The 144,179-nt window shown below is 41.8% G+C and overlaps 2 protein-coding genes across 3 annotated transcripts; both read right to left on the bottom strand.

The window, feature by feature from the left end:
* Positions 1 to 10,186: 10,186 nt before the first annotated feature.
* TFAP2B (transcription factor AP-2 beta) lies at positions 10,187 to 34,788 on the bottom strand. 2 transcript variants are annotated; one of them, XM_068960665.1, is made up of 7 exons: positions 34,708 to 34,788; positions 29,973 to 30,431; positions 25,183 to 25,243; positions 17,279 to 17,498; positions 15,603 to 15,721; positions 13,361 to 13,502; positions 10,187 to 10,491 (listed from the first exon to the last, which is right to left on the bottom strand). In XM_068960665.1, the coding sequence occupies exons 1-7, from the start codon at positions 34,786 to 34,788 to the stop codon at positions 10,191 to 10,193; spliced, it is 1,383 nt and encodes a 460-aa protein (XP_068816766.1). In that variant the 3' UTR covers positions 10,187 to 10,190. The 2 variants fall into 2 exon arrangements, with proteins under 2 accessions (XP_068816766.1, XP_068816767.1); XM_068960666.1 differs by lacking the exon at positions 34,708 to 34,788 and adding an exon at positions 31,623 to 31,649.
* A 40,318-nt stretch (positions 34,789 to 75,106) lies between these two features.
* TFAP2D (transcription factor AP-2 delta) lies at positions 75,107 to 135,265 on the bottom strand. Its single transcript, XM_068961037.1, has 8 exons — positions 135,227 to 135,265; positions 133,714 to 134,211; positions 130,159 to 130,219; positions 119,574 to 119,739; positions 119,126 to 119,244; positions 101,366 to 101,507; positions 96,672 to 96,785; positions 75,107 to 75,326 (listed from the first exon to the last, which is right to left on the bottom strand). Exons 1-8 carry the CDS (start codon positions 135,263 to 135,265, stop codon positions 75,107 to 75,109), a joined length of 1,359 nt encoding a protein of 452 aa, XP_068817138.1.
* Between the last annotated feature and the right edge of the window lie 8,914 nt (positions 135,266 to 144,179).

Below are 144,179 nucleotides of genomic sequence, written 5' to 3'. Positions count from 1 at the left end.
AGAATAACCTAGTTATCACCTTGTAGGTTTCTAAACTGCATGTGTGAGAACAAAGTCACAAATATGATCTGGAGAAGTCTGAGTTCCAAAATTCCCAACACATGTTTAACATCAAGGAGAAATGATGAATGAAAACAGTCTTCTGTGTGTGCCTGTGCACATATGAGATTAAATGCAGAATGATTCCACTGAAGATGCACGTTCCTGTGTACATGTTAGAGTGAGGACATGCAGAGAAGGCGTTCAGTGTCTACTTGACAAAAAAAAACTCTACCCTTATTTTAAGGTTTCATGCTCTGATTCTTAGACGTACCCCCTTGTACGAATTTTAGAATATTAAAAATAGGACTTTTCCAAAGAACTCCCTTAGGAAAAAAGTTTCACTTCAACTGAGCTTTCATATCTGTGTGTGTGTGTGTGTGTGTGTGTGTATGTAGTTTATCACTTTTCAACTTTAACTTCACCCAAGAGTCTTAAATTGTTATGTAGTTTTATGGATGCATGAGTAATAGGTTTTTCTCATTCAAGATCAGCTATTTGTCCTTTACAAGGAACAAACTTTGGATCACGAAAAACCCACACCAGAGTGCCACGAGGATACCATGGACTAAGAAAATGTGTGATTTCACTAGACATTTGTTCTGGAGATAACTTTCTCTAATTGGTCATCTCTGGAATATCTTATTCTTTCAGAACTTGAGCCCCTTTCAAATGGCCTCAAGATGGGTGGACTTTGAAGTTTTACACAGTAGAAGCTGAAATACTTTTCAACAAACTGATTAACATGCGGTGGGTGTTGGTGTTTTGTCAAGTCGTTTGGGTTGGGCTTTGATTTAGTTTGTTCTTAGGCGCAAGAGAGAGAAGGGCCTTCACAAGAGTAGGGGGGAAGTGAGGATGTGTTCAGGAACCTCATTAACTGTTGTCAGTGCTGGAAGCAAACTCAGAGCAAGGCTAGGGAGAGAGAGGTGGACATTGTCTTCTTCTGGTGCATAGGGGACAAATGATGGGACTGTAAGGAAAGACTGCCTCATCAAGAAAGGAGCAGTATGAAGTACCTATAGCTTCAGTGTACATCATTACTACACTCAACTCCTCAGGGCCTACAAAGCAGCAAGGCCAAGTGACCGCTGCTTCCCTAGTTTCATCCCTAGAGCAGTATCATGAGCAAAGTTTTTACCTCTCTACGCCAACACCCAAACCCCTCTCTCCCTCAAGAAAAAATAAAATGCTCTAATTGTCTTTATTACTTTCAGACACTGGCCACCAAACACAGATGTTCACTATTGAGAATTAAAGGAAGGGCAAAGGTCACAGGGACTCAGATCAACTTGATCCCTCTTTGGATTATTTGACCCCCATTGTCTGAAATGGCCCTTATCTTTGAAGAAGAAAAGAATATTTAGATTGCACATAAAAGCAAATGAAATCATTCAGTGGGTCTATTTTGTTGATATGGCTCCGGCCTGTGCTCTCCTCTCTTCCTAAAAACAGCAAAAGGGAAAATGTGTGAAAACAACCCAAGCCAGAGTCAACTGTGCTTCTGCCTCAAATCTTGGTAGTTTCCTATCTTTAGGAATCTCTGGCCAAAAGAAGTCTCTTAAAAGTCCCTAAAACCTAAAAAACAAAAGCTAACAAAAACCGCCAAAAAAAAAAAAAAAAATCTTTTCTGGGTTCCCTTAACTCATGGGACTCCTGTGCAAAAGAAAATTCACATTGGTAAATTCTCTTTCGTTGTGACTGTTTTTGTAGTCCTACTCTTAGGGGAATTTCCATATTGTGATATTGTGTGTATGCGGCAGTAGGGTATGGGTGTGTGTGTGTCTGTGTGTGTGTCTGTGTGTGTGTAACTACAACTCTCCCCCTACCCAGGTCTCACATGTCGTTTCTAGTAGAATTATTTATCAATGAAGATAATGTATACAGAAAATTCAAACTGGTCCAAGATTGATACTTCGTTCTCAAAATTAGCACTACCACCTTTTGACACAGGGGTGGTAAAGAGGAGTTGGCTAGTGGAGCACAAGATTTGGTTTTACACTTGTTTTCTTCACATTGACTGGCATTTTCTCAGTCATTCTGTTCAACCTCTCTCCTCTTCCGCCCAACCCTACATGGGTGGTCAGTCTAGCAGTAAAATCCACTGCTGTAAGCTGCCTGGCCTCAACTGGCACTTCTGGACGCCAGGTTCTAGCATTCAGGACCTGGTGGTTCACACAGGGAGTGCTAGAACTCATGGGGTTGACTCGATCCGGTCCTCCACCTCGTTCTATGTAGTGTCTGATTTGGGTCCGAGTTTTTCCCCCAAAGTCTTGCAGGAGCTCCTTCCACACCCCCGTACCCCACTGCTCATGTGCCAGCTTCTTTTCCCCAGTCATTTGATAAAAGTCTGCACAGGAAGGGACATGTGACTGTTACAGAGGGTAGACTCTGACCTCCCCAGAATATTCTACGCATACACGCCATGGTTGTACCCTCCTTCCAGTAAAACGTGTGGGCTAATGACATTTGACAGCCACATCCTTTAAACGTTTGCAAATACGTCCGCGAATAGGCACGTTTCCGACGTTAATTGGTGGTCCAGTCACAGATGACTGCCAAGCCTGCCCTCCGTGTGGCCCGAGCAAGTCACTCCGTGCCAAGTCCATTGCCTATTGTGCGGCTTTTTAAAATTTTTAAAGAAGCGTCTTTATGCAGAGGCCTCTCCTGGCAGCAAGTGTGACCCCTATTTGGGTCTGGACGCCTCTCTCTCGAGTCAGCTCCAGAAGGCAGCAGCCCTTCTGAGAGAAGAGAAAAGGCGAAAAGCAGCACGGTGGGCAGGAACAAATAGGTTCCGTACAAGGCCAGAAATCGCGACCTGATCTTGCTAGTTTGGAACCAGCCTAAAATGTGTTGAACTTGTGTGACAAAACGGCCCCCTCAATCTCACCATAAATAGTCTGAAGAAAGAAAAAAGGGTTGCCAACACTGCGGCAGTTCGCGAACTTGACCCCAAGGGCGCGCAGCAGAAAGCCTGACGGTCAGACTGCGCCCTGGGCAGTAGTTGGGCCACGAGATACGCGCGCTCGGGGGAGGGCCGCAGCGCGTGCGTGCGTGTGCGTGCGTAGGCGTCCGCGCGTGCGTGCTCGTTGACGCTCGGCCCTGGCACTGGTAGAGCGTGCCTAGACGCGGGCCGCGGCGCCGCGTGCTTGCGCTCAACTTGGACAGCGGCGGCGCACGCGCGGTACGTGCACACGCTGACTGGGCCCCGGGTGTGACTATCGGAGCGCGGGCGCCCAGTTTCCGCATTGGTGTCTGCGGCTGTGTCCTGGAAATGTGGGATAAAGGCGGTGGGAGAGCGCCGGCCTGTGACCTGGGGGAGGGGCACGGAGGGACCCGAGCCAAGAAAGTGGACCCGGGGAGGCGATTGACTGACCTCCTCTTCTGGAAGCGCTGAGATTATTTATGAGGCCTGATTTAAAAGTAGTGACTGCCAGAGAAGTGAAAAAGGAGCTCACCCCAAGCTATAAGAGAAGTTATAGTCGCGAGAATGCTGTTTATGACAGTATAAATCAATGTGGAGCCTGTGATGGGAAATATGGAGAACGTGAGTTTGGGATAGACTCAACGAAACAAAGTCAAGAAGGAAAAATGAGTTTTCTCCCTCCGTGTTCTGCCCCCGCGCAATTCCTTTCCAAGGAGCCCAGGATTCCTGCCGGGAAGCTGGGGCGGGGAGATCCCACTCCATGGCCAAGTGTCTACCCCAGCTGAAACGAGGCTTGTTGGAGGACGAGAGAATACATGTAAATAAACAACGTAAAAGATTTATGGGAAGGCGTTCAATTTTATAGGACTGTATTTATAGAGCCAGCGCTGGCTCACTTATAAATAGATTAATGGGAAGCTAAAATTAATGGACTTCTGAGCCGCACGTTTAATTTCTGAGGCTTCGACGTGATAGGTAACCGCCTTCGAAGTCCAGGCGTGGAAGGCAGCCTTCGTTGGGAGTCATGAGCGCCCCCGAGAAGATTACACGTCCCATCCGTGGTGGCTTTAAGCGCTGGTGCCTGCGGTCCCTGGGGAAGGACCCCCATGGGACTTTTTTGCAAGTGAAGAGAAAGAACGTGGCCGCATTAAAAAAAAAAATCGGTTCTTCTTCCTCCTAGCATTATTTTTAATGGGCCCATAAGCCTTTAATGTGGGCGGGCGAGCAGGCTGACTTCGGGGGCACTGGAAGCCTCGCACCCGGGATGGCTGCCTCCAGGCAGGCTGGGGGCGGCAGAGACACCTCCTTCAAGGTCACCCAGGACCCCCGCAGGGCCCGTGATCAGGGTCCACGGCCTAGCGATTCCAGTTTCCCTTCTTTCCTTACTACTTCCGCGGCCTGGTTAAGGCAGTAACAAAAGCACGGGAGGAGGAGCTGTAACTAGCAGCCCAGGGCCATTTTTGTTAGGCAAGGCTCTTTGGCTGCCTACCTCTTCCCTTTCTTCCAGTTCTTTCCACACATTCAGGCCCCTCAGGACTTTGAGTTTTGCCTAGTAAAGGTGATTGTCTTATGGTGGTGGGAAGAGAGGATGATCTGGAATTTACCTATGGAATAATAGATGGCCGGTCTGTTTCTCCAGAGCTGGTATTAACCCTTCAGTAGGTAAGTTTGCGGTAGGATATGGAAATTACTCATCACTGCCTTTGTGAATTCCCAGTAGTAACCAACCCTTCGCTGGCCAAGAAAGCAAAAGAAAACGAAACTCAATATACCTGAGGCAGAGACAAAGGCCTATACCTATTTTCTTTCTAGATAAATGCATTGCAGGCCCTCTTAATCACGCTTTTTTTTTTTAATTCCTTCTACTTTCTCTTTCTTGATTCAGTCATTTATAGTTCTAGCCATGATAATCCCCCTTTTTTAATTAGTAAGGAAGCCAAGAAGTGGAAAATCTCACAGAAAGCAGATTCCATTGTCCCTTCTGTCTTTCCCTATAGGGAAGTCCAAGTGGGAATGAGTCATCTGAAAAACAGAAAATTGATATAGAAGGCATATTATTAATTACCTGAGTACCAACTATATGCGAAGCACTGTCCTAATCTGGGTTTACCAGTTACCTAGGTTTAACTTTGCTAGTTACCCTTAAATATATATACGTGTTGTTGTTCCTGCTGTCTATAATTAAACCTAGACAATGTTGGAAAGGAACTTTACAGATAGAGACTTTGAGGTCCAGAGAGAAACAGTGACTGGTCCAAAGTGTGCAACAGCTTGGACAAATTTACTTTCCTAGCCTTAGGGAAGACACCAAGCCTTGGGATGAAATACAGATTGAGAAGATGTCTGATTACTGCAGCCCATTAACCCAAATGAGAAATGCTCTGGCTTCTCTGGTCATCCTCTGAGCCTAAGGTAGGAACCCTGTTTCCCCTCTGGTCAAGGGAGCTTTTCCTCACTTATTTACGGAGGGCCTGGCACTGCTGGTGAGGTCAGGGTGGGGTTCAGTCCTGAAATGAGCCAGTTAACTTCCCCAGATCCCAAGGTGTAAGGCACAAGAGCTCTGGTCTGGTGGGCTACTCTCTTACACCATCTCCTTCAAAGAACATCATGCCAGAATGCCATCTCACTAGCAACAAGAGGGGAGCACCTTCTTTGACTTGGACCCAGAGATCCATAGTGCCTGGGACACAGAGTCTTTTAGTTATCTAGAAAGTAAATAATTTGACAACTTGATTTTTTTAAAGGGCAAAATAAGCCAAGAGATGCAACTAACAAGAGCTTTTATTGCAAATTCGGTGAAAAATAGAGAATAGTGTCAATTTGGAATTTTAAAAAGTCAAAAACACCTTCTAGTGAAAACAAGTGTCCATTTTTCTGAGAAGCAAAATTTATTGTATTTATTGTAAGAAGAACACTGCCTGTGTTTATATGATGGAGTGGGGGACAAAAAGGAAACCTTGGCTATACTCTTTCTGTCTGTAGAATTAAACAGTATGTTCAAGAAACTGAGGATGAAAACACAACAAAAACACAACAATCTTTTATTTATGTAAATCAGATCAACACTGGACAATAAACCAATTTCTACCCATTACCATAACAGCTTGTCTATAAAGAACAGAAAAATTCAGAGAAGATTCTACCTAGGGTCAAGCGGTTTTTTTTTTTTAACCACCCATTCACAGAGGTATAGATTCACAGATAAATAATCCCAAACTACTTGCTCGCCATATTTACACATTCCCATTAAATTAAGCATAAATAAATATATACAAACTTAACATGGATACCCTCCAGAGCTCTTCTCCTGAAGAGTCTAATAGATTGATATTTCTCGATTGTGTGTCAAAAACGTTACTGAGTGAGAGACCAACTCAACAGAGGAGTCGATTTTGGCATTTCAAGAATGGTGTTCATTCTACTTTTTAAAAGAAAACAAAACGAATTTTGTTATTTTTTTTAACCCTATAATTTAACATACATCGGCACAGGAGGGGGGGAAACACTGTTTGGGCTCTTGAGGCAACATCAGATGGTTTAAGGTTATTTCCTTTCCACATAATGTATTATGCATACAGAATATCAGATGTGATGACAAGTTGTCTATAAACACGCTAAGTAGGAACGAATTGCCCTTTTAGGTAAGGCTTTGTACCGGAGGAACAGCGTGTAGATAAGTTGGGGGTTTCAGGATTTCCATTCGAACAAAGTTTTCATAGGATCTAAAATAATTGCTTGAGAGAAAGTGGTTTCTTTGGCCAAAGAAAATAAAACAGCCATGTCTTTGAAACTTTGAAAGTGGAGAAAGCTAAGGATGCGGTGTCAGAGAGAAGGAAAAGAAAATGCAAGCTAACTGCGAGGGAGAAAATTACCTTCCCAGTTTGGGAGAGAAGTTAACGATCACTTGGATGATGAAATCCTCACTCAAAACAGCCCTTCTTTTCTCTCTCTCTCTCCTTCTCCCAGGAGAGCCACCATACATATAAGAGGAGGCAGGATTGGACAGACGTGGTCAGAAAACCTTTAGAACCTCCAAAGGAACTTACAGAGTGGAAAGTGTGAAGGCAGCGCTGCCATATCCTGACTCTTCCTTCCTACCTTTAGCTCTTACTTTGGGACAGGGCACTTAAGAGGTTTGGATACAGTGTCTTAAGAGGGCAGGGGTGCAGGGGAGAGCTGCGACTCACCTGTTTAGTTTGAAAACAAGGCTCAAAGGGACTTGTTTTAAACGTTTCCCTTGACTTAAAAGACAAAGCCTTGCGTTAATCCCACTGTTTATTGATTTATGGGCCCAAGGAAACCAAATCGTTTAATAACTCAATTATCAGATAAACGTAGCAGGCCTAACGAAAGCAAGGAGGCGGGAGTCATACATGAAAGGAGAAGTGAGGGAGGGAAAGGGGGCAGTGGGCTCTATCCACGTGTGTGTGGGGTGGGGTGGGGAGTTGCAGGGAAGGGATGCCAAGGGCTCTGTTCAGCCCGGGCGGGAGGAACGCGCACTGAGAGGGGCGAAGGGCGACGAAGGAGGCTGCGCAGCCCAGTAAGACAATTCCTACCCATGACCCGCCTTTAGGAGCCTGAGGGTGGAGAGTTTTCATCCTGGCAAAGGCGGGGGAAGCTTCCGATCCCCTGGACATTTCTAGGCCACTCGCCCTCGGGGAGCAGGCGCCCCGGGCAGCCGCTGGCAGTTAGGGGCTCGAGCAGCACTGAGACCCCTCTAGCCTGCAGCCCTCGGGGCGCCGCCCCATTACCTACTGGAGCACCGGGCTTTCTCGGTCGCCTTAGCCCTTAGGGTGAGACCGAGAGCGGGAAGGGCCCGCGCGGCCCGCGGCCTCTCCAGCGGCTGATTCTATGTCCTCAACACGACTGGGCGCGAGTGGCCCCCACGCTCTCGGGACCTGCACAGTAAGAGCAAGGCGCATCCATCGCGTCTCTCGCACGTCACACGCGTGGGGCGCGTTGCCCTGCAAGGAAAGGAGACGATGGTTTTCAGTGGTTTCTCCTTTCGGCCTTTGGCAATCAGAATACGTCTTATGCAAGCCGCCAGGCCCTCGGACAAAGGCGCAGGCTTCTAAGCTAGGAAGAGATGGAGCATCTACACGCTCCATGAAGTCTAGCTCCCGACCTTTGTACTCGTATCAACTCATCTATGTCTGGGCCCTGCACATCCAGAAGTCCTCAAAGGAGCTGACAGTGGATGGACTGGGGTCTGACATCAACCGTTGCTTGGGCCCTCCTGATGACCTAAAACCAGGTCCCTAACTCCCTCCCCCATAAACATGTCAGCGCAAAACTTTCATCAGGTTCCTAAGTACCACCCTTCAACCTTCCCCCTCCCCAGACCAAGGCCCCAGGGGTGCCGGCCTAACTGTAAATTCTGCAGAACAGACCTCTGGAGCTTTATCTTCAAGAGATGCTGCAAAGCTCCTAATGCCTACTTTGGTTAAAGAGATGCGTTCATTCACATTCTATTTTAGAGATCTCACCCACTTATACCCCTGGGGATTTCCCACTGCTTTGGGGATGGTGGGAACAATGGATTTCAGATTTTTATTTCATGATAATGCTCAGGTAAAGCCCAAGAAAGGAGCTGGGCTGCCAGAAGTGAGAGATATTAAGTGCATGAGACTTTATCCACCGGGAATAGCCCCAGTGTATCCAGATGGTAACATTCAAAACTGAAGTACATCTCCTTTCACTTTGCGTTATTTTACCATTATTGTCAAAACAAGTGCATGTCTGGGGGGGGGGGGGCATTATAAAGCATCTTGTAAGAAAGTAATTGCTGCTGAAACACAGGAGCTTGCACCACCCTTCTTCCCAGGACCACTCAACCACCCGCAAAGCTGCTGCTTTTCCCAAAATTGCCAAAAAGCCCAAGGAAATGGAATCCATTTTAAAGGCGAGTCAATAATATTAAAATATTGGGCTCCAAGAACCCTTACTCCTCTCCCCTAAAATTCACTTAGCTGCTCCCCACTCCTCCGGAATTCCATGTTGAAGTATCTGTTAACTACTAGACTCAAAGCTGCTTCAATCTCTTATTGGCCACTTTCTAAATTATTCCCTTTGAGCTTCTTTAAAGAAGTGCACCTGCAGAATTCTGACACACAGGCTTTGATTAAAAAGGGATCGGATTTTTTTTTTCTCTGTACCTTATAGATTGTGTAGGAAGCCCAAGTCCTCTTTGAAGAAGCTCATAAACCATGCGGGCAAAGCTTTGGAAAACAGAAGAGAATGAAATGGTACATACCCCTCCGAAGGAATTACATAAATCAACGTATTCATATTGTGTTTTGCTTTTACTATTGTTCTTAAAATTGGTAGATGACACAAATAGGATAACAAATGCAAGATGCTCTGTAGGCAGATGCCAGCAAGGCTGGGAACTAGTAAGGTTTCTGAAAGCAACTGATGATGAGTCTGAATCAACTTATTGGTCCGGATTTTCCTCGGCCGCGGGAGCCTCCGCTCAGCCGGACGGCCAGGCCCAGAGCTGCAGCCACCGCCAGCGTCCCCGAGGGCCTCCCGCCCCGCCCGCCCTCGCCCTCCCTAATTATGCAAACGGCCCGGGAGCTGGGGCACCGGTGAGTTAAGGACGCTGGGCGGGGCGGGGGCATCGAGGGGACCGCAATCACCGTGCCTGGGGGCTAACCACACGCCTTTTCATCCCAGAAGATTCCCGTGACAGCCAGAGGGAAGAAGGGCAACGTAGAAAAGGGTGGCTGGGAGAGGGGTGAGGTGAGGTGGAAAGGCGGGGACTGCCAGTTTCCTAAAAATATATTAAAAATTTAAAAAGTTCGTGCGTCTCAGTCAACCAGCTCTCAAAGCACTGACACCAACAAGGTTTCTCCGATTTTCTTCCAATAAGTTAGCGTTTTCTCATGTTTAGTCTTACGTTTATTTTCCAAAGGGAAAAAAAATCATGTTTTTATTATTATTATTATCAGTATTACTAAGCTCGAAAGAACCGAAGTGGAAAATCCGGACGGTGGTCTCCAAGTGTATCTTGAAATAGACACTGAGAACCGATACTGTTGCTCCGTGGTACGCCTCAGTTTTGTCTGTTTGTTTTAAGTTATTTAGTTTTGTTTTTTAAAATTTTGATTGTATGTGTATCTACCTAATATAATTCTTCCAAAGCCAATCCAATATTTTTAAAGCTAAAATTAAAATTGGTTTCTGTTTTCCTTTTGTATTTAAAACACTTTTCCTTTTTAAAAATTTTTCATTTCCTGTGTTTCTCCTCCTTGTCGCCAGTTTTACTACCTGGGCCTTCCCCAGACGTGTGCCTGTTAGTGGTGGTGTTGTTCAAGAACATCTTGTCCATGCCTTTGAGCGCCTCGGTGAGATAGTTCTGCAGGGCCGTGAGCGCGGCGCAAATGGCCGGGGCGCCGAAGCCATGCGTGATGAGGCTGAAGTGCGTGAGGCAACTCTGGATCCCCGGCTCCAGGATGGGGCTGGGCCGGCTGTTCCCGATCGGAGTCCGGTCCTGAGCCAGCAGATCCGTAAATTCTTTACAAAGTTGCCTGTAAATGGGGCGGGAGAGGAACAACAACCACAATAACAAACAAACACACACCACCCTCAGTGTCGTTGTCATTGGCATTAGAAAGGAGACTGCTCACACAAGCCCAGGGGCGCCCGGTCACCGGAGAGCCGGGGAGCGAGGCTAATGCGGGCGATTCCGCTCTGTTTCCTTTCCCAGCGCTCGGCCGGCCTTCTCGAGCAGCTGGGACTGTAAGGAAAGCGAGGGTGGGGAGGTGAGGCACCCCTTCCATCCCAAAGCCTGGCCTTTTCGGCAGCCCCCTCCCCTGCCCATTTCCCACCCCCCCACCCCCACCCCTTCATTATGCAGGAAATTGCATAAACCCTGCTTTGGGAAAATCGCTAGGCTTTTAGCATTTGATTTGGAATATTCAGTCATTTTTAGCTCTTACCTGACAGTTCTTTTTAAAGCCCTTTCCCCCTCCTCTCTCCTGCCTCTCCAACCTCTTGGCGATCAGGCTCAGAAAGCCCAGAAAGATTTAGAGCCCTGGGCCACAAGCCTGTCCCTCTCACAGAAGCAGATTGCTGGAGCTGTGCATGGCCCAGGGCAAGCAACTGTTTATTCCAGGAGAGAATGCTGATTCCATTCAAAGCAAAAAGCTGTTTACCTGCAGTATTTGTGAAGGGAGGTATTCCCACCACCACCACCTCCCCTTTTTTCCCCTTTCTTTTAAAGTGTAGGCTACGGAAGATCTTTGTACAACAGGATTGTTGTCCATATAAAAGGAGTCCCACATTGTTTAAATAAAACCTAAAGCTAGATGGTTAAGACTCCAGGGAGGGGAGATTTTTATTTGTTGAAGGTTTTTAATTCCTCAAGGCACCCAAATCTCCCAGCCTTAGAAATCTTGCATGCCTAACTACGGACTGAACTTACTTGAGAAATTTTTAATATAGGAGATGGACAAAAGGATTTTAGCCCTGAAGGCCCAAAGGCTTGGTTCACCGTGGTCAGAGGCGTGGCATCCCAAAGGTCATAGCCTTTCACAGACTGGCAGGCTTACGTCAGCCTTCCTCCACCTGGTCTCCAGGGTGGTGAGAAAAGAAAAACTAGAGAACTCCAACCTCAGGCCTCCCTGGGATGGTCTGACACTTGGTGACACCTGGTCTGGCCAACAGATGAATAGGGCCAGTGCCTGGAGGCTCATGTGAATGACTCTGGGGCACCTATTCCAAGGGGATTATTCCCAGGAGAAGTAACAGCCAAAGGAGTGGAAAACACCTCCTCCCCCACCTGCAACAGCCAGAAAAGGCTTTTGGTTTTAAGACTGATGGGTAGAAGACACTACCAGGCATGCTCTCACTGGTTTCTCTGTTCAAAATGCAGGCATACATCATCCCAACCAGGAAGAAACAGGTAACAGTTTTGACCTAAATAGGGCAGTTTCTTAAGTCAGAAGTTCCTCAGAATCACCTGTGGGGTTCAAACAAACACATCCAGGCCTCCACTCCCACCCTCACCCTCCCTGAATGGGGTCCCATTCAGGGAGCCTGGGGCTAGGTCCACGAATAATTATCTTGGAAATGCTCCCCAGACAATTCTGATGCTCACCTCAGGTTAAGAAATGCTGGCCTAAGAGAAGCCACAAGCACTCCTCAGGGAAACCACAGAGTTGTTTGTGGAATCCTGTTATCTAATTTATCCAGTTTGGCTTTAGTTTTTCCCCAAAGTACCTTTACTCTTTTATGAAGCACCAAACAGTTCCCCTGCCGCTAGCCACCAAGGGCAAGGGGTGGGAGGGCAATTTACTGACAAAGATCTATTATATTGCTAGTTAGTACATCAAGGAAAACCTTCTAAAAAGAGGTGGGTGCCAGGTTTTGATCGTTGGAAGGGATGGTTAAAGGCTTTCCTGAAGTTTGTACTCATTACCAATGTGCCAAAAAGGAAATTCTGAACTGCGGAGAACAAATGCTTAGAGTCAAACATTTTAAATCTTCAAAGCCCAAACTGGGGTCTGTAAGCAATTAAAGTTCTGGGACATTAATATTTTTTGACCCTGCGGAAAGGGGCAATCAAATTCCAATCACGTCTCAAAAACATCTGGACAAATTTGAGCAAATGATTTTTCAGCCTTCCATATATTTCTTTAAATTACGCTGTCAACGGAACAAACCGCGTCCTGGAGCACTAAATAAATGAGCGCCGCTGCTTGGGCCGTGCCTGAGAGAGAAACGTGCGGGCGCACGCAGCGCCGCCCACTGAAGGCCTGAGCCGGCCATAAAACACCAGCAATATGACATCGAAGCCAAAGACAGGAGTAAATCAAATAAATAGAAAACCCACTGTAAAAGTTCAAATGAGCTCTAGACCTAAATTTAGCCAGAGATTTACTAGTTTCCCCTCTGGAGTTGTAGTAAATTCTACGTCTGTGGAAGATGCCAAACAGCAACGTTGGAAAGAGAGTAATTAGAGCTGAGGGTAGAGATGGGTACACGTGGGTGACATACAGACACCCTGAGCAAGCACACGTGGCTGTGTGAGGAGGACAGGAAGATGTGCAACCTGGGCAGAAACAAGCATCCAGGGATGCAGGAAGAACTGGAATAAGGCCCCCACCCCGCAAAGGTCTGCCTGTCACCCCCAGGGCTGGAGATGTGAATTGTTAAAAAGCCTGGATTCTGATTAATAAAGCCATCCTTCTCAAAATCTCGGAAACAGAGAAGACTGACACACACACAGAGCCCCTAATCAACGCTGAGGGGTGGGCACGCGAAGCAGGGTGGAGCTGGGAGGGCTCCCTACCAGCAATCCGAAGGCTTTCGCCACTGAGCTGGGAGCTCCCACCGACTCCTCCCAAACGAGGTGGCTGTGCAGGTTGGGAGTAGGGACGAGTTTAGGACACTCACTTGGTGGCCAGCAGCATATTCTTCCTGGAGTGCAGGTCACTGGGGTCCGTGTGCTGCCGGTTCAAATATTCAGAAACAGCTTTGGCGGGAAACTCCGTTTCGCAAATATACCCAAAATCCCGAGCTAAATGAACAGCTTCTCCTGAAAAGACAGCCGCAGAGGAAATAATCAGCACCCAAGACCTTCCCAAGATCAGGAGGTGTTTCCTGGTCTATTGTTATTGTTCACAAAACAGGTCTTGGGGGCAGTAGCAAAGGTGGTACAGACGCCCAGATGAACATGGTTCTCAGGCCATGATTAAAGTTGATGGAACAAACTATTCCTGCTGCTCCTTCCAGCCTCTCCCTGATCACTCTTCCAGTCAAATCCTAGCTAGGCATCCCCTGAATAGTTTCGGGTCTCCCACACCCCAGCCCTAAGGGAAAGGTGGGCCACTTTTGGAAGCCACCCTGCAATTGCACCTAGACAGACAGTGCTGAACATTCAAGCCAGATCTGCCCCCCACCCCTTTTTTAAGCATCTAACATGTTAACTCCTGCTTTAAATAAAATTTAAGTCTTCCTAACTTTTGTATCTTCCTATAATTAATACATACAAATATAGATCCCTGTGTGCCTATGTCCACATATATTAAAGAATATGTAAATCATATATGGATCAGTGTCTATCCAGCAATGAAATATTTATTCTCCTTGTCAGTTTCCTGCTAGGTAGGTTTCAGATTTCTCCTCTTCAGAGGTTCCTGCCATCATTCTCCTAGTTAAGGACTTTCTATGGCACAAAGATGACACAGCAGCTATAGAAAACCTGGACAGCTGAGAGACTCCTCAATTTACGTGGAAACCCCTTTCGAATAAAGCATTATTACCCTTTAAAAACACAGCCTTAGGGGTTGAAGGGAAGATCTTAACATAAAAAAGAGATTTGCTGAATTATCCCATAGCCACATTATTTGTAAGGAGCATGACTACTTTTAATCATCATTAGCATAGTAACCAAACACTTCCAACTTACAACAACTCACAACACTGAAAACTGCCAATGGAATACTGGCATTTCAGTGGGTTTTCCAGTTCCTTTCCTTTTTCACCCAAATCCCTGTCTTGGGCTGAAATTACCTTGACTGCTTTTCAAAACGAAGATTGTGATTTTAGCAATATGCTAAAGGGCAAAAAGTAAAACCCCCAGGCTGAGAGGCAACCACTAATAAGTGTGGTCTGGAAATTTGGTCACCTCTGCCTCTAGAGGATAAGTTTGGGCCAGGCAACTTTGCCTGAAAGATGGCAAAGTGCAATGCCTGTCAATGTGATGACTTTATGGTTGCTGCCTAAATATTCTAAGATCCTCTGCTCCAAAAACTAACTCCCTGAAGGAATGTCATAATATCGTACCCATATAGAAGAAAAAACCAAAACCTACATGTTAGACTCTAGAGAAGATTCTACAACTTCCTCTATTAGGCCCTTCTGGCTGTATTTCCTGTGTCTTCCACAACCCACAAATTCAAATGCAGATCCACTTGTTCTAGATTCTGGAGAAGGTCCTGTTTATTACATACCATAAATATCATCTCCAATCCCAAAATGAAGAGCAAACTAGAATGTGCTTGTTATAAGTATGGGCCTTTAAATTTACAACTGAAGATCATACATGACTCCCCTCCATGTTTCCTAACTGCCCCCTCCCATTTCCCTCACCCCCAACCCATATTTCTCCTAGGTCACTGGTCTTATGAAGCTCTATTTCAATAAATCCCAGGTAATCAGCGGGAGATAGGGGCCCTGGAAGTGACATGAGTTTTAAAATGACCATTAGAGATCATGAATGCCACAATAATTTCACAAATCAACAGTGTGTTTACTACTACTGAGGATTCGGAGGTAAAATTTGGGAAGGAGAGGAGTATAGAAGGGATTGCTAGTTACAGTTATTCTTGAGTTTGTTAGAGGTTGTTTCAGGTACCATGTCCTGCACCTGGAGGCACCTGCACTGACTTGGAGGCCAGACCTGAGCACTCTCCAGAGCTCAGGGACCCGTGCACACATCCCTTGGCCTCTGGACAACTGCCACTCCCTCTAAGTAAAAAGACCTTTGAACTTTTCAAGCAAACGCTTGACATCCAACTCATAAGGGCACAACAATTGCAATGATTTCCAGTTAATCATGAAACGTGTAAAATGTCAGCTTTCAGCCAACAGTTAAACTCTGCCACTTCGTGAAATGGCCACACGTCTTGCTTACCTTCCACCAGAGAGGTGAGTAACGTGACATTTGCTGCTTTGCGTCTGCCAGCGGGTAAATTCAAACCGATTTTTTCTAGCCTTTCTCGCAAAGATCTCCCTCCATTTTTCGATTTGGCTCTGAAATTGCAAGAATTAACATTCTGATTAACCTCAGAGTGCTCCTGAAAGAAAGTTTAGATTTAGCAATCTAAAGCCCAGTGGAGCTTGAAGAGGTTTTAACTTGAGGTTAGCACTTTTTTTTTTTCTTCCTTTTGGTTATTTGCTGATAGTTTGCTGAGGTTTGCTTAATTTCTGCAATACAGAACATAAAAAAAAATCAAGTCATTCTTTTATCTCATGAGAATAAAAAATGACACCAGATGGGAATAATTAGGGTGTAGGTTGTGGGTCCAGAGAAGGTAGAAGTTGCACGTGCACAAGCCCAGCTCCTTCCTGGTCATGGAGCCAGAGAGGTGAGCCAAAGCCGGCAAGTACAACCTTGCCGAAAGACGGGAAGAACTGGGTGGTTCAGAAAGGAGAAGGCTCAGCCTCAAACAGGTGGGCTTTGAGAGTAAGAGGTCAAGAGTCACAATAAAATGGAGCTGGGTTAAAAGGGGAAGGAAGACTGAAACATGAAACTAATGATGATGTTAGCAATCATAATAACAGTAAAACTAGCACCAGAGGAGTTTAGTTGCATGATAAGCACTTTATATTGATCATCTCACTTAATCTCATAGTAAGTTTCATACACACACACCCTCAATTCCTAGGGGTGATTGAAAGAAACTTCTACACTGTAGACCTCAAAGGACTCATGTGAAATTGAACTACAAAGTAGAGCAGAGCAAAAGGACTCAAAGTGAAAAAAGTCTGTGGGTCACACCCTTCCTTCTTCCCAGTTGATCCCCCTTTATGTGCTAAAAATACAAGAAAAAACCTACTCTAACTTCTTTTGCTGTGCTGTTCACCCGGCCACTTTTAGGGAAGAAGGGGAGTTTCAACTCCAAAGATAGGCTAACTTGAAAAGTTCATGTCATGCAATGTCACACCTTCATATCACAGGCACTAAGAGAAGAGTTCAGGTGTTGGCAGGAACTTTTGGGGAGGCTTTGAATCTTTAAGATAAAAGCCAACTTCTCCCCCAGTTACACAAGGAGTCTATGGATTGTCTTTCTCCATCACTGGGGAGCACATGAAAGGCCCCAAGGAATACCCGTCTATACTTCTAAAATGGTGTCATTGTTATTTTTGGTAGTGGTACTGAGGAAAGGAAGTCACACAAGTCTAAAACAAAGCTTTTCAAACCGCGGGGTACAATGCATTAGTGGGACAGGATCAACTTAGTCGGCGCCAAGTGCACTTTAAAACAAAATAAGAGATCGGAGCACATTGCAGGTGAGGAGGGGGTTGCTCCATGATACTCCTATTTTAGGTCAAGTGTGTGCAGATTGTGGGTCCCATTCAAGGTAGAGAATGCCCCGAAGTGTCCTGGGAGTGGGAAGAGGGGCGCCGGGTACAGGACGGGGGAAAAGTGGAAGGTCCCCAGGCCCGCAAGGCTGGCGGGAGGGCAAGGCAGGGCAAGGCAGCGCGAGCTGGGCGCGGAGCACGCAGCGGCGGCGGCGGCTGTAAGCTACAGAATTCGGTTGCTAGGCAACCGCGCGGCGTTAAAACGTGGTTGGGGTGGTGGGTTACCTTCTGAGGACGCCGCCGAGGAGAGACGCATTGAGGCATTCGGGGGGCGACAGCCGTCTCTGAACTTCTCCCACAGTTACTTTGTATTTTGAAGTTGAACTAAGCAGAGACAAACGGCCTGGGACCGAGCAAAACACCTCGCCGGTGTTGACGGACATGCCTCCTAAGAAGCCATCTTTATTCATCATCAGAGAAGTCACAGATTTGGGAGGAACCGGAACTAGAGAGAGAGAAAAAAAATATGCCATAAAGGTGACCGGGTTTCGATCCTAGTGACCGCCGATAGAATGAATGCGTCGCTGCCTGCGCATGGGGAGGCCACCGGCCAGGCGCCAAGAGGAAAAGCTGCAGGAGGAAGTGTTTGTTCCCATGGTTCCGCGGTGCGTTCAGAGCTCTGTGTACAAACAAAATGCAAAAGCCATCACCTCTGGAAACTTACCCCAAGTGTGTGGACATGTGAGAGTGGCTTGCCACAGTCCCGCTCACTACACAAATCAGGAAAAGCACGCAACCCAGAGTTTGGATTGTGCTGTGAAGCCAGACAAATCCAATTCCATCACGTGTTGGCTGTGTGACCTTAGACATCTCACTAAACCTCTCTGAATCTTAATGTCCTCATCTGTCTCCTGATAATCACATTTGGTGCTGAAACCTGAAGGCGATGCTCCCTATCAGTGATATAAAATAGTAACACCAATGGTCTTTATGGGAACCCTTCCCTCCTCTCCTATTTGATACAAATCTATGGTCATCACTGGCAAAGATCAGGATGGTGAGCCCCATCAGTCACTCTGCCCAAGAACAGCCAAGTAATAATACCATTAAATTGGGACAGTTGGGCCCAAAAGAGCTGCTCATTTCTCTACAGTGGATCCCATTCTTTGCTGTATCCTAACAACAGATTCATTTAGAAATGAACCCAAATGCTCCTCTCCAGTGAAAGCAATTCCGTGGTGACATGAATTTTGTTTACAAATTAACGTAAAGCACCCGACTGGTGATTGTTTGGAGCAGTTATGATTTACAACAGGTGCCCTGATCAATCAACCAATCACTCTAATTCATGTGAGCGGCGGTCTTGCCTTGCCCCAGTTGTTTCATTTCGGCAAGTAATTGATAACAAACCGCACTCAAGGTATGTTTTATGCAGAAGTTAATAAGAGCTGACAGCTGGTTGCCACTGCTACCCAGGCGCATTCAGGCTCTCCAGCCTGTATTTCTGTTTAATTGTGTTTCAGTGTCATCTGCACCTTAGGAAGAGGCGGGGCTTGGTAGAACAAGAGGCTGGGAGCCAGGAACAGTGAACGATCAGCTTCCTAGTCCCCTGGCAGTCTCCCTCCCTTGGACTTCTGCACAGCTGATGCCCATTTTCTTTCTGCAGGCCACTGGGCAGGTGACACTCCCTGCTGGCTTGCCTTAAACCTTAGCTTCTTCATGGGGACCTCAAGCACCTCTCCAGTGATCACCAGGCCAGGGGACTTATTGAAACATACAATGTTTCTGGCATGAAAAAGAATGCTTCCATTCTTCCTTTTTATAAAGACTCTGTCTCACTCTATAATCCTGGTAAGAGAAAGATATGCTTTTTCTACTCCTTGTAACCTAGAACCCCACATGTCAAGCAAGTTATATAACCTCCCTTTACTAGAACAAACTAACCACCCTGAGTGTTCTCGAAACAGCTGATTCTCTCTACCACAGATCCCAGCATTCAGACCTTCATGATATTTTAGGGACTCCTAAAAGGTAGGTCTCAAATCTTCTATTTCCTATGAATTGCATTTGGCTCTTTACAAACGCCTGGAGAAAGGGTTTTCTGAAGAAAGTGGACAGGGAGACAAGCATTCCGTTTTTCTACTTCTTAGTAGACATTTTAGAATTTCTGATCTGTCTATATAGTCTCTCCCAGGGCTGAATGAATGATGTCAGGTAACCAAGTGAATATTCTGCACTGTCACGGTGGTGGGGCAGTTACAAAGTGGGCTTTCTTCTTTCTGATTCCCTTCATCACAGTGAAGTGCTTCCCATTTGAGGGAAATGTGAGTAAAATACAGATTTAAAGTCACTTAAAAAATAATGATTGGGGTGGGAACACCCTGTCATTTAATTATCTTACACAATATCCACATCTATTTCAATATGTCTTTTTTTTCAATACTGCCCTGATTTCTGTATTTCAGATTCATATGCAGGCACTATAAACAAATAATGTATGATCATGGTAACCTTGGAAAACTTTTCTGCAAAATACAGATGGCCCTTTGTAGTTTTAATATGGTATGAACTATAGAAATAAGTTGTATAAAAAGCCTTGTCTTTGATATTCAGCAACATTTAAACATTTAAATTCTACTGTATTTAGAAAGAACATTTTAACAGAACCCCCCCCCCCCCCCGCCCCACACACACACACACAACCATCCCCCACGGCCAAGCAACTTGAAAATAGTAAGTTAATTCCTGTTTACCATACTGGATAACTGAATATCTGCTGAGAACTGGAATTCTGCCTGCTTTTCACAGTCCCAGGTGGCAAATCTCTTGAAAAGCCAGGCCTTTCGAGACATTTTATAGCCTGCCCTCAATTTCACTATTGTTAATTGCCTGATTTACCTGACAAGAGCAATTTCCTTTGGGGAATGTCCATAGCTCCCTCTCAAAGGCTGTACTTTTTGCATATACATTATCACCTAAATATCACCCACCCAGGCAGCATTCCTCAGCACTCTGCTGTCTAGGGGGAGAAGGAAGGGGAGAGTGATGTTTTTTCACTCCCCTTCTCTCCCCACCCCCGCTCGACAAGACTGTTTGAGCAGAGGCACTTCAGGTTATATTTCTATTTTTGAATTTAAGTATCAATCTTGTTCATACCCTCCACTTTCTCATCCTCAGGTGCCAAATGCTGGCCTTTGAATGGTCTCCTAAACTAGACTCTGCACATGTCTTGTCTCACACTCTTCTAAGTCCAGCCTACTGTTAAAATCTACCTTCCCCTCCACTCACACCTGCTTTCCTCAGCTGATTAACCCCATATTTTATTCTCTTTGTCTTTTCCCTTCTGCTTTCCTCCAGCTTATCAATAAACCCAGAGAGCAACAGGGCCCGGTTGATTTGTTAGTAATTATGAGCACACTGCTCCTGCTCACGGAACCCAGAGATGACTAAGATAGGTTTAAAGCGACAGCAGGAAATGGTAAGGAAATGGAGCATAGCAAAACTCAGCGTGAAGCTTTCAGTTCTTTACATGTTTACAATTTTCTGTGCATACATTAAAACTGGGTGGGATTTTTTTTCCTCTTCAGTTCTCAGTTGGATAGCGTAGCCAACTTCTGGATTTAACACCCACAAAACTTGCCCCCCTCCCTTTTAACTTGCATTATATGGGGGCAGAAGAACAGAGGTTTAAAAATCGATCAATATTTCATTACAGGGACTGGAGTTTAATTTGAGAGAGTAGAAGGAAAACCGATTGGAGAAAGTCTTATTCATTAGTGGACTCTATAGAGCTAAAGTGTTAATAAGGTAGCGTTTCATCTTTACTCTTTACACTTAAGTATGAAATCACAGCTCTGTTTTTGTGTTTGACTGGAGGCAGGTCTTCTGTGGTTCTGATCTGTTGGTGGGAGAGAAGGAAGAAATGAACCCATCTAATGGACTGAAGCCTAAGTCCCTCTGAAAGGTGCTCGTACTTAAATATGGCAACCTCTGCTATTGGCGGTATCTTTTGGGGCTTCCCTGGTGGCTCAGAGGTTAAAGCGTCTGCCTGCAATGCAGGAGACCTGGGTTCGATCCCTCGGTCGGGAAGATCCCCTGGAGAAGGAAATGGCAACCCACTCCAGTATTCTTGCCTGGAGAATCCCATGGATGGAGGAGTCTGGTGGGCTACAGTCCACAGGGTCGCAAAGAGTACGACTGAGTGACTTCACTTTCACTTTCACTTGGTGGAGCATTGCTTGAAATAATTACTTCTCACCAGCAGATCAGCCTTTTCCTCATACTTACATTGCTTCTCATCTACCTGAGGGCTAAATGTTATTCCATATGTATATAAGAGCATGTGTATAATCATGAGCACTGAAATCCTAAAGAAAAAACATAAAAGGATTCTCACAGAGAAAGCCAGAACATAAGAAAACTACAAACATCCAGTGTTGGCATCCTTTAAGAGCAAAGCCTAAGAGGCTGGAAACTGGGTTGGATCCCATCATTTAACTCAGTGTGTGGGACCTTGAGAAAGTCATTTGTCTTCTCTCCGTCTCAGTTTCCTCACTGGAGGGTGGGGGTGGGAGTTAGAGAAGAGTGTCTAACCTTTCCAGCTTTGAAATTCTATGAACTCTGATTACTCCCTGGGTGGCTGGAATGTAGCTGAGAGTCTCTAGTTGAATAAAGGCCGATGGGGACCCAAGTCAGCTCTGAAAACGTGAACCTCTCCCTTTGAGAGGAAACTCATAGCCTTCTCAAAGGTTCTGACAGACTCTGGGTGCTTTGACCTCCTAGGTCAGAAGGCGGAATCTCAACAGAGCCCCTTGTAATTGAAATTGGCTATTTCTCTATCTCCCCTCATACCCAGAGGAAATTCACACCAATCAAAGTGTTTATGTGGGGAAGGGGCCAGAACTAACGGGAAAAAAGTGGGAGAGAACCAAGAAGCTGAACTGAAACTAACCAAACAGGATATCCCTAAGACCAGTGAAAATGCCCCATAGTCACAACACTTGGACCTTGGACTCCAGCCATGCCAGTCATTCCAAGAAATCCCAGCATCTTTTTCTGCTGTCTGAGATGTCCAGTCGATTGCATATTGGCCTCTAATTGCACCAAACACTTTTTCTGAAAGCCTAGGTGAGCCTTCTTTAGGCTGGTAGGAGAGTGGCAGTGATCATTTATAGGAGCTGGGCACCACCCCACCCCCTGCCCGGCCCAGATTCCTAATCTTAATGGAACTGAGAGTTAAGAATGATTTTTTAATGTCTCGTTGGATTTTTAGACTGTTAATGTACCGAATCCTTCTCATTATTACTTTATTGATTGCTCATTGACCAGCCCCCTTCAAATCGTATTAACCACCCTCTGCCGGTTTAGATTAGGAGAGTTTAAAAAGCACCTTTCATTACTCCCCCCGCCCCCAACTCCTGCCATGGAGTTGAGACTCGCTGGCTTAATGGGAGCTCTAATGGGGCAGCTAAGAGGAGAGGGGCCCCAGTCCCTGCCGATTGCATTAATAGCTCAAAGGGGGCCAATACAGAAAATTAGCCGTAAACGAGCTCTGGAGATCTTCAAATGAAAGAGCCATTTATCACGTTGGCTACCTTCACTCCACTCGTTTGCTCTCTCTACTGGGAACAACTCATTTCCTCTTAACTAAATTACTTCAGAAATGTCAGCTAAGCCCAGATAGCAAACATAACAAGAGAGCTAGCCTACAATCAATGGGGTGATATCAACACGGGTGAAAAACTGGACAGGGTTAAATTTTAGGACGGAGACCTTGCATAATTAGAGAGACACACGCACGCACACGCACAGAGACATATATCCTTTATGTCTAACTTTTCTCCCTTAAATACACAGAGGCAGAGAAACCTAAACCTGGGCAGGTTGCTGCCACTTTATTAATAAGGTAGACCTTTAGAAATCTCTCTAAAAGCCCATTAGAAAATAAAGCAACCAGGTCCCTTGCCAGTTGTTGAAATTTAGAATATTTCGTCCAGGAAACGTTCTCACCTCCTCTTTTATGAAATTAATCTCTTCCTCATAAAGGTGGGGGAGGGGCAAAGACGGGAGACCAGAGGGCAGGGAAAGAGCTAATGAATCCATAACCTTATTTTAAGTGGCTCATGGTGATCTAGAAAAGTAAATCAACCATTTATTCCACTTTTGCCCATGGCTCTCTAAAGATAAAAATATAATATTAGGATCTTTCCGTCATGTAATAAAGCAAATACCTGAAATATTAAATAATGGACTTGACCTCACACTTCATATTCATACCACACTCCTTAAATCAATAGAACGACCGGGGTGCCACTTAGATGTGTTAGGCTGTGCATTTTTAAAACGGTTTGGGGGGGGGGGCATGAAAAGTAGTCCATCTTTCCAAAACCAGAAACCGCCACCTTAGTTAATATTCTCCTTTTCTTATTCCTGGAGACCCTCATATATACATGCATATTCACATTTCACTGACAAACATATCCAAGCCCTGAAACCAAAACATCCCACATCTAAGAATATTTTCAGCTCCATTTTGTTAGGCAAGTTAAGTTCCAAATATTTTTATTGGCCTATTAATAATATTTCTAATTGGTCGTCAGTTGGGCCTGCCCCACCGCCAGCCCTGATGCTGTTTCAGCCCCCATAGAGAACTCTGAGCTAAGGGATTTTAGCTTTCCATGAAAAGGGACAGAAACTAGAAAAGAAACCAAGAAAGCCAATGAAGAAGCGCCCCTCCTCCTCCCCCATATTAACCCCCACCCCCCTATCCCATCAACCAGCAATTAACCAGAAGAGAAGACCCAGGAGGGAATGGTGAAGTGAGCTGTCAGTGCACTTGCAAATCAAAGCGCAAGCCCAAGTGTCCCAGCAAACCCAAACCCTGGCATTAAAAATCCGAAACGATACTATCTAAGGAAGAGTCGGAGACATTTGGAGGAACACTTAAATACTTTTACTTCAAACCCTACTAGTCTTCAGGATATTACATTCAAAAGCCAAATGGCATCATTTCAAGTACAGCCTCCCCTCTCCACCTCCCACCTCTCAAAGTGACTTTTCCTGCTTTTCTAAGAACAGAAAATTGAACACACCTCATCTTGCTTGTAATCCTTGCTTCACAACCCTCATACTCTACCGGCTTGACTCCGCATTACTTTTCAAACCATCCTTTCCCTTTTAATTGTTTCTGTGAATGTCATCTGGCTCAAATGAATCAGAAGTGACTGCAGCTAGGGATTGTTGACACCAAACAGAAGGACAGGCCTTCTCCAGCATCGATAAAAAAAGGGTTACAGTAGTTAAAATTGTAGCTCCAAATACCGGTTCTTGCGATAATTAAAGATTGCACTGTTTACACATTCAAGCTCCTAAATTTGTGGCATGTGAGTGACATTCGGGCCTTTTGGCAGCCACACTAATCGCCAGGCATTCTCTCAGTGACTGTCAGAGAAGAGGGGGAAAAATTAAGCAGCTGCAATACGCCCGAAATGAGTTATTGTAATTACATTTAATTAGTTTAATTAGTTAATTATTTTGCTTACAGCTGTACAAGAGACTGCAAACATTTGTTAATATCACATGCCCTTTACCAGTATGGGGTGATTCCACAGTCACACTAAATCATGAATGCATATGTAGGAAGATTGAGAAATGTTCAGAGGCCAGCTCAGTTTCTCAGGAAGAGCATATTTAGCGACACATTTGGCACAGTTTAAAAAAAAAAAAATCTGAAGAAACAACTCGTAAAACACAGAGAACTGGGAACAAAATTACCACCCCAAAATACAAAAGCAAGGAGAGAAGGAGCTGCCCCAATGGCATAGGGTTTGGCTCAACAAACTCCAGTTATCAATGAAATAATTACCTCATATTTTTGAAAGCAGTGTTTCCCAACCATACATAATGGTAGTTCAATTATTTATGATGTATCTAGGACTGCTAGCAAATGTACTGTGAGAAAAATGGCAATGGTCTCTGTCTCTCTCATCAGGGTTTCTGCCTTCAGTCCCTACCCCCATCCCTTCTTCCCAACAGGCATTTTCATCCAGATAGCCACTGTCCTATGATTGTGAACAAACACTGGTGTCTTATAAAACAATGAAGTCCTTCAAAGTGAAAACGCATCATAAAGACATGAATGCACAGGAAAACTTTGCTTACTTTGGTGGGGGGCAGAGAAGAATCCATACCTTTTTTTATGACAGACTGGTCCAATAGATTCATGCCGCTGTTATTAGCATCTTCAACTGACTGTGAATATAAAAACATCACTATTCAAATCGACTGGATATTAAAGAATCGCACACATAAATCATGTCATTCCAAACTGGAGTTTCTGTTATTTCCATTTATATTAATTCACAAAGGGAGGTTTTATTATTATTATTATTACCTCCAAATGGACACAGAAATGAAATTCACCCAAATTATAAATTCTTCCAATGGAAGAAGAGGAAAGAAGAAACTGTAGAGGCATCTGGGATGCAGGATTGGTTTAGTGATTATATTAAACATAGATATTACATAGACACATAAACTTATATTATTCGCTCTTATGAATTGTGAAAATTTGGCAGCCGCTTAAAGATTTCCACCAATATTAGTCAGAGCGATGTCTGTTTTCTATGCTATACCAGTGCATCTTAACCCCAGAGTTATTTTACAAATACATAATAGTTTACATTATAGGATTTTAATTAAAGTCTGAGCAATTTGGAATGGAATGCAAACAGCAACACATAGGAACACGTTTGCAGGCCGTCAGGACCGCACACCCACTGCAGTTCACACACATCTCAGTGCTGTGTGAGCTTCCTGCTGCAGGACAGTCCCTCCGAGGAACCTGACAATCTGCTCCCCCTGCCACTGCTGCTGCCCAGCAAGAAGCACACCTGTTAGGAAGGCAGTAACTACAGACACGCACACACACACACACACACACACACAGAGGATCTCCCGGTGTGCAGCACCTGGGTCATGGCAAAGAACAGTCACCTTCCTTGCCAGTTGCATTCCAGAGAAGGAAAATTTCGACCCTAGATGTTGGCTGCACTTCAGAGGGGAAATGGCTGTTAGAATGATATTCTTGCTGTCAGGATGCACTAGGCTTCTAGCTGTGCATCCCAGGGCATCCAAAAGTAGTGGATTCCCACCCTCTACGCCCCGGTGAAAATCAGTCTTAGCCTTTCCTGCAATGTCCAGCCGCTTTCCTTGATCCTTACAAACCTAAGTTTGGACCAATCTGTCACCCTCTCTACAGAGCAGTAAAAAGCAAAGGGCTTGAGAGGGAGGTTGTGTTTAGACAGCACCTCCCACCCACTCAAGCTGCATCCCCAGACAGGGTGTGTGTTCATCACAAGGAAGAGACTGTCTACCCCAAACAAGCAGCACATTAGAAACGAGATGATCTAATCACGGAGGGGCATGTTAATTTGTTTCTTTTCGTTTTTAATAGCCATTCCTCTGTTCTCAGAAAGATGAGGAAAATTGTTATTCCCCATAAGAACCATTTTCCATGTTGCAACATGCCATCTCCATCTTAAAGAAATAGTAAAAAGAAAAAGCTTAAAAAAAAAAATGCTTCATGTAACTTCTCCGGAACTCCCAGGAGACCCCACCATGCACACCGGGCGCGCACACACAAAATTCACGCCTTCCTGTGCTCACGTGTCTACAGTGGCGACGTGTCCACGCAGGACAGAAATATTCGCCTGTGTCTGTGGACGGGCAGACCCGCGATCTTACGGGCCGGGACCGTGCGCCCCCACACCTCACCCTCACGTCGGTACGTAAATATGTATATACGCCTCATCAGCGACGTGGGGTAGTTGTGGTAGTTAATGAGAAGGCTCTTGTCTGATTTTCTATCTAATTACGGCCGCCTGCTGGGTTTTTGTACAGGATATTCACGCAGCATGCTGGCGCTTAATCGTCACAGGGAGGATCGTAAAGATTTAATTAGGACTGCATGCGGAAGCTCGGAAAAACAACTCAGACTCGTAATTACTAGACTTCTTTAGTTAAAAGTGATACCAGGGGTTGCTTTAAGACAGTAGGGTGTGTTTGAGTGTGTGTGTGTGTGTGTGTGTGTAGGGGCTTTGACTTAACATCCTCATATGTTTACACTCAGGTAGGAGAGGTGATGAGAGGTTAGAGAGCAAAGACCAGAAGAAGGAAAGAGGTGTTCACAGCAACTGAACAAACTCCAAACTAAGTATCATCTCCAGCTCTCTTTCTTTCTGATGCTGTTTTTCTGAGTTTTTAACACTGTCCCCACTCCCTGCGTGCCTGCCCGTGCGCGCGCGCACGCACACACACGCACACACACACATACAATGGGTGAAATGTAGCATACCAGAACCCAAACAGCGATTTGCTGGTTTAATAGCCCCTGTGAGTAAATTGAAATAGAAATTGACAGGGTTTTATAGTTTCATTTAAAAAATATTAGAAGCATTTGGTTAATTAGCTCCTCTCCTTTGCTTCTTTCACGATCGGGGCGGTGGCCCCGCGTGTGTGTCTGGGTCACACAACATCTTGCCCCGACCCTGGGCCAGGTGAGGACCCTTGGCTGAGAGGCCACTCCCCCGCTCCTTGGCCTGGCAGCTCCCTGGTATCTGCCCGATCGCGGCTGGGTTGACATAGGTCCCGGACACACACTAGGCCCCTGAGATGGGACAAGTGACTGGGGTTCAGGCTGAGGCATCTCTGGTCCCTTTTTACAGATGTGGGGCGGGGCGCAGCCCACCCATACCGCAGAGGCAGGAAATGGGAAACGCTGAAACTGCCAGCCGCTGTGTCCCCTGCACTCCTGATCCCTAACTCAGAAGCAGAGCCTCTGGGATGGAACAGAGGAGGCGCAGCCTCTGGATTCAGGGGTCTCATCTTTGGTCCATCTCCTCCCGTGTCTTTCTTTGTCACCTGCCCCGTGTCTTGTCAAGCACACCCGGCGTCAGGAGGCCTGTCATCGCATGGGAGACAGAGATCCTCCCTTTCTCCTGGGAAGGCTCGGGGTGAATTCCTCCTGACCTCTGACACCGAGGGTCGACCCTGAGAAAGTCTCCCGGGCCTCCCCACCTCACCAGGGGACCTGCTGAGATGCTTCCGGGGGAGGGACGGGGAGAGATGGGGTGGGCGGGGAGCAGCCAGGGCCCCAGGCCTGCGCTTTCTCTGCTCTGGGCTCTCTCCACCTCCCGGGTCTCAGCTCCAGCCGCAACTTCGACAAGGGTATTCTCCCAAACACACACCAACCTGACCTATTTTATTCTTGCCTCTTGCATCTGACCAAACCCTCCAAAGTCCTCACAATTCTATCTTTAAAATACAATAAAATGACTAAAAGCAAAGAAATCTGTTCCCTCTTTGGGTGCAGTCTCTGGGTTTAGTAGCCTGACCACCCCGCCTGCAGAGTGGTAGTGACACAGCCAATGTAGCGTTGCCAACAGCAATGCTGATGAGTTGATCCACTTTCATTATCTAGCACTTTGAACCATACCCACAGAGGTTAATTTAAAAACTTTCCCCCCAGACAAGTATTACCCCAATGCATTAAAACACACACACACACACACACACTATTGAATATTTCCTTTCTCATATGATATTCTGAAATGAGCAACACCTCCAAGACAGAAACAGTTAAACTTGGTTAAATCAACAAAACTACCACTTATGACTATGGGTAATCCAGCCACAACTCAGGTGATTCCATTATTTCTGGAAATACTAAATAACTAAATTTCCCTTAAATCAGTAAACCATCATAGACGAGACACAGACAGCATTTAATGCTATCACCACATTTTAACTATTCAAAATACATTTTCTTCAGCAAGGCAAAGAGAAGGGACTAATGCACCCTTTCTCTTTCCCATTTCATGTCCCTTAGCTTTAGAGGTATGTCTATAATGGTGTGTAATACAGACAGCCATGCCAATGAGATTGAAGAATCACTTGAAAACCTTTCAACCATATTTATCTTTTCTAGAGACTATTTAAAGAGCAAAAGGAGATCTGCTCGGAATCACCTAGTTTTCAGAAATCATTTCTTTGATGTTTCTTTGTTTAATTTAACCAAGTATTCTCCACCAAATCAGGCTCCATTGTGTAGGTTGCAGATGGGATAGTGATGGGATGGGGGTGTGTTTAGAGCCTTTTGTTTTAAGAAACAACATGTGATGCCTCTTCAACTGGTGACACTGGGGAAAGGAGGGTACTAGCAGAAAGAAGGACTGGGGAAGGACGTGGAGAATGTTGTTCCACTGCCGTTTCATGGTCCAAAAGGGGGCAAAAAACCTCCAAAATTGTATGTGTCCTCATGAACCCCTAAACAGAATTATGACTTTCTGGGTCTCTCCCCATAAATCTTCCATTGCTCAGATGCTGCCTCTGGAGCTCAATTCTCTTGGAAAAGGGTTCTACAGCTTATGGGACTTTCAAAGTAAGACCTGGCTTGGACAAAATAACACGTTTTTCTTCCAGTGTGCATTGTCATGCCTAACAGAGTCTTTTGCAAATTGAGCAAGAACCTCTGTAGAGGTCCCTGCACCTCCATGCTGCAGCTCCAGCCTCCGGGCAGCCAGGATTCCACCTGCCACGTCAGGGGGCCAGACCCAGGGGTAGAGGTTGCGAGGGCACCCGGCCTGGTTACACAAAGCCAAGAGAACAGGAAGGAGTCCCCTAGCTAAGGCAAGACAAAAACACCTAGCTTTGACTCTGATGATCCCAAACTAGCAAAACACATGCACACTTTTCTCCTTCATTCTTTCATTTCTCACACTTCTAGCTTTCGTCACTGAAACCCCAGAAAATGCCACTAGAGAGTCATACAGGTAATACACAGTTACACACATCGAGTCCAGCTGCCCCTATGCAAACTACCTTCCCCTCCACCCCCCCAAAAGACAGAGCTGTCCCTCCCCACCCGTCCCCCATCCCTGGGCATTTGTTACTTGTTTATTGTTTGCTTGTGTGCCATTACCTGGACGTCCTCCATGCCGGGATGGCCGAGGCCGTGCAGCGAGAGGCTGTCCCCCATGCCCGCGTCAAGGCCGTGGTGTGCCGAGTGCAGGAGCACGTCGGGCCGGCGGACCGAGTGGTAGTCCCTCCGGGGGTCGAGGCCCGAGAGCTGGGGCAAGGCGGCCCGAGGCTGGGGCAGGAGAGAACCGGCTTCTGAACCCACTTCTTGCCGCTGCCGTTGCCCCCAGGGATGCTGCTGGGGCTGGTGGAGGGGGTTCAGGGAGTAGGGGTCGTTGACGTGGGAGTAGGGGTCCTGGCTCTGGTGATAGGGAAGCGGCTGGTAGGGGGGCGGGAAGTAGGGCGGCTGGAAATCTGACGACGGGGTGTGCGACAGCGGCGGGGCGCTGGAGTAAGGTCCTTGGGACACCGAGCCCAGCTGGGAGAGCCGCGAGCTGTGACTCGGGACGCCATCGTGCCGGTCCTGGGAGCGGAGAGGAGAGAGAGAGAGAGAAGGGGAAGGAAAAAACAAAAAACAAAAAACACAAGCGACAGATGGAGAAACCCGGCTTGGGCATCTTCTTCCCAGGACAGGGGAAACAAGAGTCTGAAACTTAGCCTCCCAAGCTGACTCAGAGGGTACATGATTTCAGCAATTCCAAACGCGAGGGTTTAGGGGAACATGGGGGCGACTCACCCACTGAACCAACATCTAAGCCTTCTGTTGGGGTGCAAAGCTGGCAAAAGGGATGAGAGTAAAGTAACAATGTGTATGGGGGAGGGGGGGAAATGATCAATTCCCTAATGAAAAATACAGGAGTCTAACACACGGTATTTGTTCTTCTGGGTGTTTTAGACTGTTTTTTCTAACTCGTCCAGAGGTCCAGAGCATAACAAATAAAACTTCCTACTACTTTCTGTGCGGCTCCTCTTGTTCAAAAGCAAATTCTGCCTTTCTGGCAACCCAGCCCGCTGGCCAGGAGTTCCCCAACACCACCTGGTCATTCCAGGACACCCAGGAATCTGCCTGATCTGAGTTTCCAGTCACCCCTTCCTCCCCAAGAGGAATTAAATAATTTATGTAGTGTTGGGTTGAAATGGATCTCATTCAAAAGTCATATCCTGAGTCCATCTTAAATTAAGTTGAACTGTGGTTCAAAGGAGTTCTTTCTAAGACTGCTTTTCAATATCTAATATTGTCCCTACTTCAGGGTGTGAAGATGAAAGACCTGGGGTTGGGAGGGGCGGGGGAAACCAAAAAATAAAAACAAAAGGCCTAGACAACTAAGTGTTGGTCCTAAGTGGACTGCTGAACTCAGTGAAAGGGGTAGGTGTGTGTGAGTGTGTGTTTCTCCCTCTCCTCTCTGGAAATGCCATGGTAAAGTCCCCATGGTTCTTTCTGGAGAAATAGTCACCTAAATTTCCCAACTGCAATGGCAAATAAAAAGTTTTTCTGTTCGGCCTCCCCCTACTCCCCAGCTGACTCATGGAGCTCAGACGAACACACAATGCAGAGAAGCAGCTGCAGCCTCGTCCAATTATGGTGCTAAATTACCAAGCCAAAGGCGCTCGAAGGAAGACAGAGACGAGAGAGAGTGAGACGCACACACAAGAGACAGAGAGACAGTGAGAGGAGAGAGCATGCAATTCTGGTACAACGTGAATCCAGACTCACCATGGATGAATAGGTGTGGACTAACATCTGGAAAAAAAAGCCTGGTTACTGCTCAAAATCAAACAATGATTTAAAAAAAAAAATCAAGGAGTCCAGCAGAGAAACGAGCTGGACACAGGAGCCGAGCTTGAGGTGTTTCCAGGACAAGCCATCAAAAAAAAAAAAAAAATTCCCCCCCCCCACCCCCAAACGAGATTGGCGACGCCTGTCACACACAGACAGAGCTGTTCATCGGCCTCTTGCTTGTCTTTTTGGCCTTTTTTCTTCTGCGGTTCTTCGGGGCTCCAGGAGCAGTCCTCTTCCGCCCGAAGCTGGGCTCAGACTGCTCGGGCGCCCCTTCCTCCCTCCGCTTGCCTACACCGCCTCATAATAATTGATATTCATGACTATTAATATTACACGAGTACTTTAAAGGGAGAATGGAGGACAAATGGAGCGTGAAGCAGCAGCGGGCGCAGAGCTCCCCTACTATTGTAAATGACGTTCATTCAGTGGAGAATTACTAGATGTAATCAGACGAGGGGGCTGGCAAAGGCAGACCGGGGGAAAAAGTTTAGCAGGAAAGAGGCAGAACTTCAATTAACTGAGCCGGGGACGCGCCTAAAGCAGCCCCTGCTCCCCTGGACCAGACGGTGAAGAAGAGAGCATCCTTGGGGTCTTGTGCTGAACCGTAGGTGTCTAGGTTCCTGGAGAGGGACTTTCCTAATGGGAAGAACTGATCGCCCTAGGTGCTTGGCGTGCAGATTAGAAAACAAAATAAAAAGGCGTTGCCTCCCCCTTTGGAGGGGAGAGCAAAGGAACCGGTGGGCCCGGCTGTTTACAGTGACGTTTACAGACTTTCACAGTATACTGGAGATGATTCTTATTTATTAAAGGACAGAGGAGAGAATGGGGGGCTTTCCATCCCTTGTGTAGCCTTTCCCTCGTTAGTGCTCCTGCAGTCTGATTTTTTAAACTTCAATTTAAAATATATGCAATCAATCTTCAAGTACACCAAAGTTATCCTTTCCAGGCAAAGCCAGGGGCAACAGAAAACCTTTTTGGATGTTTCAGGAACCCGTTCAACTGGCCTGACTGCCATTTCTGTTAAAGTTCAACCTTCCTCCCGACTTAAATAGACTCCTTCCACCGGCTTCGCGTTCTCTTATATTTTTTTTGAGCAGAAAAATTAGGCAGTAGGAGTACCTGCAGTATCTCTTGTCTCTCTCCGTCGGTCTCTTCTCTCTCCCACCCTCTTTATTCTCCCCTCTTTCCCCCTTCCACTCCACCCCTCCCTCTTCCTCCCTCCTCCCTCCCATTTAGCTAGTCTACTTTTGGACTCTTAGAACGAGTTTTATCCTGCTTACTTTTCGGAACCCAGTGAAGCCCCTCTGTATACCCGGAGCTATTTACACCGTGGTCCCAATCCCAGCCCGCGCCAAGCCCACTTTAGGCGCTCACATTCTTTAGGACTGTTCTAGCGCCTTCGACTGACCATTATCCCGGCTGTTAAAGAAAGAAAAGGAGGCCGAACCGAAACAAACCCCACCAGGCGGAGGCGCGGCTCTCTCGTTACAGTCAATACACAACCACAAAGAGGAAAGGAAAGCCCCAAGTCATCACTGCGCAGAAAGACGAATCTCCTCTCTCCCTCTCTCCTCTCTCTCTCTCTCACACGCACACAGACACACACACACACCCCAAAATCAAGATTCGGGGCTGGGCAGAGCTGGGAGATCCCTGGCGCGGGCGCCGGGCGCTGCCTCTGAAACTCCACCCGTGGCAGTAAGCCTCGCGCCGGCTCCTCGGAGCCGCGGTCTGGGTCGCGGGGCTGGGCCGGCGGAGTCGGGAGGAGCCCACTCCCAGGGTCCGCAAGGCGGCTCCCCGTCCGGCTTTCTGGGATCGTCCCGGAGCGGGCGGGGTGGCGTGTCCCTCGCGGGGTGGGGATCCTCTGCGTTCCACCGCGACCGCTTCGTCCACCCAGCGCTTCCCGCGCCGATCGCCGGAGCCTTGGCTTCTCAACCTCCCCTCTCCGACTCCCTCCCGATCTCTAGCCACCGCCCGCTCGCCGGCTTCCACCTCCCCCTTCCCCAATTCCTCTGCCCCTTTCCTTTCACCTTCCTCCAAGCTTTTCTTTCTCGCTTCCCTCTCTCGACGTCTCCTCGGAATCTTCGCTTTCCCTTTCCGCCCCCCAGCCCCTAATTCGGGGGCTCCCCGGCTGGTGCGCTCGGAGCGAAGTTCCGCGGGCCTGGGCCGCTGTCCCCGCTCCTTCCGGCCGCCCGTCCCGCGCGCAGCCCCACCGCCCCGCCGCTCCGTCGGCGCCCGAGACCCGAGCGCACGGCCCGCGCGCCCGACCCCAAGGAGGCAGACGCCCGCCGGGCTGCAGACAGCATCTCCATCCGAGGGGGAGTCCCCTTGGCCTCAGCGCTAACGAACCGTGCGCACTCAACCCGGGTAGAAAATTTCGTTAAAAATGCCAAGACATGGGGCCGTTTGTACGCCCCGAGTCTCAAAGAAGAGAAACATGAAAGAAAAAAAGAAAATTTAAAAAATTGTCTGCTACGGCTCCTTGGCTTGAACTCTCTCTACATCCATCTATCCGTCTGTCCGTTGACCACCCTCTTTCTAATTTTTCGTGCGCTACTTGGATCCGTTTGTTATCGATCTCAAAATTTTTATTAAAAATAAAAATTCAAAGCCCGAGTCTGTTGCGAAGGAGGCTTGAAAGTCTACTTCTCTCCCACACTCAAAACGAGGAGCCTCTGCCTTTATTGGTCTCTATTTTCTCTGCCCACATTCACTAGCACCCGTTCCTCATCAGATCCTGAAGGAAGTGGGGGGGGGGGCGAGGAAAAGGGAAAGAAAAATAAAATACCAAAAATCAGAGAAATCTCCTAGGTTAAAGTAGTCAGATTTCCACCTTAAAGTCCCTTTTCAGAATGTCGAAGTCTCCCCAAGCCAGCTTTTCGAAAAGTTAGAGAAAGCTGAGAACACCGGCCGGAAATCTACAAGCAAATAGCTTAAAAATATAGATGAGTTGCAGTGTCAAGAAGCTCAAATTCTCTATCTGCAAAGCTCTAAGATGCATCTGGGGGTGTCGGCTCACCTCATAGATATCTTCGTACTTGACATTCTCCACGAGCTTCCAGAGCATGATGGCAGCCTGGTCTCTAGGAGGTGAGTGCATTCATGTGAGGAGCAGATGTCTGGCTTCTCAGGACTCCGCTGTCTGTAATGATCCATCTATAATTGGAAATGGGGGATACACACCAAATCCGACGCTCCTCTCCCATCGCAACTTATATCTGTTGTCTCAAACAATAGGCTGGAGAAGTAAGCCACAGCTGAGAGAAAAACATGATCACACACACTGGAGTTAGATGCAACCCACAGACATATATATTCTAAAAAATCATAAACACGTATTTACACCCAGACACCCACATTTAGTTATATAAGCACCCCTGGGTCACGAAGAGTCTACAGACTCTAAACATGCATTTAAAGGAAAGAGCGAGTTGGTCAGCATGATTAATATAAATATACACATTTTAAAACCTCTATATTGAAAATGATGAATCATTGTACCCACTGATTTAAAATCTTTACAATTCATTTGGGGAAACCAGGGTGCCCACAGTTCCCCCATTTTCTTATGTAGATTTTAAAAGGGGACCATTACTGAGATTTTCAAATACAAAAGCTCCTGTTCTTGTTTGTTCAGCAGGAGGCTTTTGAAAGCTGGATTTGGGGATTTTAAGGGTGATCTGTCTGTGTTGATGGCTACACAACTTTTTTTTTTTTTTCTTCACTGTACCTTAGTCACTGTAGAACAAAAAAGCCGGCTCACCACAATGACCATTTCTTATATTTTCCTAGTCATTCTGCCCAACACATTAAAAAACTTAAATACTGTATAACCACCTAAGTCTGTCCTACTCATCCTTTACGGGTTGTTTGTATTTTCAACGGATTCCATGTGCCATTCTTTCTTTGGCTGAAGTCTCCATTTTATGAAGTTTGTTTTTTTTTTTTTTCAGATGTCGGAAGCAACATAGGTGTAGAATCACGCAATGTTATTTTCAAGCCTTCTTTGCAGAGGGATGGGATATTTTATATCTGCCTTTGTTGTCTATAACTTTTAAGTGGTTTTAATCACGGAGAATCAAGAAATGGTCACCTGAACCTTTGGAAGGTTTAAGCAGCATGTTTTTCAAGAAGATACTGGAAAATACTTTAAGATATGTGGGGGTTTGTTCGTTTGAGTGTATTTTTTCTTGGTAAGGTGATTTGTATAGCTTTTTTTTTTTTTTAAGAAAAACATAAACATCAACAGGAACAAAGTTAACCGAACCTCGAACATGGGCGCCCTTTAAGACACAGGGTTTCCGAATTTCACCCAAGCGAACGCTCACCTCCTTGCCCCCTTCCCCACCCTCTCTATTTTTCTACTACCGTCCAGGGTGCGGAAGGATTCCCACTGCCAGAAGGGAAGTCCAGTGGAGGCTCTCTGCCCCTGGGGCAGAAAATAAATGACAGGAGGGAATGAGGAGGGACCAGGGCAATTTGGGGTGGAAGTTATTAAACCTGATAAGAGTGAATCTGCAAAGGGCGATTGTCTCTAAACCTCTGGACTGCCAAGCGCTGCCTTGCGCTCGGAGGAGAGGGCTCCGGACAATCGCGGTGGATATCGATTCGATCAAAACCGGGGAGACGCTTCATATCGTGCAGAATGAATAAGTCTGCAGATTTTTAATTTATTTTTTAAAAAGATAAGTCACACGAAAGAAACTCAAAGAAGGTGCATCAGAAGGAACTTCAGAAATGAACCTTTTCCTCATTTCCAGTTTAATTTTTATGTTGTCTTTCCCTCCCTGCCTCGTCTCTCCTTCCTTTTCCCTCCATCCTGTCTTTCCTTCCTTCCTTCCTGACTCCTTCCCCGCCACTTCCTTTCTCCCTTCTCTTCTCTACTTTAAACATTCACACCTTAAATTATACAAAATCTGTACAAATCTTCGGCTAGGAGCCTGAGCGAAGATTTCCTTCTTTGCTCCCTGACCTAGTCTGGATATGGGCAGGCATTCCTCCTAATTTTGTTGTGTGGTGGGACTTGAAACGGGCTTTTACCTTCTCTTTCCAGACTTTCCAGAACTAAAACCAATCTCGGATCAATATTGTCCGAGACAAATATTATAGACTTGGAAATTCAAATTCTCTACACAAAATTTATTAATGGGAATGGCTGTCTTTTCCCTTTCAAGTCAATAATTCCTTTATCTTTTTTACTTAAAGATCATTCCAACCCAAATAAAAAGCACTTGGAAAAAAAATCTTAACTTTTTTTCTCTGAATGCTTTTAACACCTTTTAATCTCTTTTTGGTATATCATGACTTAGTCTAAAATAAATAAACTCTAAAGCTTGAAACAAACAAAAAAGCCTGAGAAGGATACTTTTATATAAACAACTACTTAAAAATACATAATACGTTGTTAGGGTAACTACTTTACATAGCCGTATATAGAGAATTTCAATTTTTCCATGTGTAATTTTATTTTGTGGTACAATTGTGTATTTTAAAAATTAGAAGTGTCTTGAAATATTTGGTTGAAATTTATGTAAATTCTTCAGAAAAACGGAAATCTGGTTTATTAGGAATGAAGCATAAATTTTAAAATATATACATATATGTAAGAGATACCCAAAGAAATACATAATTTATCATTAAAGTCCGAGTCAATTTTTCATCGTGGGCATTATTCAAAAAATCCTTGAAATTGCAAGGGAAATTTTTTTAGGAAGCCTTCCCTAAGTCATTGAACGGGCAACAGCGCCCTCTGTCGGGGTTTTGTATAAGCAAATTCTGCACGAAAGCATGATTTTTTGTTTTTTCCCCCGAGAGATTTCTTTCGGTTCTTCAAAACCTGTTATTACTAAGGACATTTAAAAGTTCAAGGCTTATCATATCTACTAATTTTAGAAATGATTTTTCCGCATCTAAAAATTCCAAATGCCTCAAGTATGTACAAATAAAAGCTTATTCTCTTCTAAGAAAAATTTCCTAATTTGAGCCAGCTTCTAACTTTCCATTGCATTTCTCTTTAACCTCCAATCACGTGATGCAGGAAAAGCTTCCCACAAGGACTCAATAAATGCAAAACAAAATAAAGGCAAAGGCAAAACAAACTCTGATTTCGAAGGAAAGATAAAGGACCCAATATATGTATTTTCATCATCATTTCGTTTTCTATTTCATCATGCCTTACACACACACACGCACACACAAATATATATATTTGTTTTTGTTACTTTTTCAAGGCTGGCACATGCTAGTCTAAGTAGAAGCGCTCTGGAGACATCCCAGATTCATATTTTCCACTCTCACTTAAACTTATTTCCGTTTTTAACAGCAGAAAGGACGGTTGATATTACTCGCCGTTCCTCAGTCTCAGATAGAGGGACTGTTTTCCGATAAATGTGGGAGCCACACATGGAAGCGAATGCTCTAAGCATGGAGCCCTCTGCTGGCGGTTTTCTAGTAGATTTCTAACCTTTATTTTATTTTATTTTTTTAATGTCACCGAAAAATATTGTTAAATCAACTATTCCCACTCTCATGTCTCACTTCTTTCTTCTAAAAATCTAATTAAGAATTGTCCAAGTTTCTCCGACTTCCTTCCTTCCCCTATTACTCACCTTGGCACCTGTGATTTAAGGTTTCATAAACTCTCCCTCCCTGTAGCTCCCTGTGACTGCCTTTTCTTTTACACAATACGCTGTCGGCCACAAAGATAGTAAAATGGAGGAACACCAAGATTTAGGATTACCATGTCACTTTAGGACCCGGATCCCTTTCATCCTGGGTGTTGGAGTAAGCTATTTAAGAGCGAGCGTACTGAGCTGTGTAATGGGAATGCATGTGAGAATTCGTTAGGATCACACATGGGAAGGAATCCATTCCATACTGTCACTTTGCAAAACAATTTAATTTCCCATCCTCAACTCAAGACTGGGTGTAAAGAAAATGAAGGCTTTCATCAGCTGGGGATGTGCATATTTTCCTGCTTAGAATGTAAGGGTGAGAACCCCAACCTAGATCTCCCGCCTATGTACATACTCAGCACTTTCTCCACACTGCTATGACACTGTCTTTCTTCCTCCTACCCTTCTTTCCTCCCTTCCTCCCAAAATGAAGGAGACAATATTTTTGGACTATCACTTTTCTCCAGAGTTATTTTTGTCTTGGATTCATAAACAAGCAAAAGAAAGCAAGAAAAAGGAGCACTGACTTCTTTTCACAAACCCAAATACTACTTCAACCTCTTACCCATCAAAAAGCATAATCGCTCACCATATCAGGCATTACAGGTGCATGTTTTATTGTGATAGTCTGACTTTAATTTTTTTATTTACCACATTTCTATCTGGAAGCTTTCTTGTAACCATATTTTGGAGGAATCTTGATTATATATTTTTAACATCAGTTTGGAAAAATTACTGTCGAATGTGTGAAACTACAGTTCAAGCTCCTGCCCTTAGATTTATAAGACTTCGCTACCACGTAAGTGTCAGTGATCTGGATATGAGAGAGCAAAATAAGAGGGACTAATGTTTGCATAAAGGTTTTCTTTTTTAAAAAATTAAACGGGAGTGGAATGACCACTAGAATGATTCTTCATGATTATACAGATGCAGGCAAACACTGGAAAGGAAACAGCTTTTCTTGCTTTAACCATAATGTTTAATCAGTGTCAATATTGTGAATTTCTAAAGTGATGTTTAAACTGAAATCACTTGTAAGGATGAAAATTACTGTGACGACAGAAACTTGGACTTTGAGGAGCAGCAGTAATTTTATTGCCTATTTCGGATGTTTGGACGTCCTCAGGCTTTTCTGTTTAATTGTGGGAGTGTGAGGTTGCAGAAAGGAACACTTTTCAAATTTCTATCTCCTGGAGATAAAGAGGTTAAGGAATGGAAGATGGGGTAGGGCTTGGAGTAAATGGTGCAAACAGCCAGAGAACAATTGTTTCCAACACCAGTGGATATTTCACATACAAAATGTGCGAGGTGCTCATTTTCCCTGGCGTGACAAATGCAGGGAGACAGGTATTTCCATCATTGTGAATATTTTCCATATTATTGCTTAAAGAAGGGGCAATCTCAAAGGGTGAGAACACTAAACAATTTGGTTTCAAAATGCAACCAATAGACCAATACACATCTGTGAGGAAAAATTTGCAAATAAAGACATGGAAAGATGTAGAGCAGAAATCTAACCTTTAAAGCATGAGTAAACACATATGATGTATAACATTAGAGCTGAAATGTCTCTTAAGTCCAAGGAACATTCAGGAGAAATTAGCATTACACGGGAACTATTTCCTAAAACTCCCATTCATGAACTTTGAGAAAAATGGAGAGAAAAATGGAGAATTACATGTATTCTATGACTTTTTATTTCTTTAATGTAAGCAGATTCTTTCACTTACCAGCTATGTCATCTTGGGCAAGTCCTTAGATCTTTCCATGCCTCAATTTTCTCATCTACAAAATTAGGTGAATTTAATGAATGATATCGAAGTTCTTTTTCCTTAGAAATGGACTTAATGAGATTTATAAAAGCAACTAATGGTAATTAATGAAAATTTTAAAATGAAAGTATTTCTTTCTGAACACGTTACAGCAAAATCTGAACTCTCTGAGACCATCTAGGGGAGAGTTTAAGAGAACTGACCCTGATTTTTTGATAAATACTAGTCTCACACATGGAGAAGGCAATGGCACCCCACTCCAGTGCTCTTGCCTGGGAAACCCCATGGATGGGGGAGCCTGGTAGGCTGCAGTCCATGGGGTCGTGAACAGTTGGACACGACTGAGCGACGTCACTTTCACTTTTCACTTTCATGCATTGGAGAAGGAAATGGCAACCCATTCCAGTGTTCTTGCCTGGAGAATCCCAGGGACGGGGGAGCCTGTGGGCTGCCGTCTATGGGGTCGCACAGAGTTGGACATGACTGAATCGACTTAGCAGCAGCAGCAGCAGTCTCACACATGGGCTTCCCAGGTGGTGCTAGTGGTAAAGAACCCACCTGTTCATCAATGCAGGGGACATAAAAGACACGCGTTTGATCCCTGGGTCGGGAAGATCCCCCAGAAGAGGGTATGGCAACTCACTCCAGTATTCTTGCCTGAAGAATCCCCTGGACAGAGGAGCCTGGCAGTCTACAGTCCATAGGGTCGCAAAGAGTCAGACATGACTGAAGGGACTTAGCTCACACGCACAAAAGTTTTTAGGAAAATCATATTAGAAGAAAACGAAGAAAGGATAAGAATAAAACTTGAAGGAAGAGGCAATCATTTTGATAGTACCTAATAGGCGCTAATAGAGATAAAGTGTCAAGTCTAGAAGAATGACATCCTAATATAGTCAAGAGTTTGCAGTTTTGATCTTGAAATTATGGTCAGTTACCTTCGAAAATGTATGCAAAATGGGAAGAATGTGTATAGCAGAAGCTGGAAAAAAACTTATTTTTCAGAAAGAGGGAGAAAGAGGAGCTCTAGAAACTACAGTTGGGGCACCATGCTGTTGTTTCCACAGAAAAATGATAGTTTAAGTTGTCAGCATGGTTAGTCGTGCACTCTAGAAGGGCAAGAGGGCACCCCTAGGGGCCAGCATGGATTCTGGAAGAACGGATCCTTCCATGTGTTTGTACATCTTTTGCTATAGATTTAGTAGACTGAGTATCAGGGCCATAATGTATCTGGAGCTCACAGAGATATTTCAAAACTTTCTCACTGGCTCTCCAGTCTGAGTTGAGTGATGCTATGCTGTGTGAAGGCAGTGTGCCTTTAGACTAAGGATATGACCTTTGGAGTGGGACAGACATTTGTGACTTTCAGATCCATCCCTTGCTCTCTTGGATATTAGAAAATTACATAACCTCTCTCAGCCATAATTTTCTTGTATGAAACCCTTGAAACATACCTCTATATATGAGACACATTCATTATATGAAACGTGCATAGCAATAATCTTTGCATGGGCATGGTTGTGATGATTAAATAAGATAATACTTATGAAATGCTTATCATGGCCTCCAGCATAAGGAAATCAATTGGTATGCTGTATCTACCATTTTCACCCCAGATTTCAGCTATTTGAATAATTCTCTCCCAAAGAGGTTGATTGACTAATAGAAACCAATTTGAGACAGTTGCTTCAATGATTTGCTATAGGACTCTTGTCCTTAGCCTTATCCTTTCTAATATTAAAAATTAGTGACTCAGAAGAATTAGAATCAGTACCTTGCATTACAGAATGAGGATTCAAAATATTTTGACAGGGCTAATACTCTGAAAAAAAAATCCTCAAGGCTGTAATTTAACAAAGATAAAAATAAAAACGTAAGCGTAAAGGGGAGGATGAGAAATTGACAGAGGAAGACACGAAAATATGTACAGTATGGGGATTCTCTGTCAATCCCGTGGTGAAGACGCCACCCTTTCACTGACATGGGCGTGGGTTCAGTCCCTGGTTGGGGAACTTAGATCTTGCAAGCCACAAAGCACAGCAAAAACCACATAAGTATCTCGCCCAGCAACATACTGAGACTGACAAACACGGAGAGTGAGTGAAATCCCAGACTGCATTAGTAAAGATCAGGGGTGATGTGCTTAAGACCTCATTTGTAAACCCAAATGTCCCTAAAAGAGAGCAACCAGATTAAAGAAAGTCCTGGACATCATGTTGAGGGAGAAAGAGTTGAGGAGACTGGGATCATCATCCTAGAATACAGAAAACTTAAAAATTGTAAACCCTATCCTCCAGTATTTGGGGCTGGTTTGGGGGAAGATGTAGACTGAGGATGAAGTTGATATTTGTCTCTTTCATTCTTACATTTTCAGCATACAGCAAAGTGGTTCACCCAGACGTGCTCAAAGCATTTCAGGTGAAATCATGCCCTTTCCCTGTAAAGATATAGGATAAAGGTCAGTCGAGAGATGTCACCAGGAGACTGATTAAACTCAATGTGAGAAAATTTTTTTTCTAAAAATTTAAAGGACGGAAAAAGACAGCTTTGACTGTGTTGAACTGCCTGTCCCTTCAGGATGTAAGCTTAGCCTGAGCGACCTCTGTCAGGGATGGGGTAACCCCAACCGTATAGAACTGGGTGGGAGGTCCTTAATGAAGCCAAAGTATTGTGATTCTGCTCCATGTGCTCAGCTTGACATTCTATTGCAAGTGTAACAGATTAATCACTGAAAAGGACTGGCATTGAGAGGTATATGCAGAAGGTCCTGTCATTTCTGCATCTGTATGACTATTATCTGATTGAGGGATTGCACGCATTCACTCAGCCCGGGTTTCCAGATACTGTGTATGTTACCCAATGTCTACTGGTAAAACTAATATCCTAATAATTATATTCAATAATATTATTGGTCTGTCAGTCTCTGACTCTTTTGCTTCTGTCATTATCACTTTTTTTCTTTATTTAATTGGATTTCTGGGGGGTAGTTTTATAGAATTATAAAAGGAAATTTATTTAGGATATGGATGAAGGGCACTTAAGCTTTCATTTGTAATCATTTTTGAGGGACATTTGTTTGACCCATAAAAGTAATAAATCCTTTGCCAAGGATTTATCCAGTGACCACACTCCAAACCAAATTCTCTTGGAACCAGTTTCAAAACTCTTTTATTAGTGCTTTGTTATTCTAAGCAATGAACAGTAACTTTTATTTCTGGATTCTTTTGGGTAGGCAAATCTTTTTGCTCCCCATACTACAGTAATACTGTCAACTCACAAAAAGGTATATTAAATAAATAAATAATTTTAAACAATGACAGCACCACAACAAAATCTTTAGACAGTTTAACAAACACACAATAATGGAAAGTCTTTTTTTTTTTTTTTTTTTTTTACTATTTTTATTTTCTATTTTATCCAACTTGTGTTGTTCAGTTGCTAAGTTGTGTCTGACTCTTTGCAACCCTATGGACTGTAGCCTGCCAGGCTCCTCTGTCCATGGAATTTCCCAGGCAAAAATACTGGAGTGGGTTGCCATTTCCTTCTCTGGGGAAATCTTCCTGACCCAGGGATTGAACCAGTCGTGTCCGACTCTCTGCAACCCCATGGACTATACAGTTCATGGACATCTCCAGGCCAGACTACTGGAGTGGGCAGCCTATTCCTTCTCCAGGGGATCTACCCGACCCAGGAATTGAACTGGGGTATCCTGCATTGCAGATGGATTCTTTACCAACTGAACTATCAGGGAAGCCTCCTGCATTGGCAGGCAGGTTCTTTACTGCTGAGCCACCAGGGAAGCCCAGAAAAGTCATTCTTTTAAAATCTTTCTTTAATTGCTTTCACCATTATCTCTCAAGAAATTATGGAGTATATTCTTTTCCTGTTGTATGTAAAATGTTTTTATTAATGCCACAATCACAACCTAAACAAAGAGTGAAAAAATATTTTAAGGCCCAACTAAGTGTGGACAGCATGTTTTTAATCATTTCTTTCTTGCCAATTTCCTTCAAAATTTTGGTCAATACATGAAACACAGAGTTTTCAGCTTAAAAACTATCTGAAAGCTTCCAAGGAATCAAAATGGAAACTTCCATTAGTTCATATTTTCAACTTTTGAAGCCATGGGAGACCCGGGTTTGATCCCTGGGTTGGGAAGATCCCCTGGAGAAGCAAATGGCAACCCACTCCAGTACTCTTGCCTAGAAAATTTCATGGATGGAGGAGCCTGGTGGGCTAGAGCCCATGGGGTCACGAAGAGTCGGACACGACTGAGCAACTTCACCATGCTTTTATGGGGCCCATCCTTTCAGTAAATGCTTTTTAAGGGTCTATTGTTTGCAGTGCTTTATACAGTTATAAAGGTAAATCAGAGAAGGAAGTTAATTGGAAAGATTTTACTGTCTGGCAAAGGAAGTGAAATAGGATGAGAAGAGCTTGTGATTTTTGTGATGAAACTACATTGTTATTTTATTTTCTAATGTAAAGCCTTAAATAACTTATCACATCCTATCTAGAGTTTAGAAGCCCTAGTTCTGACAAATTTTGCTTTTCTTTCTAAGAGTTTTGATTTATTTTAATATACAAAAACTGTGATTAGTGTTAGTAAATGAAATGCATTTGTGTGTGTATGTATGTGGGTTCAGTTCAGTTCAGTCGCTCAGTTGTGTCCAACTCTTTGCAACCTCATGAACTGCAGCACACCAGGCTTTCCTGTCCATCACCAACTCCCAGAGCTTACTCAAACTCACGTCCATTGAGTCAGTGATGCCATCCAACTATCTCATCCTCTGTTGTCCCCTTCTCCTCCTGCCTTCTATCTTTCCCAGCATTAGGGTCTTTTCCAATGAGTCAGTTCTTCACAGCAGGTGGACAAAAAGTATTGGAGTTTCAACTTCAGCATCTATCCTTCCAGTGAATATTCAGGACTGATTTCCTTTAGGATTGATTGGTTTGATCTTGCAGTCCAAGGGACTCTCAAGAGTCTTCTTCAACACCACAGTTCAAAAGCATCAATTCTTTGGTGCTCAGCTTTATGGTCCAACTCTCGCATCCATACACCATTACTGGAAAAAACATAGTTTTGACTAGACAGACCTTTGTTGCAAAGTAATGTCTCTACTTTTTAATATTCTGTCTATGTTGGTCATAATTTTTCTTCCAAGGAGCAAGCGTCTCTTAATTTCATGGCTGCAGTCATCATCTGCAGTTATTGTGGAGCCCAAGAAAATAAAGTCTGTCACTGTTTTCATTGTTTCCCCATCTAGTTGCCATGAAGTGTGTGTGTGGGTGGGAGCTATTTGCTTCCTATCAGCCTCTATGATCCCTGAACTTTCATTTATTAATAGGAAGAACTGTTCCATATTTTGCCAGTGGTGACTGTGTCCCATGAAGTCTCAGCCTGAGCACCCCAGGTCTTGTTTACACACTCAGTAGCAGAAGCCTGGGCTTCCCTGGTGACTCAGACAGTAAGGAAGCTGCTTGCAATACAGGAAACCCGGGTTTGATCCCTAGGTCAGGAAGAGCCTCTGGAGAAGGAAATGACTACCCACTCCAGTATTCTTGCCTGGAGAATCCCATGGACAGAGGAGCGTGGTGGGCTACTGTCCATGGGGTTATAAAGAGGCACAACTGAACTACTAACTCTAGCGGAAGTCTGTCTTCAAGGTCACATCTCTTATGGTCATCGTAACTTTTGACACTTGGCCCAAGGAAAGCAAAGAGCTGTGGACTGTGAACTGAAGAGGAGGCTAGTCCTGGCCTGGACACCCGTGTACTCACTACCTGGTCTTTTCACCTCCCTGGGCCTCACAATCCAGGCTAAGTATTCTGTGACTCAGTGTTGAATGACAGCTCATGGAGAGAGCTAGGTCAGGCAGCAACTAGGCAGTTACTTGGTGATGCTAAAGAGGATATGTTCCAGGACTTAACATCTTTACCAGCTTTTCTGATTTTCACAAATCTTGAGTTCAAGTCTGACTTTGGTTTAGTCTTAACCTTGTTTCATGGGACAACAGCTCCTTTTTTAAAAAAAATTATTTATTTTAATTAGAGGCTAATTACAATATTGTGGTGGGTTTTGCCATACATCAACATGAATCAGTCAGGGGTGTACATGTATCCCCCGATCTTGAACCCGCCTCCCCACTGCGTCCCTCTGGGTTATCCCAGAGCACCAGATTCGAGTACCCTGTTACATGCATCAAACTTGCCCTGGTCATCTATTTTATATGTGATAATATACATGTTTCAATACTATTCTCTCAAATCATCCCACCCTCTCCTTCTCCCACATAGTACAAAAGTCTGTTCTTTACATCTGTGTCTCTTTTGCTCCATGGCATATAGAGTCATTGTTAGCATCTTTCTAAATTCCATGTATCTGTGTTAATATACTGTATTGGTGTTTCTCTTTCTGACTTACTTCACTCTGTATAATAGGCTCCAGTTTCATCCACCTCACTAGAACTGACTCAAATGCATCCTTTTTATAGCTGAGTAATATTCCGTTGTGTATATATACCACAGCTTCCTTATCCATTCGTCTGCCAATGGACATTCTAAGCTGCTTCCATGTCCTGTTTGGGACAACAACTCTTTTTAATCATTGGCCTAGATGTTATTTTTGAAAATACTTTTCATCTCAGCTCCAGTCATGAGGACAGTAGTAGAAAATGAGGAATGCAATTTTAGATGTGATGATGTTGGCTGCAAAGCGACCTATTACCCAAAGGAGTCCAAGAACAAGTAAAATGAATCTGACTACAAAGAGAGGCCTCCCAAGTCATATTTGATATGAAGGGAACCAACATATCAGCTCTAGCCTTTTGAAATTAGGGTGTTTCAGAAATATTCCTCTGACATTACTTCGTGAACTTATTGTTTCCAGGCATCATTTTTTTCTTCAATAGAAGAAAGGAGTCATTACTTTTGGAATGACTATTATACCAATATATTTCTAGCTCCTCCATCCATGGAATTTTCTAGGCAATAATACTGGAGTGTGTTGCCATTTCCTTCTCCAGGGGATCTTCCCGACCCAGGGATAGAACCCCAGTCTCCTGCATTGCAGGTAGATGCTTTACCGTCTGAGTCACCAGGGAACCCCATATTTCTAGTACCATACACTTACATTTGAGAATAAACTCAGCTGTTCTTGTGAGACGGTCCCATGACAGACACTTGGAAGGAATTAGCAATTTTTTGGTGTAACTTGGCAGAAAGACTCAAAGACTGATTGACCGTCAATAAATTTGCCCTTTACTCTGCATTTATTTTCTTTGGGCTAATTAGATTGTGCCTGTTTTGACAACTAACAATAATAATGCTTTAACTGCTATTGTGAGCTCTTCTACTCTTAAAATCTCTCCACGGTGACTGAGGTATGGCTTCCTTTTCCCTAGTAACCTCCTATTAGTAAGTAATAGTTGCCACCTGTTGAGACCTTCTCATGTCCCATGCCCTAAGCTAAGTACAGTAATTAGTTGAGCTCACTTAAATTTAAGATTCTGCAACTCCAATGCAGAATTTGATTCTTATTCAGGGAACTGAGATCCCATGTGCCACATGGTGTGGCCATTTAAAAAAAAAAAAAAAAACAAAGAAAACCCTAAATGTCCATGAGATACCTACTATTGGTCATCAGCGCTTTAGTTCAGTTCAGTTCTGTCACTCAGTCATGTCCAGACTCATCAGCACTTAGGTGATGATAAGGATGGCTAACGTTTACTAAAGTTCCGAATAGGAAAAGGAGTACGTCAAGGCTGTATATTGTCACCCTGCTTATTTAACTTATATGCAGAGTACATCATGAGAAATACTGGACTGGAAGAAACACAAGCTGGAATCAAGATTGCCGGGAGAAATATCAATCACCTCAGATATGCAGATGACACCACCCTTATGGCAGAAAGTGAAGAGGAGCTAAAAAGCCTCTTGATGAAAGTGAAGAGGAGAGTGAAAAAGTTGGCCTAAAGCTCAACATTCAGAAAACGAAGATCATGGCATACGATCCCATCGCTTCATGGCAAATAGATGGGGAAACAGTGGAAACAGTGTCAGACTTTATTTTTTTTGGGCTCCAGAATCACTGCAGATGGTGACTGCAGCCATGAAATTAAAAGACGCTTACTCCTTGGAAGAAAAGTTATGACCAACCTAGATAGTATATTCGAAAGCAGAGACGTTACTTTGCCGACAAAGGTCCGTCTAGTCAAGGCTATGGTTTTTCCTGTGGTCATGTATGGATGTGAGAGTTGGACTGTGAAGAAGGCTGAGCGCCGAAGAATTGATGCTTTTGAACTGTGGTGTTGGAGAAGACTCTTGAGAGTCCCTTGGACTGAAAGGAGATCCAACCAGTCCATTCTGAAGATCAGCCCTGGGATTTCTTTGGAAGGAATGATGCTGAAGCTGAAACTCCAGTACTTTGGCCACCTCATGTGAAGAGTTGACTCATTGGAAAAGACTCTGATGCTGGGAGGGATTGGGGGCAGGAGGAAAAGGGGACGACAGAGGATGAGATGGCTGGATAGCATCACGGACTCGATGGAGGTGAGTCTGAGTGAACTCTGGGAGATGGTGATGGACACGGAGGCCTGGCGTGCTGCCATTCATGGGGTTGCAAAGAGTCAGACACGACTGAGCGACTGAACTGAACTGAACTGAACTGAACTGAACGTTTACTAGGTGCCTTTCTGTGCCGGGCAAAGTTCTAAGTGTATGTGCTGTAGGTGTTATCCCATGTACTGTATAGCAGCCACTGGACGATCTGGAGATGAGCAGAAATCAAAGCAGGATTCCTTCATCCTTTGGGAATATGTATTTAATTGAGAAGCAGTGCATACGAGGCTGAAAACCACTTAAATATAGAAGTGTCTGACTCAGTCTAAAAGAGAAAAAGGATAGAAGGGACAGCTAGTACTAGTCAGAACATGATTTTAATCAGAAAGGATTTCTAGGAGAAGGTGAATATGCAGCTAAAACTTAGGGGAAGCAGAGGAGAAGGAAAAACATGAAGAGGAGGAACGGGTGCCCAGGAATTTTGAAAATATAAAGATAGCTCCTCCCAACAGCAACTGAGAAATCCTGTGAAAGGTCCTGGAATATGCCCTTGGTTGACGGGTTGTTTCCCATGGTTATACCGAAGGTGGAGTTCTAAAGCTAACAAAGTGACTCAAGATGAATCTAAGTCAACTTGATCCTCGTGACCTTGGGACCTAAAGTCTTTCTGTGTAAGCCAGACAGAAGGCAGTCTGAGCTGCGAGGGGCTCCAGCAGAGGAACTGTGCCTTTCTCAGATAGAAATGGATGTCCATACCTCTACAGTGCATTAATAGTTTATTTTTTCATCTAGCTAGCAATCTCATTCAGTGAGATGAAAAAAAGGGGAAAAAATTATCTATTTTCCCAGGTGACCAGAAATGTGCATAGGATGCTGGCTAATAGGCTCACTGATGTAGTCAGATATTTTTGTTCAAAGGTGTATCTCACTCAAATACTGATTTTTAAAAAGGAGTAATAATGTCACCCTTGTTTTAATAATGCTACTTCATTACATTAAAATAATATTGACTATTTTAGAGACACTATAACAAAATCCTAAAGCCTAGGTATGAAATTTCATTATGCAGTTTATTAAAAATATGTTTAAAAAAACATTTTGGTTAAAAAATATAGTCTACGAATTTACCGTAATATTCTGGTGGAGGGCTACCTCTAGTCGAACTATCACAAGAAAGGCCCAGTTTTCATCTTTGTTACTTAAGGAAATCAGGAGGATTGGCCAGATTCAAGGATGCTCCTGGGTCTATGCAGGGACTATTGTCATTAGGGAGTAGATTTTTGCAAAGCAAATCTGGCTTTATTTTTACTTACTGGTTTATGTTTGTTTTCACCTCTTTGATTTTTTTTCCAGTGGTTCTCATTTGCCTCTTCCCTGGATCATTGCTTTTGTAATCTTCAAAAGCAAGTTGTTATGTCCTTGACATTTCCTATCTACAAGATTTGAAGTTAGGAATAAATTATACTAAAGTCATATTTTAAAAGTTTTTGTATAAAGAGGATTTGTAATTAAAATCAAACATTTCAGATTAATCCCCGATACAAAATGGAAAAAGTAAAATGAGTGAAATATGCTGAAGGAAGATAAGTAGCAAAAACTGACAAAGGAAATGTTTCTTTTTGTTAATATGTGCCTTAGGGTTCATGAGGAATGAAACTTCATATGGCTCTGCAAATTTGAATTTTGGCATAATTTGTTGTTAGACAATGGGAAAAATATAGCTTGCATTTTCTATGTAAATAATAGCAATGTTATACCCTAAGCATTCATGGGGAAAGATAAATTCATTCAAACAAATATTAAAAAAAAATTTTTAAATCTTTTAATACAAGTGCAGGCCTTCCCCAATGGCTCAGAGGGTAAAGAATGCACCTGCAATGCGGGAGACACAGGAGCTGCAGTTTGGTTCCCTGGATCAGGAAGATCCCCTGGAGGAGGAAGTGGCAACCCACTCTTAGTATTCTTGCCTGGAAGATCCCATGGACAGAGGAGCGTGGCAGGCTACAGTCCAAAGGGTTGCAAAAAGTCAGACGTGACTGAGTGACTAAGCACAAGATACAAGTGAAAATGTCTATACCAACTTCGAGGAACTGGACAAAAAAATAACACAATAAGCAATATTCTTTTTTTTCAAATTCTGAAACATAGGATGGGAACTAAATATTCCCTTCAACTTTCAAGATTATGGGTCTACACATGTACATACAAAGAAATAGTGAGAACATAATTGGTTAGATACAAAGGATGAAGAGATGGTGGGAGCCTTGAAACCTATATGTGATTACAAGTGGAAAAAAAAAAAGTTGTCTTTGAAGCACTCACCCTTTTCTTGCAAACTCTCCAGATTTTGAAGTTAATAAGACGGTAAAACTCAGTCCTTGTGATTTAATGTCCCCTGATTCATCCTGCAATTGTGACAGATAGGCAAGGGTAGAATGCAAGTGAAGACATTTTGCTTGAATGTTTTGCCTCAGACAGTAAAGAATCTATCTGCAATGCAGGAGACCCAGGTTTGATCCCTGGGTCGGGAAGATCCAGAAGTAGGGAATGGTAACCTGCTCCAGTATTTTTGTCTGAAAAATCCCATGGACAGAGGAGCCTGGAGGGCTACAGTCCATGGGGTCGAAAAGAGTCAGATACGACTGAGTGACTAAGCACAGAAATTACATGTTCTCACTGCATCTTATTGGAAGATGATTGAGGTCAGCCTGTGCCATGATTGGTGCTATAAACATTGATCGATTGGGTCAAATGGTGTCTGCCACAAGTCTCCACTGTAAAGTTATTTTTACTTTATCAGGAAGGAACACTGGACACATGCAATTTGAGAGATATATGACAAAATAACTTGCTCATGGAATAAAAGAGGGAGAAACTGTTCCATAGTAAAGGAGATTGAAGAGATAAGACAGCTGAATGTGGTGCCTAATCTGATATTTTCCTTCACTTTAAAAGACGTTATTGGTATAACTGGTGAAATCTAAATAAGATTATAGATTATCAATAGTATCTTGGCAATATTAAGTTCCTGATTTTGAAAGTTGTGTTATGGCTTTGTAAGTGAATACCGTTACTTACTAATATATAAAATGGATAACTAATAAAATCTTACTGTATAGCACAGGTAACACTACTCAATACTCTGTAATGGCCTATAAGGGAAAAGAATTTTAAGAAAGAGTGGATATATGTCTGTGTATAACTGATTCATTTTGCTATACAGCAGAAACAAACACAATCTACTGTACTCCATTAAAAATTTAAATGATCTTAACAATTAAGAAAATTAAAAAATGTTTTAAAGAGGAAAAAAAAGGAAAACTTAATGAAAAAAGAGAATACCATCACACTTAGGAAACACACTGAAGTTTTCCAGGATAAAGCAGCATTGTGTCTGTTGTTTGTTTGCAAATGGATATATGAAAAGCAAATGAACTAGATGGTTAGTATTTCATCTAACTAGATGGTTATTCTAACAAGATGGTTAGAATATGGCGAAGTGTATATTAACATACCCATCAGCAATCAGTAAGGCAGAGGAAAAAGCCCAGTTTTGGCAGCTGGTCCTTGTTTTGATTTCTTGTCTAACCCTGGGAAAAATACTTGGGCATCTAACTTTTTAACTACTGTAACCATCACTCTCACTATTTCTCACCTTGGTCTGTTCTCATTTGTAAAGACTTTATATTTGCTTTCTAATGCATTTCTAGACTTTCTATTCACTTTCTTACTTTACAACCTTAATGAGTTCAGGTTTGCTAGGACTAAACTTTGCTGAGAGGCTGTCTCTTCCAGCCTCTGAAGGTCATATATGTATATGACCAGTGAACTAAACATGTAGTGAAACTTCAGGATGGATGCTCAAAGAAAGATTAGGCTGGAAGAGTACATTTAGTCTTTTCTGTCTTCCTCATTTCTCTTGCCTGCTATGTGGGTATGGTGGCAGTCATCTTGGACCATGAATTGAATCTTAAAAATGGAAACCAGGGCTTGAATGGTGGATTTGAAGGATAGAAGGAGCTTGGGCCATTGATGTCTGGCGTCACCACACCAACCCTGGGCTGCTTACCCCTGGATTCCTTTTATCTAAGAGAGAAGTAATTTTTATCTTACTTAAGGCACTGATATTTCAGATTTTCTGTTAAACCTTTTCCTGATTGACCATGTTACTGTGAGATTCTCAATAAGACAGTTTCTCCAGGCACTTACTTTTTATTTTTTTTTTTTTAATTTTTAATTTTTTTTTTTAATTTTAAAATCTTTAATTCTTACATATGTTCCCAAACATGAACCCCCCTCCCCTCCCTCCCCATAACATCTCAGTGGGTCATCCCCATGCACCAACCCCAAGCATGCTGTATCCTGCGTCAGACATGGACTGGCGATTCAATTCTTACATGATAGTATACATGATAGAATGCCATTCTCCAAAATCATCCCACCCTCTCCCTCTCCCTCTGAGTCCAAAAGTCCGTTATACACAGCTGTGTCTTTTTTCCTGTTTTGCATACAGGGTCGTCATTACTTTTTAAAGATATCAAACTTAAGTTAATCTTACGTCTTTCAAGTTTGGCAGGCCTTATGGAATGAGTACATGGCCAAAGACCAAGCTATTCTTTAGGTTTATTTGTTGAGGGAGGTTGAGTCAAGACTTATGCTATAGCTTTGGTTCTTCCCAAAGAGCTGCAGGTGGAGGACCCAGAAGTACAGTGGTTTTAGTCTCCTTCTTGTGCACAAGGGATGCATATATTTCTCCTCTCCTCCCAAGACTTCAGAAGTTCACTAGGTCTGAAAAGGGAAGGCTTCTGATCCCTGGGAGAGGCTGACAATGTCAGGACATGCCTATTCTTGAGGGAAACTTACAGTAGGCTCAGGATGTAGCTCAGACCTTCCTAAGACAGCACTATTGACATCTCCCCTCCACGCTTGAGACTTCCACTGTATTATATCAAACCCTCTGTCTGGACTTTAAGACTCCCAAAATATTTCTCCATGTCCTTTATCAGGTTGTTTCTCTCAGTCCTTATCAACCAGTTTCCATAATTGTACATCAATTACATCATTCCAGTTCCCACATCTGACTTTTGTTACTCTCTGCCGAATTTCAACATTATTTAAGAATCAATCCAAGTTTCACCTTCTCCTTGAATCGTCCCTCAATAGTTAGTGCTCCTTGATATCTCCAAGTGCAGTTAAAGTCAGCAGCACACAGGTTAGTAATTGATTATTAAATGTCTCATGGCATAGCTTTCTCCTTGCACAAGACTAACACCTGCCTGAGGGTAAACAATACAGCGTATCCCTCAGTGAGTCCCATAATTGCCTCTTCTTTTGTGTACATGGCTTTCTGTATCCTTGCTGTTTTTTTTTTTTTAATTTTTTAAGTGTCTTTTTTTTTTTTTTAAATTTGGCTGCACCACACAGTTTATGAGATCTTAGCTCCCCAATCAAGGACTTAACTCATGTGCCCTGAGATGGAAGTGCAGAGTTCTAGCCACTGGACCAAAAAGGAATTCCCTCCCTGCTGTTTTCAATTTCAAAACACTCAAATGAGGTGGATAAAAGGTATTTTAAAAACAATTATTTAATAGGAAGAAAAGCCGTAAGGCTAAGAAAAGTGAAATGGTTAATGGAAAATAAATTGGACAATAAACATTAGAACCAAAATCTTGTTTCCTAGATCTTCCTCATCCATTAGGTAAAACAAGTTAGAATATACGCTCCAGGAAGGCAGGGACATAAGTTTGTTTTATTTGCTGATATATCCCCAGTGCCTAGAAGAGTGTCTGGAACACAGTAGGTCCTCAGTAAACATTTACTGATTAACTGATGGGAGCTTTTGAGCCTAGATAATCATTTGCTCTTTATTTGACGATCACAGACAAATAAGTGTTGGTTAGAATGTGGAGGAAAGGGAACTCTCCTGCACTAATGGTAGGAATAAAAATTGGGGCAGCCACTATGGAAAACAGCATGGAGTTTCCTTCAAAAATTAAAAATAGAACTACCATATGATCTGGCAATGCCACTTCTGGGTATTACCTGAAGAAAATAAAAACACTAGTTTGAAAATATATATGCACTCTTGTGTTTATTACAGCATTGTTTATAATTGACAAGATATGAAAGCAATCAATAGGTGCTTATCAATAGATGAATGGATAAAGAAGATGTAATATACATATATATACATACATATATATACACACACACACACAATAGAATGTTATTCAGCCTAAAAAATAATGAAATCTTGCCATTTGTGACAACACGGATGGAGCTGAGGGTGTTATGAAACAAGTCAGATGGACAAAGACAAATACTGTATGATTTCACTTTAATGTGGAATCTAAGCAAATAAATAAACAAAACAGAAACAGACTTATAGATACAGAGAAGAAAAAGGGTAACTGCCAGAGAGCAGGGGATGTGGGGGAGAGAAAAAGGTGAAGGGGATTAAGAGGCACAAACTTTCAGGTACATAAGTCATGGGGATATAATGTACATGATAGGGAATACAGTCAATAATATTGTAAGAGCTTTAAACAGTGACAGATGGTAACTAGACTTATGGTGGTACACATCTCTCTCGTAACATATATAAATATCAAATCACTATGTTGTACACCTGAAACTAATATAACATTTGTACTTGAATTTTAAAAAAAGACCATAGACATAGAAGCTATTTTCCCATATCTTCAGCAAAGTGTCAGAAGTTTCGTGTATTTTATGGCAGGAAGCAAATAAAAATACAAGGTATATTTCCATCAAATAAATATAAATATATGAAACACCTATTTTTCTTATGTTCTTAATTAGCTGATAAAATGAGTCTTCGAAATCCAGGTTAGTAAAATTGCTGCTTTTTTGGAGTTGTAAAACAAAGAATATTTTTAAGATATTAAAGAAGATTATTTGTTTAAAATAAGAAAGGAGACATGATTTATTTTGAGAAGTGAAGCATTCTTAAATGTGACTTTAGTGCCATTTAAATTGTATTATATTTATAAGGGTAGTGATTTAGAGTATTGTTTTAAAAATAGAGATAACCATATGCAGCTGGAATGTACTGATTAGCACCATGGAAACTTACCTGAAGTTAAGTGGAAATTCCCTCAAATTTTCCAGCTTAGAGTCATAAAAGCCTGTTTCACCAGGGGGTTTATGAATGAAGCATATAATTTCATGGTTCACAAGTAAGGTGTATTCATGATACCTTCCCATCTGTTACTTACTTATGCAGGTTGGAGTTGCAGACACACGAGGAAAGACTTGAAGGATAACACTTTGATCCTTGGGAGGAAATGCTTCACCTGGTTAAAGCAACCAAGAAGGGCAAACATTCTTACAGGGAAGGACATTATAAAATGTTTAATGGAATAATCTGGGCTGAAGACATGCCTGCTGAAAGGAAACGAAACGTATCTATCCTGAAACCATTGGACCAGCAGGGAGGTCACCTCACTGCCCAAGAGGCTCTGAGAATCAAGAATCACAGCCCAATACATCCCTACTGTGGTCCTGGATATTATGTTCTTTCTAAATAATGACTTAACAGAATGAATTGATTTTCACTTGTTCTTTGCATTTTGGACACATGGATTCTTATAATAGATAACAAGGAGGCTGGTCCAGATCTGTGTAAGTCATGGGATTGCTCTAATAGTTTAAAGGTAAATAGTTTAGAGGTTAGCACTGGAGGTAAAAAACAAAAACAAAAAACAAAAAAACCTCACCTTCATAGCTGCTCTGGTTGTAAACATCAGTTCAGTTAGGTCAGAGAAGGGGAATCTATCCTATGGCTCTAACCAACCTGGGTATGGATAAAAGAGGGGAAAGGAGCTGGAGAAGCAAGGGTACATGTGAAGAGAAGGGTATTTCTTTCTCCCCTCAGTGCTTTACAGGGGCTCCAGTTTCTTTCAGCTGGTCAGCTGTTTATGGGTCTCCACCCTCAAAATGGAGGGTCTAAGAAAGGTGATTTTTCGGTTTTCTTTCTTTCTTTCTTCCTTTTTTTTAGTATCAAGCTGCTTTATACACTTCAGTTAAAAGAAGTTTAAAAGAAGTTAAAACAAGAAGCAAGATCTCTATCCTAACACAAATTTGCAGCAGTTCTATTTTCTCTGAGCTGGAACTACAGTTCCACCAGTGGTTTTGGATTCTTTTGTTTTTAATTTCTTTATTTTAATTGGAGGCTGATTACTTTACATCCTTCTAATGCTGCGTTCTGCAGGAAGACTCTGCAGTGAGCTCAATGAGTGACCCATTGCATTTAGAAACTGGAATACTGTCAGGTAGTCCATAAGGACCAAGTCATTAAAGGACAAAATACCAGCAACAGTTTTTCTCAGCACCTGCTGGGCGCCAGGACTTGTGCTTCACACTCTGGATGCGCTGCCCCACGTTCTCCCCTAAATTCGGCAAGTTGAGTTTCTTTACTTTCATTTTACACATAAGAAAAATGCAGTGCAGGGAAGAGATTTCATGACTCCCTAACTCCATGACTGAAGTCAGTGAAAGTTATTTAATACTTTCTGTGCCTTAGTTGCTTCATGGGTAAAATTGGCACCTCTCTCCCGGGTCTCTTAAACATGGTATATACTATGCAAGTATTTGCTCTAACAGATATTCAGTGCTTTGTTAGAACTGAGATAAAATTCCAAGTTTGTCTGAGTCTGAAACCTATGCCTGTTCCCAGCATGATGATGAGAATACCATCCTTGAGTCAATATTTCTGTCCAAACATGACCCCAGTGAGTCACGGAGGCATCATTCAGAAGTGAGTGTCAGCAGTACCTGGCAAGGGAGGATACCAGCATGTTCTTAAGCGAGAACTGCTTAAATTTTAAAGCCATTATATTTCCAAGTTTCTGGAAACTTTGAGTTAAATCTACGGTTCTAATAAAACTATGACATTAAACATGACATGTTTTTAAGAAAATTCAAGCATACACAGTTTGTCACCCTCAGGGTACTTGGAATATTGGAGAAAAAACTTAGATGCATAAGCTAAGGCACAAAGCAATGCAACTATTTATCAAATACGTTAAGGGCTCTCACGGAATATATATAGAATAGAGAAATGAAATAAAGTATAATGCTGTGATAAAACCTTCTTTATCTATCCAGTTACGCTTTTCTTACTTGACAACAATTTTCCAGTTTCTAGCCTAAATCTTTTCCCTCTGCGGAACATCTTCAATGTATCGATTATCTGTATATGGGTTAGGACATCTCCTTTCACATTCCCTCCTTGTCAAATGCCTGCCATCTAAAAAGTGTTATCCTAGTTTTATTTTTCAAGTTCGTAGAAGTTTGACTTCGAACTGAAAATAGATCTAATTCAGTTGCAGAATATAATCAATCTTATCTCTGAATAATTATACATCTACGAATTATCTATCATCTCTATCATCTATCCATCTATTTATCTATGTATCCATCTATCATCTGTCTATGTCTATATCCATCACGTGTTTTAGATGACACATTGGCTGACAGATGATAACTAACCTGGATTAGTTAACCGAAAAGTGAAAGTGAAAGTGAAGTCGCTCAGTCGTGTCCGAGAGAGCAGCCATTTCCTTTCTAGTTGATGGGTGATAACTCTATCTTCCAGCAGAGGGCAGTAGAATACGGTCTCTTGCTTATCAACGCCTTCAGAGCTACGGCTAATATTTGGAAAAGATAGTATTCATTTGGAGAGAGGGTAATGTAAAAGATTTAGGTGGAAAAATTTAGAGGAAACGTAGGGGTTACATTAATTCTTGTCATAAGAATGAAAAATTATGTTTATTATAACTTCTTTCTTCTTCAGGGAATTGGTAACTGCTGCATGACTCAAAAGCCTTCATTATCACATAACCCTGTACTTTTCCTGTATCTTTGTGAGTTATCTTCTATATTTGAATAATATTTCATCCATTTTGTATTTCCTTGTGAAATGGGTTGTAGGGCATATAAATATAACGCCTATGTGTGTGTGTGTGTGTTCGGTCGCTCAGTCGTGTCCGACTCTTTGCCGCCCGTGGACTGTGGCCGGCCAGTCTCCTCTGTGCATGGAATTTTCCAGGCAAAAAGCGTCTCCTGCATTTGCAGGCACCACTAGCACCACCTGGGAAGCCCCCATAACACCTATGGTTACTAGTTTAATCAGTAAGGTAAATCTGTGCTTTATAGTTACTAAAATAATTAGTAGTCAGAGAAAACTGTGCCTTAATTGTTAGTAGTAAGTAGTAGTAAAAGTCACTCAGCCATGTCCAGTTCTTTTCGACCCCATGGACTGTAGCCTGCCAGGCTCCTCTGTCCATGGAATTCTCCAGGCAAAAATACTGGAGTGGGTAACCTTTCCCTTCTCCAACGACTCTTCCCAGCCCAAGGATGGAGCTCAGGTCTTCCGCACTGCAGGCAGATTCTTTTCCATCTGAGCCACCAGGGAAGCCCATTTTATTCAAGAAACGTAAAATAACTTTTAAAATGTTTTAGAGCCCCACCTCTATAGATGATTTTATCCCAAATCTTGTTTATTTGTGCCATTCCTGTACGTGTGTGAGGATATACACATCTCCACCATTTGCAAATATCCCTCCTTCCACTGCAGTGATCAATGTCAGTGCCAATTTTCAATTAAGAAGACAACGTACAGGAAATAAGAAAATGGAAACGTTCCCTCAGGTCGCATCTCCTTGAGATCTCCTGGTGCTGGAGACTCTTAGTTGTTTGCTAGCCATGAGGAAGGTGAAACTAGAATCTGGGGAAACAAAGTGAAGGAAAGAAGGATGGGCCATCATAGGAGAGGTGGGAAAGTTTGCTGAGCAAAGTCACAAAGTTTTTTGTAGTTGTTCTTTCGAAGATTTAAAGTCTGTATTACCTCAAATACTCTATTCATTCTTATTTTTAGGACTAAGAGACTGAGTTGTTTTACATGTATGGTTTATTCCAACTCCAAATTCTCTAAAGAGCTCCTCTTACCTGTTTGTCTGGTTGGTTTGATGCAACATCTTCAATAACTTTTCCTGCTGCCCCAGGTGCTGTAGAAATAAGATAGATAAAATCCCTGCCCACTCATGGACTTAATAGCTCCGTAGAACTCAGTGAATAGATAAACCCAATCAAGAATTATAGGGTTGCCCCTTTATTTAGCCTTTCTTTATGTAATTGACGGACATGTATTGATGACCTACTCTGTGTCAGGTATCCCACTTCCATGGAGACATGAAATAAATCACTCGACAAATAAATAAGATACAGAGAATGGCAAGTGCTATGAAAAAAGTAATCAGAGATTCTGTGTTTGAGTTAGTCACTCAGCCACTACTCTTTGAGACCCTATGGACTCTGACTGCGTGACTCTGTGGACTGTAGCCCGCCAGGCTTGTCTGTCCGTGGAATTCTTCGGGCAAGAGCACTGAGTGAGTAGCTATTCCCTTCTTCAGGGGTTTTTCCCAACCCAGAGATCAAACTGGTGTTTCTTGCACTGCGGGCAAATTCCTTACCATCTGAGCCGCCAGGGAAGCTCCATCAGAGATTACTATGCTACAAATGTGGAGTGAGTGCGAGAAGCTTCTGCTCTGATCATGTCTAGTATTATGTACTAGTGGGTAGTAGTTTTGGTGGTGCTAAGTGACATCACAGAATGCTTCCCAAAGGATGTGGTATGTAAACAAAGAACCAAAGGATTCACAGGTGTAAGAGGTAAAGGGGAAGGTGCTGAGTGAAGAGCATTCCAGCATGTGCCGGATCTAGATGGGATGACTTGCCCTTTAAGATTGTTGAAACTGTTTGGAATCTTCCCAGGATCTCTGAGTAAATTTGGCGGCTGGCAAAATTGGAAAGGCTGACAGAGCAAAAGAGTCGAAGGTCCCTCTGCTTTGTTAAGGTGTTTGGGCTTTGTCACAAGAGTACTGGGAAACAATTCATTTCAATAGAATTGCTTAACGTTTTAAGAAATATTTTCTAGATATGCTTTGATATTGGGTGCCGTTTTCAAATTTCTGAATACTTGCTTTGCATATGGCCCTTTTGTAAGGGTCCTGTATTAAACATGTATTTTCCAAAGAATACTTTTAATTTCATTCATTTATTCATTAATGTTTAAGTGAACACTTAGTGAAAGTGAAAGTCACTCGGTTGTGTCCCACTCTTTGTGACCCCATGGACTATACAGTCTGTGGAATTCTCCAGGCCAGAATACTGGAGTGGGTAGCCTTTCCCTTCTCCAGGGGATCTTCCCAACCCAGGGATCGAACCCAGGTCTCCTGCATTGCAGGCAGATTCTTTACCAGCTGAGCCACAAGGGAAGCCCAAGAATCCTGGAGTGGGTTGCTTATGCCTTCTCCAGTGGATCTTCCTGACCAGGAATCGAACCAGGGTCTCCTTCATTGCAGGCAGCTTCTTTACCAACTGAGCTATCAGGGACAAAACATTAAATTTTCCCACACATGGAAACTCATTTGAAGGAATAAATAGGAGAAAATTACTCAGGGAACTGTTGTCAAGAACTATGTAGAGTCTGAGATTTTACTGTACTCACAAGCTAACAGCTTAGTCTGGCTTGATTTCATATAAGCTGGCAGAAAATATGAGAATCCTGGGTCAGAGACAAAGGACTTTATTAGGAGCCAGAACATAAGCACTCGTTGCCACAGGACTATGTGGAAAGGGTCGGGTAACACCTATACATGCAGCGAGTTGTGTTATAAGAGAGGAAACCTGAGCTTCCTGAACTCAAATCTTTTATAAAAGACAGTGAACAGAAGCAGGACTATCCCTTGCTCCAGAGGGCGACACTATACTATCTCCCGTGACGGAGCACAATCCAAACGACCTTGAAGAGCTAGTTCAGACCGGAATGCTCAGAGCAAAGGACAGGAACACAGGAGACCCATGGAGGACAGTCCTGCAACAGCTTTGTCTCTGTCCCAGTCAACTTAAAGCTTGGGCCATGATATGGCAAAATGAGACCGAAGTGCATCTGCTTCTTTTTCTTCCTAACAGTGTATCTGGATCTCTCCTTAGTGGGTCTGCACAAGTGAGTTTTTGTGACTTGCTGACCTCCTTACATTAGATCTGCAGACTTTAGTCCTGCCTGCAGACATGTTCGGAGAGGCCGGGAGGTTTGGGGTTTTAGATCCTCCCTTTTGTGACTGTTGGAAGTTTGTTACACCTTTTAGCAAACTTCAAAGCTGCTTTTCCTGTTTACCTGGCATTTACATGCTTATGTATAAAGATAAGAACAAGGTAAAATAAAATATACCGAAAAATGGCTTAATTAGTAAAATTATCGTAGAGAATACATTGGTGGTTGCCAGCGGAAGAGGAGTGGGAGAGGGAGGGATTGGGAGTTTGGGATTAGAAGATGCAGACTGGTGTGTCTTGGCTTCCCTGGGGCACTGGTGGTAAAGAATCTGCCTGCCAAAGCAGGAGATTCAAGAGACCTGGGTTCCACCCAGGGATGCGGAAGATCTTCTGGAGTAGGGAATGGCAACCCACTCCAGTATTCTTGCATTCTTGCTTGGAAAATTCCATGACAGAGGAGCCTGGCAGGCCATAGTCCATGGGGTCACGAAAGAGTTGGATGTGACTGATCACACACACACACACAAACTCGTGTGTGTGTGTGTGTGTGTGTGTGTGTGTGTGTGTGTGTGTGTGTGTGTGTAATGGGTAAACCACAAGGTCCTGCTACACAGCATAAGGAGCTATATTCAGTTTCCTGTAACAAAACATAATGGAAAATAACATGAAAAGATAGATGTATATAGACAATTGAGTCACTTTGCTGTACAGCAGTACTTAACTTACAACATTTTAAATCAACTGCACTTCAGTTGTAAAAAACCAACACATTGTAATCAACTATACTCATAAAAATTTCAAAAAAATAAATAAAATAAAAATTTTAAAATTGTCAATGTGGGTAGCTCTTAAAAAATTATCATGGAGAATTATCTGGCCAAATTTTTTATAGATATTGAAGACTGGGTATCCTTTCTGATGGCTACTTGACTCTGTCAGTGCTTCTAAGTGATTTTAAATCATATAAATAATATTTTAGTTGTTACCTTTAACTCTCGAACTCTAGATACTTTAAAGTTTCATGTTATAGTATTTTCATACAACATACATTTAGTTTCTTATGCAATAATTATTGTAAATTTTCAAAATGAGAAATGCTATTCTTGTCAAACATACAAAGCAACCATTTTGGGGAGCTGCATGGATAAAAGTATTTTAAAATACTAAAGGAGACAGGACCAGTGTCTTACTTAGTTAAGCACAGAATTTTTTTTTTTTTTGGCAAAAACCTCACATTTGAAAGATTCACTTTGTTTAAAACCATTGATCAATCCAATAGAATATTCAACTTAAGTTGAATGTTGATTTTTACCCCAAGTCCCTGTCCTCTCTTTTTGGATAAATTATTGTATGCTAAATCTAGATGACACTTACCTATTTAAATAGGAGTAGCTTTTTCCTATTTTTCCTCTAAGGAATTTAGGGTGGGCATTTTTAGATGAATGTCATCAATAGTTCTATTTCTTGATATCACAGAGTTAATGTAAATTCATGTGCCCAACACACAGTGAGGACAAAGGAGCTGAAAGCAGAGAAAGGTTCATTGCAGAGACATGCAGGGAGACATGTGACTTATGCCTTAAAAAGCCTGGAACTCCCCAAGGGTTTTGGCAAAGCATTTTTAAAAGGTGGGTGAGGGAGCAGGTGTGGCAGGGTACTTTATCAGATTGTTCGAAACTCTCTGATCAGCTAATGGTACATCACAGAGGTTACCACTATCAGTCCCTGGCTCCAGCAGACCTGGGGCTATGTGCTCTGGTGATCAAGTAGTTAACATCTTCCAGTTGGTGGGTGTTTTCACATCTTCAAAACAACTCAGGAAATCTGCATCAAATACTATAATCTAGGTACTTCAAGGATTAGTCAAGGAGTATGTCAAGGCTGTATATTGTCACCCTGCTTATTTAACTTATATGCAGAGTACATCATGTAAAATGCCAGGTTGGATGAAGCACAAGCTGGAATAAACATTGCCAGGAGAAATATCAATAACCTCAGCTATGCAGATGACACCACCCTTATGGCAGAAAGTGAAGAAGAACTAAACAGCCTCTTAATGAAAGTGAAAAAGGAGAGTGAAAAAGTTGGCTTGAAATTCAACATTGAGAAAACTAAGATCATGGCATCTGGTCCCATCACTTCATGGCAAATAGATGGGGAAACAGGGGAAACAGTGGAAACAGTGGCTGACTTTGTTTTTTGGGGGCCCCCAAATCACTGCAGATAGTAACTGCAGCCATGAAATTAAAATATGCTTGCTCCTTGGAAGAAAAGCTATGACCAACCTAGACAGCATATTAAAAAGCAGAGACATTACTTTGCCAACAAAAGTCGGTCTAGTCAAAGCTATGGTTTTTCCAGTAGTCGTGTATGGATGTAAGAATTGAACTATAAAGAAAGCTGAGTGCTGAAGAATAGATGCTTTTGAACTGTGGTATTGGAAAAGACTCTTGAGAGTCCCTTGGACTTCAAGGAGATCCAACCAGTCCATCCTAAAGGAAATCAGTCCTGAATATTCATTGGAAGGATTGATGTGGAAGCTGAAACTCCAATACTTTGGCCACTTGATAGGAAGAGCCGACTCATTGGAAAAGACCCTGATGCTGGGAAAGATTGATGGCGGAAGGAAAAGGGGACAACAGAGGATGAGATATTTGGATGGCATCACCAACTCAAAGGACTTGAGTTTGAGCAAGCTCTGGGAGTTCATGATGGACAGGGAAGCCTAGTGTGCTGCAGTCCATGGGGTCTCAAAGAGTCAGACATGACTCAGTGAATGAACTGAACTGAGGTACTTCAAAGATGAGCTAAAGCAGAAGATATGGGGGAAGGCCTGTCCCGGCCCCAGAGGGTCCTGCCTGGTTACAACAGGAATATTCATAGTTTTAAAAACTAAGATGTGAGCTGGAGTTTCTTAGGCCAGGCTCTGTATTTAGAGAGCAATCTCATTCATCTCATTGGGCTTCCCTTGTGGTAAAAAATCTGCCTGCAATACAGGAGACCTGGGTTTGATCTCTAGATTGGAAGATCCCCTGGATAAGGAACTGGCAACCCACTAGAGTATTCTTGCCTGGAGAATCCCATGGACAGAGGAACCTGACAGTCTTCAGTCCATGGGGTCACAATGAGCAACTAACATTCATCCAACAGTGTTAAACTTTATGGGTAACCCTTATTCTTGGGAAACAACAATGTTTAAGAAATCCTCCCTCTCTTCTGCTTTCGGGAAATGCATTGCTACCAAGAAACACTCTTCCCCATGTGACTTTGATAAGACCCAGGTATCCGCTCATTGACCTTTGGCCATGCCAGACACACACCCTCCACATTCTCATTCCTTGTCTCATAAATGATGAGTTGAACAGTTTGTACCCACTGACTAATCTGAACAAAATACCTGACTTGACCAAAGTGAAGTGAAGTTGGTTTCTTCCCCCAAACTCTTGAACTTTGGGTTACTCTCAACCTGAGCCAGTGTACAAGCCCTCCTTAACCACCCTTCTGAGAGCCAGCTGACCCAAAGAAGAGGCATTCCTGGATGAACTGTTGATCACTCCACGTCCTCCCCAACTCCAGACTCCTTCTAGCCTTATTTACTCCCCATTTCTTATTAAAGTCCTTTTCTGCGTGACCATTGAAATCCTGCAGATCTTCCAGTTGGGGTGTCTCCCTCCTGCAAGAGGCCCCCCTTCCCATCCTGCAATGATTTCTTTGAATGAAGTTTCTCCTTAACTAAGTTCAAGTCAGTTTTTATTTAACACAGGTTTAGTCTCCAATACTGTTCTTTTCACCCCTCTTTGAGGAAATTGTCGACCTTGTTTACATAGAAAATTAAGTTCAGTTCACAGACATGTTCAAAACATTCAAAACACTTGACTGTGGATGGTCAGGTGTTCTCTAGGACTACCATGATGCTCATTTCACATTACATACAAAATACGGTCAGTATAATGTACACATGAAACTAATAAAATATTGTAAATTATATCTCAATTAAAAGCAAAACAAACAAAAACACACTTGACTATGGTTTCCAAAAATGCTTGCAATACATCTAAAATGTCAAGTTCATATGAATTTCTTGGGGGTCCAGTGGTTAGAACTCCATGCTTTCACTGTGGAGGGCCCAGGTTCAATTCCTGTTCAGGGAATTAAGACCGTGCAAGCCACACAGGACGGCCAAAAAATAAAATAAATAAATAAAAATTTGAGATGAACTTTTGCTGCTGAATACTTGCTAGTGAAAAGTCAAGTTCAGTTTCTAAGGAAGCCATATACTAAAGATAAAACATGATGTGGTAAATACTTGAACATCAACTGGTTGCCAGATCCACTCTCAGCAAGTGATCCTGGGGAATTTGAAACTTCAGACATCAAAGAAAGTGGCTCTGCCATGATCTTCACTGAGGACTTCAGCAATCCAGGATTGTGAATATGCAGATTATCATGCTTACCCCGAGGTCTAAAGGGTAGGGGGTTGGGCAGCCTCCCTCTGGAATCTCACCAATGCTCTTTGTCTACCTCATCCTACAGACATGTAGCTGCTTTTCCAAAGAGATTTTAGAACATTTATTTCTAAGCTCCCAAAATTATTTTCCTGTTTCCAACTAGAAGGGAGCCCTAAAAAGAAAGGAAAATATAAGAGTTCTAAAGGACAGATAGGAAGAGGCTTTGAGAACTGAAAACCCCAATTGGTTTCATCATTTTCTGGATTAAAAACTCTCATTGGCTCTCTACTGCACCTACTATGAAACCCAAGATCTAGAGTTGGACCACAGGTCTGGAACATTCCTGTCATCTCAGCTCCACCCCTACTCGTGGCTCATCTGGTCCTAACTCACCCCATGGAAGCCACAATGGCTTCTGACAGTTCCTGCAGATGTCAAGCTGTCTTCCTCCTCGAGGGCTCAGCACATGCTGTTGCTGCTGCTGCTGCTAAGTCGCATCAGTCGTGTCCAACTCTGTGTGACCCCATAGACGGCAGCCCACAAGGCTCCCCTGTCCCTGGGATTCTCCAGGCAAGAACACTGGAGTGGGTTGCCATTTCCTTCTTCAATGTATGAAAGTGAAAAGTGAAAGTGAAGTCGCTCAGTTGTGTCTGACCCTCAGCAACCCCATGGACTGCAGCCTTCCAGGTTCCTCCATCCATGGGATTTTCCAGGCAAGAGCACTGGAGTGGGGTGCCATTGCCTTGCTGTTACCCCACCAGAAATGATCTTCACTGTCTCCTTGGATTAAACACCACAATCCTTCAAGTTATTCTCCATTTCATTAGTAAGGTTTACCTTCTCTCTCCTTGCCTAAATTAAATCTTTGTCATCTTGTTTCCATAATAGTACTTTACATTACTTGTCGATTCGTTACTTCATTTCGAATAAGTGAAGTGCTGAGGCTGAGAAACTCTAATTTGCTGAAAGAGTATTGTTCATTGTTCCTTTCCCACAGATTTTTTTGAAAGACTTTCCCCCTCTTAATCTAAGTGTCAGAAATAGTTGTATTTCTGCCTAGCAATTGTTTTGGCTTAGTCTTAGGTGCAAACACAGTGAATTGAATAAATGATCAATTTCCATTTTGCTATTAGAATTAAATTTGTTACCTACCTGTAGTAAATGGGACTTCCCAAGTGGCTCAGTGGTAAAGATCTCCTGCCAATGTAGGAGATGCAGGAGATGTGGGTTTGATCCCTGGGTCAGGAAGATCCCCTGGAGAAGGCAGTGGCAACCCACTCAAGTATTCTTGCCTGAGAAATCCCATGGACAGAGGAGCCTGGCAGGCTACAGTCCATGGGGTCACAAAGAGTTGAATGTGACAGAGCACACTTATAGCAAATACTCATAACTCTATTTTTTATTTTAGCTTCATTTCTGGCTCTACTTTTGATGATCAATTTGTGTTTCCCAGCTGTTTCTCTTTTTTTTTTTTCAGTTTTCTTTTTTTTTTAATTTAAAAATCTTTAATTCTTACATGCGTTCCCAAACATGACACCCCCTCCCACCTCCCTCCCCATAACATCTCTCTGGGTCATCCCCATGCACCAGCCCCAAGCATGCTGTATCCTGCATCAGACATAGACTGGTGATTCAATTCTTACATGATAGTATACATGTTAGAATGCCATTCTCCCAAATCATCCCACCCTCTCCCTCTCCCTCTGAGTCCAAAAGTCCGTTATACACATCTGTGTCTTTTTTGCTGTCTTGCATACAGGGTCGTCATTACCATCTTTCTAAATTCCATATATATGTGTTAGTATAGTGTATTGGTGTTTTTCTTTCTGGCTTACTTCACTCTGTATAATCGGCTCCAGTTTCATCCATCTCATCAGAACTGATTCAAATGAATTCTTTTTAACGGCTGAGTAATACTCCATTGTGTATATGTACCACAGCTTTCTTATCCATTCATCTGCTGATGGACATCTAGGTTGTTTCCATGTCCTGGCTATTATAAACAGTGCTGCGATGAACATTGGGGTACATGTGTCTCTTTCAATTCTGGTTTCCTCGGTATGTATGCCCAGCAGTGGGATTGCTGGGTCATAATGGAGTTCTATTTGCAGTTTTTTAAGGAATCTCCACACTGTTCTCCATAGTGGCTGTACTAGTTTGCGTTCCCACCAACAGTGTAGGAGGGTTCCCTTTTCTCCACACCCTCTCCAGCATTTATTGCTTGCAGATTTTTGGATCGCAGCCATTCTGACTGGTGTGAAGTGGTACCTCATTGTGGTTTTGATTTGCATTTCTCTAATAATGAGTGATGTTGAGCATCTTTTCATGCGTTTGTTAGCCATCCGTATGTCTTCTTTGGAGAAATGTCTATTTAGTTCTTTGGCCCATTTTTTGATTGGGTCGTTTATTTTTCTGGAATTGAGCTGCATAAGTTGCTTGTATATTTTTGAGATTAGTTGTTTGTCAGTTGCTTCATTTGCTATTATTTTCTCCCATTCAGAAGGCTGTCTTTTCACCTTGCTTATATTTTCCTTTGTTGTGCAGAAGCTTTTAATTTTAATTAGGTCCCATTTGTTTATTTTTGCTTTTATTTCCAGAATTCTGGGAGGTGGATCATAGAGGATCCTGCTGTGATTTATGTCGGAGAGTGTTTTGCCTATGTTCTCCTCTAGGAGTTTTATAGTTTCTGGTCTTACATTTAGATCTTTAATCCATTTTGAGGTTATTTTTGTGTGCGGTGTTAGAAAGTGATCTAGTTTCATTTTTTTACAAGTGGTTGACCAGTTTATACAAAAACAAGACCCCTCTATATGCTGCTTACAAGAGACCCAGCTGTTTCTAAATTGTAGTATGGTATTATCTGTATAAGTTCCTGAAAACTGTATTAAATCTTATTTTTAAAGCATCTAGGGGTATAAATGAATAAATGCATAAAACAAAATAAGGTATTTCCACTCTGTGATCAAGGACTTACTAAAAATTAAGTACATAATAAGAAATTCTATATAGCCACTGGAAATGAGCATGAGTATCTCAGGTCTAGGATTTGAAATTAATGTGAATCTTTAAATATTTAACATAGTGACTAGCATGTACTAAGTTCTCAATGAGTATTTGTTGACTAAATAAATAGATGAATGAATTTGATTAGCCTCCATTCTCATCATGACAGTGAAATGATTTTATAAGAATTTCTGGGTTCAAGAAAGTCCATTATTCAATATGATCTATTGCTGAAAATTAGAATTTTAGCTTGACCTATTTGTAAAGAAATCTGGAATTCCCAAAGTTACTATTATTTGTTCGAGGAGTTACATGTCCATACAACAATTAAATACATGCTTTCATTCAGGGTACCCAGGCAATAGAGGAAAAACTTATAAACAGTGTGCTCTGAGCATAATACTGCTTTTTCTTACATGTTCTAAGAAAGTCACAGGTGATCTTTGCCAAAACCCTTTCAATAAAACCATTATAAGTCTTCTGTTTCAAATCCATTATAATAGCTTTATAACTTCTAGGATAAAAAGCTATAATTTTCAGTGAAATTCTGTCATTCATTAAGAAAACAAAATTTATCCACTATAAAATGGAAGTTAACTAATTAGAGAAAACATTTAGAAAGTCAGAAAGAAAATGCAGCTTTGCCATACCCTCTCCACTACTCCAGAAAAAAAGAAAGCATCTCAACTGCTAGTAAATAGGCTTTATAATTAGGATAATTAGGAACAATAAGCATTTATACCCATTTCAGTGCTTTTTGAGGATATGATACTATGTATCGAGAATGCTCTGCTGTGCATGAGACAACAAGTTGTCAGTTTTATTTTGCATTGCTCTTTCATTTAAAATCTTGGTTTTAGCAACATGCTTACAGGATTTATACACTGGAGGGTGAATGTGACAGTGACTTTTTCTGTGTTAATGCAGGAGATATTTTGCTACTATCACTTTTTGTTCTGGCACTGTGAATCTGAAAACACTTCTAGGGCACCCAATAATTTATAATTGTCCATTTTCTTAGAGTCCCACCTGCCTTGCTTGCCAGCTACCTGGGTTGCTTCTGGGTGTGCCTGAAATATCCATTTTTTGCTTCATCTCTATGAGTTGCCAGAATAGCTGCTGCTTTTGTTTTCTGCTCACATGCACATTGTGCTGGTCTCTCCCGGCCATGCTGAGAGACTCTTGCGAAAAACCCAGTGAGGTTGTCTGAAAACTGTCTGCCTAGACACACTCCATAGAACCCCAGCTTCTGCTCAGGGCTGGGTCTTCTTTCTCCCTCCTGCACCCCCAGGATGTGGTCTCATCTTAGAGGGATGCAATGATCACTAACCTTTCTTCAATGCTTCTTTTATCCTCTTGTTCTTTTGTCAACCTGAGGACTATTTTCTGGGGCTGCTGTATGTATGTGTGTGTGTATGAGTGTATGAGGAGAAAGATAAAGGTCCTGACTGGCTTTTAAACCTCAAGTCCTAGGACTTCCCTAGGTTAGGATTCCACGCTCCCAGTGCAGGGAGCCCAGGTGCCACACCTGGTCAGGGAACTAGACCTCACATGCTGCAACTGAAGATCCTGCACGCCACACCTGAAAAAAACAAAACAAAACAGAAACCCGCAAGTCCTCCTTAGGCCTAGGATTTTGCAACTGAAAACTTGTTTAGAGGTGCAACACCTTTGCTGCTTGCATCCACTTGGTCCTTCCCTGAGGCAATACGGGCAACTTGTTAGGTGCCCTGCAAATGGAGGAAAAAATAACTAGAAATACAAGCAACATCAGTTAGTTTTCAAAAATCACATCCTGCCCTAAATGTTTTTAACTTACCCAGAACCGTAAAATCTCCTATTTCTGGTTTTCACCTTTCCCTTCCCTTTCACCTTTACAGCCCCTTCCTTGATTTCCCTCCCTCCCCACAACCCCCTGGACCTGGGTCTGGTTTGTGTCGGGGTAACTTGAGCACATTTACATCAGGACGCTAACCATATTCTAATGGCTGGGATCGTCACAGGAGAATGCAAGAAACTCTCAAGAAAAACACTTAATTCTACTATCTTCAGTCTCTCAGACAGAGCCTGACATATATAATAGAAGGGATTCAATAAACTGAAGCGATAAAAAGTATGGTTTGTCCCAACTCTAAGTATTAACGACAACAACTAATACTCAAGTAGCAGTAGCTACGCCCCTGCTCTTGGCAATTTGGATACGTCAACTCTTTGATTCAGACAGTAATTCTGTGAACAGGTATCTATCACTATCCTTATTTTACAGATGGGGAAGTGGAGACACAGAAACTTGCCCAAGATCACACAGAAGCAAATGAAAGGTCCATGATTTGAACCCAGGTAATTTGGCTTTAGAGTCTATGCTCTTAGTCACTGTCTCAGGCCACTCTCACATATTGACTTGGCTTTCATAGGGAGATGGCATATTCATTGTGTAAAAGATGCTGATACATTTAAAAAATTGCTGGTCAAAAACACCTCCAAAGAAACCCAAAAGAAAGAAAATATAGGGCAATGGAATTACATTGCTTTACTCATCTTAACAAGGATAATTCATTGACACGTTTACTTTAAAAGTGCCAGATGACAAAAGGTCAAATTCCTATCACTGTCACTCTAGGGTCTGGATGCTCATCTATGCTAAAGGTCACGTTTGGTCTTAGGCACTGAAGAGAACACACCCTCACAGATGGGAAAGAAAAAAGGAACTGCAAAGCTAGAAAGAATTACCCTTTTAAAAAGCATCTGGAAAGAGGGATGCAGGAGAATAGACTAGATACTTTTCCTGTGCTCTGATCTTCCCAGAGAAGAAAATATAGACTAATTCAGAGTTTTCTTTACTTTGCGAGAACCACCAAACTTAAGTTAAAAAATAGCTCCAGTGAAATAACTATGGAAACGGCATTTAAATTGGTTATTGAAACGGCTTTAAAACAAACATTTCTTTTTGTGGGAGTTTGACTCCATCTTTTACAAGTTTATTAATTCTAAGTAATTAATGACAGGTTTGGACAAAATGCCTGGGCCAGTAATAGTTAATCTAGAAAGCCTTTTCATTGCTTTCTTACTAAAACACTGAAAATCAGACTTTGGTAAACTCTTTTCCTTTGCTATAAATTATGATACTGATAATGATCATAATTTTACTTCTCTGGACATTTTGATACTTACCTTGTTGCTTTTATTGTTTTATATTAAACACACCTAATTGCAACTAATGGGATAGAGTGGAAATACTTTCTTACTCAAATAAAAAGTGTTATCCATTAACTATCATGGAAGAATCCAGCCAGATTGAAGCAATGGGTTTCCAAAAAAAAAAAAAAATCAAAAGTAAAAGTAAAAGGTCCTTTGGCCCATTTTGGACAAAGAACACACACACATTCATTTACTCATTTATTTAAAAAGTGTTGAGTACCTATTATATACAAGGTAAAAGTTGGCATGTTAACAATGTCTATTAAATATGATAAATAATTACTCTGAACATGACCAGTCCATTAATTCATTTATGTCCTAATGGCTGGTTAAGTTAAATGATGGGTGCTGTCCATTTAAGGCTCTGAAGACACCCAGAATCCTGGAAATAATATGCACTGTAGTTATAGTTATACTTCTGTTTCCAAAGTTAATAAATATAACACCCCACTGAGGTGTTAAGAACCCCAACTAGTTACATCTATGGGTGAAGTAAGCTGGTACTATAAGCCGGATCTAATTTTTTTGTCTGATTATGGGTGAACATCTGACATGGTATATAACTACATTAAGCACCTAGCAGATATACATATCAAAACGCCATATTAAGTACATATGTACGTTAATAATAAAAGGAATAAAAGTCAATGTGGAAATTTCATTAAGGAAATTAGTAGCCCGCATTATCTGTATATTGCTTTCCTACAACTTATTAAACTGAAATAGTCATTTTTTGTTTCATGTATATATTTTACAATATGGGAATTTTCATGTAAAATGGAATCAATTTATTTTGTGATGAAATTTGGAACCGCAGCAGAATCTCAGCTTTTATTCTATTTTATTTAAAAAAGTTAAAGCCATGAATAATGGTAAGATTTTAAAAAATGGAACTAGAGAAACACACGAAGTCACAATGCATTACTTTTACATTTTCTTTAAACTCTTCTACTGTGTAACTATAAAACCGCTTTATTATAGAATTCCTTATTAGGGTCTTCTGTTAACTGAATTTAATCTAGAAAATTTAAATATTCATTGGTTATGTTCCTCTTTTCTGTACAAGATTGAAGATAAAAGTTAAATGATTTTAAGAATTATCAGGTAAAAAGCATTTTCTTGTGATCTCTTGATGAAAACTCTCAAGCAATTTCCTTTCCATTAAAAATAATAATAATATTCCTTATGGGGTTATACTGTGGCTGAGACTTTCTGAAAGTAATTGATGTATGTTAACGAGAGGAGAATATTTTCATGCTAAACAATGTCAGGGGTTCACGTATTTTTTAAATGATATTTTTCATTGAGGATGACCTACATTTTTATTTGCTTACAACTTTGAAAGCTGTTAACAGTAGAAAGGTTAGTACTATGTGGTGCCAGTTAGGTTTCTCTACACATTCAGGTTTTAATGGACTGAACTTTCATTCTACTAGCCCCTGGACTTTGCAGCCAGGAACCTCTTGTTTTCAGTGTTTTAACTAAAGGACAATAAGGCTTAAGAACAAGCTATGAAAAAAAAAGGAAGCATCTTAAAAGCAAAAGTCTTCTCTGATCATTGTGGTTTTGTTTTCTTTATTGAACACAGACCTGAATGCTTTGAGCCTCTAAAGGTTTAGAACACAGCTACTGGGCAGGTGGAAGAACCACAAAGGGAGACAAGAATAGTGGCTTTCATTATAACCATACAATCATTGGCCGCCAACACTTCGAGGGGCCTCCACTAGTTTCCAGGGCTCCTCTCCTGTCTCTGAGGGGCAGGGCTTCCTGGAAAGTGCTGTTCCGATTCTCATGCTTTTCCAGGTGAGACAATACCACAGCTTTTCTTTAGAAGCCTAAGTAGCCGAGCTACCCTTTCCTACATCCATCTTGCCCTGACCCGCTATGTGCAGTCTGTTTCCCTAAACTGTTAGGTTGGGGATGTGAGGAGATTGGATAGAAGAGGTCATCTCTTATTTCTTAAACATTCTTCTGAGCCTTTTCTTTTAAAAAATTGGTCTTAGGATGGGGTGGGAATAATCATACAAAGAGGGGATAGAGTTTTCTGGAGTTTTTAAATACCACCAAGGCACTGGTAGTTAAGTAGGCTAGCGGTGACCAAGATTTTAAAATTGCTGTCAATTCACAGGACAAAGATTCATGAATGCCCTTTTCAGTTCCCAAAGCATTTATTGATGGACTGATCGCCAAATTGGTCTATTTAGTGGAAAGAGGCACTCTTTCGTTATAGGGGATTAAGCCGAGAAAGACGGGTGCTGGTGGTGGGTTCCAGTTTGGTCATGCTTTCTGATCCCTAACTACAGAGTTGGACAAGAAAGTGCAACAGTTAGATGTGAAAAAGCATGTGCTGCCTCTCCAAAGTCCAGAAGTGCTTAAAAATTGTGATGTATATAATTCGGAACAATAAATTACGTGCACAAAAGGAGTTTATCATAACATAAAATTAAAAAGTGACAACTTCATCACACAGTTACACTGCTGTTTTCCTTTTTTTTTTGTCTTTTTTTTTTGATTTTGTCCTTTTTTGTTTCATTTTTCATTTCCATTTTTGTTTTTATTTTTTTTTTATGGAGGGCTGGGGGAGGGCTGAGATTTTGTCCACTGAAGATTAATCACCCTCAATGATATATAAATTAGAAAAAATATCAGCAGCAAGACTCTCTGGAAATAGATTCTGTTTGATGTAGTTAGTCTGTCTTTTCTGTTTTGCCCTCTTTCACGGCTGCCTCTGAAGTTTTCCGCAGGGGGGCTTTCTCCGAGGTGCCATGTCCTTGGCCAGAATCTGCCGCTCCACCATTTTTGTGAGCAGTGTGTTTTTCCAAGTAGTTCAGCATTTCACTGAGGACTGTTTGGAAAGTGCTTAGGGCTGCACATATTGCTGGGGTCCCAAAGCCATGAGTGATCAAACTGGAAATGAGAAACAGTAGGAAAAAGAGATGAGCAATTTGCAGTATGATGTGGGATAACAAATCATCCCTCCCTCCCCATTCAATCTGGAACATTACATTAAAAAGCATTTATTGTGTTCCTAAATGGTTCCAAGCATTGTGGAAGGCAGACGCAAGTCAATGTATTGCTCTGAATGACAAGAAATTTAGGTCTATTTGTTATAATATGTCCTTAATAGACTTGATTTGTTGTTGTTTAGTCACTGAGTTGTGTCCCACGCTTTTTCAACCCCCATGGACTGCAGTCTGCCAGCTTCCTTTATCCATGGGATTTCCCAGGCAAGAACACTGGAGTGGGTTGCCATTTCCTTCTCCAGGGTGTCTTCCTGACCCAAGAATTGAACCTGTATCTCCTGCACTGGTGGGTTCTTTCCCATTGAGCCACCAGGGAAACCTGACAGACTTGGTAGGCACTAATTAGCATTTCCAAGTGTTTGACACATGCCTTGACTCTGAGTCTCTATATCATTAAGAAAGCCAGTAAATACAACTTTCTATTGTGAGAATCATTGCTTTTAAGAATGGCACATACCCTTACATAAGCAGAGATCACACAATAAGAGACCAAAAGTGGCTGAGTGTGCCTGACGGTTAGCTGTTCCTCTAACTTCATTCTTCTTTTCTCCAAAATTACAAAGTTTTATCTGAGCATAAGGCATCCTGCTGGAGGCCACATTCCCAAGCTTCCCTTGCAGAAGTTGGACCCAGGACTAACCTTTCCACAACAGACCAAAAGAAGTGATGTTTGCAATTCCCATCTGCTTAAAATGAAAGGTACTGCCCTCTATTTTCTCTCAAAATAGCCATGCAGCTGTGCAGATATGAATAGAACAAGATGGCAGGAATCTACTCAACTCCTGTCTCCTATCTATTTTTGGGGGGTTTCAGCAGGTAACTAATTCACTAATAACTATAACTAATGAGACATGTAGGGAGGGCTGTGGCAACCTCAGCATTGGTAGCCCATCCAACCGTAACAAACATCCTCTCTAGTTGAACAAATACCTAAGCGTAGATTCACTCTTTCTGCAAACAGAACCCACCCAGATTATTCACTTGTGTCTGTTGTTCCTGAAGTGACATTGTCAGGTTGCTCCCCATTACTCATATCTTGTAAAATATAGAAAAACATGTTTGATGTACATCTTGCACATGTTATTATATCCATTTATCTATAAATAACATAGCAGATAAATGGTACATTTGATAAATGAAGTCATTAACTGCTTACAAGCCCTAGTGGTTACAGTTATTGTGACATTGTGCTTAGTTGCTCAGTTGTGTCCAACTCTTTGTGACCCCAGGGACTGTAGCCCTCCAGGCTCTTCTGTCAATGGGGATTCTCCAGGCAAAAACACTGGAGTGGGTTGCCATGCCCTCCTCCAGGGGATCTTCCCAACCCAGGGGTTGAACCCAGGTCTCCTGCATTGCAGGCAGATTCTTTACCAGCTGAGCTACCAGAGAAGCCCATTGTGACATTAGCAGTTTTAAAATCAGATAGTACTATCCTTCACAATATGTTAATTTGCTAGTTATCCTTCTTAGGGTATGTAATCTTAAGGGACAAAAATGACAAGCTCTTAAAATATTGCAAATGATGAATTTAGGATCAAGGCAGCTACTGATATGCCTCAATGGTGATAATAGTAAGATCGAGCACATGGAGTTATTACTTATATTAATATACACAAAGGAGTCTGGAGGATGCCAGACTATTAGGAAGTGTTTCAGCAAATGGTGGAAATTGTTGGCTGTGGGATGTTCGTGGTGAGGGTGAAATTTTCTGCCTGTCTATTATATTTTACAAGTTGCTACCATCTTTCATGCTGGCATTTTACGAAGCCTACCTTATGCCTTAGTCATAACTAACATACATTAAAAAGAAAAAAAACCAGACCTCAGTCACCAATTATTTAGAAAACAAGACTGGTTAATGCTTGGGCAACTATATACACCAAAGTTTGCCTTTTATGAGTAAGGCATCACTGTTGTTGAAGCATATACATATACATATCTCACACTGCTGAACAGGAAAACTGACTTCAGCTCCATTTTTACAATGATAACAGTTAGAGGGGAATCCAAATGTTTTAGAACTTATCAGGAAGACAGAACATAAATGGAGTTGATTAAAGTTGTAGCAGAATTAATCATGGAGGCAACCACATTAAGAACAAATGAGGCGACCTATTAATGTCTAGATGCTTGGCCTTGAGCTCAAACTATTGGGTTGACCAAAAAGTTCGTTCAGTTTTTTCCATAGGATGTTATACATGTTAACGGGATACCTCTTTTCTCATGCTTTATTCCTGTTCAGGGCTCTTTGTACCTTTGAAAGTGAAAGTGAAAGTCACTTAGTCATGTCCGGTGTCTGACCCATTGTGACCCCGTGAACTGTACCCCACCAGGCTGCTCTGTCCATGGAATTCTCCAGGCAAGAATACTGGAGCGGGTTGCCATTTCCTACTGCAGGGGATCTTCCTGACCTAGGAATCAAACCAGGGTCTCCTGCACTGCAGGCAGATTCTTTACCATTTGAGCTACCAGGGAAGCCCATTAGACGAATTTATTTCCCTCTCTATTGCCATGTCCTCTCAGTTTTGACTCCTCTTTCAGAAATTACAGAATTTAGTTCCACTTGGGTAAATATTAAGGTTAGTAGCCAATATTTGAGTCCTGACCATATGCCAGGCTGTGTTCTAAGTGCTTTCTTCTGCACCTCTGATATAATCCAGGCAACAACTCTAAGTATTATTATGTTGATTTTACAGATGAAGAAACAGATACTCAGACATATTAAATAATTTGCCTGAGAAATTCTGTATTGACTCTGTGCTTATTTACATTCCTCCCAGGCTGTGGGTGTGTTTATGACTTCATTTTGAGAAATCAGTCTGTTGGCTATTTCTGCTCAACTTCTTTAACTGAGCTTTGTCCTATGGGCCGGCTTGTAGCCTGAAAGATCGTTCTTACTCATTTTCCTGTTTAAGATCAGGATTCTAAAAGGCCAACTGCAGGAACTTCCCTGGTAATCCAGTGGCTAAAACTCTGCTCCCAATACCGGGGGCCTGGGTTTGATCCCTGGTTAGGGAACTAGATCACATATGCTACAACTAAGTGTTCACATGCCTCAACTAAAGATCCCACATATACCAATGAAGCTCTAAGATCCTGCACACCACAACTAACACCTGGTACAGCCAAATACATAAATAAAAATAAATATTAAAAAAAAATCTTTTTAAAGGCCAAGTACAAAGTAGACGGGTCTATATAAATGCTCTACTTCTCCATGTTGGGAAGAGTGGTTGCCATAATGAAAGATTCTCAGGTTGGCATCCCTCCTTGGCTGATGGTCTTTCTTGCTTCTAAATATGTACCTGGTCTTTTGTAAGCTGCATTGGCCCATGTGCCCTGGGTTGAGAACTCTTTGCATAGAGTCTTCACACTGCCTTTGACCTTAGGCACTGTGTAACTTGTGGGAAGTTACATAGCCTTGTAAGATGGTCTGATGAAAATATCTGCAAGTTTCTTTCCAGCTCTAAGCTGCAGTTCACTGGTATAATGCTTATGGTGCACTTCTTAAAACCAAGGACATGACAGAAGGTTATGGACACTGAAAAACCACTTAGCTCAACAGAGAAGTCTAAACCTCTGAAATATTCAATGTAAGAAAAGGAAGGATCTGAAGTGTTATCTTCAAAACAAAACATATAATGTAAATGTTAATTTCCTTGATTTCACATTACCTGCACATCAAAAAATATGCATGGAACACTACATGGGATAATGCTAAATGCAAAGTATAGCTCTGTTCTAGCAGTGTTCAGTGAGGTTTATGAATCCAAATAATTTAACGTAATCTGATACTGTATGAGAATCACAGAACAAAGTGTAAAAGCACAGGATGATTAAAAGATTTTCTGGGGACATCATGTTTTTCTTTTGGCCCCAACCATTTCAGAAAAATAGGTATATCTCTCATTCACACTGACACACAAAAAGAAGAAAAGGAATAATGTAGAGTCTACAGAAAAACAAGAGAAAAACCGAAAAAGATGAGGCTGATTTTCAGTCCTAGACAGAAAATAAAGTCATGTATAAGGTAACACACCATAGTCAAATCTTCAAAATCTTTGATAAGGCCATTTTTTTGCTCTTAGAAAATATGTTTTAGCCATAGATTTAACGCTTAAGTTATATTTGGCATTTGCATCTATTTTTATCAAATTAATATCAGAGAGCATTTCACAAGTAAATATTACCTGTGCTAAGTAGCAGCCATGATGGCTTGAAGTAGGTTATCAAAATATAAGAGTCTTTAAAAATTCATATTCATCTAAAAGTTTGTCCTCAAGTACACACGTGAGAAAGACAACCAACATTGTGCTAGACGGATCATCTTCATGCCACATTTAACACATTTTGCTCCACCCTGGCAGACAATACAAAGGTTGTATCAGCTTTCTTAATGTATCTCTTCGCTATCCTTAAACCTACCCTGGTCATTCCCACTTGTGTTTGTTTATCCTCCCTTTTTTTTTTCCAGCCAATCTAAAAACCATTCACCCTTCAAAGCTCCTTGGATAATATTGAAAAAAGGAGTCAGTTTCCTGGTCCCCTGATTAAGACATTGAAAAGGATGTGCTTCTACCAAAGGGCAGAAACTTGCCAAAGTGATGAGAAAACTTAACTTGAATTCTGAAGAGAAAGGAGTAACATTCCCCACCCCACCCCCACCCCAGAATATAAAACTAGAGCTCAGAGATCACAATGAAAATAAAATAAGTGAGGGCAAGATCTCATCATCAAAGAGGAAGCTATATGGAGCCATATCAGTTACAGCATAAGTGATCGTCCAAGTTTCAACTTCGACCATGCCCGAAAGGGCAGTCATGGAGGTCCTCCAGTGACGGCAGGAGGGCCTGGGCTCCTGAGGCTCTGAGGGGAACAGCAGCCTTCAGGTTCTGCCCTTGCCCTCAGGCTTTTAGAGACTTCTGAAAGCTATTCCTCAACTCTGGGACCCCTCCTTCTGCTCTGTATATGTAAGCTGTAAGCAGATACCAGCTCTCATGCGTACACGTGTGTCTGCCCAATGCAGGGGAAGATGGTGCCCGTGGCTTCCTCTAGGCAGTCCTCAACCCATCACTCCCTGCAGGGCCTCAGTGTTTGCATATCCTCTGTTTGAGGCCTGAGCCTTCTTGCTCTCAGCACCCTGGGCTGCGGGCTGCTCCTAGGCTGGGCCCTGATCTCCCTTCTGCCTCTGGCTGGGTTGCCTGTCCTGGCCAAGTGAGTTCTGACAGTGCCTCCCCTTCCTGGGGCCTCCAAGAAAAGTATTTTTACACCCCTCTCTCTCCTCTTTTTTTATTCAACTTGTTAATAAAGAGCTTGTAGTGAGAAAAAAATTTAATATAAGATTTAGTATATTAATATAAAATCTATATTAACAGAGATTTTAATGTAAGTGGCAAATAAGATGTTAAATGTATCTCCAACAATCTGTGGCTTGAATTCTTACCATAAACTTTTAATCAAATGTTAGAGTCTAGCCTTCAAAGAAAACCAAAATAGAACCAAACCACCAGCCAACAGCAACAACAACTAAAACAAACAGGACTGAGCCGGAGCACTAGTACTGTCAACCTACACTCTACTTGACATTGTCTGATTGCCACCATTTGGGTATTTGTCACTTCCAGGAGGCAGAGTCTTGAGGGAGAGGAGGCAGGACTCCCATGTATGGAATAATTGAGTTAACGAAGACTAAAGTTTCCTTGATGAAAGTGAAAGAGGAGAGTGAAAAAGTTGGCTTAAAGCTCAACATTCAGAAACAAAGATCATGGCATCCGGTTCCATCACTTCATGGGAAATAGACGGGGAAACAGTGGAAACAGTGTCAGACTTTATTTTTTGGGGCTCCAAAATCACTGCAGATGGTGATTGCAGCCATGAAATTAAAAGCCTACTCCTTGGAAGGAAAGTTATGACCAACCTAGATAGCATATTCAAAAGCAGAGACATTACTTTGCCAACAAAGGTCCGTCTAGTCAAGGCTATGGTTTTTCCTGTGGTCATGTATGGACGTGAGAGTTGGACTGTGAAGAAAGCTGAGCACCGAAGAATTGATGCTTTTGAACTGTGGTGTTGGAGAAGACTCTTGAGAGTCCCTTGGACTGCAAGGAGATCCAACCAGTCCATTCTGAAGGAGATCAGTTCTGGGTGTTCTTTGGAAGGAATGATGCTGAAGCTGAGACTCCAGTACTTTGGCCACCTCATGTGAAGAGTTGACTCATTGGAAAAGACTCTGATGCTGGGAGGGATTGGGGGCAGGAGGAGAAGGGGACGACAGAGGATGAGATGGCTGGATGGCATCACTGACTCGATGGACATGAGTCTGAGTGAACTCCGGGAGATGGTTATGGACAGGGAGGCCTGGCGTGCTGCGATTCATGGGGTCGCAAAGAGTTGGACACGACTGAGCGACTGAACTGAACTGAAAGTTTCCTTGGTTTCATCCAGGAGTCTCTGTTACCCCAGCCTGTAGAATTTACTTTTTGGTTGTGCTGGGTCCTCATTGCAGGCACACAAGCTTAGTCGCCCTGAGGTATGTGCTATTTAAGTTCCCTGACCAGGGGATCTGTGTCCCCTTAATTGGAAGGTGAATTCATAACCACTGGACCACCAAGAAAGTCCAAGACCTATAGTTTGAATTTTTGTTCCGAGAATGAGGAAGAGGAACAATGGAGAGACAGGCTTAGGTGAGGGAGTACTATGTTAGCAAGTGAAAGATTAAATGGTAATTAAGATTCTTTGCTTTCTTTTCAAAGAGGTTAATCTTTAAAACTGGCAAGGGTATTAGTGGAACTGCAAGTTTTTTTTTTTTTTTTAAGTATAGGAAACTCCTATTTAAAGATAAAGGAAACAGAGGTGTTTGTTTCTGAGACACTCAAGTGGCTGAGTAATCTTTGAAAAATCATAGAAGATGGAACAGAAGTAGTGAAATAGAATACTCCAATACACTGGCCACCTGATACCAAGAACCAACTCATTAGAAAAGACCACGATGCTGGGAAGAATTGAAGGCAGGAGGAGAAGGGGATGACAGAGGATGAGATGATTGGATGGCATCACTGATTCAAAGCACATGAGTGTGAGCAAACTTCAGAAGATAGTGAAGGACAGGGAGGCCTGGCGTGCTGCAGTCCATGGGGCTGCAAAGAGTCAGACACCACTGAGCGACTGGACAACAAATACCTTAATAATCAAAGCAGGGGGGGAAAGAGACAGATTTTAGAAATTCTAGGTTATTAAATTACATTTAATTAGTCCCATAGTAAATTTCTAATAATGAGATATTTTTAAAAATCATGTATACCCAGTTTGAATTTACATACAGTAATACTAATCCTTTTTAGGGATGTAATTTGTTGAATTTCGACAAACTTACAAAGTTGTGTCATGACTACCATTACCCAAAACATTTTGTTGTGATTCGTTTTGGTCAACGACACTTTCCTCACCCCAAGATCCTGGGAATCAGTGTTCTAATTTCTATCTATATAGTTTTTACTTTTTACCTGAATGTCATATAAATTGGATCATGAAGTCTACAGGCTTTTATCACTGGCTCTTTTCACTTTGCCTAATAATTTTGGGATTTACCCAGATTGTGGTGTTTATCAATAGACGATTTCTTTTTACTGCTGGTAGGTTTTCCATTAAATGGAATTATTGCAATTTGCTCATGTAATGAATACATCTACAGGGCTAATATTTTTTAAAAATATAAGTGATCACTACAGTACTGCATGGGTTCAGTAATAATAATTGAGTTAACAAAAGCTAAACGTTTCTTAGTTTCCAGTGCAATGCCGCAAGACTTTCTCATTAATCCTACTCTGCTCCACATCTTAATTGACAACATGATTGACAGTGTCATGGATTTGTAACTTAATGGCTGGCATTAGAATAGAGGGGAAAATTGCTGCATTGGATAACAGAACCAAAGTTCTGAAATACCTTTATGTGGTAAAAAGCTTAGTTGGTGGGCTAAATCAATGATGCGAAATTTAGGAGAGATTAAAGAAAACACATCCACTTGCAGTATATTGAGAAAAGGAGACAGCTGACTCGAGCAATTTTCAGGGAAAAGGCTCACCAAACAGTAAGTCAAACCAAAAAACGAGGGTCAAAATGCAATTTGGATGCTAGCTAGTCAGGCTTATAACTACATTCACCTTGAACTATTTTCGAAGTAGATTCCAGCTCATTGATTTAATTTTCCCATGACTAATTTCACACCGAGGCGCAGACAGGTTTTGACAACCACCTGCTGAGAAAACCCAGACTGTTGTAGTTTACAGCACCCGATGTTCTAGAAAATGTAACTTATATTTAACAGTCATCTTCTTAATTTTACTCATGGTTTTAAAAACCCCTGTTTTGCTAGACCTCTTAATTGACATTCTCTAGAGCATCTTTCTGCCACATAAACCATCTTCAAATTGGCTCAGTTTAGGAAGGTAGGTAACACTTTGCTGGATCCAGAGGTAAAACCCTACTTTTGACATTGCCCCTAGTGTTAAAGTATGCTCACATCTCAGCAATGGGAGAGATACCAAATCATAGAACCACCTTTTCTAGGGAGTCTCTGTGTTAGTGTATACACACATGTACACACAACTGACTTACACTGTTTTTATTGACCTGAACACATACTACAGAGACAGATTTTAATTTTTTAAAGGAAAATATATTGCAACAGTTCAAATTGTACTCTCTGTTAATGAGATTAAAAATGAAATAATTGAGGGACTTCCTGGTGGTCCAGTGGCTAAGACTCCGAGTTCCCAATGCAGGGGGCCTGGATTCGATCCCTGGTCAAGGAACTAGATCCCACATGTCTCAACTAAGAGTTTGCATGCTGCAACTAAGACCCGGCACAGCCAAATAAAGAAATAAGTATTTTTTTAAAAAAGAAGAAATTGAGGAAAAATGAAAGCGGTCATAGAGGATAGTAGAGAAGAGATTGTTGCTTGAAAAAGAATAAATTATTATTCTTTATTCTTTCTCCCTGGGCAATTTTCTAATAAGACGTTATTAACAACCCATCTTTAACTCCAGCAGTATTTATGTTTATAAACTACTTGACATTAATCATGAGGAATTATCAGGAGACTTCTATATAATAGAAATTTCACAAACTCCCTGTGATCTCTGGCTAAATGAATATTTTTTGCTTGTGGCTAAATCCTGACATATTTATCTTTAAAATCTCCAAAGCTTCAGTGCCTACTTGGAATATAGGTTAATATAGGATTCTGAATAAATATCTACCAGAGGAACAAGTAAATATAGTTTACATTTCAACAGCCTTGCTGTCCACTAGAGACGTGTTACAAAGCTTTTTCCATATTGCCCTAATTGTTCTACAGAAATGCTTTATCATTACTTTAACTGATTTGTCTAAACTCATTTAAATTAAGCTACTAAGGTAATTTTCTAAAGCATGGCCTAAAGCAAATTTCTATGGAATCTTCCCCTGAATTCTTCCTATCTTGGCAAGAGTTGGGCGTGGCACATGAAAAGACGGATCAACACCACTAATATTAGAGAAATGCAAATCAAAACAACAATGAGACATTACCTCACACTTTTCAGAATTGCTATCAACAAAAAGTCTGCAAGTAACAAATGTTGGTGACATGTGGAGAAAAGGAAAATCTTATACACTGTTGATAGGAACTTAGCTTGGTAGAAAATAGTACGGAGGTTTCTCAAAAAACTAAAAATAGAGCTATGATATGATCCAGCAATTCCACTCTTGAGTATATATCCAGAAAAAAATGAAAGCACTAATACAAAAAGATACATGTATGCCAATGTTCACAGCATCATTATCTACAATTGCCAACATATGAAAGCAACCCAACTGTCCATCAATAGATGAATTTACAGAGAAGATGTGGTATAGCCACTGCAGGAAAAAAATAAGGTCTGCCCTTTTAAGCAATGTGACTGAACCTAGAGGATATCATTAGTGAAAAAGACAAATACTGTATGAAATCACTTACATATGGAGTCTAAAAAGTAATACAAATAAATGACTGCTGCTGCTGCTAAGTCACTTCAGTCGTATCTGACTCTGTGTGACCCCATAGACGGCAGCCCACTAGGCTCCTCTGTCCCTAGGATTCTCCAGGCAAGAACACTGGAGTGGGTTGCCATTTCCTTCTCCAATGCATGAAAGTGAAAAGTGAAAGTGAAGTCACTCAGTCGTGCCCGACTCTTAGTGACCCCATGGACTGGAGCCTACCAGGCTCCTCCGTCCATGGGATTTTCCAGGCAAGAGTACTGGACTGGGCTGCCATTGCCTTCTCCAAATAAATGACTATAACACTATAAAAACAGACTCACAGATATAGAAAACAAACTAGTGGTTACCAGAGGGCCGAGGGAAAGGGAGAGGGGCAGGTTAGGGTTATAAGATTAAGATATCCAATTATTATGTATAATAGATAAGCAATAAGGATACACTTTATAGCACAGGGAATTATACTCATTATCTTATAATAACATTTTAAAAAGTCTAAAAATACTGAATCACTGTGCTATATACCTGAAACTAACATAGTACTGTAAGTCAATTTTACTTGAATTTTAAAAAAAGTTGGGCCTGAGGTCCAACATATCCTTTCTACCTACTAAGTAAACATTCTCTAATGGCAGAAAGTGAAGAGAAATTAAAGAGCTTCTTGATGAAAGTAAAAAGAGGAGAGTGAAAAAGCTGGCTTAAAACTCAACATTAAAAAACTAAGATCATGGCATTTGGTCCCATCATTTCATAGCAAATATAAGGGGAAAAAATGGAAGCAGTGAGAGATTTTATTTTCTTGGGCTCCAAGATCACTGTGGACAGTGATTGCAGCTATGAAATTAAAAGACGCTTGCTCCTTGGAAGGAAAGCTATGACAAACCTAGAGAGCATATTAAAAAGCAGAGACATCATTTTGCTGACAAAGGTCCATATAGTCAAAGCTATAGTTCTTCCAGTAATCGTGTACAATGTGATAAGCTCACTCGTGTTTGACTCTTTGTGACCCTGTAGACCATAGCCTACCAGGCTTCTCCGTCCATGGGATTCTCCAGGCAAGAATACTGGAGTGAGTTACCATTTCCTTCTCCAGGGGATCTTCTTGATCCAGGGATCGAACCTAGTCTCCCGCATTGGAGGCAGACGCTTTAACCTCTGAGCCACTAGGGAAGATATACAATCTTCCCTATACAGTGTGATAGTTGGACCATAAAGAAGGCTGAGTGCCGAAGAATTGATGCTTTCAAACTGTGGTGCTGGAGAAAACTCTTGAGAGTCCCTTGGAAGGCAAGGAGATTAAAGCTGTCAATCCTAAAAGAACTCAACCATGAATATTCATTGGAAGGACTGATGCTGTAGCTGAAGCTATAATACTGTGGCCATCTGATTTGGAGAACCGACTCACTGGAAAGGACCCTGATACTGGGAAAGATTGAAGGCAAAAGGAGAAGGGAGTGGCAGAGAATGAGATGGTTAAATAGCATCATTGACTCAGTGGACATGAATTTAAACAAACTCTGCAAGATAGTGAAGGATAGAGGAGCCTGGGGTGCTGCAGTCCACTGGGTCACAAAGAGTCAGACAAGACTCAACAACTGAACAATAACAACAACAACAACAAGCAAACACTAATTTAACAGGATTAAAAGGAAAATGAAAGTCTCATTACTATGTGCCACTGAAGACTGCCTCACTTAGTTGTGTCTCAACATTAAAAAACTAAGGACAGATTTTTTTGGCTTTCTTTTGGGAAACAAAAAGCTGGGCGTAGCAGATACTATTATGCTACAAACTAGAAGAATGAAGTTCGAGAGGAAATATCCTGGGACTTTCCTGGTGATCCAGTGGTTAGGACTCTGTGCTTTTACTGCAAGGGGCACAGGTTTGATCCCTGGTCGGGGAACTAAGATCCCATAAACCACATGGCCAAACAAAAACCAAAAACAAAAAGACAAAAAGGAAAAGAAAATTATCATTTAGATAATTAGAGCAAAACCTGATTTTATTTTATCAAACTTTAACTTTCTATCTGGAAAAGTTCTGGTGTCTGTAAAGGTTGAAATAGTTTGGGCTACTCCTATTATTTTGTTATGTTGCATCAATCCAATGTGTGCTTGCTGTCATGTATCTTTGATTTCCTGCATAGCTTACGGATGCCACTGTCACCAACCTCAGTTCTGCTTTCTGGCCTCCGGGAGGCATGCAGGTAGCAAGATTTAAAGGGAAGATAAGTCTTCTTTTCCTTCTCTCCTGGATTATTCAGTGACTGCAGGTTTGGGTCCAACTGTAGCCTGAGGCTCAGTCTGTACTCCTCACTACAGTTTTAGGTGGCAGCTGGAAAAATGCCTCCTTCCACTCGTGAGAAAAGCCATGAGGGCAGGAGGCTGGGAAATAACCACTGGAGAACACCAGCAAAGGATTGTGGGGCTTCTCTGCAAAACCTTAGTTCTTTTCAGAACCATGAGGGGAAGATGCTTCTTGTCTCCTGAATATAGGTCATGGAGAGAGACCTCAGCCTGAGAAAAGCAGCTGGGGCCTTTGCACCCAGCGCTGCTTGATGACATCTATCCTTTGTAGCCTAACTGGCAGAGGAAGCAGAGAAAAAGGGAACTGGCTGATTGTGCTTATTGTCTACATAAATTATATTATCCCATAGGCCCAAGGGCTTTTAAAATGGAGGTTGATTGAGGTGCATAATTAAGGTGTATGGTTCTCTGGTAGTGAGGAATCCTTACAGTTCACTCATTAGCGAGGCCTGTCAGCACTCACAAATGTTCTGTGGTTCCTTTGGGTGCTGGTTCTCAACCCTGGATACATGCAAAAACCACCCAGGGACCTTATTTTAAAAATGCCAGTGGTCTGGATGGGAGGGGAGTTTAGGGGGAAAATGGATACATGTATGTGTATGTTCATTGCTGTTCACCTGAAACTATCACAACACTAGTCTCCTATATGCTGAACCTAAAACTCCACTAAAGTGTTATCAAATGACCTGCAATAGATGCTTATATGTTCAGATCTCTTGCAGCATTTGGTTTGGGGCCATGCACCTTGGGAAGTAGGCTTCCCTGGTGGCTGAGTCAGTAAAGAATCTGCCTGCAATGAAGGAGACCTGGTTCGATCCTTGGGTCAGGAAGGTCCCTTGGAGGAGGAAATGGCAACCCACTCTAGTATGATTGCTTGGGAATTCCCATGGACAGAGGAGCCTGGCAGGCTACAGTCCATGGGGTTGCAAGAGTTGGACATGACTGAGTGACTAAACCACCACCACGTTATGAAGTATAATAAATGTTGGCAACTGATTTACACTTTAATTTCCTGCTTAACATTAAATGAAGGTAAGTAATTTAATGTAGATTCACACAAGAAAGGCATCGTGGTTTCACTTGTCTGCTAAGGAAAACAGTTCTCTGTTTTTATTTTTTAGTCTACATTTCTTTCTATTGAAAGTTTTACTTCAAGGGAAATGGGTTTTTTTCTCTTATGTAAACACAGACTATCCTTTTTAACTTAAGTAGTGAATAAGACTTGACCACTTACAGGTATGTTTTTCTTTGCAGTTGTGAGTGTAAGTACATTTTTTGACTTTAAGTTTTAAAGTTTAATTTCAACCTTACAAAAAAGAGTTTAAGTTTGCAAAGCATAAGATTTTTTTTCCTTCACAATTCAGGCCTATTATTTCCAATATTCTTAAATAAAATGGTCTTCGAAGTTGCCTTGAACTGGCAAAACATCCTCAAGGAGGCCTTAATGATTCTATTTCTTAAATCCAAGCTTAGTCATGTAATTTATTTTATGATGTTTTTCTTTGGGGATTGGAGGTTGGAGATTTAATTGAAATTTAAATTGAAATTACTTCTCCTCTGCCATTAAAAATGCTTTCACAAGATTAATAAAATAGCCCCTCCTGATTACCTTCCCCACCATTTTTCCATCTTCAGAAAATTTAAAAAATAAAAGCAAACAACAAAAACAGTATACATCTTAGGCTCCTTGGAGAGGAAGACCAAACGTGCTCACATTTAGTAGAGACACATATCCTATCTTCCACGTGTCGCTAACCCAGAGCACTCAGAAAACACTAGTCAAGTTGACTGGAGTGCATGTTATGTGTGGAACACAAAGAAAAGGAAGATGAATAACCCAGAAAGAGAAAACTCAGAGAGACATGAGAGCTGCCTTTAGAAATTGGAAGGGAAACAGGATTAAACTGACTCTGTAGGGCCCCCAAGGAGTGGGATGTTAGGAAGACAGATGTTGCCTCAGTGGAAGGAAGGCATTTCTAATAGAGCTGTCAGAGCTAGAAGGGATGCCGAGGCAAGAAAAGAACCACCTATCAAGGGAAGGTTTTCAGCCTGGAATGGGTGACAACTTGACAGGGATGTTGGAGGGACGATCCAAATGTTGAAGGAGAGTGGGCAACTTGAGGGGCCTTCCAACACTGAGAATCAATGATGAAAATTTAATCATCAGCAAACACAGATATCTAGGAAGCCTAGGCATTTCTTATTTCCAAGTGTTATGGGATTTCTATTTCTAAGAAGATGTGATGTCAGTACACTTTGTGACTCAAACAGAAGAATTTAAGTACATTGATCATTTCACTTCCCCAGCCCATGGTTCAGTTAAAATATTATGGCCCTGGGAAGGAACCAAGGGAGAATACATACAAGACCTAACAGAGTTAGCATCATAATTTACATTTAGCAAAATATTTATTGGGCACACACTAGTGCTAGGAGCTTCCCCAGTGGCTCAAGCAGTAAAGAATTTGCCTGCAATGCAGGAGACACGGGTTCAATCCCTGAGTCGGGAAGATCCCCTAGAGAAGGAAATGGCAACCCACTCCAGTATTCTTGCCTGGAGAATCCCACGGACAGAGGAGCCTGGCGGGCTACAGTCCACGGGTCGTAAAAGATTTGGACACAACAGAGCATGCACACACATTCATTCATTTACTAGTGCTAAGTACTGTGGGGTCGCAAAGAGTCGGACATGACTGAGCGACTGAACTGAACTGAAAGAGGAAATCCTTCAAGTACCTGCTGTATAGCACAGGGAACTATAGTCAATATTTTGTAATAACTTATAAGGGAAAAGAATCTGAAAAAGGACATATATGTATGTATCACTGAATCACTGTGCTGAACACCTGAAACTAACATGATTGTAACTCAACTGCACTTCAACTATAAAAGTATTTACAGTAAAAAAAAAAAAAAAGAGAGAAGAAACCCTTTCCGAATTACCCCAGGGAACTACCTGCACTCTGCTTAACCCTCTATTATAAGCTCCCTCTCTCTTGTATTTTATATCTTAGTATGTCATTGTCTTCCACATTAGAAGTTCTTAAAGATGGGACAATTCTTTAGCCATCTTTGTGCCACCTGCCATTAGCATGGGAAAATACAAGAAAAAATAAAATAGGCTCCCAAGGTGGGCGTTGAGAAAGAAAGCGTCCTTGTTTTTCCAATAGGCTGTTTCCTCTAAACTAAGTATTAGAAAGGGCTTCCCTGGTGGCTCAGTCAGTAAAGAGTCTGCCAGCAATGTGGGGGACCTGGGTTCGATCCCTGGGTCGGGAAGATCCCCTGGAGAAGGAAATGGCAACCCACTCCAGTACTCTTCCCTGGAGAATCCCATTAGAAACAGCCTAACTTCCTCCCTTTAAGTTGTTTGCTGTGCTTTCACTTGACTTCACATTCAAGGATTTTATGAGAACATAAGAACAAAGAAGGGCAAAGTTATTAATTTCTTGAGCTCTCCAAGAAGGGAATCCTTACCATTTCAGAAAATCAGGGTTTTGGTTTCTATCTGAATGGTGTCTGTAGGGGCGTCTGCAGATTTTTATCAATCATCTTCCCCTTTCCCATAGGTGTTGTGGGGTCTATGTTCTCTAAAGCAATATACACTTTTGGATGGCACTCAGTAAATTACAAATAACGAATAAACCTGCCTCCTGTCATTTTGATAGAAACAAGCAGCATTCCAGGCTGTGAGTCAATCAGCAGAAGGGTCACTGCTCTGCCCACAGTTTCCCAGAGCACTCTGATAAGTCAGCTACCAGAGAAAACTAGAGGTAGTTATTTGGGCTTCACAAGGCCAGTTCATTTCCTAGCTCTACCTGGACATAGTCAGTCTGTTGAAAGTAAGCCAGAGTTCTCCAGAGGTCAAAGCAGCCACCCTGGAAGGTGTAATTCAAGGAGTTCGCATTGGGAAGGAGATTTTGATCAAATAAAACAGTGTAGCACAACTTGATGCTACTAGTTAGAGTTGTCTCTATGCCTGTCTAATTTCACTGCCTCTTTACTTCTTTCCCAGCCAGCACTCAGCAAAAACAGTGGAAATCAGTCTCTCCCAATGGACTGCTTTCAATGTCAGATGTAATATACTTCCTTTCTAAGTCATTCTTCTCTTGAGCTGATGCTTCTGTCAAAATTAAAGTTACCACTATCAGGAAATTATGAAATAGATGCCCTCTACGCTAACACATTGCTACCCAGATTATTCGTAAGATAATAGATGTAGAATTCCTTTAATTCACTAGAGTACAAGAGAGAACTTTACATAATTCTCAGTCACTTTAAAAATGAATTAGAATTATTTTTTCTTCTAAGGGAAAAAACGCTAGGAATATCCTAGGACTGTGGTTCTTTCAAGCTGTCTAACTATGAAAATCAACTTCAGATTTTGCAAATTATACAGATGCCTGACTCCAATCTGAGACTGACCTATTAAATCAGATCTTTAAGAATGTACATCAGGTTTCAAGATTTTTAAAAAGCTTCAAGAGAAATTCCACTATGAAGCCACATTTAAGAGCTACATTTTTAAAGTGTAGAGTCTTTTTCCAAGGTCAGGCAACAAGCTGGACTTTATAGTCCTATTAAGATATTTTACTGAGGCTACTTTTAATAAATGCATAGTAAAAAAAACAAAAAACACACATTTAAATTCAGTTTACAGCAGGAAACTTAAATTTGGATTTTAATTGGAAATCTCAACCATGTTGAAACACTTTATTTAAAAGAAAACTCTTTAAGACATGCAAAAAAGTGAAGTTGGACACATCTTATACTATATACAAAAATTAACTCAAAATGGATCAAAAACCTAAACATAAGGCCTAAAGCTATAAAACTCTTAGAAGAAAACCTACTAGGGGGAAAGCTTCATGACACTGGAAATGGCAAGGATTCCCTGCATATGACACAAAAATCAGGCAATGAAAGTAAAAATAGGCAAACTGAACTACATCAAAAACTTCTGTACATCAAAGAATACCAGAGAATAAAGAGGCAACCTCCAGAGTGGAAGAAAATACAAATCATATGTCTAATACGGGGTTTATATACAGATTTATAAAGAATGACAACTGAACAACAAAAAGCAATCATATTTACAAATGGCAAAGGATGTGATATAAATATCTTTCCAAAGATATCACAGAAATAGCCAACAAGCATATTAAAAGATGCTTAACATCATAATCATTAAGGAAATACAAATCAAAACTTCAATGAAATATCACTTCACACTCATTAGGGTAACTACTACCCACCCCCCAAATCAAACCACAATGGTAAATAACAAGTGGGGGCCCTGTGCACTGTTGGTGGGAATGCAAAATGGTACACCCACATTAGAAAACAATATGACATTTTCTCAAAAATTAAAAATAGAACTACCAAATGACATGGTGATTTTACTACTGGACATATATATATATATAAATTGAAAGCAGGAGCTCCAAGACATATTTGCGCATGCATGTTCAGAGTAGCACTATTCACAATAGCCAATAAATGGAAAAGCCAAGTATCCACTAGGACGAATGGATAAACAAAATGTGGTTTATGCATACAGAAGAATACCATTTAGTCTTAAAGGGAAGGAAATTTAACATGTGCTACAACATACATGAGCCTTGAGGACACTATGCAAAGTGAAATAAGCCAGTCACAAAAGGACAAATACTTATCAATTTACTTATACAAAGTATTTAGTCAAATTCATAGAGACAGAAAGTAGAATGGTGGTTGTCAGGGGTTGGGGGGAAGGGGAAATTTGTTGTTTAATGATTATGGAGTTTCAGATTTGCAAAATAAAAAAGTCTTGGAGATTGTTTGCCTAAAAATGTGACTATACTGAATACTACTGAATTAGAAATCATTAAGATGGTAAATTTTGTGGGTTTTTTTTTTAAACCACATTTTAAAAAATGATATAATTTAGGAAATTTGCTGTAGGGTAAATTTTGGTTAAGTGATTCCTAGTGTCATACTATCTGCCATTATGAAATCCAGAAGATTTCATCTAAGTAAATAATCTGGGATGTAGTTAAAGCAAAATAAATGGAAAAATCTGACAAATATTAAAAAAGTATAGTAAATGAGAGTTAAAACTTTCTGATGGCAAACTACTCAGCATATAAATAACAACACCAAAATTTTACAGGTGATAATTTTATAAGTAGATATACCAGGTAATGTTGAATGTTTTAAGATATGGTTATACATTTCAAATTGCTGTGATCGAGAATCTGCAGCCATACATCCTCTCGAGAGTTTTATACCCAAAATGTAATCTCTCCCTTTTTTCTTTAAACTGAGAATAAGGAGGGGGTAATTTACCATACATTTAGCTCTTCTGCAGGAAACATCAGATTAGTTTCTCTGGGTAATGCTAGACTAGATTGTTACCATATTCTGCATGGGTAGGAACCAAACAGCATATAAAACACACTAGAAAACATTCAGCCCAAGTGTAGCAATGAACATTTTCTCTAAAGAGTCCTGAGACATTAAGCTGGAAGTGACTAAAAATTATTAACAAATCAGCAGATTGTGCCTATGTTAAGCAAACAAATGGTTGCTGATATTCAATTTACACATTGATGTGTAGTCTGTTTTGAGCCTGATAAAGAACAGACCACTGTCCAATAAAAGCTGCAACATCTGTGATTGGAAATGACATAGCACTCCAGTTCTCTGTATTTGAACAGTGAATTCCTTCTTAAATTCATAACTCAACAAATCTCCTTAAATCCAGAATTAAACTTGTATAAAAATTATTGTTTTTAATTGAACTTCTGTTGAAATTATCTTTTTAGTATGTACACAAATAAACATATGGAAACTATTTGTACAGATATGAGAGCAGAAACCTTTAAACTTGGATCAGTGGTGCAGTAAACAGTATATTATTTATCAAACGCTTATGCTATGTTCATTTTCTCATTTTAGCCCACTGCCAGTATATAAAGGAGGGGTTCTTATTCCATCTAAAGCTAGAGAAAGATAAGCTTGAGAAGAATACATACATTACCCCAGATAACTCAGATCAAATGTACTAGGGGTCTGGATTTGAAGACAAGTTCTCTTGACTCCAAAACCTTTTGCTCTTACCTCTGGGCACTATACTTTATCCAATTTTGGCACATTCACCTTCATTAATCCAATTGAATGGTAGGAGAAAAGTCCTGGGAACATATACTACATTTGACGCATTTTTAGAAGATAAATTCTAAGTTATAGAATTTAGAAGATAAATTCTGTTACATCTTGAGGAGCATTGTGATGCATGAAAACTTAAATATTCTTTTTTGACAATCTCTAAATTGCTATGGTTTTCCCAGTGGTCATATATGGATGTGAAAGTTGGAGTGTGAAAAAAGCTGAGTGCCAAAGAATTAATGCTTTTGAACTGTAGTGTTGGAGAAGACTCTTGAGAGTCCCTTGGACTGCAAGGAGATCCAACCAGTCCATTCTAAAGGAGATCAGTCCTGGGTGTTCTTTGGAAGGACTGATGCTAAAGCTGAAACTCCAGTACTTTGGCCACCTTATGCGAATAGTTGACTCATTGGAAAAGACCCTGATGCTGGGAGGGATTGGGGGCAGGAGGAGAAGGGGACGAAAGAGGATGAGATGGCTGGATGGCATCACCGACTCAATGGACATGAGTTTGGGTGAACTCCGGGAGTTGGTGATGGACAGGGAGGCCTTGCGTGCTGCAATTCATGGGGTCGCAAAGAGTCAGACACGACTGAGCAACTGAACTGAACTGAACTGAACTGAAGTTCCATATAAAATTCCAATTTACTTAAATACCCACTACTTTATATAATGAAATATCCTCTTCAAAGGCATTATAGTCATCGAGAGGTATAAAAAACTTTTTAAAGTTTAATGTATGTTAGTCTTTCCTTAGCATTGTTTTTTAAAAAAACTAAATGATAGTAATAAAAAAAGAGGATAAATATTTTAATTGGTGAGAAATACCATGTTGGCATCAGAATTCTAGAGTTTTACAATTGGAAGTCACCTGAAAAATTATCACAATCTTTTTCACATTGCATTCAGGGTATAAATTAATCAGGAAAAATAGTCTATTCTCTTCTAAAGTATCTCAGACAATTAAGGATATGCTTTCAATAATCCTGGGTTCTTTAAAAGTATCCTGGGTTCTTTAAAATATGTTTTTGTGGTCTAACTTAAGAACCATTAACTGAGGTGTACAATTTCTAACTGCAGAGAAATCATTAACATAGTCCTGGAAAAATCAGTCTATGATAGCCTACTAATTTCATCTGTCCATTCAACAATTTATCTAATCAAGAAAAAGAACTGCTTAAAGGATTTCAGTATCCTAATCTGAAAGTGTTATTGTTTGAAATAACAGTGCTCACTCTCAAAGTCACAAACTCTTGGAAATCACAAAAAAATATAAATTTTCTGATCCAAAGTGCTTTGTGCTTTATTTACCTTTACAATTTGATCTCAGATGCTTGGAATTTCAAAAAAATCAGGCAACATCATATAAATATATATGTTATCTCTAAATGGAACTATGGCAGGAGTACAAACATGCCTAGGTTAGTAAAGACTGTCTTCACAATTGAAAAGAGAGTCAACAGAGGGGAGAATGGGGGGAAGGGATAGTTAGGAAATTTGGGATGGACATGTACACACTGCTATATTTAAAATGGATAACCAACAGGACCTGCTGTATAGCACATAGAACTCTGCTCAATGTTATGCAGCAGCTTGGATGAGAGGGGAGTTTAGAGGAGAATAGATACAGTATACACATGGCTGAGTCCCTTCACTGTGCACCTGAAACTATCCCAACATTATTAGTCAGCTATCCCCCAATATAAAAGAAAACGTTTTTTTTAAAAAGGAGAATCCAACCAAATTGGAAAACCAGTCTTACCTGAAATGTGTTAAGTGTCTCTGAATGTCAAGGTCTAGAATTGGAGTGGGTCTGGAGGATCCCAGCGGTGATCTATCTTGGCTCAAGAGGTCTTGAAATTCTTTACAAATTTGTCTAAAATGAAAGACTCAAAATTAAGGTTGAACTCTTTAAACAGGGTTTTAATTTCATTGCATGATATCTTTCCAAAAGTTTGTTTTTTCTTTTAAAAGAAGGCTTGAGAAAATTTCACAAAACAACCTCTGAAGTTCCATCTACAACATACAAGTGAGGAGGGATGAACTGACAGAATAACACTGAAACATATACATTAACATATGTTAAATAGACAGCCAGTTGGAATTTGCTATAATGATGCAGGGATTTCAAACCCAGCACTCTGTAACAACCTAGAGGGGTGGGATGGGGTGGGAGGTGAGAAGGAGGTTCAAGAGGCAGGGGACACATGCATGCATATGGCTGATTCATCTTAATATTTGGCAGAAAATAACATAATATTGTAAAGCAATTATTCTCTTATTAAATAGAAATTTATAAAAAAAATATACAGATGAGGCTCACAATGGCAACTATGTCTCAACTACTATAAGATGATCATTTAAATATATTAAAAAATTTAAGTGGAGGTTAAAACATTGCTTTAGTTGTTATATTAGGATATTTGAATATTTTCAATAATTGAATAAACTAATTTATAAGTTGGCAAATCAACTGCCTTACTGTTTAAACAACAGAACAAGTTACAATAAAGTTAAAGCTGAGGAAGAAATGAGGAAAAAGCAAGTATGGAAAAATTTAGCTTATGCTAAGCAATTCAGGTACATCATGAAGCTGTATCTGGAGAAGTTTCAGAATTTCAACCTTGATGTTTGATTCTTCTTCTTAACTCACTGACTTAGGAGAGCCTCCAGACTTAAAAACAGATGACAACTTTGTAGATTTCCTTTAGGCAATTATTATATCTTATTATGACAGTTACTGAGTTATTATTTTTATGCTTGATTTCATTCTTATTTAAATTGTTATTTACGAAGCTACAGTAAGAAATATTCTTATTTTTTTAAGCAAAATGTCACATTATCAATTATGTAATGTACAAGATGATCTTTGATGAATCATAAATTCTAACTTTATCACTTACATCATTGTCCTTAAGGACATAATTTTTTAGCTGATGTCTGAATTTAAAGTTCTGTTTTTCCTTTTGACTATCAATGTTACGCTATCGATTAAAACTCCCTAACTATTCTGCTTTACCCTAACACAGATTAGTGTTAATCATACTGAATTCTAAATTCAATGAAGAGGTTTATTCATGTTTTTCATAAATCAAATAAATGTTTTGTCGGGTACATTTTTTGATTCCCAAAACTGTCTAACTCATTTCTATTCCTCGCTTTAAATAATTGTCTAATTAATCAAAATATTTGGTTAATCAACAAAGCCCTGGGAACTATGAGGAGTTAGAAGGCTAATGGCTTTTAACAAGCCCTTCGTACAATTGTAAATTTGGCAATATAATTAAATAGAATAGAATCTGTTATTCATAGAGGTAAAAAAAAAATACGCAACCCAGTGTGCCAAGGCAGATCAGTAATTGGGTGTCTCATCTAAAGAATTCTGAATTTTGTATATATTTTGGATACAGTTGTCACAGTCTTGTGAACAAAGGTGAACTAATCAGAATATAATGAATATCCATATAGACTACTTCATTTCAACTTTGAATATTTTATTTGAAAACAGCCAGTGCTTTACTACTGGAAAAATTAGAAACTACTCATAACACATGTTGGATGCACTAATATGTTGCAGAAAGTCATTAATTCCAAAACTCTCCTTACTTCATCTACTTATATTAGTGACTACTTGTGTTTAGTACATTTGCTATGACTGCATAGTCTCTGGTTCTTCAGATCTTCATATGGTCTAAAAAAAGATGGAATGGATATATATAACCACAAAGACAAATTATTTTGTCTGTCTCTTGATTTCTAGATGTTTATAGCCTATCTACTCTCGTATAAAATAAGATAATTTGAATTAGTGAATTCAGTTCTTGCTTAACATTTAATGGTCTGCTAATGTTCAGCTATGGGAGAGGGATCAAAGAGAATTACATGTTCTTGAAATATTTTTTGAAATCAAAGTTCAAAATATCACCTAAAATAATATATCCTACTTAGATCTCAGGTAACAGGGAAATCCCATGGACAGAGGAGCCTGGTAGGCTGCAATCCATGGGGTCGCTAAGAGTCGGGCACGACTGAGCGACTTCACTTTGACTTTTCACTTTCATGCATTGGAGAAGGAAATGGCAACCCACTCCAGTATTCTTGCCTAGAGAACCCCAGGGACAGGGGAGCCTGGTGGGCTGCCGTCTATGGGGTCGCACAGAGTCGGACATGACTGAAGCGACTTAGCAGCAGCAGCAACAGGGAAATACTGCTCCTTATTGAGTCCACTACTATAAAACAGATGTCTCTGTATAACTTTGACAAATATGAAAGCACTGATGCTTCCCTTACTTCTCCTAACTTCTTCGAATGTTTACTTCTATGAAAACAAAATCTCAGCATCCATTTGAATGCACTGGCTTCCAAACACTAAAATAGAGTGATGGGAATTCTTAAGAAAATGGGAATTTGTGTTTGGAATGGCAATGGTAGCATTGCTGTGGATGGTAGGGGTGGAAAGTTATAAAGACATTTCTGGAGGAAAGAGGACAAGGATTTCTCTGGATTAGGGGAGGTGAAATTCTTGGAATATGCATGATACAACCATCATCAAGTGATTTTGAGGTATAAAACATGAAGGTGTTTTATTTTGGGTAATTAGTATTGGGGAATAATAGTATCATTCAGAGGTATCACAGGGCTATATATAACAGGAAATCTGTAAAATCCTGCCAGTTACAATGCTTTGGGAACACCTAGAAGATAGGACCTAACTTCTAGCACTATATGTTTCTTTTAATCTGTAACAAATATTTATAGTCTCCTGAGATTATATTAAGGATAGAAATGAACAAATGACATGTGTTGGGTTGGCCACAAAGTTCATTCAGGTTTTTTGGTAGCAACGTTCAGTTCCTTCTGGAAAACCTGAAATATGGTAGATAAAGACCCCTCTGAGTCCAAAACTGTTGGAAGAGGGAAAGTAGAAACAAAGCAGAAGTGAAGATGCCCAGGGAGATAACAGCACAGAAAAATCTAGGTTTAGGTCTTTTCACTAATAAGTATTCAGGAACTTCCCCACCACAAAGCTCATCTCAAAATTTTAAGTCCAAATGCTATATCCCTCACAACATTCTTTCTCTAACTCTTGGTCTTCATTCTCTTTCTGCTATTCCTTCCCTCTTTATCTCCTTGTTTTGTCTTTTCTTTTGCCCTACCTTATGTTTCTCTTCTCTCTGGGGGCAAGATGAGAGAGCTATCTAGTACTCTCAGAAGAGCAATGAGTAAATATATCTGAAACCCAAGCAGTGACAGCCATGAGCAGCACAAATACCAAATGAGGGCTTTGCATTCTTGAGCAAGCCTGTTGGGCATCCCATATAAAGCCTTAAATTTTAAAAAAGACCTATCTTTCATTGGATGGGGTAGAAGGAGGAATATTTAGTTTTTGTTTTATGCATTTTGAGACCATTTACATTTTAGCCAACATATCATAAGGTCATTTTTTGAAGCAATGTTTCCAACATTATCTACCATATACTCTCTCTTTAGAAGTTTCCCCTAAATAAGAAACTAACTTATAAATGATAAGTTAATCAGCTGGAACTATTAGTTCTAAAATCTGAACATAGAGTTCGGAAATTAAACAAGACTATTAAGACTCTTGATGTAGCAATAACTTATTTTACTAAAGAGAAGAGAGCAAGAATTAGCTACCACTTGAAAGATTTTGGTCTAAAAATCTGAATGTGACTTGAGCAGTACTTAAGTACTTAAGCAGTACTTCTACTGGGTTTTCACACAGTAAATGGTAGTTCTTCCTTTAATTATCAAAAAGTTTTCAAGTTTGAGGGAATATGGAATCATCTTATGCAAGCGTCCTCCTTTCTGCATCATTTCTCTCATTATCTTAATTCATATTTTAATTGAGCTTTTTACAATTTGCAGAAGTTCTCATACATTCTATCTTTTTCTTTTTGACAATATCACACGAAAGCTGGGACAGTACAGGGATCATTTGCTTAATCATATACAGGAAAAAAATGAGGGCACTGACGTCGACCCCTGGATCCCAGAGGTCTCCCTGTTACCTCTCACGTATCTGGGTCCTCAATTTTTGTCACACTCCCTGAACACTTCTTGTGTTTCAGATCTTTATCCCCATTTACTATGGCACAGTGAGTGGCTTAGACCAAATTACATATTTAATACCAACTAACTGGCATATCTGCCTGGAACTTACATCTTCTAAACACACTTTTCTCCTAAGAGTTCCTGTTTTTCTGAAGAGGTTTTCTATGAACTTTCATCAGGCTCAATGGTAGCTCTATCACTAATACAATTGGCAAATCTTGCTACAGGTAGCATGTTGAGGAGGTCCTTGTTTAATACATCTAACTGCCGGTGTGGGAGACCCTCTCGTTTTAGAGAATGGGTGTTTTCTAGACTGTTTTCCCTCATTCAAAGAAAATGAAAAAACAGGATAAAGGCACACAGAGGCTTCCCCATTCTGCTTACTTGGTGGCTAGGATCATCTTTTTTCTTGCTGTCTGTTCTTTCTGTTCCATATGTTGTCTGGCAAGATGTTCTCCTACTGCTTTGGCTGGAAACTCTGTTTCACAAGTGTAGCCAAAATCTCGAGCCAAGTGTAACGCCTCCCCTGTTGGCAGACAGTAAAAGTCAGTTTCTCACTGATGTCCACACTCAACGAGAGGAACACCTTCTTTTTCCTCAAGCCTCATTCCTGGCTGGGGGGTCAAATGGATCATTTTTCCCATTCACTGTAAACAATCCAAGAGGAAAGGAGCTTCTGGGGGGGTCGGTGAAGAAACAGAAACAGAAGCTACTTACCAGGCAGGGGTATGTGGAAAACTGTAGGAGGAAAACCGGAACCACAGTCAAGCAGTTCTGACTCCCCGTAAGGCTCTGACCATTAGACCAGACACACATCAGAGATCCTACATCTTAATGCCCTGGGCAAAAAGCTCTATGGGCATGTCATTTTGTTGCTGCTCAACCTATAACTTATTCAATGTAACTGAAATATTCAGATATCTTTTCCATGATATCTTCCCTTGTGGCTTCCATAATAGTTTCCTTGTGGCTCAGCCGGTAAAGAATCTGCCTGCAATGCGGGGGACCTGGGTTTTATCCCTGGGTTGGGAAGATCCCCTAGAGAAGGGAAAGGCTACCCACTCCAGTATTCTGGCCTGGAGAATTCCATGGAATTCCATGGGGTCCATGGGGTCGCAAAAGAGTTAGACACGATTCAGCAACTTTCACTTTCACTTCACTGCCTTTTCCATGAGACCTATCAAAACATTGACAAACGGTCCACATAATTTTTCAAAGAATTTGGAACACTTTGGAAAGGCAAATAATCGAATTATGTCAATTTCATAACATTATGTTGCTAAAGAAAGCATACTGAATACTTTAGAGTACTAGCATTGCCAGGCTTTATGGTGAGCCTCAGTACCTTTTAGCACTATGTACAGTGCTTCTTCAGTACATTATTAAAAATAATAATATTTTAAAGTATAGTATAATGATTAAAAATGTTTGTTCTTTCATATAATCTGAACCCTGAGCAAACTTTTAAGACAAACAGTAAAATGACTTATTGGCAAAGTAAGATTTGGCCACGGATGTCAGTTTGGAAAACAACAGTATTTTAAAAACTCAAGCCAATTGTTACCTGACCATTAAAACTTTAAAAAAAGCAAGGTCTTGCTACATATGGACTAAGCACGTCTTTTGCTCAAGGTGCAGTGCTAGGTATGAGTAAAGGGGGTATAAAAGGACACCAAAGATTGTCCCTGTTTCTAGGAAGATGACAATCATATCAATAATAGTAGTCACAGCAACAATAAACCCAGAAAACACCTTAGTAGCACTTATAAATTATATTGCATCTATATAAGCATTATCTATAATCTGTACATGTTCATTAACATATACTAATATTATATATAATGAATGTTATCATATTGTATTACAAGTATCAAGTGACTATTAGAGATAAAAGATTTTCAGAGGAGGAGAAGGTGGTACTCATGGAAAGGTGACCAAACAGTCAATCAAATTTTGCCATGAAGAAATTAAAAAATAATCAGCTTTGATGTGTCAAACCTCATGACACTTGTTTGGTGATTGGCCAAAGCAATGTATTTGATTCTGTTTTATATTCATAGAATAAATAGTAGTTAATAAATCAATACCAGGAAGAAATAAAAATGATTAATATTACTACAGAGAAGGAAGAAAAGTTTATAGATACATACACATAATAGGCTAACTAATTTCAATGAAACATCCCTTAGTAAAGATACTATTTTTTTTCCTCTAGAAAAAAAGAGAAATATTAATCTTTCAGATTGGGAAGCTCACATTTATAAAAATGACCCAAAAATTATCAACAACAGAAAACAAGAAAACATTTTAGGATAGTATAGAGCTGAAAAAATATAATCCTGAGAGTACTTTTCCCTTAAATTTTTCTTAGATACATTTTTTTCCCCTTAGGATCTTTAGTTGTAAAAAATGTAAATAATAATGTTCAATATTTGTTTGTGGGATTTTTTTCCTTAAAAGCTTCTATCTCAAAGGTTTCTCCTTATCTGTCTTAAGGAGAAGAAGGAACAAGATGAAGGGTGTTTTAATGATGGCTTAGTTATATGATTTATGCCCATAGAGCTAATGGAAATTGGTAGGGTTCCTGCTCTTGTTTATTTCAGAGAAAGGCACACTTAGCCTATGGACAGCTCCACTGTCACTAGGCAGATATTAGTTAATACCCTGATTTGAAGTTTCAATGTGTACAAATATTAACCATACATCAAAATCAGACTTCCATTTATAGAAGTGTGTTTAAATTTTATTTATGCTACTATGAGACAAGAATGTTGCAATTCACCCTTTTCATTCATTCCCTGAGTCTTTAACAACTTTTTTCATTCCCCAAACCTGAAAAGCCCTGTTCTAGGCCTTGGAAGAGTCTAATTTAATATAAAAATATGATAATGTGGTGAAATGCTAGATCAGATAATGCTTTGTGAATGATCCAGTCATAATTTTCCCCTTAGTCTGTTTCAAAGCAGCAGCAGGTCTTAAGTTAAGACTTTTATATTCCTGTGGTAGAAAACATCATTTTTCCTCTATTCAAAATAGAAAAATGACAAAATGGATTAAAAAAGGTCTCTATATTGACTAGTCTGGGTAGTGCTAATTATTGGAGGGTCACACTTTTGGATAAAGCTGCAAGGTATGAGTAATATTTTAAAAGTGCTTATCACAGGAGTTGATCACCCTAACCAATTAGGAAAGAAAATGTGTGCTTATTTGACAGAAGAAAAGGCACAAAGGTTTTTTTTTTTTTTTTAAGGGACATTGTAGGGATGTCCCTGGAGGTCCAGTGGTTAAGACCTTGTTTTCCAATGCAAGGGGTGCAAGTTCGATCCCTGGTGGGGGAGCTAGGATCCCACATGCCTCGTGACCAAAAAACCAAACATAAAAGGAGCAATATTGTAACAAATTCAATAAAGACTTTAAAAATGGCCCACATTAAAAAAAAAATCTTTTAAAAAAAGGACATTGTAATGCCACGTAGGATGATGACTTTTCCTAAGAAAATGACAGATGAGAGATAATTCAAGAAATTTCAAATGTGAGGTAAAAAATCTTAAAGCTTGACCCAGCAAAGAATGGCTATAGCACCTGATCAGAGAACAAACTCATGTGACCTTAGGACTCAGAAGTATTTTGCAACTAACACAAACACCTTTCACAACTTCATCCTTGTAGAGCAAGTCGAGTTATATAAATTGATATGTCTTCATACTGCAGTATTCACACAGAAACTGATATTTAAATAAAAATTTAAGAGACTATTACAGATACACACAAACATATATATACACATGGATATATGTACAATACATTGTTTTCCTCTACTCTTTCTGCAATAGGAAGAGGCGTGAAACAGTGCCTACAGGGGAATGGCAGCATGCCTCTTAAATTTTATGCTAAAACCTTTTTCTTGAGGATCTGGGTCATTCTATGCGAAGCTCTCACCGTGCGGAAGTTTTAAAAACAGTTTGGATGGAACAGGTGCTATTTACATTTGCACTGACAGCCAGATCCTTTCTTCCCTTAGCTCTGTTTACTGCTTTCTCCTGCTTGCGAGGTAACATTGTTACTGGATGTAGAACGATGCTACATCATAAGAAGTGGCAAGTGAAGACACTGATGTGTAGTAGTTAGAACGTGTAGACTGTGCCACAAAGCTTTGGGTGTGAAAACCCAAGAATGAATGACTAAATGGGTCCGTGAATTGAAAGACACGTGATATTCAAGAACAATGACAAATCTATAGTTCAATCCTGTACCACAGGCATCATCGAGTCAACAGGTTTAAGAAAAATGAAATATGGGGAGCAGAAAAGCTTGTGAATAAGACACTAGGGGATTCAACTAATTGGTAACAATAAAGATCTACAAGCTTCTCTGTCTCTGTGGGGGGACGAAGTACCCATGTGAACAAGTAGGTGCAGTAACCTGGGGTGGCAGAGTGATCCCTGAAGGCTTATATCCCATACAGCAAACATGGCTGCTGTTGCCTCATTTCTGCGCATGACGAGGTAGGCTGCCCCATGGTGGCTGTTTTCCAAAGTGGATTTAATCTCTTCCTTTATTTCAATGCACTGTGCCACCTGACAAACCAGTACTAACCCACCCCCACTTTTTTACACCACCGAAGCAACACAGTAACTTTGGCAAATACGTCCATTGTTATTTCATGCCATTGGAAGAATTACTATTTTAGAAGTAGGTTACATGGGGATAGTAAGAGAGCTTAGAGTACTCTCAGTGCAAGGCTTTAGGCTCTCTAGGCCAAGGAGTGCCATCCTCCCCTTCCAAAAAAGGGGAAACCACTGGGGGTTTTCAATTTTTCAGCAGGAACAGCAGCAGTTGACGACCCATGTTGAGGATCTCTTTCCAAAAGCTGGTACAAGCAAAGTTACAGAATACAGGAAGAACATAAAGAGAGAATTTGCTCCCTGGTTTCAGGGCATTCGTTTTTCACACTGTAAGGCAAACAAACAAACAAACTGAAGGGTAAATATTAGGAAAAATGTAAATGGCAATTATTGATGCAGCCCAGAAATGGACAGTTAATGGAAAAATGTTTTTTGAAGAAAGTGAATTGCTCATTTTCCTGACATTCTGGGTTTCCCCATTATTTTACCTGAAGTAGATCTAAATGCATCTTTTTCAAAGATTTTTAAAAATTGGAGTATAATTGCTTTACAGTCTTGTGTCAGTTTCTCCTGTACAACAAGCATGAAATCAGCCATATGTATGCATATATTCTTTTCCTTCGTATCTAAATGCAGTTTTAAAATAGAAATGAACACATCTGATTTCAACATTTTATCCAGTCATTAAGGACTTTTTTCTTCCTTTAAAATTACTGTATTTTAGAGGTAAATATATTTTAGACAACTATCAATAAATATCTAAAACTAGTTTGTACTAAAGATACTTCTACGTTATTATTCACTGGATAATTCTCACCAAACGTCACTAACTACATCGCCTTAGAACCTATTTAGGTTTAACTTCTTACTGTAATACTCCATAGTATTCAATGAAAGCAATAATTCATATGTGTTAAATTCTACTCACATATCTGTGATTTCAATTTTAATTACATGTATGGAAAATAATACATTCAAATCTATCTCTGGGATTATTCCAAGAAGTACCTATTGGAATGCAAATTTGAGAATATTTTCAAATCTGGATAAGATATTATATTAAATAAGTTATCTTATAACATCAAGCTGCAGAACAGGTTTAATGTATCTGTTATAGGCATCCAGAACGATTCTAAAAGGAGTACATTCTGTAACACTATATATCATACAACCTGGGTTATAGATAAGGGTCTTATAAGCTGGTAGTTTCTCTATTTAATGATGATTTTGTTTCAATACCAATACTTTGTTTTCAAAGTGATAGTTTTATTCCCCATTCCATGCCCTGTACTTAGTACAGTATCTGATTCATAATAGGTACTTAGTAAACATTTGTTAAATGGAAAAGCTTTCAAATGTTTCATTGGCAAATTATAACAACAGTCTTGAGAAGTACCCTTTACAAAGAATATAAATGAAAAATTAGAACAGAAGAGAATTGCTAGAAAGAATGAAATTAAAAAAAACACTGAGTATATCATTGTATCAGTGAAGCCATTTAATAAAATAGGTAAATTTAAAGGTAGTGTTTTTCAACCCTTGCTATTCCCACAATCGGGGAGTCTGTTTAATATGTATATATACAAGTGCACACACACACTCACACACACAGATACACACTTACACATACACACATCAGGGTTTCATCCTACATCATTTAATCTCTGGAGCCAGGGCATCTGCATTTTTTGAAAGCTCTTGACCTCCTCTCGAGCCAGGTTTGAGAATTACTGTCCTAAGTTGAAAGGAAAGCATCATGTGGGAAGGAACTCTACACCTTCCCCCAAACCAGGATTCTGTGGCTTATGCAAAAGAAAGCAGTTGCTACAGAGTTAATATTAAACTGTAAAGACCTCTGTCTATCTGGGTTCTCTGCATTCTGCCTTATTGGCTTTAACACAGAACACACTCTGGAAACAAAAACGGCGATGTGATGGTAATGGAGACATAGCATTCTTGGGGGAAAAAATCATCAGTCTATTAAAAAGTACTTTTGTATAAGGAGATTTAATGTAAGACAAAACTTGCTTATCATAACAGTAGGGGAAAATGAATTATCAATAAAAGGTGTTGGGACAACTGGCTGGCCATCTGGGCCAAAAAAGCGAATAAAATTATATCATACATCCAACAACAAAAAACCTCCAGATGGATCAAAGATTTAAAGTATAGATCCACAAAGTAATTAGAAGATAATGTAGGAGAAATATTTTATAATCTTGGAATTAAAAAAAGGACTTTCAAAGTGTTATAATAAAAGCTAAAAGCTATGGAATGAAATATGTGAGAAATATGATTATATCAATATAAAAAAGTTCTGTATGATATTGACCTGAACAAATAAGCAACCAAACAAAAAAAGTCATAACAGCAAACAGACAAACCAGAGATGGGGTGGAGAGGCTTTGCAACACATATGAGAGACATACAACCTGTTTTCCTTGTATATAATGAACACTTACAAATGAATGAGAGAAATGTCAAAAATTACCCCACCAGGACAAAGTGAAGAGACAAAAAAGCTCATAAAATTCTCCTAAGAATATACTCAATCTTTTTCATAAAAGATGGAGTTTATTTTTTTTCCAATCAAATTAGCAAAGTTCAAAAAATTGATAGTACCCGGTTTGGACTAGTGTATAGAGGGAAGTACTCACGTATTGATACTTCTTACCTCCATCATTGATAAAACTGTAAATTTAAAACTACTGTAAAGAGCAACCTTCCAGTAATCTCCCAAAATTACAAATGCAAATATCTTTTGATCCTATAACACATTCTTAGGAATTCACTGAATAGATGTACTTGCATATCTGTAGAATTATTTGTATAAATGTGAGCTTGCCCATTGTGGCACTATTTGTAAGAGCCAAAGATTAAAAACTCCTATATGATATCTAGTGGAGTACTGGTTAAATACGATGCCTTTAAACAATGGAATACTGTGAGTGTTTAAAAGAATGAACAACTTTCAAAAACTGAAATAAAAAGAACACTAAGATAAGGTGTGAAAAAATGTGTAGGACAGTATGTATAGATTGCTATACATTTTTTATTTATTAAAAAATAATTTATTTTTAATTGAAGGATAATTGCTTTACAGAATTTGGTTGTTTTCTGTCAAACATCAACATGAATCAGCCATAGGTATACATATGTCCCCTCCCTGTCGATCCTGCCTCCTACTTCCCTCCCCATTCCACTCCTCTAGGTTGACACAGAGCCCCTGTTTGAGTTCCCTGAGACATAGAGCAAATTCCCATTGGCTTAGACTGCTATAATTTTTAAAATGAAAACCAAAACTATGCATACACACAATAAACACACACACACACACACACACATCTCTTTGGAAGAAAACAGAGAAACCAGTAACATTTCTTTCTTCCAGGAGGGGAACTAAATGAAGGATACGGTGAAAAGAAGCTATTTCACTCCTTTGTAACTTTGGGGTTTTTACCCTCTATATAAATTATCTATTTAAAATTATATTAATTAAAAACAAAACTACTCTCTGACCTAGATCTTAGAAAGTTTTTATTCAAAACTCAAATATTTGTTGCAAATTAAAACCTAAAAACTTCCACTACTATTCAATGGGCATTAGACATCACTAGGAATTATACAGTTTACAGTTTTATTAGAATACCTACAAATTTTGATAAATCTAAACAATGGAAATAAGCAGAAACAGGAGTGTTTGAAAAGCACATTAGTTGGCATAAACTTTGAAAGAGAGTATAATAGAAAACAGAAATGAAAAACCTAGAAAAGTAATGAAGAGACATGCTTTCAAGGGAGCATCATGATTCATGAGAGTGAATACTAAGCTGGACCTAAGGGGTAGGGAAGGACTGAGCCAAAAAGGCTTGGATAAACTTGACTTTTTGTGCCTGAATAGGAGTAGGAGTCTAAGGACCCCACAGTCAGACACAAAGGCATGCGTGTAATAGCCTATTTCCTCTACCCCTACATGTAAACACCTTTCTCTCTGAAAATGAAAGAACCATAAGATTCAGGTCAGAGGAGTACTGTTAGGAAGTAAGCAAACAATTTAAGAAGATTCCTCTGAGATTGTGTCTATTTATGGATAATATAAGACGCTGAGACCAATCGTTGACAATTCTGATAAATATTAGTTCTCAAATATTAGACAAGGATATCAGATTGTCATCTATCAATAGTCAAAGCAGAGTCTCTCAGATAGAAACTATTCTATGACTTAGAATAAGAAATATACAGATAAGACAATACCTATTAGTCTGAAAAAGAGCCATTTTCCAAGAAAGACCTTAAAATGACTGACTAACATAGACTGCACTAGCATTTACTTATTGAGTCCAATTCCACTGGCATCTCTGAAATGCAAAACTGTGCCCGAGAAGACACGGTCAATGCCAGAGTGTGTGCAAAAGGGGATAGCAGGGTCCCCTAGTGCTTGGGCTTTTCCAGCTGATCATATGACCAAAACGAGCACCAATGAGAACAGTTACAATATAACAAGGAGTCAATTTATGGTCTTTCTTTAATCATATACAATTTTAGAAGAAAGCTAGACCTTGTTATCCCAGAGGAGGGACTAAAGTGGAAATACATCTGGAGTGGGTGGTGGAGACGTTATATCAGGATGATGGTCCTTTTAGACCTACTAACATGCTGTGAGTCCCTGGAGGTCACCCTTAAACTCCACATACCCAGAGAAATCCACTGTGGTACTTGTGTGAATATCATGGTAATATCAGCTTTGTCCTAAAGAGCAAACAATCCTGAGTGTACCCTGTGAATGTATTATTTCTGATACTAAAGGATTTTGGTGTTTTGAAGCCTCAAATAGTGAACAATATCTCTTTCAAACAGCCATGGACTAATTAAAATCTGCTCCCTATTATCTCTTTTAAACTTATTGAAGTTATTGTCAAGTTGATGGTTCTTTTCCCTGTTTTCTTGGAAATGCAGTCGTACAGACTCAAGATTAGAGACAAAAGGTAACCAACTGATAGCACTCCTTTCTCCTATCTTTGGTTGGTTTGGCTAAAGTGGGAAGAAAATATTTTGTAAGATAGTCTAACTAACTAGATTGGCATCCTCTTGAAAGGACAAGAGATACTTTTCATAATTATTCCAGAAAAATGGAAAGAACCAAGATTTAATGTCATCCTAACTTTGAGGGATTAAGTGGCAGCAGATGGTATATCAGGACGTTAAAAAAAAAAAAAAAAGGACAAGAAAGCTCAACAAACGTGCTCAGGATTCCTACCAACATGGGATGTCCAATCCATAGTGAAAAACAGGCCAGCTTCTTTCTAATTCCTTGGTTACACTGTTACACTGTTATAACTATAACTATCAATATATAGCTGAATTCAGAAGTAGTTCAGCAATGCAACTGTTCATAATCTATATCACTAACATAAATTAAAAGCAGAGACTTTACTTTGCCAACAAAGGTCCGTCTAGTCAAGGCTATGGTTTTTCTAGTGGTCGTGTACGGATGTGAGAGTTGGACTGTGAGGAAGGCTGAGCGCCAAAGAATTGATGCGTTTAAACTGTGGTGTTGGAGAAGACTCTTGAGAGCCCCTTGGACTGAAAGGAGATCCAAGCAGTCCATTCTGAAGGAGATCAGCCCTGGGATTTCTTTGGAGGGAATGATGCTAAAGCTGAAACTCCAATACTTTGGCCACCTCATGCGAAGAGTTGACTCATTGGAAAAGACTCTGATGCTGGGAGGGATTGGAGGCAGGAGGAGAAGGGGACGACCGAGGATGAGATGGCTGGATGGCGTCACTGACTCGATGGACGTGAGTCTGAGTGAACTCTGGGAGTTGGTGATGGACGAGGAGGACTGGCGTGCTGCAATTCATGGGGTCGCAAAGAGTCAGACACGACTGAGTGACTGAACTGAACTGAACATAAATCTGAGTGGAAAACACATGATCATGTTGCAAGCCAGACCTGGATTCTCCTCCTTGCTATTCTCATAATCCTGTGCAAAATGGTGAATCTCACTGTACCTTCCTTAGTTTTCTCATTTGAGAATAATGATCACTAAATTTAATTGACACTGACTTTGTGCTGGGAACCCTGTGAACCACTCTACAAACATCCTGATTTCACTCCCATGACAATCTTATGAGGAGGGTACTGTTATTGGTGATGGACAGGGAAGCCTGGCATGCTGCAGTCCATGGGGTTGCAAAGAGTTGGACACGACTGAGTGACTGAACTCAACAATAACTGAACTGTTATTAACACTTCATTACACTGATGCTCAGAGAAGCTGTGTGTCTTTGCTTATAGGACACAGCTAGCAAGTGGTAAGTGGTAGAAGTGGGTTCATACAAAGTTATTTGACTCCAGAAGCACACTGTTAAGCAGAGGTACTATGACTTAGTGCCTTGGACTACTCAGTCTTCCATTTCCCTCCAGGGCTAAAGTTTTATGATTCTGAGTAAATTCTGCTATGAAGTAATACTGTTGTGTAGGGAGAGAAAAACGAGAGGACAGGTACTAATTTTTAACAACTGCCTCTGTCACCCATGGCATCAAGTGTTTAATCTAGCAAATGGATTTAATGCTACAGAAGACATACAAGGCAGATGTTATGGAAGAAAGGGGTGCTGGGCCGTCCAAGGTCTGTCCTTTCTTTTATACTACAGAGTTGTTGCTAAGAAGGTTCGGGACATGACATTTTCTAGCATATCTCACACCCACCTCCGGAATTAGGTATGGTCGTGGGACTAGTTGTCATGGAACATAGACAGCAGCAATGTAGGCTACTTCCTGGCCAAGTAGGTAGGAAGCTGTGTCCTTTTACCATCCGATCTTTCTTTATTGTGAGCTGAATGCACAGGGCTTCGAGAACCTAGAGGAGGGCATAGCTAGAGGCAGAAGGATTCTGGCCCCTGAATGAGACTATGAGAGGAAGGAAGGGTCCCAAGGAGGAACACTCATGTCATCTGTGAAGACTGAGAAATAAGCTTCTATTGTGTTAGTTCAGTTCAGTTTAGTTCAGTCGCTCAGTCGTATCCGACTCTGCGACCCCATGAATTGCAGCACACCAGGCCTCCCTGTCCATCACTAACTCCCGGAGTTCACTCAGACTCACGTCCATCAAGTCAGTGATGCCATCCAGCCATCTCATCCTCTGTCGTCCCCTTCTCCTCCTGCCCTCAATCCCTCCCAGTATCAGAGTCTTTTCCAATGAGTCAACTCTTTGCCTGAGGTGGCCAAAGTACTGGAGTTTCAGCTTTAGCATCATTCCTTCCAAAGAAATCCCAGGGCTGATCTCCTTCAGAATGGACTGGTTGGATCTCCTTGGAGTCCAAGGAACTCTCAAGAGTCTATTGTGCTAAGCCCCTGAAAATTTGGCAGTTAACTGTTATAACAGATAGCACTACCCTAACCATTACAGATAGTATGACCTTTGTCTGTATATAAGGAAAATGAAGCTTAGTCAGGCTAAGCAACTGACCCAAAGTCAGACAAAATGTCAAAAGTGATATTATGGGGGGTGTACAGGATAGGGTCTGGAAGCCTACTGATTTCTTTTTAACTAAAGAAGGAAGCAATAGCAACAAAGGTTTTAGATTTGAAAGAGTGAATAGAAATCACACACATATTTGTAAATGGTCCCCTTTCTTTTGCTGATGGATATTTATACCCTTCCCTCCCCCATATTGTTTTTTAAAATATATATGTTGTTCAGAAGCTCAGTTGTGTTCAATTCTTTGTGACCCCATGGACTGTAGCATGCCAGGCTTCCCTGTCCTTCACTATCTCCTGGAGTTTGCTCAAACTCATGTCCATTGAATCGGTGATGCCATCCAACCATCTCATCCTCAGTTGTCCGCTTCTCCTCCTGCCTTTAATCTTTCCCAGCATCAGAGCCTTTTCTAATGAGTAGAATTTGACCTCTAGCCATGACAAACTGAAAAGGCTTCCCAAGTGGCGCTAGTGGTAAAGAACCTGCCTGCTGATGCAGGAGATATAAGAGACATAGGGTTCAATCCTTGGGTCAGGAAGACCCTCAGAGGAGGGCATGGCAACCCACTCCAGTATTCTCACCTGGAGACTTCCATGTAGCCTGGCAGGCTACAGTCCATAGGGTCACACAGAGTTGGACTGAAGCAACTTAGCATGCACGCATACATAACAAACTGAAAGCCAAGGCATTTATGTTTAAGGACTTAAACTGTGCTTCAAACTCCTGGTGTTACCTGAGAATGCTATGTGAACTTTTGCAAGTTCAGCAAAACTGTCCCAGGAAAGCACCCCACTCAAGTAAACAAAACTTCCCTTCAGCAACACTCTGCAACTTTGACCATCTTGGAAAACCTCAAGTGAGGTGGGAGTGATGGGCAAGAATGATTACATACCTGACTCCTCATATTTGTTTTAATACCACCAACACTGCAAAGATTGTAAAATGTAGGGGAGGCAGTTAATTGGTGATTCATAAATAATAAATATATAGCAAGGATATTAGAACTAGGACAATAATATTGGGCAATTCTTTGAATGGTTTCCAGAGACAATATTTTTCCCATTCTAAGAGAGTCTGGGATTATCCCAAGATCTCAGGAAGATCAATAAATTGGGTCGCTGCTGCTGCTGCTAAGTCGCTTCAGTAGTGTCTGACTCTGTGCAACCCCATAGACGGCAGCCCTCCAGGCTCCTCTGTCCATGGGATTTTTCAGGCAAGAGTACTGGAGTGGGGTGCCATTGCCTTCTCCAGTAAATTGGGTTAAGCAAGTCTAATCTGAATTTTCCAGATATGACAACTCTTTGGTATTATAGATACCAGAGTGGACCAAGGAGAAGTCATAGCAATGTGATTAACAAGGGGAAATAAAAAAAACTTCAGCCTTGCAATAAAGTGGATAAAAGAAGCTGTACCAACCATTAGTTATGTATTTAAGCCCTATTAAATGAAGGCATATGGGTAACAAGGAAACAGTTACATTCAGGGGATTAGTATTACATTCGGGGGATTCTGAACTCAAATACTTATATTTTATTGTAGATCAAATATATCTGTACATGTGGACCAAAAAATAAATCCCCATTCTAAAGATGTACCTTACTAAAATGTCCCCTTTCAAACAGCTTTAAAAGGTGAAAAAAGTCAGCCACTTTTGAGTTTATCCCATTGGTTACTAGGTGCAATGATATTTGTAACCAAGTTGTGAATAATTTAAATATTATAAATTTGCATGAAACAGTCCTCTCATACGTTCTTAAAACAGTCCCTAAAATAATGACTCTAATACGTTGATTTGACAATGATGCTAGGATAGCACTGTTAGTAGAGTGATTCCATTTAAAAGAAATATAGAAAGGAATGATTATAAAAATAATTAAAAACTAAATGATTTTCCAAAGCAAAAATGGAAATCTAGGAATATCATGATGAAACCACTACTAGATTAGGGACAAGTTAGTTGTTGTTTCCTTTTTTTTTTTTTTTGATAAATAAACTTTCATTTGCTAATTTCAGTCCCCATCATAAGGAACCTTACTGTTCATTGTTCGTATCTTGACAATGGTTAGGTCATGTCTGCATGGAGGGTCTAGTTGGATCCCCATATACCTCTCTTTCCTTGTGATTTTTATCAAAATAGCAACAATGGAAAGGCTGAATTCAAATCATTCCCAGAAAGCAGCAGAGACAAGTACTGAAACGTCACAGAAGATGGACCTTCAGGAGATGTATTTCTAAGTGTGGTCAATAAGGAATAAAACCAATCAGATATTACTTGTCTTGTTCTCAAGTGCTATACCAAAATGGGAAAGGGCTGAACCATTGCTGAATGCATTGGGTCATCAGGAAGTTAAATTTTTTCCATTATCATATCACCAGTCCAGGTTCGATGCATGAGCCAGGGTGCTCGGGGCTGGTGCACTGGGATGACCCAGAGGGATGGGACGGGGAGGGAGGTGGAAGGGGGGTTCAGGATGGGGAACACATGTACACCCGTGGCGGATCCATGTCAATGTATGGCAAAACCACTACAATATTGTAAAGTAATTAGCCTCCAATTAAAATGAATAAATTTATATTTTTAAAAAAAGCATTCACAATCACAGTGTACTTGTAAAATGCAAATAAATTTGATTGAAAGTTAAAACAAAATTTCCAAATGATTGAAAAAAACAAGTATTCTTTCCTACAAAACCAGAGGCTTACAAGAAAGCTAATGAACTATTTTTGACAATTAGAAATCTCATTTTAGAATTTCTGGAGAAATGCATCTAAAATGTTGCTGGCTCCTGTAAAAATGTTTGCTTGAGGGGCAAAAATATTACCCAAAGACATGGTCAAAGAAAGGTCCATGAATACCAACTAGTAAATATGGTAAAGTTTTAATATTTACTAGCTAAAATTATGTAAGCAAAACATGCTTGAAATAACTAAATCAAATTCACATTAGCACCAAAAGGACCAAGATCACAAAATATTAAGTTCTCCTCTTATTTTAAGACAACTTGTAGTTTTTAGAACTGTCAGTCATGACGTGTGACTCAACAGTGAGTCTTGAAATAAATTTAGTGGGCTTATGTTCAACATTTAAAAGTAATGGGTCTACAATTAGCATTCTAAAATAATACAAAAATATGAAATAGAATAAAAATACTATAATACATATTAATGTATATAATATGGTATATAAATGAAACTTAAGATGTGCATGTGTGTGTGCATATGTGTGAGAGAGAACACACACTTGAAGGTCATAACATAATATGTGGGGAGTTGAGAGATACAAAGAGTCCTTTTGCCATTAAACCTCATTTTTTCAGTTCCATCAAAATGCCTGGCCTGGAATTCAACAGTAAAATATTTCTTTCTCTACATCGTGAATATCTCGGGGATTTCAAAAGCATCCCGTGAAAAGTAAGACGTATCTGTGGAACTCTGCTCAATGTTATGTGGCAGCCTGGATGGGAGCGGAGTTTGGGGAAAAATGGACACATGTATATCAATGGCTGAGTTCCTTCCTGTTCACCTGAAACTGTCAGAACATTGTTAATTGACTATACCCCAATATAAAATAAAAAAGTTTAAAAGAGAAAAGCATAAAGTAAGATGTATCTGGGAAGAATACAATTTTAAGTTTCATCAGCCAAGGCTGATGTAACTCCTCTGTGAGCAGAGGTCAAATGAATAGAACACAAGTTAGGCATTTTTGTGATAAGAAAGGTTTGCTGGAAGAGTAGATGCCAAAACCAGGAGATTGGTCCTAGGATTTCACACATTTAACCTGTACTCTTTCTGGTAGCATTGCTCAAGGATTCCCTCACAGGGTACTTGGTGTTTCAGTTCAGTTCAGTTCAGTCGCTCAGTCGTGTCCGACTCTTTGCAACCCCATGAATCACAGCACACCAGGCCTCCCTGTCCATCACCAACTCCCATAGTTCACTCAGACTCACGTCTATGGAGTCAGTGATGCCATCCAGCCATCTCATCCTCGGTCGTCCCCTTCTCCTCCTGCCCCCAATCCCTCCCAGCATCAGAGTCTTTTCCAATGAGTCAACTCTTCGCATAAAGTGGCCAAAGTACTGGAGTTTCAGCTTTAGCATCATTCCTTCCAAAGAAATCCCATAAAAAGCAACAAGAAGAAATGTGAACATGTGCTTTTAGGGTTCTCAAGGTTTTACTGGGAAGCCTGGCATGTGCAGTCCGTGGGGTCACAGAGAGTCAGATGTGACTTAGTGGCCAAACGAAAACAACTGTGATTATATTGTATGTCTTGTACTATTTGCCTGTGTGTGCTGCCATTCCAGCATGTGAATATCCACATTTACAGACACCGTGAATAAAGGTCTCTCTTAGGTCTTTGCTTTTCATACTTGCTACATGAAAAGTATCTCAAGGAACATTTAAACCAAGGATCCTTAAACCTCATTATATATCAGGGGGTGTTTTTAAAAATAAAGATATGTGCACCATACCCCCAGAGACTACATTTCTAGTGGTTTGGGAATGGGGTCCAAGGACTTTTAATAACCACCCTCAGCTGATTTTACTGTGGATTTGCATTTGAGAACCAATCAAGTTCTTCTATTCATGTGATTCTTGAATTCAGCATTATATTTTGAACATACTTTTGTTCTTTTGTTAGGTAGCTATAATTTTAATGATGTTTTTACTTAAAGTAAGCAGGAATCTGCTTCTCTTTTGAATCAACCCATGAGTCATTTTTTCTACTTTGTTATCCTTTTAGTACCTCCAACCCCTATGAGTGGATTATGAGTCAACTTCCTTACCATTTGCCAGCTCTCAGTATCAGCACACACAGGCAAGTGGTATAAGCTGTACAACATAATAACAGTTGCTTTTGTTCAGTTGCTAAGTCACATCTGACTCTCTGTGACCCCACGGACTGGGCACACCAGGCTTCCCTGTTCTTCACTATCTCCCGGAGTTTGTTCAAACTCATGCCCATTGAGTCAGTGATGTTTATTAAATGTTCATGGCCAATAACAATATTGTGGTTGTTATCATTACTACAACTAGGAAGTAAAGCAAAGATACCTGTTAAACGCAAAATCACCAAAGTGATTTTGTCAAGATCAATGTCAAGAACACACTACTTCACAGAGTTGTTCAATAAATAGTGTGTGTTGATGATCTGGAAAAGGACAAGATATTTGTTTTTGTGTTTCACTTACTTTTCACCTCCTACTCTGCCTTATAGACAAGTGAGAAATCAATGCAAGAAAAGTGTCAGAGGTGTGTGCAGGTGAGTCTTGGCAAAAAGGTTCTTTCATTCATTTTTAAAACAATAGCATTCCAGGTTATACAACTCTCCGTGACATTCAACGGCTCCTCTACAAGGTGTGAAAGATGTCCAATGATATCTTTTCTTAGAAGATTGAACGAGAATATGTAAAGTTTAGTTCTTACAGAAGAAACACAAAAGAAAAAACAAATTGAAAAAAAAAAAACTTTTCGGAATATGTTTCTACCTCTGTGTCTACCCCATTGGTTAGCCTTTTGGGTCAGCTCACTCACTCATAAAGCCATGGAACTTCACTGTACCTTAAGAGATGTCTACCGGATTAAGACAACGTGCTCTCACACTCGTGACCATGCACTGAGTCCTGTGAACTCCTTATAAAGGATTACTGGTTATCCTGTAGGTCATGCTGCACTGAATAACAATTAGTTAAGCCGGACTGATCTGAACTTTAAAATAAACAATAATAATAAAAAAAAAAAGCTCAGTGTTTTTGTTGCTGTTACGTGGGGAATACTTGTCTAAATATCAAAATCTTCCATTGCTATCATCTTTCCTATTACTGCTAAGATTAGTAAATGAAATGATAGCTTATGAATCCACATCTAAGCCTCCTATTAAGTCTAACTGAATCATTACTATCACAATTAGTTGGGAAATTCACCTGTAAATCAACCGTCTTTAACATATAAACAAAAATGAAATGGCATCATCAACAAACCTGAATTTCAAAGAACTGCTAACCTTCCATCATTACTTCGCTGGCTGAAAAGTCCTACCTTCAACTAAGGAAGTGAGCAGGGTAACGTTGGCTGCTTTCCGTCTTCCCGCAGGCAAGTTCAGACCCAGCCTATCCAGCTTCTCCCTCAGGCAGCGACCCCCATTCTTGGATTTTGCTCTGCCCAAAAACAAACAAAAGGTAGGTTTTGCAGGTTGACATTTAGAGGAAAACAATGAGAAGACTTGACCATCTGAGGTGTTCAACATGGGACAGAAGATATAAGGGCTGAGGGCTGAGAAGTGTGGTACCAGCACAGTTAGAAGATCACAGTGCCAGTGACTTCCCTAGCCGCCCAGTGGTTAAGCCTTCGAGCTGCCAATGCAGAAAGTGCAGGTCAGTCCCTGGTCAGGGAACTAAGATCTCACATGCCATACAATGCGGCCAAAGGATAAAACACCGCCCCCCCCACCTCAAAACTACAGTATCAGAAAACTCCTTTGTCTTACCTTCTCAAAATGCCTCCCAAGAGTGAAGCGTTGAGGCATTCAGGGGGAGAGAGGCGTCTCTTCACCTCGGCAATGGTCACCTTGTATTTGGAAGTAGAACTGAGAAGGGACAGACGACCAGGGACAGAGCAAAACAAGTCTGTGGGGTTGACCACACAGGTGCCACCTTTGGAGGGAAAAGTATATTATATATTAATGACCATGAGCACAGATACTAATAACTATATAAAACATAGTCACTATCGTGGTACTACTTAGGACTTGGAAATACACAATATGATTTTTCTTATACATTCACCACCTGGGTCATCTCAGAAAGCTGATCTGAAGCTGTCTCTTCCAATAACACTCACGCTTTGGTTTTTAAATATCATCCAGAAAATGTTTGTGAGGATATGATTTTCATTTTAGCCAAAGTTAGCATCCTATGAAGTGCTGGCTGGCCCACCAATGTTCATTTTGCCATCATCCACACCAAGAAACACTTCAATTAGTTAAAAACTTCAAACTATACCAACTAGCCCACAAAGGGTAGGTATGATATAGCCATGGCTTTGTGTATGTGTGTGTACACACATATACACAATGAATAGATATAATTGTATCCATGACTTACTATATACATAAAAGTTTTGAAAGCTCTGTTCTAAAATGATTGAGAACCGCCATCTCTCTTCCCTCATCTATCTTCCAAGAACAGGCATCAAAGTCATTTAGTCCAAAGGTACCATTAAAAATCATGTGCCCATTGCCAGATACTTCCAACCCACATGCGCATGCCTGCACGCTAAGTCGCTTCAGTCCTGTCCGACTCTTTGCAACACTATGGACTGTAGCTCACCAGGCTCCTATGTCCATGGGATTTTCCAGGTAAGAATACTGGAGTGGGTTGCCATTTTCTCCTCCAGGAGATCCTCCAGACCCAGGGTCAAACCTGCATCTCCTGTGGCTCCTGTATTACAGGTAGATTCTTTACCGCTGAGCCACAGTGCAAGGAAGCCCTGCACTGTGCATGGGGCACACGAACTTGAGTTAACATTAGAACATAGTAATACTAACATATAAAATGCTAGTGGCCACTAGCCACTAGCCACAACTAGTACTGCTGTGCTTATTATTATTACTACTACTAGGGAACAAAGCAAAGATAACTGCTGTTGGCAAAAATCACCAAAGCAATATCCCCCTGCTGGTGCTCCTGGAGCAGAAGCCTTCTGTCTCCAGGATCCAGAAAGCCCCTGGAGCTTTTCTGTTCTCCAGGAATAACGGAGAACATCCCCTAACTTCAGGCAGCTGAAGTAGACTGAGGACCCAGAGCAATCCATCAATCATCAGTGGGGAAAGTTTCCTATTGTCAGACCTTCCCTTATTGCAAAAATCCTGAGCCAGTGTCCACACCACTGCATAGCCCCAGGATGCAAGGCTGCATCCCCGGGCACCAAGGGCAGAGCTTTGGAGGTTCAGTAGCAAGTTCAAATTCAAAGGTTACTTTTCTGAGCATACACTGGATTTCTTGAGTTATGGGCAATTTTAAGACCCATCTCCAGAAAAGGGTCAAGTTCAATGTGGTTAATGAGAAAAAAAAAAGAGAGAGAGAGAGAGACGACGATGAAAGAAAAACGGGCAGGAGAGTGTTGGCTAATATTTTTACTCAAAGGATGGTTCTCAACTGGCAGCACTAGCATCTCCTGAGAGCCTATCAGAAATGCTCAATCTCAAGCCCAGCCCCAGATCTTGAGTAGAGCCTGCATTTGAATGAGCCCCTCAGGTGGTTCTTTAAGTTTTGAGAAGCGCTGGCCTAGGGCTCACCACCTGCCTTCCTTTCTTTGACAAAGCAGCTCAGACAGAATGTTATGTCCATCAGGTCTGTGGCATTCAGAGTCAGGTGTGTTTTCTAGGCACAGAGGTTAAGGAACCTGGGAGGATCTTTAAAAAGCTAAAAGAGGCCACGGACCTGGGTGCAGAGGACAGACTAACTTTGCCCCACTCTTAGGGGATTTCTACCCCTGTGCTGTCTGGAATTCTTCCTGCTTTCCTAGGGTTATCCAAGATTCTCCTGAAAGTGCTGGCACCCACCAAGGTCTTTCTCCTGAAGCATTCCAAGGCTGGAAATCACCCTGAATGCCTCCTACCCCAAAACACAAGAGAAGATAATAAGAATATCCAAGCAGCCAGCTCACTACAGGTTGGAAGATGGGCCATGTACACTTGGCTAGATTCCCAATGCTAGAGTTTGGAAACTTGCCCTCAGTTTGAAATCTGAAAGGTAATAGTTTCAATGATCAGATTTGAAATCTTTTTCTTGGTAATTAAACTTGTAGCCAATATAATGAAAAAACATACAAATGCCTGCCTCAGGAGCAGGGAACACAACTTCAACTGTGCTTCTTCACCTCATATTCTCAGAGAAGATTTTAAAACCAATAATAATAATAGTAATAATAATAATTTCCCCAGATGTCTAGAAGTAGATCCCTGGTGGCTCAGATGATAAAGAATCTGTCTGCAATGCAGGAGACCCTAGTTTGACCCCTGGGTCAGGAGGACTCCCTGGAGAAGGAAATAGCTACCCACTCTAATATTCTTGCCTGGAGAATTTCACGGATAGAGAAGCCTGGAGGGTTCCAGGCTATGGGGTCACAGAGACTCAGACAGGACAGAGTGACTTTGCACACAATGGTCTAGAAACTACCACTATACTTTCACTGATGCTCTCACTTTGTACTTGTAGATGCAAAATGTATTTTAAGGACTTCCCCGATGGCACATTGGGTAAGAATCCACCTGCTAGTGCAGGGGAGACAGGTTCAGTCCCTGGTCCCTGGTCCAGGCAGATGCTGTGAAGCAACTAAGCCCACGTGCCACAGCTACTGAAATCTGCGTGCCTAGAGCCTGCGCTCTGCAACAAGAGCAGCCGTCACCATGAGAAGCCATGTGGCCACAACGAAGAGTAGTTCCTCGCTCAACACAAGTAGAAAAAGCCCACGTGCAGCAACGAAGACCCATGCCCTCCTCCAGGGGATCTTCCCAACCCAGGGATTGAACCCAGGTTTCCCACATTGCAGGCAGAGTCTTTACCATCTGAGCCACCAGGGAAGCCCAACAAAGACCCAATGCAACCAAAATTAAATAAATAAACTCAAGCAACCACTCCAAAGTTGAAATGAATAAGAAAGTAAGTTAGGTATCAGTGAATCTGGATTTTATTGTCATGTAAGAATCATGACACGGTGAGCTTCAGAACTTAGGTCATACTGAGTTCATCTGAAGCAGGAATATTAAGAAGATTATACCCTGGAGATTCAGTGGGTTAGGATTCTGTATTTGCACTGCTGGGGGCCCCATGACACGGCCAGAAACAAAAAAGAAATGAAATGATAATGTTTTTACTAAAAATTCACACATTTTCACCTGAAAATGAGCCTTTCCCTGTGGTCACTATGAATCATTAGCAAATTTATATTCTTGCATAAATCTTCTTCTCTTGCACACTAGCCAGTACACAGTGGAAGACACAGGAATCTCACTCAACTGGTCTCAAGTTTATTATAGGTGTATGTGTTGTTTTCCAAGAAAGGAAAGGGCATAGTTTTAGAACTTTCCTATCTTGGCTAATCTATGGTAGGTGAGATATGAAATTTAGGGAGCTGCAGAAGATTGTAATTTTTCTAAAAATTTAAAAAAAAAAAGTTAAATTGGGCTTTCTCCAACTGGAAAATTGCTCCCTTTGGACAAAGTGAACCCGTGTGACAAAGTGAATGAGCTACTTTCAAGGAAGTCACTGAGTCTGCTACCTAACCAAAGGTGAAATCCCTGAACCCTAGGCCTTTTCTCCTGCATCCAGGTTAGTCTTCTGGCATATGCTCAAATAAGCATTTATTAGGTAAGTCACACAGGCTGCATATTAAGAATATGTTTTATGCACACACAAATTGCCTGGAGGATTTATTTTGTATTCAGGATTAGCCATCAACTCCAGAGTCTTTTATTTTTTATGTCACAGCATCTTTAAAGGGAATTTCTGTTACTTTGATACTTGGCATTGCTGCAGCCTTGGGGAACTCTCTTGTCCTGGCTGAAGATTTGGCAACTTGTAGAGTTTACAGCAGCGTGAGGAACCTGATGTCTTTCTTCCCAGTGCTTTATTTTTTAAGGAGGAAGAAAAGAGTCATAGGTCAACTTAACCAGAGTTTTGCATTTGGAATGAAGGTGGGACATCTCTAAGGGGATCCAGACTACAGATGGCAATGATGAGATTTCAAAGAAGGAAAGGCATGACAGGGTCAAGGATGCCAAGCCACTGACAGTGTTCCTCCCCAGTGTCGCTAGCTGAAGTTCCTCATGGTCCCTGCATTGCATGTCAGCTCTGATTAATCATGCAATATTCATTCTAGATTCAGCACTCCAGTTAGGGGCATCTCTCCTGCCATGGCCAAAGTCCTCATGCCTAGCTCTCTTCTCCAAAGAGTGCATCTCTTTTCCATTCATAGTGTGCAGAGGCAATAATACTTCCACAGGACTTATTATTTTAAAAATCAAAATTTGGAGATAGAGATTCCTATTTCCAGTGAGGCTTCAAACGCAGATGGGTAGCTATAGTAACAGCATAAGAAATCACCTACGCAAGGTCACTTGTCTAGGACATGGCTATCATAAAAGGGATAACTTTGCCACAGCTATATTGAAAAGTCAGCCAAAGACGGTATGTGGGGCAAAACCAGCACAAAACACAGAGAGGCAGATCCTCCAGCTGCCAGACTTTGTCAGAGCCTATGAAGCTAAAAACAGCGCGGGGAGGGAGCTGCGCCTCTCCTGGTGTAGCTGGGGACGGTGTCGGGGCGGGAAAGAAGTAAAACGTTGGCCAACTAGTGAACCATGCCACCTTAGGGGAGTAGTTCTGGGCCTCAGTCTGCCCGTCTGAAAAGTGGGATGCTCACACCTGCTCTATTTAACTTGAGGAGGTAAATAGGCAAAACGGAGGCACACGCCCTCAGCATCCTGAGTTTAAGCCACTCAACCCCAGCATTGTGCTGAGAAGCCGCCGCGGAGCTGGGTGCAAGCGGTGGAGCGCGACAAGGCCCCGCCCACTTTGTGCGCGGCTACGGAATCGGAAAGCCAGGCGCCGCTGCCTGGGCGCGCTTTTTCTTCTCCTCCCAGGCAATTAGGGCCGAGGAAAGAGCCCGGGCCCTCTCAGGAACTGCGGCTCCCCTGGAGCCCCTAAAGCTGCCTCTAGGCTACTCACCCCCACTGGGTGCCTTCCCGTCTCGGAACAGAGCGGGTGATGGCTAGAGGCCCCACGCGCTCTGCAGGTGCGATCAATACTTCCCGGCGGGCTTCCGGGCGCGGGCCCGTGCGCGCAGCCTCTCCAAAGCCGCAGCGCCGCCCCAATCGCCGCCGCCTCGGTGTTGACATAATTAGACCAAATCTTGAGAGCAAAATAAATGTTCTGTTCGCCTTACAGCCAAACAGATGTTTACAATTCAAATGAAAGAAATACTAACGGCAGGGATTTTTTTTTTTCTCTCTCTCTCTCTCGTTCTTCATCTCCAGTGATCGCTCGTTTTTTCTGACACATTAAAAAATGTGTAAGCGATTACAGGAGTTTCCTATCCCTGTTGGTTCTTCGGCTGCATATCTGCGAGGTGCGGGTGTAAATGGGGTGGGGTGGGATCGTTCTCGACTGCTTCCTCTCTAGCCTCTCGACCTTCTCCATCCCAAACCCCCCATGAATCCCCTTCCTCCACGCAAAGCGGATGTTAATTGTAATCAAACACCAAAGGGATAGGGGCTTAACTGCAATTAAATAGGCCTCGGGATACTGTATCTGCAGCGAGTTGCCGTGTTTAGGAGAAGGTTATGTAGTAACAGGTATTACTGGATTACCAGGTCTGAGTGCGCTTCTCCGGGTGCGGATTCCACGCAGAACAAAAGAAAGGGAAGTCTGCATAGAGAAACTACTGTTTTAAGGTGGCGATGGATGTGTAATGGTGTGTGTTAGCGGGGGGTGGGGTGGGTGGGGGTGGGGAGCAGGGGGTGAAATTAATCCCCATTCCCCAGCGCAGAGAGTGCTTTGGCTTTTGGTGATGTTCAAAGCAATAACGAAATTAAGAGAGGCAGCAGTAGGCTATGGAAAAGTAGCACCCCCTCCCCGTAAAATATATTTCCCACAAACCAGGCCTCTAGATCCTTTCCTACATGAATTTTAAACTTCTTAAAGGAGACTGAATTCTGGATCTGCAGCATCTGTATTTGGGTAATGCAAGACAGGTGAGGCTCCTGGTGTATTTCTGACAGTATTTTCACCATGGATGAGCCACAGAAATGAGTTTTGGAGATTTAAGAGCGATTCCCTGGGCTCTGACGAAACAAGAGGAAAAAGGCTTCTCAACCCGCTTCAATCTTACTCCTTTTAAGAACTGCTGCAAGAGTCAAAAGGCTCTCTCTAACTCCAGTTCCAAAACTCAGGACCCTCGCGAAAACCGAAAAAGCAGAAGAAAGTTCATCTTGCTGCCCAAGCCGCCTGTGGGCAGCCATGAAGGCTGCAGACAGGAAGAGCGATCAGGCCCATCCCCTGTTATTGGCAGACTGGGCGACTGATGCTAAGCTCCATTTCACGGAAGCGTTTTTTTTTTTTTTTTTTTTGAAATTAAATCAGATCTGACAATGTTTGTACCGTAGCGTAAATGCCTCCGCTGGCGTGCCAGTCACCTCTAAGCGATCTGACAAACTCCAACTCTCTTAAAACGTGCAGAGTTCAGATCATATTAATTCCCCAAAAATGTTTTGATTCAAAGTAGTTTGTATTTTGTGTAGCCACGGGCAATCCGGTAAGCGCTCCTGCCTGCCCGTGGCCGGGTCCGCTCCCTCTCCGCGTGGCCCAGAGGCTACGGCGGTATTTAAGCTTCTGAAATTAGCCTGGGGCTGCAAGGCAGAGTGATCACAAAGCGAAACAAGGGCGCTTCCCCTCTTCACTTTTTTCATTTTTTTCTTTCTTCCTTTTTTTTTTTTTTTTTTTTTGAGTTTGCCATTCCGATTTCACACACAAAAAAGACCAGGGCCAAAATGTCACTTTTTCACCCAAATATGGAAAAGCTATGTCTTCTCTTCTAATCTCCATTCTCTTCTGAAAGCCAGGAGCCCCTACCCAATTGAACCCCTACCCCCGCGATTTCAATCTGGATACACTCATTATTAGCTTCATCATCATCATCGTCGTCATCAACATTGTTCTCCCTCTATTAAATTCTCAGAGCAAGAAATGAAAGGGACCAGCATCTGACAAAGGGGAGGGGGCCATGAGGGAGCCTCAGAAGATTCATGGGGAAAAGAAGAGTGGTTTTTCCTTTCTTTCTTTCTTTTTTTTTAATGATTAAAAACACAGACGACTCCTGTAAATAGAAGCCTCATTTCTTCAAGAGATGCCTTTTGAAACCCACTATCTGAATATTCAACGAAGGCAAAGCTCCACTCTGTACGTACAACATTAATATGATCTCTGCAGAATTTGCTACTCAGAAATATTAACATATCAAAGCCGATGCCGGAGGCGAGAGAAGCTATCGATACGCGAGCACAGGGTAAAGTAAAGATTATTGGTTCTGATGGTTGGAGTGGCGGAGCTGCGGGCAAAATCGTGCACACCATTAACCGAGAGTGAGCGCGCGGGGAGCTGCACCTCCGAGGCGGTGGCAAATATTTTATCTAGGTGGTAATTACCTTGCCGCTGCCCCTCTTCCGCTTTCTTTGGCTATAGGGCTTCATTATAGGCGAAAACAATGTAACTACTACTTACCAAAGTGAGGCAGGGAAATGGTATTTTGTTCTCTGCAAACAGAAGTGGCTAAATTTAAGAACGGAGACACCGCTGCTCTCCTACCCCCAACAAACCCGCACACACAACACTGTAAACAGGACAGCCTCTCCCTGGTGAATTTGTGTGGGGCATTAAGAGATCTTTTTTTCTAGAAGAGCATCCAGGGGTCTTGAGAAGTAAAAGAGAATCTCTATTTTTTTTCCCCTCCATTGCAAATTCTAGAAATCATTAGTAATTTGTTTATCCAAGAGCTCAGCAGTAGAGAAACAATGGCAAAAAGTTGTGCTTTTCAAATCATGTTTCATATGGTGAGTAACCTGCAAAGCTCCATCTGAGCTATATTGCACAGTGTGGTCATATAGCAGAGCGCTTGAGTTAAAGTCCTCCCAATTCTTGATGAACAAAGGTGACTTGAACTATGGATATTAGGATGCTGTGTGCTGCCATGACAATAGAGGCAGGAAACTTCCTTAGCTGTTCTTGAAAAAACGAGTCCTAAGATGAAGGACGTGGGCCGGCGGCAGGATAAACACCGCCTTTTAATACAAGACTCCCTTGCTATCCATTTGTAAATTGTCATGAACACTGATCGTTTCAGAGTAAACAGACACACCGAGACACACTCCCTGGTCTCTGAGGCACAACTAAGTTAACTGGTCTTTTTTAAAGACACGTGGAAGTGGAATAAACTCAGCAGCTAAATTCTGAATTCCTTCTCATGGAGGGGGATGGATCAAGCTTAGCCAAACAATAGATATGTAAACCCCAAGTTACCTCCCATTTTTGCTTGGAGCCCTGCTGTTCTTCTAAAAGATCAATATTTGGTTTAAAATACATTCAGCTGTGACTTTTAGGTGAATGACACCGAATTCTACAAGAGCAATCAAACATCACCTAAGGAAAACCATTTCCGTGGCTCTGAGAGGATAGGAATGCAGTTCCCATCTTGTGGTGACTGGAGAGCGTTGGCCCTTCGTGGATAGCTGGTGAAGTCTATTCCGTAAATCTCTTCAAAAATTCAACTCATTGCACAGCAGCCTGTGCAGCCTTTCCAGCTCCCGGCCTGGGTCTCAAATAATTCTAACCCCCTGTCAGCTATCGTATGATCTGATGCATTTGAAAAGGTGATCTTGGAGCAAGCGCGGAACTGAACGCAATAACGCAGTAGCGCGAGTCGGGCTCTGCGAGGAGCCGGCTCCGGGCGCTAATTAGTGGCGCTGTCCTTCAGCACCACCGACATCTTCGTGCGCCCTGACTGCTTGGCGTCACCTTTAGTGTGGCCGCCTCAACACACTTGTCACCTGGTCCCTCTTTCACTGTGTGTTTTAACCCCCTCGCTCCAACAGTATGTATATTTTATTTCCATTTTCACTAGTCTAGGCCTATTTCATGTCTTTTCAATATGGCAGAGTATTGGCCTAGCTGACAAGCTTAAATCTGGCTCATTTTTTAAAAGTCTTTGTGGAACAACACTAGCAGTGGCGGGGGGTGGTGGGGGGACAACTTTCAAATCTCCATAGGGTGAAACAACAGATTTAAATAGCCATTTTCCATGTAATGGAAATCCCAAATATCCACTCTGACAATAGTCTCTCAAAGGAAAACATTCTGTTTTCTTCCCACCTCAATTTAAATGGAGTTTCACACTGGACACTGGGTTGTAAAACCTGCAGTTTAAACATGAAAGAAACCAATGCTTCCTATCCATGCAATCCTTTCTTTGGAAAAGCACTGTAGTCTTTCAACAAGCTTTGAAAGGAGAGGGACTGAAGAACATTTATTTGGTGCCATCAGGATTGACTCAGTTTTTAGTGGTTCAGTTACAAGAGACAACTGCGGCCCTGGAGCTGGAATTAGTCCTGGTGAATAGGCCATGTCTTATTAATTCGTATGAAGTTGGGATAACAGCTGGTCCCCCTTGCCTTGTGTGCTCCTCGGGTTACTCAGCTTGCTAGGAAAATAAGCTTCAGAAGCTCTGAGTACAGTGAAGTGAGGAAGCCAGTGAAACTGGCATTGCCTTGAGGCTCATAAAATGTCATAGTTCAAAACCTTTTGTCAAAATGGAACATTTGAGATGCAGCCGTCTTCAGTGTCTGGGCCGAAATCAACAGCTCTCCATTCTTGTCTTCCCCCCCACCTTCCCATTCCATGGGTAACTCTGGGTTCAGATGTTTTCCTCAACAGATGGGAACAAGAAAGCTTTATCTGGTACAGTTAACACCACCTCCTCTTCTCACCCTCCCTTAAAGAAAGAAATGTTCTGGCCATTTAGAAAAATAAGGGCAGCTACAATATTGGTGTTTCATTAGTTTTCCCTGAAGCTCAATGAATTTAGCCTTTCATAGAATCCTTCAAAGCCTCAAGCTAACACCAACACCTCAAACACCCAGGCTGTGGCTGGCACATTTAGGGCTATAAGAGACCAGAAATTCTGCTTGAGGATGTGACGATGGGGGAAGGGTTTGTGAGAAATATTTTTTTTTCCTTCTTTTTTCTTTTCTCTTTTGCCTCTAACTTTGATTCTGTCACTGTTTCATTGAGGAAGAGCAAATCTCTTCTATCACTCTCTTTTGGGCACAGGCTAGTTCAAGCCTCAGTGGAGTAAGGGAAGCTTTTTAATGTGGGTATGCCTGTGTGGGACAGGCCTAATTGACCAAGTCATTGTTTTCTTTATCATCAGGAGAGGATCTGATGTTTAAAAGCACCTTTGGATTTTCAAAACAAAGTAACCAGTGAGAGAAGAATGTTTAGTTTCATTATGTTGTTACTTACCCCTTCTTATCACACCACCTTGGCCATTGAGAACAAGCCCACATTGGGCTTCCACAGAGCCCTTAATGAAAGAAAAAGAAATACAATCACTCATGTGGATACTAACAGATACATGAGTTAAGTCTTTCCATCTGCCCAAACGCTGAACCCCATATCCTCATTACCCCATAGTAGACATTTAAAAGCAACCATTGAGCTGAAGCAACTTTGGCAGCACACACTATTGTAAGGGGGAAAAAAATTGCCAGAAAAACCACAATCTAAAAGTTGTATAAATCTTAAGGTATGCATTTTACAGCACCATACAATATTACACTTCAAAGCACCTGAGTGCCTTTTATCTTGGCATAAGAGAATGAGAAGCCCTTTAAGTCTCCATCAAGGCACATAGCATATATATAGACAGTTTCCACAGCACTTTCTGCATGGAGCAAATTACACTGTAAGTGTCAAGTCTGGCACTGCAGGTTTCTTGGGAGCTCAGAGGAGCTATTTCAAGTGCAGGATTCAAGGTATCTTATGAAGCTACTGTTTTACCCCAGATGTAGGAACATCCTATCATGCTACCCAAAATGTGTCTTATAGAGGGAACACCTTCAGCGTCACTCACTGCATATCTCCAGGCTCCTAGTGGATTGAGGGATCATTTGAGCTGGGAAGAAGGAAAAGGCCTGCTGATTTTTGATTAAGAAAAATAAAAATTTCTGTCTCTCTCTCTCTTTTTTTTTTTTCTGAGTCGAAATGTGTTAAAGGCTCATTTTCCTTTACAAACAAACGAGGTATTGGACTTGAAAGAGGCCTTGAAGGGTGTTAACCTACCCAACAGCCCGTGAAGAGTTAAGTAAATGCGGAGAGAGTCGGTGCATAATAAAAACCCACTTTACAAAACAACCTTTACAGCCCTGGCTCCCTTTTGCTTCCCCATTTTCACCATATTGAGGCAGGCCTGTAAGACCCCCCTTTTCAACTTACTCACGAGCTCTTTCTTATTTTAACTGTTCTGCCTTAAAGTGATTATCAAATCAATATGAAAAAAAAAAAAACTTAGAGACTGAGCATAAATTAAAGCGGTGATGGGAAAAGGTGTGACAGTTTCCTTTGTTGGCCATAGCAAATCTTTTTAGGGGACTCAAAGATGGAACTGAAGCCACAAGACTGTTTGCATCTGTTAGGCAGACTTAGACCGCCCTCCAAACCATTGGACTTTCACTTAAAATTCTGTGCAGGGAAAAGTATATTTACATTTGTTGCATTTGAAATGAGGCATATGCTGATGAATGTTTTAAAAAGGAAGAAATAAAAGGAGAGAGACGGGTTTCTCCCACACATCCCCTCCCCATTTCTCTTTTAAAAGTAGCTATGACTGTTTTTCTTTTTCATTTTGACAACTAAGTCCAGGAGGAATGGAAGAAAATAACTTGCCAGAATTACAACTTTCTCCATATATCCCTATCTATGTCAAAAATGTATATAAACACTTCTATAGACATAGATACATAAATATATCATATACCTCTGTTCTTCATTTCTGCTATTATCTTGGAGTGTGTCTCTCAGTATGAATTTTCCCTCAGTGTGAGCAATAAATGGGAAAAAGGAGGTTAAGAATGTTAAAAAAAAAAAAAACCACACACACACACACACACAACAAACAGGATGAAAATAAAGGTTTCAAAATATCTGAAATGGAGACGGTAGAGGCCCAGAAGCTCTCCAAGGGAGGAAACCGCTTTTCCTCCTAGGCTCTGGCGCACTGTTAAGGTGTTTATTTTCTTAGAAGAAACGAATCTTGGTCTCTTCACTTAACAAACTTTCCCCTCTCATAAGTAAAACATGTTGTTTGGTCGGATGACATTGCATAAATGACCAGTTGAATGGCACTAAGTCGAAAATTGGATAAACTACGGTGTTCTTTTGCACGGGATTCGCTCTTTGTCTGGTGCTTGCAAATGTTCTAATCCCCTCTTTTGAAAAATGCCCAGCTTTGTGCCTAGCACAGAAAAAAAATTTGTTCAGATACAAAAAAATCAGCAGCAGACGCGGCTATTAAAAGAAGTAAATAGGTTTTAGTTGAGCTAAGCATTGAATGGCAGATTTTTTTCCTCTTGAGACATAAGGAGATCCTTGTGAAAAATGTAAAAATGCCCTGAGCGTATAAAATTATTTCGTGAATGTAATTGTAGAAAGTCAAGGTTTATGGAGCCAAATCTTTTTTCTTGTGCACCGATCTTGTGGCTTGGGCTCTTTGTTGGGACTGTAAGGGCTTTCACTTTAATTTTAAAATAATCCCTTGCTCAGAGGTAAGTGAGGGGGAAAGATTTTCTGTGCGCAATGAGGGATCTCTTCTGTCTCCAAATCGTGCTCCTCCAGAATCTCCCTTTTCGCTTTGGGGACCTTAGAGAAAGTAGTCAGCTTTGTGCAGGCTCACAAGCAAAGCTGTAATTTCAGCCAAAAGAAGTTACAAATTTGTGTCTTCTGGGTCTGTTTGGGACATGTGTAGACTTGGAAATATGGCTGTGACAGTGTATCTACATAATTATAAATTCTATTGTTGGCAAACAATGTGCAAAAATACAGAAAGAGAGAAAGTACATCATCTGATTCAGTCATGGCCTTCACTGTATCTGAATTCCTTCCTTCCTTCCTCTTTCTTTTTTCCCTCTTTTTCTCTCTACCTGTTCTTTTTTCTTCCTCCCTTCTTATTCATTTTCCCTCCCCTCCCCCCGCCCACCCCCCGGCCACCCCTTTCCTTATTTCATTTCCTTCTCTTTAAGGAGTTGCATCTTATGTAAAAGTTAATGGCTTGGAGAGACAGCAGAAAAAAAAAATAATAAAGTTGTGAATCGTCCAGCGGGTGACGAGAGTGGGCACTCCTCAGGCAGCGAGAATTAGGTTCAAGCCTGCACCCGGGTCAAACGCACCGTGCAGAGGCTTTGACTGTGGTTCATTTTTGAGGATTTCATTTGGGATCCTTCACTTTTCACAGCAATCTAGAATATTGGTGAAACTTTCGCTGGAGCTCAGGGCTTCCCCCTCATCCCGCCCCGCAAAGTTTTGGAGCAAACCAGCTCCCCTAGTTCATAGTAAGCACCCCACAACCTCAGTCTGGGACAAATGCCTGAAACACGCGGGTAGACCCAGCAAAGCGCCGAGACTGAGGGTGCGATTGGTCATCAACTTATCGGGTCTTACTCTGAGTCCAGTTGGCTCAACCTCAGCCTCCTTGATCTCCCCCACCCCATCCCCTCAGGGACAGAAATGCGGATTCACAAAAGACCTCGGTACAGATCGCCGGGAAATAGGGGCCCCGAAGCTAGCCGGACTCCCGAGCGTCCAGGTGAAATGCCTGCTCCAATGAGAGGGACAGAATGGCACACGCCTCCTCTAATTGTTTTGATAACTTTCCATAAGTGGTGTGTGTGTGTGTGTGTGTGAGAGAGAGAGAGAGAGAGAGAGAGAGAGAGAGGAAACGGCTTACAGCCGGAGTATTAACGGTGCGGGAGGGGGAGGGAGAGGAGGGGAGGGCGCAGACAAATTCGCCGCATGCTTATTTACCTGCAAGTCGTCGGCTCCCGCGGCGGCCAGCCCCAGGCTGGGCCCTGGCAGGAGTCTTTGATCTGGGTGCATTCCATACTGAGAGCCATGGCTCATGAGGGACAGGTCGTGACGGCGGTAGGCGTCGAGGCAGCCCAGCTCCCGCCTCTGCTCGTCCAGGCAGGACGACTTGAGCGCCCGCGCATTGTGCAGGTTGATAAAGTCGGCGGGCTCCCCGTGGTGGATCTGCTGGTAGTACTGCTGGGAGTGGTGGAGCGAGTTCAGGGAGTAGGCGTCGGGGGTGACGGCCGGGTGGCTATGCTGAAACTCGTAATGGAAGGACTGGTGGTGCAGCGGGGTGTACTGGTGGTTAGTGGAGAAGTAGGGGGACGCAAACTCGGTGCCGGTGGTGGAGTAAGTTAGAGGGGAGGAGGAGGAATAGGCGACAGTGGAATTGGCTACGGACTCCAGGCAGCCAAGCTGCATCAAACGGTAGCTGTTTGATCCGTCGTGACGTATCTGGAAGGAAGAGGGGGAAAGGGGAGAGCAGAAAAACTTGAGGTTTGTCATTTTGCAACCAAGGCGCAGCTCTCCCGGAGCCCGGGAGCTTTCTCTGGCTCTCCAAGCGGCGCGAGCGCGCAGGGCTCGGGCCGAGCCGCAGCCGGGCTCCGCGCCTTTGCCAGGGAGCGGCTGCGAGCAGGCGGGCTTGGGGTGGGCGGCCTCGTCCTCACAGTCGAGAGCGCGGAAGAAAAAAAAAAAATCCCCCACCCTATATAGGTGCGGTGACACACATACACATACACACGCGCGCGCACACACGCGCACACACACACACACACTCAGCCCCTGCCCAACTTGCGCAGGGCGCTGGGCTCCGGGAGCCAGGTTTGCCATTGACTCCGGGACTGCCCGGAGCAGAACGAGAGAGTCCACAGGCGCCTCGGAGCCACTCCAGCCCGCGCCCGACAGCGAGATGGCTCGGCGGTCCCCGCTGGGATGGTCTGCCAGAGCTTCTCAAAATCATTATCTATGTATTTTTTTAAATCCAGTCTGTGCAAATCGTCCAACTTGCTCACTTCTTAACCATTTGGGGCAAGAAATCCGACCCCTCCCGCAACCCCTGTTCTGCTTTACTTTCCTAGAATAAGCCCATTCCTAACCGGGTGCGTGTTCCCCACCCCCCTTGTCCACCTACCCCCCCCCCCATCAGTCTCTTTACTTTGCCTTTCTGAGTATCTTTTCTCCATCTCTATCTCTTTCTCCTCACCCCTCCTCCCTTTATTATTAGGATTATGTTTTTCCCCCTCATTATGGCAAATGTTTCTTAACGTGGCGGAGAGTTGCCCTTCCTGGCGACAGATGTCATAACGAACTTTCCTCCCTTTCTTTCCTTAACTTCTCCCCGAAAGCCAGATTATAATTAAACGTAACGGTCCAATATAGATTAGAGACAGGGAAAGCTGCCACCGCCGCCGCCACCACCGCCGCCACACACACGCGCGCTCAAAAAAAAAAAAAAAAAAAGTAATAATACCTCGGCATCGTGGACTAGTCCCGGAAAGGTAGTTGACATGTTGGGTTTCTCCGAAAGCTTACGATGCAATTTCCCCCTCCAAAAAAAGAATCGGGAAAAAAATCCAAACTTCTTGTATTTTCCAATTTTTTTTAAGGAAAAAAAAATGTTCTATAGATAGAGATCTAAATTGTAATGGTTTTGCCGGGATCAGATAGCTCCTTGCCTCGTACCCACTTAAAAACCTGTAGGAACAAAATTTTCCCTCTGCACAAAAGCAGCTCCCTGGAACAGATTTTGTACTTGCTGAGTATTTCTTTGGCTGATGTCGTAGGTCCCTTGGTAATATAGAAGTTTTGAAAATTAAGCATCAGCACTGAGAACTGGGAGGACAATAGGCAGAAGAGATTTATCCCAGGAGACAAGGAATAAATATTGTATCTTCGCCTAATAAGGAACTGGAGGTTCTTTCAACATTTTTATCCATTTTTTCCAACCTTTATCATGCTTTCCTATACCGACTGAGGTGGGGACTCATCTCTGCAGAGAGCATTTGCACACATTTTATTGTGAAGATAAAGATCTAGCCCCGCTGTGTGTATATTAGAGATAGAAATATATATTAATTAAAGCTTCCTTTTCCAAGTAAGTGTTCATTCCTATTGGTTCCACTCCCTGGTTGCTGAAAGCTGCTTTTTTTCCCCAATGAGCACCCAAATCAATTTCACCCAGATTGGGGTATCTGCCTTTGCCCAAGTGGGAACAATACTCCTCTCTCCACATTTACATGAATTTGGGTTCTTTTCCCTTTTTTGAAAGGCAACACCTGGCAGTAGCTTACACTTTCAGCAGCTTTAAAACAAATAACCATGATGGGCAGTCCCCAGTTTCCATCATAAAGAAATAGTGTAACTGGCAATATACTTAAGAAAAATACAAGAGAATAAAGACTTGTGACAAGATTCTACATTTAGGTGAAACGTTGTCTTCCACTTCTCAATCCAACCCGTTTCCCCCTCTTTTTGTATTTTCCTTCTTCCTTTTCAGAATGACTGCTGAATAGGGGGTGGGGTGTGGACCGTTTAGCACTGGCACAAGGTATTTGAACACCATTACCCCCTAAATAACCCTTATATGTTTGAATGTAATATTTTACAAAGAGAGGGCAGGAAGGAGGCAGTGCACACCTAGCTTGGTCTCTTTGGTGGCTTTGTCAACTTCCAAACAGTATTTGAGCTTTACTTCGTTCAAAATTCAGCTTCCCACACTAAGTGCCCTAGTGCCTGGAACGGGTAGCTGTGGCTACAGGCCCTCAATACTGAGGCTCTGCTGATCCGCTAGCCAACTCTGCCTGTCTCCTAAGAACTGGCTGGCCCCACAGACTCATCTCAGAGATAGAAGGGGTAATTTGGTCGTAATTGCCATTTTGTTTGGTTAGCTTTTAAGTGTTTAAGCTAAGAAGGTGTCTTAATAATAAGCCGCAGGCAAACAGGCATGTGGCTTTTTTTTTTTTTTTTTTTTTTAGGTCGGGGTTTGGGAGGGTTTATTAGGATCTGCTCATGCAGGCTAACTGGGGCTGTCACTCAGCGCTCTTCGCTTTATATAAATGGACAAAGGCACACGACAAGAATTGAAATGCACTGTCTGAAATGGAGATCCGTGATGCTTCAGTCCTGAGCAAGGGTCAGCTGCCAACACTTGCTCCCCTTTTCAAGGTGTGCACGTGGCCCCTCCCAACTTCTTGAAATTCCATATTTTGGTTTAATGAAACCAGCCCAATGAAGATGAAAAGCAAGAATGACCAACTTGATCTTTAAGTAGGAGGGGTAAGATAAGGGCCATTGCCACTGAGAAGATGACTTCCAAAAATGCTTGCAGTGAAATCTTTTGTTTGGCAGGACCAAGGAAGGCCTCTATATTGAGCCCACAGACAAAACAAGTGTCCGTGGGAGCCTGCTCCCACGACCTTCCCTCAGGAACCTCCACCCCTACAATACTTCCCCCGCAAAAGAAGAATGTGTAGGGCCGGCAGCTTATCTGGGGAATGGCCAGACACCCTTTCTTTCCCTGGGTGACTGTTGGTTTCCCAGTAAGTCCCACCTGAGAAGGATGGCCCCTTCTCAGACAAGCTGCAAATCCCTCCCCCAGCTCCCCTACTGTCAGATACATCTTCACTGAAGGTGAAGGGACCTTCTTTCCCCGGCTAGGTCCAGGCAGCAGACGCAAAACCCTGTCCCTCAGGAATGACCACTCCTGGTCAAGATATCTTGGCCACCTGCTCTGCCTGCTGTCCCAGTCTGCTTGGCGCTGCGTTTGTCCAGGCCGAGGCAAAGATCCGCAGGCAGCCCTTGCACTTCTGATCCTCCTGGTGATGAGCTTTCGCCTCGAGATGAGCACATCCACAGAATGACCTCTGATTGTCTCGGCCATCTGAATCCTTCTGGACATCACCGAAGTCCTGGCAAATGTACCTCTCCTTTCCACTGCCTAACCCCTCTCTGTTCTCCTGAGTGACTTCTAGGCACCAAGTCAAAAGACACCCAGGGCTTCAGATACTGGGCTTTTTGACCTCCCCACGACAAGACAACCCCCCACCGCCGCCCTCACCGTGATATTAGAGGAAACTAAAGATCATGAAGGGTGAAGATAATAATAAAATAATAACTTGTGTTTAAAGGAGATGAAGTGTGGAGGATAAAGTGCTTCTCTTTTTGCTTAGGAGTCTACTTTGCCAGGACCCAGTGTTCTTTGGAAAGTGCTCCTCTCACCCGACTGCCCCAGCTTCCCACACCAGCGTCTCAAAACTGTAGGGAAACCCCATTTGGCCAACTGCTTCCTCTCGCCTCATCCCAACTTTAAAAAAAAAAAAAAAAAAAGCTATTTGTCCCTGAAAGAGAAGTTGGGGGAATCATGTGTGCCATATGCACAAACTGGTCAGCAACTCCCTTCCATCTGCTCTGGGGTTGTTCAACGTGCCCCTTTTCTAAAGAAACTCATCGAGGCAGGTGTGTGCTGCGCTTGGTTTCTGTGTGTGTGTGTGTGTGCTGTGTGTGTGTATGTGTCTGTGTGTGATATAAGAACACAGGGTTTGTTTCTGTCAGACAGCCCCCTCCCCCATCTTCCCTTCCCATCAATTAATAGTCTTAAGCAATTAATAAATGCCATCCTGCTTGATCCAAAAGGCTGGGCTTTTCAGCAAAGCTCATTCCTCTTTCTCTGCTTGGGCCCCTTCCGGGAGAGCGACTGGCCACACATTCTCCAGCGGGCGGCGTAATTGAATTAACTGGCCAAGGCAAGTTGGAGACACAGTGACAATCGCCTGGGGCTCCCTCCCTCAGGAAACCGATAGTGAGCATCCCAGCCTGAGCCCCGAGGCTTGGCTGGCTCCCGCCCACTCGAGATGGCTCATAAAAGCACAGAGCACCAGCCTGGAACCCTAGAAGCTGGAGAGGGTTTCTCTTAGCACCCAGCGCTTCTGTTCTGCCTTCTGATTCCATGCTCCACACTCCAGGAGGGATTGTTCCACTGCAGTCGCTTTACAGATCTGCAGGGAAATCTTTATATCTATCCTAACTATTTTGGTTGGGATCCAGAGCTGGAGAAGAGAGTTTCTGAACAGTTTCTTATAGTTTCAGACTCTGATACGGGAAGCTCAGGACCTGTCCTGGGCTTCTGAGAGCATGCATGCTAAGTCGCTTCAGTCGAGTTTGACTCTTTGTGACCCCATGGACTATAGCCCACCAGGCTCCTCTGTCCATGGAATTCTCCAGGCAAGAGTACTGGAATGGTTGCCATGTTCTTCTCCAGGGTATCTTCTAGGCTGGTAGCATATTGGTCACCTCAGTTTTCATCCAATCCCAAGCATCTCCATAGAAAAGGTCTGCCACCTACTGTGCGTTTGAGTTTTGTAGACAATTAGCAACAAGCAAGGGCCTATCCCTAGCTTTATTAAAATATATTTCTCTTCCTCCTCCTGCTTCTTCCTACTTGGGATTCCTTTTGCTCCTCTAAATGGACTTTTTTTTCTTTTTCCTGTTGCTTGAATTGACTTTCCCTACAAAATTACTTGCATAATGCTAAGTGAAGTAGTTAAGGACTGTAATTACATGGGCATTTTTCAACCAAAAAAACCCTTCCTTGTATATTCACATACACCAACCAACATTTCTTCCTTCCTCTCTCCATTTTTCCTCATTTCTTTTCTTTCTTCCTTCCTCCTTAGAGGAAGGTAGAGATTGAATTCATCAAACTTTAAGACAGCATTGTGTACATTCTCTAATAATGAAATTTAGTGTGGTCTATTCCCAGTGGGGGGATGTGGTTCCATAACCCAGACATGAGTTGGCAGTAGAGGAGACAATTTTTACGATCACAAAGACCCTGGCTTCAGAACAATGCTTGTACAGGAAGACAGCAAAACACTGACGATCCAATATTTTCTCTCCACAGAGTGGCCAGGAGGTGTAAATCTGTTCATCAGTACCTCTCCTGGCCCTTTCAAGCTTTCAAGCCCCTCTCCTTTCACTTTTTATTTCAGATGCGCATAAGGAGAAGAGGTGCCTTTAGAGATTTTAAAAACCAACAAAAAACAGTGTCCTATCTTGGTGGTGTCTTATCTGGGTGGTGTTTTGGTTCTATCTGCCCTCACCCTGTGAATCTCTCACCTTCTGAGCACTCTGAGCTGGATAGTCTTCTAAGACATCAGCCTAGAGTCTCCAAGAGCCAACCACACAGAGGACTCGGTTTCACAGTCCCTCAGGATTGTAATAACCTGGAAGCATCTTCTTATCCAAGGGCCTACTCTGGTGTGATTCACCTGGCATCTCCGCGTAGTGGGTAGGTGGGTGGGTGGGGGAACAATCCTTCAGGTGGTGGAAATGGAGACAAGCTAGGTCCACCAGACAGTATCATAATCCCTGGTTCATTCAGTTTTCCTAATTAGACAAGCTAGGGAGAGAAGAGTGCTACAAATACCAGGAAAATTCGGGCGGGCGGGAGCCAGGAATCTAAAACTTGACCCAATTACATGGACCAGGATATTAGAGGAGAAAAGTCATGGCAACGTGAGTAGGTAAGGCGCTCGGGGTCAGATTCCCCTCCCCCTACCCCTAGAGAAAAATGAGTAACTTGCCTTTCTTACTTCTGTTTGCCTAAGCCGGTGCCGAGTCTGGACGTCTTTCTGAGGGTCCCTCCCCTTGCCTTTCCAGTGAGGATTCGCGAACTCTTCTTCCTCTTGGGGGTATTCCCTATCCCCAACCCCATTCATCCATCCATCCACAAGAAAAGGGCCACTTTCAGAAAAAACGTTACCTTAATTGCAAATGAGAAATGGCAGACTATTTTTTAAAAGAACTGTGGGGTATTTAGGAGAAATTAACAATTCTTATAGACTCGCCAGTCATTTCAGTTTAAGGGTTGTCATTGACTTAAAAATAAAACAAACAAATTCTGTTTTCTTTCTCTTTCTTTCCTTTTTGTAAACTTTTTTTTTGTTGTTCCCCGGATAAAACCATCAGGCAGGACCCTACCGCCCCGCCCTCTCGGCTGTTTGTCAAAAGCCTGACGCGGATCTGTATTCCGCCGTAGCCTTGCAGCCCACAGGCAACGCGGATTCCGTAATCGTACAGAGAAAATGCATTTGCAAGCAATTAAAAAGCCCCGCGAACGTATTAGTCGAAAATTAAGCGGCAGCACTCTCTCGTCTGAAGTCTTCCCTTTGATAACAGTGCAACTTGGAGCGGAGGCCCTCATCCGAGAGGGCGGACTCCTCGCCCTGCTGCAGCAGCTGCTGAGTTGGACCGGGGCGGGGCGCCCACCCTCTCCCCGCGGCGCAGCCGCAGCCCCGCGGGTCTGGGGGCTCTCACCCTAGGCAGCCGAGCGAGCCCTGAAGGGCGCGGCGCCCGGAGGTCTCCCGGCTGGCTGCGCTCTCCCTGGGCAGGAAGCTGAGGCCTTGCTCTCCCAAGGGAAACTTGCCTCTTAGCTAAGAAACTCGTTAGTTCGCAAACGACCGCGCTGCGTCGCTGCTCCTCCCTCCGTTGGTCTAACCTTGGAGCGTGTTAGGGTTTTTGGAAAGTCCGCCGGCTGGAGTTCCCGTATCCTGAGCCCTCTTTCACTAAAGCACTTTTACAAGTGTTGACTGCTCTGATCCCGAGAGCACACTCTCTCCCCGTTACTTTCTTTTGATAAAGCAAAGAATAGCAATTAAGTAACAGCAACACTAACACCGAGCACTTCTACGTGTGAGCTCGGTTTAGAGCTCTTCAGGAGCGTTGTCACCGTACACATCCTTCCAGCATCCATACGAGTCAAATATCACGAGGTAGATACAGTGTTACCATCTGTGTGAGACAGGTGTGAGCGCCAGCGAGGACCCTGAAGCGCTCGGCGGCTCAAGACTCTTCCTCGCCCAGCAGGAGGGCAAGCGGTGAAAGTGAGGTTCAAAGAGATTTGAGTGATCGCCTGGGTCAACTTTCGGATTCAGATCCAGATTTCTCTCCCCCGTCCCCCTCCCCACTACATCTTCTGGCTTCTACTGCATCTAAACTTTTACCAGGTTTTAATCTCCTCCTTTTATGCCAAGGCTCCATACCTTTCTAGATGTCTAACAGAACGCAGCCACACGAGGTACCCACATCAAGGCCCCGGTCCAGTTTTTTTCTGTAGTAGTAAGAGAGGGTCGACTTGACACTCTTGGCTGCAAATCCAGGTTCCCAGATCTGGCCCCTCCCTTTACTGGTGTGGGGGACTTCCTGAGCCTGCCCCCTATCTCCCCACCCCCAGGACGGTCTGTCCCTGGCTCTATCCCCGGGAGACAGTGGTTCTGGCCGGCGGGCCCCAGCATGTACTCTCTGAGGTTGCGGCGCGAACCCGGAGCCAGGCCGCACGGGCGGCCAGAGTTACTCGCCAAGCTCCTCTTCTACGTCCTTCCCAGTTCTGCGGCGGCTGTGGTTTTGTGGCTCCACCGCGGGCCTCTCGGGCCCCCTTGTAACTGAGATGGCTAATAGTGCTGCTGTAGAACCGCCGGATTTGGAACCACAAAATCTGAGCTTCAAATCCCCGATTCTACTTGAGCAGGTTACTTCATTTTCTCACTTGTACAACGGAAGGTGAATTACTAACACTTATTTCCTCTGCCTGTTGTGAGGCTGAAGTGGAGAAATAATCTTATTATCTATCTGTCCCTTTGATCAGTCTGGACAGAGGGGAGCTTTTAGTAAATGTTGGGTATTATTATTTGAAAGGAGGACAATTGTTAAGAAGGCCCCCAAAGAGAGGTTTTGTTAGTAGGACATCCCTGCTTCCTTAGGGTCCATTTTTGCAGCCCTTGGACAGATGGCACCAAAGAAAATCCAGCTGAGAGGGACTTCAGAGGCCACAAGATCCTATCCTTTGCTAAAGTGTAAAGTCGCACAACTAAATAAGCCACAGGGCCAGGGCGAGAGCTGCAACTCGGGCTTCCTGTGGTCGCATCCGCATAGTCCAAGGCCTCTCATTCAGGATCTAGGGAATGGACAGCTCACTCCCTCCACTCCACTTTCTTTTATGGCTAGTAAGTATTTTCCCTTGATTTAATTAACATGTTGGTCTGTAAAAAAATTTTGAATTTCATTTCTTCTCGTTCACTCTCTCTCCCCTCTTTATTTCCTTCCCTTCCTCCTCCTCTCTCCCTACTTTTGCCCCAGGGTCCCCATATGCTTCCAGGGATCCTGCTCATTTATCTCCCTCCTTTCTAATCTCTGGCTTCCCTGTGGCTCAGTGGTAAAGAATCTGCCTGCCAATGCAGGAGACAAGAGTTCAATCCCTGGTCAGGGAAGATCCCCTGGAGAAGGATCCAGTATTCTTGAATATATTCTTGCCCTGGAAAACCTCATGGACAGAGGAACCCAGCAGGCCATAGGGGTTGCAAAAGAGTTGGACACGACTGAGCAACTAAAGAACAGCAACAAACAACTTTAATTTCCAAAGGCTTTTGTCTCACCTTGGGCTCAATATCCTGGGCATCTTCTCAGTGATGTGGCTGGGGAGAGGAGGGTTGTGTGCTTCTCCATCTTCAGTATTTCAAGTTCCGGTCACCCTAGTACCTATCTCACCTCCTACTTTCTAACCACCCCCTGTGGGTCTGCCTAGTTGCTGACCTCAAGCCCCTGCCTCTGCTTCTTCTCCCTCCTAGTAGCCTTGGGGAGCTTTGAGGCATCCAGGCAACCAAGGCCTCCTTTTTTTTTTTTTTTTTTTTTTTTTACTAAAAGAGCTTTGTCTGCTTCTTCTGTCAATTACCCCAGCAGCCTCTCAGAGGTCCCGTTTATTTTTCCATTGACCTTTTCTTCCTTATGTACTGGAACAATGCCTTATTATTTTATTTATCTTAATCTCTGGTGCAATCGCCCTTTTATTCTTCAACTTGGCTGTGCTAGTGTTTGCCTTTACACTTTCTTGACTTCATTATGTAATCTTGCTGAATCTCCACGCTCTGTGCATGCTGTTTAGACCTCACGTCTGTCTTTTACTTACCCTTGAATAGTTTTGTTTTGAAACTCCTAGTCCATCCATATTTACCTTATTCCTTTGTTTCCTACTATCTGTCTGCTGCCTGGAATGCCCACAGATATTGTCCAGAAATTTGCACCAATTCTGCTTTATTGCATATCTTACCTAACAGGATGCTCTGTTTAAAAAAAAAAAAAAATTTTTTTTTTTTTTTCCTACTTTGGTCCTGCCATTTTTGGTAGCCTGTGATAATGCCCCTTCTTTCCAAGTCATTTCTGGTTATAGGGTTCATGTGGTCCTTAGACAATTGCTAAGTTTCTCTCTTTTGATTTCCCTTTGAGCAAGCGGAGGATGATAAAGAATGCATAGATCCTGCCACAGATTAGCTCTGTGACTTTAGACAAGTTATTTCACCATTCTGTTCTCTCTCACAACCAGGTTATGTTAAATGGGGGGTAAATATGTATGAACCAGCATTGTAACTGATAAT

Source organism: Capricornis sumatraensis, chromosome 22 (genome assembly GCF_032405125.1).
Source record: "Capricornis sumatraensis isolate serow.1 chromosome 22, serow.2, whole genome shotgun sequence".
Classification (NCBI taxonomy): Eukaryota; Metazoa; Chordata; class Mammalia; order Artiodactyla; family Bovidae; genus Capricornis; species Capricornis sumatraensis.
This window is presented reverse-complemented; position numbering and strand designations above follow the sequence as displayed.

Coding starts and splice junctions, on each gene's coding strand:
- TFAP2B (XM_068960665.1), bottom strand. CDS start 34,788: ATGCACTCACCTCCTAGAGACCAGGCTGCCATCATGCTCTGGAAGCTC. Junction 15,722..17,278: donor CTCGGCGGCGTCCTCAGAAG/GTAACCCACCAC, acceptor TTGCAATTTCAG/AGCCAAATCGAAAAATGGAG. Junction 13,503..15,602: donor ACTCACCTCTCTGGTGGAAG/GTAAGCAAGACG, acceptor CTGTCTTTTCAG/GAGAAGCTGTTCATTTAGCT.
- TFAP2D (XM_068961037.1), bottom strand. CDS start 135,265: ATGTCAACTACCTTTCCGGGACTAGTCCACGATGCCGAG. Junction 130,220..133,713: donor CGGGAGCCGACGACTTGCAG/GTAAATAAGCAT, acceptor TCTTTCATTAAG/GGCTCTGTGGAAGCCCAATG. Junction 119,245..119,573: donor TTGGGAGGCATTTTGAGAAG/GTAAGACAAAGG, acceptor GTTTTTGGGCAG/AGCAAAATCCAAGAATGGGG.